Below are 111,490 nucleotides of genomic sequence, written 5' to 3' on the forward strand. Positions count from 1 at the left end.
ATCAAATGTTTAAAATAATGGGATTCCCTGTGCTGACTGTGACAACTGGCCACACCATCAACAGGATAAAGCAACCAGCCACAAGCAGACAAAGAAGGCAAACTGAAGAAAAAGTTGGTGCTCTGTGTTTGAAGTAATTTAATTATAGCCTGCATCAATCCATCCATCCTAAATGAATGTTGAATGAATCTCTGTGTGTTACAAGCTACCTGTAAAAATTCCCAGGCAGAGAGAGAGAGAGACAGAGCAACGGCCACTCATAAAGATCAGCCAGAAATCTATCACTTCCTACAGCTGTGGCTCAGATATGCAAGATTTTAGCCAAAGACTGGGTGTAGACTCTGTTCCACTCAGCCTTGATAAGGAAATGGCTCGAGCATCATAATGATCTTTTACACCACTTGTTCCAACCACCCCAGATGATACAGGAAGAGGTGAAAAGTCGTCGACCAAAAGGCCGTTCAACCTGAGCAAAAGCCTTCTCGGCACAAAAAGAGATACAACTGAATCCTCCCTGCTGTGAGCAGGGATATACTGTAGATGATATCAAAAAGTCTCTGCATGTTGAAATGAATATGCCCACAGGGTATGAACCTTGTCTGATCCAGAAGTATGATTTTGGCAGTATAAGTTTTCAGATGATTAGATCTTGGTTAGTCGTTTTGCTTAGACTGAGAGGAGAGATACAGGTCTGTACTATGAGATGAAAGTAGGGTCACAGTTCTGTTTCAAAATCAGAGCGATCCTGGCCAGATAAAGTGAATCCAGTACGATGCCCACTTCTTTAGACTGATTTAACATTCAAAGGACCGGGGACCAATAATATGCTCTATGCTTGTAACAGAAGGACCTGTCAGTCTGTTTGTGCAGCTTTCCAGCTGTCACACTCCAGCTCAGTCCGGCACTGCTCACAACAGCCGGCTAAAAGAGAGGAGGGATGATTAGCTGATGGAGATCTGCTGTGTTGGTCAGCCTCCCCTGACCCCACCCCACCCCCCTAAGCAGGAGAGGAAATCAGCCATGGGTCTGCTGGGGGACATGTGGTGTCAGGGGAGGCTGACTAACACAGCAGATGGACTTTGAAAAAATAAATAAATAAATCATCAAAACTTTTTGTAAAGTCATAAGAAGAGCTGTCTTGTTGGCTCTTTGTTGTACATGGCTGCATCACAATACTGTAAAATCAGTAATATTGTAGTGTGAGCCATCATGTCCTGGATATGGAGAGATCACATCCACATGAGGGAAATACTGAGTGTAGGAGAGAAAGAGAGGGACAGCTCAGAAGAAAAAGGCATAAAGAGCGTGAGAAGCGCTGATGTCATTTTTCCTGCTGGGACTTGAGCGGAAACAAAAATAGAAAATAAATAAACAAAATCTTTGGTGGGAAAATAGTGCAGCTGGAGAGTAGCTGACTGGGTCACTGATGAAAGACAAAAATGAAAGACAAAAATAGCTCAATATGTTGAGTGAACTAATCCATTGCGCTAGTTATTACCAGCCAACACGGGAAATTCAACCTTTAAAGAGTGCTGAAGGAATGAGCTTTACAAATCCAACGTTACTATTTGGCATTGGTTCAATATCCATCCATCCATTCGCTTCCGCTTATCCTTTTCAGGGTCACGGGGGGCGCTGGAGCCTATCCCAGCTGTCATGGGGCGAGAGGCGGGGTACAACCTGGACAGGCCGCCAGTCTATCGCAGGGCCAACACACAGGGACAGACAACCATTCGCGCTCACATTCACTCCCACAGTCACACCTACTGGCAATTTGGATTAACCAATTCACCTATCCCCACAAACTGCATGTCTTTGGATGTTGGGAGGAAGCCAGAGTTAACCCACGCAAACACGGGGAGAACATGCAAACTCCACACAGAAAGCCCCCGGCCTGATGGTGGAATTGAACTCAGGAACTTCTTGCTGTGCAGCAACAGTGCTAACCACCGTGCCACCATGCTGCCCCTATTTTTCAATTATTGCCGAGCACTTTTTCTCTGACTCGACCCCAAGCAATATCAAAGTAAATGGTAAATGGTAAATGGCCTGTATTTATATAGCGCTTTACTAGTCCCTAAGGACCCCAAAGCGCTTTACACATCCAGTCATCCACCCATTCACACACACATTTTACAAGTCCTTTTACAATTGTAAACTTTTATATTTCGGTCACTAAAATGCCACCAAAGCCAACTAAATGAGGAAACCTGATCCAGCCTCACCTCCAGCTTCTCCTGATGAGCCCTTGACCTGTCCTGAGTTGGGGACTGGGGCCCAGGCCGCTGATAGTAGCCGTGTCAGCGCTCTCAAAGTAGAGTAGGAGAGTTTCACCTAACTAAAGGTAACGGTTACCGAGATGCAGCGATCCCTGTCCACCTGTACTGACGACATCATCAGCCTCCAGAGAAAAGTGGACCATCTAACTAAGGCGGTGGCCAAGTTGGAGGATAAATATGAAGATTTGGAGTCCCGGTGTCAAAACATCCGCATCATTGGTGTTCTGGAAGACGACCAATTGTCAGCGTCCACGGATGCCGATTCGCAGTTGCTAAATGTTTCCGGTTTATACTTCACGTTTTGAGGAGTGTATTTTTCTTTCTCTTGGGTAACTTTATCTTTGATGTTCAAAAAATGTAGACTTTAAATGTTAGTTTCGTACTGGTTTACCTCAAAGCCAGTATTTTCACCGCAGGCATTCTTGGTTCCTGAGAATAGTGCCTAATGTATATTTTCATTCTATACTGCATGTCTAGTTCTGTAGGATTCACCCAGTACTTAGAGGTGTTTTTTCACTGCGCTATCTAGCTGTAAGCATACGTTTGTCAGTGACTCCCATAGGAGTCTGCAGTGTTCCTTTGTTTGAGGAAAGACAGAGTGAAAGCAAGGGGAGCTGAGCTCCTGGACCAGGTACGCACTGCTCGTTTTTTCCCAACACTGGATTTGACCACGGGCTGGCTGGGTACTACTGCCAGTTCATGCCAGGCTTCACGGAACTGATCAGCCCGTTGACTGATCTCGCCCCAGGTCTGGTCCAGTGGACGGAGCAGTGTCAGGCAGCGTTCGTACAGGTAAAGAGAAGGCTGTGGCGGAGGCATGGTCCCTGCCTCAGCTGCAGGGGAGGGGGTGGTGCAGCGAGCTCAAGGGGCAGTGGCAGTGGGGTTGGAGGGACAGGTGTGCATGATAAAACTAATGAGGTTTCTCTCCTTTATATAGTGAAGCTGGAGACCACTGTAGTGGGTACTGAAAGAACACTCCCAATGTGACAAGCATGACAGGGTGTCGGGTCGGTCGTCACATTACTCTGTGGGGAACCACTGCTCTACACTCCAAGTAAAGGGGATCAGCTGCCCGAACATTTACATGAGCAGGAAACTGTCAGAGCAGGAGGCCAGATACACATCAACTCTCTTTATTATTACCTCCTGGGCCGCCCTCTGTTCAGATGCACTGGCTCCACTGCATGAAGGATGCCAATGCCCAGAGTCTATCTGTAAAATTAGCGGTAAAGTAGTGAAACTAGGATAAAGTGATGCTCATTTTGGCAGCACGGTGGCACGGTGGTTAGCACTGTTGTCGCACAGCAAGAAGGTCCTGAGTTCAGTTCCACCATCAGGCCGGGGTCTTTCTGTGTGGAGTTTGCATGTTCTCCCCGTGTTTGCGTGGGTTCTCTCCGGGTACTCCGGCTTCCTCCCACCGTCCAAAGACATGCAGTTTGTGGGGATAGGTTAATTGGATAATCCAAATTGCCACTAAATGCGAATGGTTGTCTGTCTCTGTGTGTTGGCCCTGCGATAGACTGGCGACCTGTCCAGGTTGTACCCTACCTCTCGCCCCATGACAGCTGGGATAGGCTCCAGCGCCCCCCGCGACCCTGAAAAGGATAAGCGGAAGCGACTGGATGGATGGATGATGCTCATTTTTATTTTCAGGCATTTTCCATGTTAGTCAATGAAATGTTTCAAACTTGTCCAGAACTTTAGCCTCATGTGTGCTTTCCCTGGCAGTAGTAAATGCATAAAAATAAAGCTGTTGTGATAACACTGAACAAAAACTTGCTTCCTTAGAAAGACTTAGTTTACAATTCAGTATTAAATATTACATAAAATAAACTATATACAAAGTGTCTTTGTGCATGTAGCCATGGTTCATTGTCTGAGTGTTTAAATTAGTCTATTATTATATTATAATTCCCAACTTGTTTGAGCTGCTGTGCACCACAAACAAGTACAAGCAGAATGGACTTTAACAGCGTTTCCTGCTGATAAAAACCTCCCTTATTGGCCTTCATACTACACAAAGTCATTAAGCTATAAACGGGTAAACGACAGAAAAATGTCTCTTTTTTACTTTCTACTATTCAATTTAAAAAAAAAATTAACTGTAGTAATTTTTATGGCCACAGTTACACACAGCAACACAGCATGATTTACAGATGTACCCTTAGGCCCCCTCCTCGATTCAGAGATGGTCTTTCCCTTTTCACGTAAATGGCCTCCTTGACTCCGCCCTCCAACCAGCGTTCCTCCCTGTCCAGGATGTTACATCCTCATCCTTGAAAGAGTGTCCACTGTAGGTGTAAACAGACTGCAGAGTCCTGGCCTGACGAGGTGGCTCTTCTGTGTTGTAGCCAGAGGTTGTTTGGTTTCCCCGATGTATAAATCCTGACAATCCTCCTGCACTTAACAGCGTACACTATGTTACTCTGTTTGTGTCGGGGGACCCGATCCTTGGGGTGGACCAGTTTTTGGCGCAGCGTGTTTTGGGGTTTAAAAGCCACAGAGACCCGGTGTTTAGAAAAAATGTGTCTCAGTTGCTTTGATACTCCTGACACATATGGGATCACTACAGGTTTTCGTTTGGGCAGCAGTTGTCCTTCTCTCCTGGATCGGCTGGAGCTTTCTTTAGGCGTTTTTCCAGCTTTGACAAACGTCCAGCTGGGATAACCACATTTACTCAGGGCCTTCTTGATGTTCTTCTGCCTCCCTGGCTTCTGTGTCAGTGGGGATGGTGTTCGCTCTGTGTTGTAGCGTCCTGATGACACCCAGTTTGTGGGTGTCCTTAAATACTGATCCGTATATGTAGGTTTACGGTACACGTCAGCTTTTAGATGTCCCCCGTTACTGATGGAAATCTCACAGTCTAAGAAGGCTAACCTGCCACTTTTCATATCCTCCCTGGTGAATTTGATGTGTCGGTCCACAGAGTTAATGTGATCCATGAATTGTGGAACATCCTGAGATTTGATTTTCACCCAGGTGTCATCCACATATCTGAACCAATGGCTTCCTGGTGTTCCAGGGTAGGATAGCAAAGCCCTCTTTTCCACTTCTTCCATGTACAAATTGGCCATGATGGGTGAAACTGGGGAGCCCATGACACACCCATGTTTCTGCCTGTAGTACTGACCCTTGTATGTGAAGTAGGTGGAATGAAGACACAGTTCAAACACACTTGGTCGATGCTGAGAGTGGTCCTGTTGCTGAGGTTGGGGTCATCCTGTAATCTCTTACGAACTACCTCCAACACTTCTGTGACTGGGATACAAGTGAAGAGAGATGTAACGTCGTACGAGACCATGGTTTCATCTGCCTCCATCATGACATCTCTCACCTTCTCAACAAAACCCAGGATGTTCTGGATGTGGTGTTCAGAGCTGCCCACCAGCGGGTTGAAGATCGAAGCCAGAAAATCTATCACCTTCTTCCTGTAACCACAACCTGGGTCTGGTTTTATGGCCTCATAAGTATTTTTGTCTATTTCTCATGATAGTCTTTCTGGTTTAGCAGAGCTGTGCACCCACCCTTGTCTGAAGGATGATAATATTGTTGTCATTACTAAGTGATGTGAGTGCCTTCCTCTCCTCCATGCTGATGTTGGATGCTGGGGCTGAAACTTGTATGGGTAATGGTATACACCTTTGGTTATGGTTGGATATTACTAATTTTGTATTCATTAAATGAAACGTGAAATATAACAAATTTTTATTCACTATCTTGTTTCTGTGTTTCAAAAACCTTGTTATCACCTATTACTTGTCGGACAGGATAAATGAACAAGAAAGAACGTTTTATGTTTTACAAAGACCAACAGGTGGAAAACAAAGTCCACAACCCCAAACAGCTGCTCAAAGAGGGAACACTCAACGGCAGACACATGCTCAGTCTCTCTTTGCTAGTGTCTTCCCAACACGGGGTCCGCTGCGTGGCTCTGTCTCCTCCGTTTGGATCAGTTTTGGGTGTCCTCTACGGCGAGATTGGTGATTGCGTCCATCCACCGCTTCTTCGGTCTTCCTTGCAGTCGGCAGATCCAGGGTCAAGTCAGAGGGCTGTTCTTGACACCAAATTCTCCTCACTGCACATGACGTGTCTACACCACTGTAGGTGCGCTTGCCTCATCTTCTTTTCAATTGGGGCAACTTTGAGTTGTTTTCAAACACCTTCATTCGTCACATGATCCAGGCGGGTTACGCCCACCATCCACCTGAGCATCTTCATCTCCATCTTCTGCTCCTATAGGGCCACCGGCCATATGACTCTCTTGTTGATCTTAGCTTTGAGGTGTTTGGGCATCCTCTTAACGCACTGGATGCCAGTGGATTCACACCATTTAGGCCATGCTGCGTAGGCTCATGAGCCTACATCCGGAGGGTCTGGTGAAACCCCAACACCACCTCCTCATGGTGCCAGCTGGAAACAAGGATCCTTGGTCCTGGGCCAACGGTGTGGGTCCCTGGCGACACATGACGTGACACATCGGTCAGGGCATCTTTCGTCGCATCACATGGAACGTCAGCTCGGTTTGGATCAACATGCTAGGGTGTCCCCCCGAGGCGACTCGCGATGTGACTAATATACAAAGGCAGACAAATGGTTAGTATGACACAACAAAGAACTGAAGTGAGACAAAGGATACAACTCTTATATGGCGCTTTTCTACTGTCACTGAGCACTCAAAGAGCTTTATACAACTCGTGCATCCACCCATTCACACACTTTAACTAAGGTTTTTAGTGCTTCTATCTAACATTCACTCACATTCACGCTCTGATGGATGCATCGGAACATGGGCGTTGCCCAAGGCATGCAGACTAGAGCAGACGGGGATCGAACCACTAACCTTCCGGTGAGTAGGTGACCCGCTCTACCACCTGAAATGAAAAGCACAATGTGCACATTTTGTGCACAGCTGGAACAGGTAAAACAAAACACAGGACACAAAGCTAAATACAGTGCACAGGAGGGAAGAAGCTATAATAAAACAGGAAATAACGAAACGTGAACATCTGACACCAAAGCTGACTTAAGAACAGGGAACAGGGTAAGAAGATTGAAGAGTAGGGAATGACTTTAACTGTGGATAAAAGTAGGGAAATCAGAGAGTAGACTCATGAAAAATAAACTCAGATTTAAACTTAAATACAAACTTCAAAGGTTGTAAATGAAGAGCAGACTATGTGGAAAACGTCATATTAAACAGAACTAAAACATTCTGCTGCGCTCAGAATCCAGGACCATGACAAAGTTATGGTGGAGAATAAACAAACATTATTTACACTGTAATTATCAACGATCAGTCAGAGAACTGAAACAACACATTGCCAGAAGAAATAAAGGGATAAGAAACTGCATTTCTTTAATAATGTAAACTATTTTACAACCATCACACTTTAAAATGGGGACATTGAATGTAGATTAAAGAAGGACAAACCTATGATTCCTGCAGGATGATGAATCCTCCATATCAACTATTTATAAACCCAAACAACCCTCCAACAAGAGCCACACACTGCAAACCGGAATGCATCCGAATCACAAACACACAGTGAAATCACTCTATAACTATCGCTATAGTATGTCTCATATGGATGCTTAAAACATGAAAATACTGGACACAGTAATATTGAATTTAATCCCGTCGGTACTACAATAAAAATGAAAGATTAAAGAAAATTTCATTAACTTCAGTGAGATAAGTGGAACTGTTATTGTCTCTCTGCCTTCATTTGGAAAAAGCTTGTGTGTGATTATGACTGTGTTGTAAAAAGTTTACACTCTGAAACTTTAATGTAGATATAAATGCATTTATTATATTAACAGGCTTCACACAGTCTCCGCCTCCTCGAGTCTGCCTCAAAAATACTTTCATTGAGGCGACGCCCATGCTTCCCTCTACCCTCGCGTTGGCCGCACCCCTTATAACCCCCGTGAAAGCTACGTCGACAAACACAGCGTTGCTTCACTTCCGGTCAATCCTAACAAAATAAAACCCAGAATAGGCAACATAACTGCGTTCTAAGGCTAAATAGACAAAGTTAATTCAAGTGGCCATTTCATCTGTCTTAGCTCAAAGCGATTAGTTTTTCAAGACTTTTGAATAATTACAGATTTAACCAGGAGTGCTGTGACTGCACAGAGGCTTTAAATTAATCCTTCATGGAGACTGATTTAACTTTTGTTTGGCAATATTAGTAAATGAACACCAACAGGCACGTGATTTCTGTACTCATTAATAGGGGTCAACTGGCAGATAAAGTCTGCAGGGATATTTGTGAACTGAGCAGTGTCTACATCAAATTTCCCAGCGCTGCTGACCAAGTCGACCACAGTGTGGGAGGTCGCCAAGAATGAGTATTTGTGTAGGTGGTTGTCATGTTTCCATCAGCTGCCCATCAGCACCTGGTGCTGAGGGTAATGCAACCATACAACTGGATTTCAGTCATCACGGTGAGCGTATGTAGTGGTAATTTCTACAAAGATCATTCTAGTTGGAAAGGTGGAACTTGTGCTTCAATATTTCCTTTTAAATTCTACGCTCGGTTTCAGAGACGATTAAATGGTCGCAGTAACCTTTTTACTAATTCTATATCTCAGTTCAACAGTGAGCAGCAAATATTCAACAGAAATCATTTCTGCACAGTTTTCATTTAATATATGTATTTTGAACCCATGAATACTTTCAGCACTATGTATGATTACTTATCCTTATGAGGTTTAACCCACGTGTTCTAATTTAACCTTACTTAACTCAGTCCTGATTATTGTAGAGTTTAAGCCACATTCAGGAAGGACACTTAAATATTCTGTAATGAGTATAGATTAGGGCCTCCTCCTGTACTCCTGGACCAAATCAAGCCTTGTTCAGCAGCAGCTACACTTCCTCCGTGTCCTGAGGAAGAATAACCTGGACCAGAAGCTGATGCTGGCCTTCTACTGCATCCCTTGCATCCCTCTGGCCATTCAGACTGTTAACAAACACTATCCCTCCCACACCCCACCCCTACCCACCCACTTACCAATCTGAGCCATGGTCTGATTAACCTTCATCAGTTTGCAAACTGTAATGTGCGCCCTCCTCCTGTTTTGTATATGGTTCTCTTGTTTGTATGTACTCCTCTTGGCTGTTATTAATTCTGTCTATACAACTGTTTATATTTTATTCCACACACACATTCACCAGTGTGTGAATGTGTGTGTGAATGGGTGGATGACTGGATGTGTAAAGCGCTTTGGGGTCCTTAGGGACTAGTAAAGCGCTATACAAATACAGGCCATTTACCATTTCGTGCACAGTTAGTGTGGAGCACCCACAATTTCACCGTACATGTACAATGACAATAAAAGGCTATTCTACTTTTCATGTAACCTATCAACATTTATTTCTCTATATATTTCTTTGTGATGGACCGTACATCATTTGACATGTAAAGCGAATAGATATGTGCTGTAAAGCCAGTTCATTCTAAACTGAACCCTTATGATAGTGCCAGTGTTACAGTTCCCAACATTTTGCAATTCTTCTTCATGTAACGAGGAGCCTAGAAGTCAAAATCTGAACCTAAAATTATCACAACTGACGATAAAATGTCCAAACCATATCACCTATCGCTAAAAATGAGTTTAGTTAGTTACTTAAAACATGCACAGTTGTCAGTATTGTGAGCTCTTTTATTGGTGCAATGTTATTTTTCTGTTTGCTCTGCTAAAAGCCTGCCACATCCAGAGCAGCACTCATAACCGTCGGAGGTTTACTACACTATTTTATTTTGGTTCTGGTATTTTATTTTGAAGGAGAAACCCGGGCTTCCCGTAAAACAGTTGCGACATTTTGTAGCTTGGCGCGACTTCCTGGAAGATTGACAGCCCCTGGTTCAGTAACGGAATCGAGAGCTTCCGTTGTTGAGCGAAGCCTGCGTTAAAAAAAGAAATAATTCCCTGCTTTGAAAGTGTCCACGAAGAACGCCCACTCTGGATTTTACACGGACCTACAGGGTATGAACGTGGAGTGGACGCTTCAAACAAAGTGTAAGAGGAGGTAGACCTGTACGTTTGATGGCTGCTGGGGATGGAGCCCAGCTGCCTGCCACAGTAGCGGCCAGTCGTAGCGTGGAAAAAGCGCTCGAGGAGGCTGCCACGAGCGGGGCTCTCAACTTGTCAAACCGTAAACTGAAGGAGTTTCCTCGGAGCGCCAAGAACTATGACCTGTCCGACATAACACACGCAGGTTAGCTTGTTTTTCACTTTTGTAAGTAAGTTGAAAAAGCCTGCCATCATGCTAGCTTTAATTATGAGAGACGCCTTTTGTTGTATCGCCACCTGCTTCTTTCTGCTCAGGGCGAACACCCATCCTTCCCCTCCCCGCCGCGTTGCACAACACTGTTTTCAAAGAAACAAGTTTCCCCGATCCTGTCATGGCTACATGGCCAGCCTCTCTACGTTTTAACTGGCTTGTTTTATATGTTTCATAGCGACTTCTTGCTTCGGCAGGTTAACGTGACTAACCGTATGAACGTCAAGTATCTCTAACAGGGATTCAGCCTCGTACAGCTGGCCCGTCTCCCACCGGCCTGAGCGGCGCCGTTAGCGGCCAATATAACTCCCAAATACGTTTCTGCTTAAGAGCTTCAAACATATGAGGTTGTAGTTCCGTTTCTAGTTGAGCACAGTCATAAGTATCGCTTTTAAGAAAGCTGCTATTCTCAGGAAGCTAACTTCCAACGAGAAAAGGAAAAAACGCCAGACGAGTTCCTCTTCCCCAACTTATCATGTGAAACCCTCAACGGGGTTTAGACTTTGTGTTTACCGGTGATTCATGCTAGTTATCATTATCAAAGCAGAGTGCTGTTGGTAACAGAGTAAAAGTGGTAAAAACAGCGAAGTAGGTGTGGATTAGCCTAGCGATGGTGAAAGAGGATTACCTCATCCAAGCGGGTGAAATTAGTCTGATCGCAGTGCTGCTGCTGCTGCTTTGCATATTGTAACCATCTGTGTCTTTGCTTTACGGGCATGAGTGGGGCACTCATGCCTGTGGGGGATAGCTGTGTACAGCATTAATGTTGGGATGTCGTGGTTTTACATTAAAGATCAGTAGTGGAAGAAGTGTGAACCTGTTCAAGAACCTGTGTTGGATGAAAGAGTCCAGCACAGCATTTAAAGCCACTACTTACTCTGTTGTGAAATGGGCCCTCGTGGCCTGAAGGAGAGGCATCTGAACGACATCCTCTGCAACAGTGACTTGATCAGCTTGCAGCAGAGAAACTGGACTTGAAACTGGGCTAGCTGGTTAGCAGCATCTGACCTTTCAAAATAAGAGGTGGGATCCAGTAATCCCCAACAGTAAAAATCTTTTGTAACATTTTTTGGGCTGATTCGGTTCAGTGTATATAGGCCCAAATCACAACAACAGTCACCTCAGCACTTTAGGTAAAGACTTCACGCTAATACAGATAAACCCAAACCAGATTCCTCCTGATTGTTGGCCACAGTGGGAAGGAAAACTGCCTTTTAACAGGAAGAAACCTCTGGCAGAACCAGGCTCAGGGAGGTCAGACATGTGCTGTGACAGGGTGGGAGGCTAAAAAATAAAAGCTAAAATAAGCTGCAAAATATACCTGGACATCTATTAGTTACAGTATTGCTGTCCTAATCTTTATCATTTAGCTGGGTGTTTGAGTTTATTCCTCAGCTTAAGCTCTGCTTTCTCTCACTGAGTGGTGACTGGGATATGAAAGAGGCTACGATGCTTGGATTCTTATTGGGTGTTTATGTCCCAAGGCCTCGCTTAAATGCCTACTTGACACATCCTTTTTCCTGTGTGTCGCTCAGTCAGTGCTTTTTGATAATAAAGGATGAGGAAGTATTTCAGGCTTTCATCACTATATCATCAAAGTGAATGCCGCTGAGACTGTTAATGATAATTCTGTTTACATACTCTTCACACTATAAGGTTAAGTGTATGAATTGAACATTTGGAGACTGAAGTCTTAGCAGAGAATTAAATTTTCAGATGCAGTGGGTGCACAGACTTTCATATACTACGCGTTTGTGGCTTGATTGGAGAAGCGGTGACACACAGCCCTTTAACAAATGTGTTAAAGGGCTTAATACTTAATACTTAATAAAGCATTTTTTATTTAAAGTTTAATACATTTGCGAGGCATGTGGCTGAATCTTGAAATCAGCGTTTCAGTTGTCCTCATTAACAAGGCAGCTGCTGACATCTGTCCTTCACACTGGCTCACAGTGACTCAGTTGTTGTTTAGCAGGAAACGGAGTCAGTTTTGTAGCATCTAGCCTGTACTTGAGTGTCTTGCCTAATGAGATGCTTTGAGTTTCACAGAAGTACCTGGTAGTTGTGCCTCCTGACACAGACGTTATATCAGCAGAAAACTCTGCACCCACTGATTCTGTGATTGTAAGGGACGTACTCAGCTAGTGCTGATTCACCAAGCTGTTCTGGAGCTATAGTGCTGTGAGGTTAGGTTTCGGCTAATCCCCAAGTATGCTTCAATGCATCAAGCAGATTAAATGGACTGCTGAGAAACTTAGGTAACTTTTTCTTAAGCATTTTAAAAAGAAAATTGTTGAAGAATTGAAGTTGTCCTGTAGTGTCGTTCGCCACGTCTCCAAATTCCTAATAAAGGCTGCTGGGGTCCTGCTGGTCGTACAGCTATGCTGAGAGCACGAGGGGATTTGGACAGCCGGCACTGAGAACCCCAGCTGCTCACTGTGTGTGTGTGTGTGTGTGTGTGTGCATTTATTTATGTTTTACATTTTTCATATAGATACAGTTATGTGCCAAAGTCTAGAGCCACCCATCATGTCTTCATATTTGGAAATGAAGCGTATAAGGCAAAAACAATACGATAGAGTACTGGTATTACCACCTCTGTCCCATACTGTTATTTATTCTAATAAATCCTCCTCGGTCCTGTCCCTTCTGGTTATTGACAGCTTCTGTTTGTGAGGCTCACACATCAACATCAGAGCTGATTCTAGACCTGACATCTCAGATAATGTTGGAGTAATTATCTTATCTTGGCAAATCGACCGCAACAACATTCTCGCTTTAAAAAAATCTCATGTATTGCATATTTGGTGATACATAAACAAAAGTATGTTAGAACGTACTTTTTGGGACACGTTCCTTCACCATTGCTCCTGGTGATCCTGTTTGAAATGCATTCTGTGATGACCGGCTGCCTCATGTCCACACCACCACCCGTTCAATTGACGGACATCGTTCATAGCCACCAACAGCTTTAGTGAAGGTTACAAATGATCTTCTTATGGCCTCTGACAGTGGACTCATCTCTGTGCTTGTCCTGCTAGACCTCAGTGCAGCGTTCGATACTGTCGACCATAATATCCTATTAGAGTGATTAGAACATGCTGTAGGTATTACAGGTACTGTGCTGCAGTGGTTTGTATCATATCTATCTAATAGACTCCAGTTTGTGCATGTAAATGGAGAGTCCTCCACACACTGAGGTTAATTATGGAGTTCCACAGGGTTCAGTGCTAGGACCAATTCTGTTTACGTTATACATGCTTGCATGTATAATGCAGCTGCAGCAAGAGTCCTGACAGGGACTAGAAAGAGAGCATATTTCTCCTGTTTTGGCTTCCCTTCATTGGCTTCCTGTTAAATCCAGAATTCAAAATCCTGCTCCTCACATACAAGGTCTTAAATAGTCAGGCCCCATCTTATCTTAATGACCTTGTAGTACCATATCACCCTATTAGAGCACTTCGCTCTCGCTCTGCAGGCCTACTTGTTGTTCCTCGAGTATTTAAAAGTAGAATGGGAGGCAGAGCCTTCAGTTTTCAGGCCCCTCTTCTGTGGAACCAGCTTCCAGTTTGGATTCGGGAGACAGACACTATCTCTACTTTCAAGATTAGGCTTCAAACTTTCCTTTTTGCTAAAGCATATAGTTAGAGCTGGACCAGGTGACCCTGAATCCTCCCTTAGTTATGCTGCAGTAGGTGTAGGCTGCTGAGGGACTCCATTGATGCACTGGGTGTTTCTCTTTCAGTCACCTTTCTCACTCACTATATGTTTATACACCACTACATTCAGTTATCAGTTATTATTAATCTCCAGCCTTCACACTGTCAGCAAGGGGCAGAGAAAGGGTGATGGAGACCTTATTGATGTACTGCTGACCAACTAAAGAACTGAATGGTATTAGGCCGCATGTGATTATCTTTTTTTCTGTAAGCAGCTCCATAGTATATCTTGTTGAGTCTGGGTAGAGACATAAATCCCTTGGAGGTTCTTGTCCACACTTGAGCAGTTGTGTGTGGGCATAATGTAGGTATGCTAGCACCAACCCCTGCAGGGGCCCACAGTGCAGTGTGTGTCTGCCCACGGTGCCTCCACAGGGGATCCAAGGGAACATATTTGGGAAGTGTTGCTAGAAGCTACAAAGCTATTCTGTACTTTGTGAACTCGGTGAACACACTTTAACACACAGTGGGTAAAATAAGTATTGAACAAATTAAATATATTTCTAAAGATGCTAATGAGATGAAATTCTCACCAGACGTCTGTAGCGACCCATTCAGCCCACAGATGCTAAAGAAATTAATCACAGAGGTCCATAAGTTATGTGTAATAATGAGATCTGGGCCAAAATCACACCTGAGCAATTCGTGCTACTACAAATATATGTACTACGAAAATTGGTGATGTGTTCAATACTTATTTTACCTGCTGTGTGGCTTCAGTATGGATTCTGTATGGCTTCGAGCCTTGTTGTCAGTAGCTGGCGTCTGCTCTGTGAGAGAGAGGTCTTATTTCCTTTACTCTGCGGATGTGGGCGGCATGTTCACTCAGTCTTTAGTTCTGCTTTTTCTTCTGTGAGCCTCCCTGCTTTCCCTTTCTGATTACCGAGCAGGTTCTGTTAGCCAGGCACCATGTTTCCATCCAGCTGTCATGTCAGTGTAAGAGACTAAAAACATCACAGTGAGTCAATGAACCAACCACCAGTTTCCTCAAACATATCCACGGGAATACTGAAGGAGCGTCTCATGAACTGATAAGACTAGATGGGACATCTCATTGTGAGGAAAAGGGTTTTCTTTTGTTTTGGTGAACAGGGCAGCCTGGTGGTCTTCATGGATGGCTCTGTTAATCAGAGTCTTTCATTTTAGTTCAGAGTGAGTTTTCAGTATGACATCTTTTCATGGTGGTGCTTTTAGTAACAAACATCTGTTTGCTTTAAAGGTTGCTGCTGTTTTTTCTCTCTGATCCAGAGTCTGTCTTCAGCCTTAAGGACGATAACTAGTTTGGGTCTGTGGCCTGTGTGTGTCTGTGTGTAGTCAGAACTCCTATGTTCCCATAGCTGTTGGTCTTCAGTGTGTAGGAAGTTGTGAGACATGTTACTGTTATTTTGATCTGTTTGTAAGGACTGACAATAGTTTATGGTTTGTCCCGTCTTTCTAAGCCCCGCCCCTCCCTGAGCCTGGTTCTTCCAAAGGTTTCTTCCTGTTTAAGGGGAATTCTTCCTTCCCACTGTCACCAAAGTGCTTGCTCATAGGGGGTCGTCTGATTATTGGAGTTTTCTGTGTTATTGTGGGGTCCTTTTCTTACACTAGTAAGTGACTTGAGGTGACTGTTGTTGTGACTTGGTGCTAGTTTAAATAGAGCTGAACTGAACGTTGTATTTGGAACTTGCATAAGTTGCACTGTATGTGAGTGTAGAGTTTCCTCCTGCTGATATGTTTTCTTTCCTTGTTAAAGCTGTTTGTTGTTGTTTAACCACATTGTTTTAAATGCATTAAATTCCAACAGGTCCGGCGTTCCAGGCTACTTTATTATTCAGGAAGTTGTAGCCTGCTAACCACTACAAACTGGATGTAAATTCCAACAATACGTTTCCATTTTTCCAGTTAAAAGTTTAAAGTTAACCTGTTTCATTAAAAAAAATATGAAGTAATCGACCATCTTCAATTCCCAAATAGGACAGCTTTTACAACAGGGCAACAGCCCTGATCAGTGCAAATAGCTGACCTGACTGGATACCTCCCTGGACTTTTTTGGGGGGGAGGTAACGATGTTTAAAACAATAACAATAATAATATTTATATTTATAACAAGGTGCAATTATAATTAATGTGCAATAATAACAGTGTGCAATACACATACACTTCTTCTTCTTTTTTTTATTACTAAGTTAATATACTGTGTTGTGTTGTTTGTGTTGCGTTGTGATGTGATGTCTCATGTCGTGTCGTGTTGTGTTATATGTAGTGCCGACGTAGGACAGTTTTCCAATCTCACTGTACTATGTATGACTGTGCAATGACAATAAAGAGAGTTATCTGATCTTAAATAGTCCGGTATAGTAGAAAAAATAACACGTTCTGTGTTACGGGGCCATGACAACACACATGAGCTAGAGACCACGTGATCCATAAACCCAGGTCACATAGTCCTGTGTTTTTCCCTGAAACACAATCTACCACTATTGGTGTGTAAATAATCTAATTGTGTGGAGAGGACCGCCTCCTCTATAATGAAAGCTGAGGCCGTCCCTCTCTTACGTAACAGCAGATTCACTGTGCAAGTGGGTAGAAGACGGGACCTCGAGGGGTTGAAGTAAATACTGTATGTGCACATATACCCATTTATTATTATTATTATTGTTATTATTGTAGCAAACGTGAAAGTTTTTACAATTTGATAGATGAAATATGTGCTTCTTAATAATGTGGCTGTAGGTTGTTGGTGTCTTTAATCAAGAGGTAGGTTCAGGCGAGTTTAAATGAAAGGAAAGTAGTTTAACAGATTTATACGAACTGTAGTTTAGGTCAGTTATGGAGCCTCCCTGTCCTCAAACTGTGCAACTGCATTTAAGACATAAGTGCTCAGAGTTTCTAGAACAGGTTTGGTGCCAGTACAAACCTTTACGTCACTGGGTTTGGTTGGTTGGTAGCAGTTAGTAGACTTACAATAGTTTCTGTTAGCTAACCAGTGACAAAGCTGATAACTCAGTGGAAAACAAACTAAAACTAAAGAGAAGTCTTTAAACAATGTTATTTATATGTTTTTACCTCCAACCACCATGGGGCATTTATTTAGTTAGATTTAGTTTTTCATGCCCATCATGCATTGTGTCGTATTATTTGTTTGTCAGTGTGCTGAGCAGCATGTTCTGCCTTTTGCATGGACACACTGAGCTTTGCATATGGAGCTAAAGCAAAACCTGCAGTCTGTATGGCTTTAACAGAACGAAGACGGGAGGTGTGACAGGATAAAAGATAATGAATAAAATAATGAGGGCTTCAAATAATGAGTCTGTTTCACATGAGTCAGACAGAGCTGCTAGTTATACTGCTGGTAGGAAACACGCTGCTGGAACACGCTGCTGGTTAAGATCGGGTCATATCCAAACATCTCGCTATGATTTAAATGGTAACTTGCTGCACGTCTCCATCACTCACAGAAACATTTAGATTCCCACCTAATGAAATAGTGCAGTTTCTGTCTACTCTCACACACGCTGTACCGAACGCCTTTAGCTTCTGTCTGTAGTGCTGCTCATCGGCTTGCTATCACTAACACTGTAACAGGAATCCACACAGCCACATCCTGTCTTTCAGCAGACACAGAGTTGTGTTGTCATTGGCAACATTGCGAAACAAACAGCATCAGAACAGACGTTGCGGTCTGATGCTGTCTTATGAAAAAGAGCCAGGGTGAGGGGAAGAGGTAGCTGGTTGCTACATGGCGCTAAACCGAATGTATAATAAAGCTTGATGTCGCTGACAGCAGCAGGAATGCTTGTTCAGTGCATATTTAATGCTGTAAAGTAGTCGAATGAGGTCATTTCCAAAACGCGTGGTTGGTCGAACTCTAGTAAAGTAACTTTAGTCTATAAATGTCAGTCAGTGTTAGACGTTCTGACACACACGAATACAAATGTAAGATTGTCTCATATGTCGAGCACTTGTTGCTAAGTTGTTTCATGTTATTACAAAAAGCGACGCACACGTTTGCCTACAGCCTCTCCTTGTGACTCATTTATTTGTGTCTTCTCAGTTCTTTTGTTGTCTCCTGGCAGTGGTGCCTGCCCACTAACTCAGGCTCATGTTGTTAACGTGAACACACCTCAGCACAGGCAGGTGGAGAATGTGCAGGAAACGTGATATGGGACAATCGGTAATGGAGCCAGTTTTTCATAAGATCTGCTAAACAGATCCTGCAATGACAGTTTCAAATCTGGATTCATCACTCTGAGCTGTGTTGCTACTGATTTTCAGTGCAGTGTTTGTGTAATTGGATCCACCTCAGTGTTTATCTCATTTCCCTTCCTTAGAGATGGCTTCTTGACAACACATCTTCCAGTGAGAGTTTGTGATGAAGCGTCTGCACACAAAGGATCAGATTTCATTTTAAATGTCATTTTTAGCCCCGTCACGTCTTTGAGTTATCCAGTTCCCTCTAATTGTTTTAAGCACAGCATGCTAAAGGTGCCAACATTTTGGCTAATAGCTTTTTGGGAATCACCTCATTGGTGCAGAAATACTATTTTTATGATGTCAAACTGTAATGTTTGTGTCTATGTTTCACAAATTCAACTAAAGAAATATTATTTTATTTTGTTTGTCAAATGTGCATATGTTGTTTATATGATATCAGCCACCGCAGTTAAAGTGAACAACAATGAAATGCTATTTCTATAATATGTCATTCACAATGTGGTCTTCACCTGGTCAGTTTCATGCAGAGCATCAGTCGCATCCTAGAAACGACTAAAGCTGGTAAATAAATGTACAGCAGGGGTGGACAGCATAGCCAATGGATTATATAATGATATTTATATTTACATAAATACTGCCAAGTACTCTCCCAAGTACTCTCCCAAGTACTCTCCCAAGTACTCGTGGGAGACACCGCTGTATTTTGTAGTAGTGGTGACTTTCTCATGAAACATAGATGCGTTTTGTGCAGATGAAGTCCAGGTTATGTCCATCTGTCCATCTTACCTGGATAAATATTCAGACTTTGAAGGCTGTAATGTTTCAGTGTGTCAGCTGTGATCAAATGAAGCTCATAACACAAACAAACGTGTGCTGAGCAGCTCCTCAGGCCCGCTGTTATGCAATACAGGGTGGAACATAAGAGGGCCGATGACTTCATTTGACTTTTTTCTTTTTTTAAACAATGAGGTTAAACCTGTTTGATGTCTCGAGCTCGTGTCCTGTGTTATCATGCTGTAGGTGTTTGGAAGCCCTCCACAGAGTTCTGTCTGATCAATGTGTGAGAGGTGACGTAAGTGTCCAGGATAAAGCCTCCTGCAGAGCCTGTAATTAGATGCAGAGCTTTGCTCTGACAGGAAAATCCTCCTCTTTCTACTGATCTGTTTAAAACCTTCAGCCCCCTTTTAAGCCTCATGATCTGCTTTCATTGTTCCAGTAAATACACCTTCCCTACTTTTACATTTTGGAAAACTTGCCCAGCTCCAGCTGAAGGTAAGGCAGCATAATAACAGATATTTATTATTAAAAATGAATTTATTCTGGCCAGTCAGGTGCAGAGGGTGAATTAAGTATTTAAAAGTAAACGTGCTGCCATTGTGACCGAATGTCAGTAATAGCCATGCAATCCACACATGCAAAGAAATGAAACTATAGATGTTGACTTGTGTGTAATCACACAGTGAAACAGGAAAGTATTGAACAAAAATGTATTTAATACTTTGTACAGAAGCCTATTGATGAGGTAACGTCCTGTATAGAGAAACTAGTCACATGACTTTGGCCCATTCTTCCACATAAACAGTGCTCCATAACCTGCTCCATAAGCCCCTACTTTGAACTCTGACCTTTAGCTCTTTCCACAGATGTCAGATTAGAGTCAGGCGATTGGCTGCGCCAGCTTTATTTTCTTAACCAATTCAGAGTCTCCTTGGCCGTGTGTTTGGGATCATTGTCTTCATTTCATCTTCGTCATCCTGGTAGCAGAAGGTCTCGGTATGTCTTCCATTCATCCATCCTTCAGTTACATGAAGCGTGCCCAGAGCGTGCTGGTCCTACCTCCAGACGTGTCTCATTTGACCAGTTATTCACATCCATTGCTGATACGGTTGAGAACAAAAAGCATCAATGAACCTGATGGATGCACAAATGCTGTGAAATGTCACGTTCCAATGAGCTTCACCATGATGTCTGTAGTTAATGGCATTGACAGTGAGGCGTTATGGTTAATCTGACAGTGTTTATATGTATTTAGGTCCCTTATAGCAGACGTGGAGCTTCAGAGCTGCCGTCTTACTGCTAACAGGGTTCATTACCCTGTGTTTTACTGTGCCCTCTGGCCACAGCACAATCATTGATCCACAGCAGCTGTTCACTCTGCTCACTGTCAGAGTGTCTGCATATGGACCAGGGCTCAAACTGGTTAGGCCTGTGACTTTTACTGGAAAATACCCACAGAGTGTGACAGTGACACAGGGCAAGTGAGAGCTTGCTATAACCTGCATACTGTTTTTTCTTGTTGTGTGCTTTTCCTTGTTTATATTTTTGATCCAGTTTCTCCGAGCTAATAATCGCTGACCCTGTTCTTAAGCCCGGTGAAACATCTCCACACCCACTGTGGTATTTTAACGGGAGTCGATCCAGGTCAGCAGGTATCCTGAAGTGGCCGATAATCCTGTGAGACAGGGTAACACTGAACGACCTGTGACATGAAGGTAGAGGGTTACTCGCCACCCCTACAGAAATGAATATATTCAGGTCTATATTTGTACACATGCATTACTTACCCTTGATATTCAAGACGCAGAAAGTGGCTCTGATGATGTGTTAGCTTAACAGCGATCCAACATTTGTTCCTGCTTGGTTAGATTTGAACTTTTTCCAGAGTGTGCAGCAGCATGTGCAATGCTTAGCAATGAAAGTCGTTGTTACTTCTCATTGAGTGAACACATACAGATCTAGCTGGTCTGAATTTTCTTTGATTGAAATACAACCAACAAGGAGGAGTCATTTAATAACCATAAACATGATGTATATTTATATTAACAAAGCATTTTTATATCTAAGTAATCGAACAATGACAGGTAAAGTGAGTCAGGGAAAAGAAAACGTGTTTGTAGCATCCGAAATGGCAGCGCAACATTCAAACCTAACAAAGCTAGCAGCAGTCGTCCATCAGACCAGCGGACCAACAAACCGTGATGAAAAACAAACTTTGCAGCTCCTCCATCCACCGCTGTTTGTTTCACACAGACAAGTCTGCTGTAAGCCTCCACAGGGGGTTTCAGATATGCAGATGAACTGTTAACTCAGACCGCGTCCACACCAGCCCGGATAGATTTGAAAACGGCGTTTTCGTCTGAAAACGCTCCGCGTCCACACTAGTGTTTTCAGTCGTTTTCACAGAGTTGTGTGTCCACATTGAAACGGCCAAAAACGCTTACGTTGCAGTCCTGCGCGTGCGCGAAACGTAAGAAGATTCGACCTGCCTCATTTCTGTCTGCTGCTTATTTACTTTCTGGCTCTTTGAAACGTCGCAACAAAAAGTTTTTTAAACAGACTAACAATGAGGTGTTGTTGTTGCTGCGAGTAACACAAAAGTACAAAGTTGCAAAAGCGAGTGAGAATTAAAGAATTTGAAGAAAAGCTCTCTGGAGCACGTGCAGACTGATATTAATCTTTAATAGCGCTGTCAAACAAAACTGCTGTATAATGCCCTCTGCTATCTTTGTTTAGTTGGTCACATGACTGCATCACATGACTAAAATGTGTCATCATTTTCGAAAGTCTGTGTTTTCAAGTGTCCACACTGCGATGTATGCGTTTTCAAGAGTGTTTTCAAAACGCTGCATTTTTGCTTGAGGAAAACGGCGTGTCAGTGTGGACGGGAGGCCAAAACGGAGAGAAAACGCATTAGTGTGGACGTAGCCTTAGCTTGGTGCCACCTTTAAATGATACAGCTCGCTGAAGGCTGACGGCAGCCGTCATAGTTTATATGGAAGCAAACAGGGGTGAGTCTAAAGGGGGGCCCGGGGTGTACTAGACCACATTTATTTCAAGGCTTTCATAACATTTTTAAAGTGAAATAATATAAAATATTGTCTTAATATCTAAAAATATGAAATTGTAAAGTTTTTCACAGGCCCATAAAAAAAGTACATGGACCAGTGAAACTGAGCCCATGAGGGTGTTGGGTGGATTTTAACATGTGCACCTTCATAACGTCTCGTTGGCTTCTATTAATGTCAGAAACAACACAGAGCATTTTTAAGCCTTAGTGCAGTTTGCATATTTATCTTATTTACTCTGTATTTGACTGTACTTGAAATTATAGATGTTTTCAAGAAAATGTTTTCTTTAGATAATGACATTTTAACGTGGCACGTAAATACAAATGTGGTAGTTACACATTAAAACATTCATTCATTCATTTTGTCTTTTTGCTTTTGTATAATCACTCGATTAACTAATCGAGTGATTGATAGATTATTACAGCCCTACACACTATGTGGACAAAGTTTTTGTCATATATTTGAGTTTCTGTTCTGCTTCTTCAACACACGTTTTACTTTTTTCAGTTCTTAATATTTTGTCTTTTGGGTTGTGTGCAGCTGAACTGCTTTGAGTCCCAGAGTGTGAGCGAGGACTAAATAATAAGAGAATAAAATAAATGTAAATAAAAAGAACATTCAGGTTTTTTAACCGTATATTAGATTTTATAGAGTATCGTGGATTTGTTCTCTTCACCTCTACTGTAGACACTGAAGGAAGTAAGAAGCTGCACCGTGTGTCCTGACGAGGAAATCCAATCACATTTCAGCTCAGCTGAATGTGAGCTGATTCCCCAGAGAGGACAGAGAAAACAGCAGTGTTTGAAGAGAGCTGGTCTGAGTCAGCTTTGACAAAAGGTTTCAGTTCTTATCATGGTGACGTGCTGGGCCTCCTCCTCGCTGTGGAGCGTTTCTGCTTAATGCCAGGCTGAAACACAGCAGGACACTTTCTAATGTGAAATCAGTCTGACTCTGCTAACAAGGTCAGCAGAGTTTGGGCTGGTGAGGTTTTCTTGGGTAAGGTTAGGGAACAACTAGCCGACTAATCATTGGTGTTGTCACTACCTGGTACCAGGCTTACTAGTCATTTAATCTATTTCTTAACTAAACTGAAAGAGATTTTACAAAAACTCCACACCCACACAGTGACGGTGTCCTGTTCTCACCAGCCGAGATCTTTGATTTAGGCTTCAGCAGGAAATATTTGTAGACCTACGACCTGCTTGTGCTGGTGTGTTTGGTGCTAATTACTGTACAGTGTGTTTGTGTCCCAGTTAATTATCTATTTGTTTTTATGTGTTTCTGCCCATGATAGAAAAAAATTACATGCAGTAACCTTTTCCCTCCTTAGTCTCTACTCTTTCGTGAGGTCAGACATATTTGTCCCTCCATTTCTTTTTATGTTCCCTCATGTCCTTTCAGATGATGTCAGCAACCTCCCTCTGGGAATTTGCTGACATTTGTGAGTTCTTATATTGGTGATTGTTATCGTCTCACTCATAAATGAGGAAACTTGCATCTAAAAATTAGCCATAAATGCCCAGGAGGATCTAATGGTATCGAACGGCCCAATGACAATAGTTGGGACCTGCACTGACCCAACATTAAGTTACATTTTTAGCCCTCGGCCATGAAAGGCTGATGTGATATCGTCGCCATTGTGCCAGGCAGGAGGTGGGCGACTGGAATACCCAAAGTTATGAATGCAATAACTCCAGAACGAAGCAAAGTAGGAGTTTTATCTCTTAAAAAACTTGGAGTTTGATGAATCTCAGTGGCCTTGACCTCAAAGTCAGGGGTCAGAGGTGCAATAATTCCAGATAACAATGCAATGTAGGATTTTGAAATCAATGCAGGGGCGTGCACATCAGGATATACCTCGGGTCACAGTGTCGGGTTTCAGGGGTGTGTGCGATTACATAGACACAGCTACAGCACAGATGTCCTGTTGAAGCATGAACATGTCAGCCTCTGACCTCTGACCTGAGATTCAACCTTGTTTGAGATTATTAGTGGATACACTCGTGGTATCAAATGCAAAGTGCTAGGTGACTTCTTTCAGGGTTATTGCATTCATGAGATTATCAGGAAACTTGACCTTTGACATTTAAGTTTACCAACACATACAAAATATAAACAAATAAAAACAATTTGTAAAGTAATTAAAACAAAAAAAAATGTATCAAGTTGATCCTTTGACTGCATTTGTTCATTTAAATGTCTAATTTGAGCTGAGACCTGACTGCTGCGCCACGCTGTCTTCATGGTGACTGACTGTGTTGTACAGTAATGTGAAAGGCAGGAGGCGGTGGTGGTTAACTCTATGCTGCAGGTTTTACAGTGCAAGCTGCTGTATGTGGCATAAAACAAAGATCTCATTCATAAAAACATTTAATAAACATTTGGTCCATTTTAACATTTGTATCAATGTATCTACAACTACTGAAGTTTGGGCCGTTTGATGTTTTCCAGATCTGTCAAAGAACCGCCTGTGTGAGCTGCCAGAGGAGCTGTGTCAGTTCATCTCCCTGGAGACACTGAGCCTGTACCACAATGGGATGCGGTCCCTGTCCTCCAGCCTCAGCAACCTGCAGGCTCTCACCTACCTCAACCTCAGGTAACTCCTACACACTGCAACACGTGACTCTGATTACTGCACTGCATTGTTTAGCAGTAGCGTTGTATTCTGTTGTAGTAAGTAATGTTGTGACAAATGTAGACCTCGAACAGTTCTTAGAGCCGTGGTAATGGAAGAGCAGAGGTCAGATGGAGGCCAGTCCTACTTCAAAAACAGTGAGAAACACTGTTACTGCAGCAACATTTCTGGCAAAATTTAGCTTTGGTCCTGAACTATTTTAGGTGGACTGTTGGGCCACGTTCAGTCCAATAAAAATGCTGTTTTTGTTCATATAAAATGATACATTTTAAAAACAAACTTACTGAGTAGTCAGCAGTCATAGTTTGGTATCAGTGACACAAACAGTGATCATTCCATCTGTACACTGTTCATCCAGTCTATATAAAACAATCACTAATCCAACTGTTGATAATAATCAGAGAGCACTCAGTAGGCTGGTAGAACCAGGTGCTGGTTAGTGCAAAGGCAGCAGTCGGTAATCAGGTTCACCTCTGAGGCGAGCCTCTGTGTCTTAGTGTTTGTTAATGTGGGCCTGGACACTTTAATTTTGCTGTTGCTAGGAGACAAGGCGAACCCTCCAGGTTGTTGTTAGTTGGAGCAGGAAAAGTGCAGCTCACAGCAAACACACTGTGTAACGTAGTAAAGCATCTAACTGTGTTTGTGTGCAGTCCCAGGTCACACCTCCTAAACTGCATCTCTCTCTCTGTGACTCCACAGTCGTAATCTCCTGTCCAGTTTACAGCCTTCGGTCTTTCAGCTCCCCCTCCTTCGAGTGCTCATCATCAGTAACAACAAGCTGTCTTCACTGCCCGCCTCCATATACTCCCTCACACAACTCAGGCAGCTGGTACGACACACTCACACCGTCATTTCTCCTTGAAATGTTCTGTTTGTACTGTGGAGGGTACAGTGGTACCCCTCACAGCATCCCTTTCACCTTCCTGTGATTCATGGTCAGACGTCCAGTCTTACAGTTTAATCACTGTCACATTTCTGTGTTGCAGTTGTCCTCTTGGTTTATTAGTTTTTTCTCTCTCAGGATGTAAGCTGTAATGAACTTCAGCGTCTGCCAGCAGAGCTCGGGCAGTTGGAGTGTTTGAGAGACTTGAACCTAAGAAGGAACCGGCTCACCACGTTGCCTGAAGGTACAAATAAACTTGGAGCCCTTTGCCACTCATGCTTACTTGAAAATCCACAGTAGGATTAGAGAGCGCTGAACAGGCCAATCAGAGAGGGAATGTAGATAATATAATATAGAAGTGAATTCTTATTGGATCGACGTCCAGTGGTGAAGGAGTTGAGGTTTCAACTGTATGAAGTCAGTTTGGATTTTAATGTTTACGAAGCTCCAAGCCCGGCGCGACTGACTCTTACCCTCTCTGTTCCCCACACAGAAATATCCGAGCTGCCCCTCGTTAGGCTCGATGTCTCCTGCAACCGAGTTTCCCATCTGCCTTTGTGCTACCGTCACCTCAGGCATCTGCAAAGCATCTCACTGGATAGCAATCCACTGCAGATGCCACCAGCGCAGATCTGCTCCAAGGGCAAATACCACATCTTCAAGTACCTCAACATGGAGGCCTGTAAGAGGAGCCAAGAAGAGCTGGAGAAACACCTGAGACCCACTGGATTTAACAGCTGGTAAGGACAAAGGTCTAAGAGATAGTCAAGACTTCTTTAACTGGTTGGGTTAAGTCAGTGAAGACGCTGTGTGCAATTTCCTGCTGTAACAGTCAGATCCTAAGAACACGTGTGATGATACATATTTCTATGTGGAGGTGCTACGCCAGCGTGTTTGGATTGTCTGGATATTATAATCCTGTAAATTTACCTCTGTGAGTAACAAATACTTTGGAAGAAGCTGCCAAGTTGATTTCCTCAGCGAGATAACAAAATAAAATGATACGACCAAGACACAAACTGTGGGGTTTGGTAAATATAATAATAAATGCAGATTCACTGTGTAACTTTATTAGCAGCGTCCTCCTGAAATGCGCCAACAACATTTAGCGTAACTTCCTCCTCTGTGCCTCTTAACGCTTTAAACCCCAACCCCAATGTTCTCTGGTCGCTGTGGTAACGCATAAATATTTCTTTCAAAATAAGACGCACAACTGCAACACGGGAAAAGACCCAGGGAAGCCGAGTTAACGATAAAAACCCTGAAAACTGTCAATTTCACATCCAAACCTCAACCCTCGCGGCCCCGTACCGGTCCGTGGCCCGGGGGTTGGGGACCGCTCAGTATCCATCTACACTCAAATGAAAATAGTACCATTGTAATTCAATGCATTCCATTTAGCCGCCCAGTAACATTGTAGTACTTGAACCAAGGACAGAGATAAGAGGAGTAACTCTGCTGTGGGAAATCCACTCTAGCACTGCACCAGAGCCTAAAAACATGAGTCACTGCCCTTTAGAGCGGCGCTCTTTCACAGTTTGCCCCGACTAACACAATGTTTGCTCTTCTTCATTTTAATGGGTGCTTATGGTGTTTTCCCTGCAGTCTGTCAGACCAGGAACTGTTTCCAGGTCAGTTAGGAGGGCTGGACTCTGGCTTCAACAGCGTTGACAGCGGCAGCAAACGATGGTCTGGGAACGAGGTAACGTTACAGGATACACACTGTCACATGTGACTGCATTATATATTCTTCTATTAATATCTATAATAGTGGATCTAGAAATGCATTGTGTAGTATTAGATAAACAGATCAGTGTTTCACTGACATGTGCTGTGTGTTCAGTCTGCTGACGACTTCTCAGAGCGCTCCCTCCGCATGGCTGAGGTCAACAGAGACCAAAGTAACCTGGCGGAGGAAGAAGAGGAATCCAACAGAGGTGAGGAAAGAGGCACAGGCCATAAATCATTGTTTGTGCTGTGAGACGTGTTGAACACCATCGTACTCTTCACAGTGAATGGAAATGCGGAGCAGGTTGACTTCATTGACAGCAGTGTGACAGAGGAAGAGGACGACATCGGGACCAATACATCCACGCCTCCTTCGGTACCAGTCATCCTCACGCCGATCTGCAGCTGTCACGCAGTGTCGTGTCCTGTGTTTGTGTTGATTATGTTGACCGCGTATTGGTTTTTCAGGATCAGAAGGACAGATCGTCACCGTTGCAATCCCAGGAGTCAACAACATCCAGGTCAGTGGTGTGAAGCACAGTCAGAGCTTTGCATGGCTGTATCACCTGCAGTAGGTTCAAACCTCAGAGCGCAGGGTCTGCTCTGTAACACCACAAACAGAAATCTGAATTCAAGCTCAAAATTAAAAGAGGAATATTGATTATCTGCACAAATCTCACCTCCCAAAGTGTAGATGTAATACTTGCTTTGTGCAGCGCAAAAGTTCTCCAGGTTAAATATGTTGCAGGTTCACACAACATGAATCCACTTCATACTGTATTATAACACTGGAACCCAGAGTGATACATGTTATTGAAACTTTAGGCCTTTAGTGTGATTGAGCAATGCTGATGGGGGTGCATAACTTTATATTCTGCACACAGCACACTAAACAAAACAAGACTTGGCAAATATATTAAGACTGTTTGCATTTAGTTAGCTAAAAGCTAAAGCTTTGGTAGATGTCGGTGGTGGAAAGTGGTATTAAGGTGCAGTGGCTGATGTCTGTGGTGTAGAGAGTGAAGAGGCCCCCTGTGGTTCCCTGTGTTGCTGATCACCTGGTCAGACACGCAGTGTTGAAGACGCACATATTCTAGTCTTCCTGTCAGGTAATCAACAATCCAGGATGAGCGAGGCATCCACCTGCATCGCTGTCAGATCATCACCCAGCAGGTCTGTCTGATGCTGCTGAATGCACCAGGAAACTGAAACAACATGACGCTCACGGTCCTCTCCGGCTGGTCCAGGGCGTAGACTCGATTGAGTAGGTAGATGCTGGTGTCCTCAGCTCTGGTGTCAGTCTAATGTCAGTCCACATCTGGACCCCCTTCAGTTCATCTTCAGTGTCGGCTTGTTATCTGGGTAACAATGGAGGGACAACAGAGTCTGTGCAGGAGGTTATGCGCTCAGTGATACGCTGGGTGAGCCCATTGATGTCCTCACCGTGGGTCTCAGTGGGTGCTTGTCACCCCAAAACAGCCCTCTGACCACCTCCTGTGGTCACACTCTGCATCTTCACAGTAGGCACATAGAGCTGAAAGGAGGAGAAACTGTATGCCTCCCTGACATTAGCATGCAGTCGGTCCGCCTTGGTGGCACAGACCACGTCCTGTGTGAAGGGTGGAAGTGTCATGTCCAAGGTGACGTGGTTGAAGTCACCCGAGACAGCAATGGAGACGCCAGGGTGCTGATTCTGTAACCACGCTGTGGCCGAGTGGATAGTGTCACGTGCACTGTGGGTTAGTAGAGGAAGGAACATCCACAGCCACCAAGGTCACGTGGGTAAATTCACTTGCAAATGACACAACTCGAGTCCAGCAGCACACAGTTCAGGCACGCAGTGGGCTCTGTGATGGAGACGTGAGCAGGGTTACACCAGCTGTTAACAAGAACAGCCTCTCTCCTTTCTGACGATCTGAGGGAATGTCTGACTCTGTGTGACGATTGTCGTGGACCTTTGCTCGCGCTGCCGTTGTGATAAAGCTTTTTGTATTTTATGCTGGTGGGTGAGGAAAACTGGAGCCATAGTGCCATGTGTGACTTTTTAAAATCAAATATCTGACATTGACGGGGTTTTGCTGTTTCTGATCTTGGACTTTTCCTACAGATTTCACTGGATCAGCATGATGTTTGGGAAGTTCAGTCCAAAGACCTCTGCAAAGCTTTTGAGTTTTGGTTGAAGGGTCTGTCTGTGGTGGTATGTCCAACTCCAGTCAATCACCACAGGACCAGTCCATCCCAAGTTTGAGATGCTTGATCAAAGTCCGGGTCTGGAGGTATCAGACCCTTTCATGCCTGTCACTTGTGCTCAGGGTGAACCTGCTCTCATCTGTGGAAAGGACGGAGCACCACTCCTGGACCTGTCAGGCCCCAGGGCAGGCAGTGAGCACAGGGCCCAAGTCTGATTGTTGGTCAGAGACGGTCACACTCGTGGCTTGCTGAAGGTCATTTTGTAGCTCATGGCACAAAGGAGCAGATCCTGGTAATGCTGTTGGGTTAAGCACCTTCTCTGGCAATGTCAAGCTAGAGTATTTGCCCGACTTCCTTTGGATAAAGTAAAAGGTTCAAACGTCTGTGAATGTAAATCGTACGTAAACATCAGTAATGGGAAACATTTGGATATGAAAGTTTGTGTTGTTGAAGAGGAATCAGAGTTTAAATGTTGGAAGCTTCTTCTCAGAGAGTCCTAGTTTAGTTTGTATGTCAGCAGCGTCTCTAACAGACAAGCTGCCAGTGATTGCAGTAATAAGAAGTCCTGGAAGTTGGCTCACGAGCTTGGAAACAATCGGATAAAAAAAATCTGATTGTATCCATTTTGTGTTTGTCACTCCCAGATCTAGCCTCCACATCGAGCTGGGCTCTTCATCTTCAGCCTCCTCGTCTCCTCTGTCCCCCTCCAGCCCCTCCCTAGAGGAGCGAAGGAGACCTGGTACCTTGTTTATCTGGCAGGAGAGAGAACGGCTTCAGCAGCAGCAAAAGGAGAAAGCAAGGTTGATACTGACGGAGATATTCTGCTTTTAGCGTCTGCACATTTCTTTTATTGTGAAGATGACTCGGCGTTTCTGCTTACCTTACGTGTCCCTCGAGTCAACGCTGTAACTGTGCTCTCATGTCTAATTATGCGCTGTTGCCTGTCTTAACCTGTTATTTTGTAGTTCGCTGAAGTTCTCCACCAAAACAGGAAGTCATGTGGCCACTGCACAGCAGATGGGAAGTAGTTCATGGTAAGGATGGCGTGCAGATAAACGCACGTGAGGCCTGCCATAGAGACAGACGCCTGTTCAAAAATCTGTTAAAGTGGTAACAAAGGGCTGAGGTTCTGCTGCTGATAGTGGCGTGTGTCTCTCTCTAGTGGTACATCACCAGAAAGCAGCAAAGCAGAGAATGGCACATCTGGCCTGCGACACAGATGTGCAGTGAGTACTGTCCTTATCTTCAGTTCACTGAGGTAAACGGGTTTGTGTGTCTGCTGTTTTAAATCACACTTGTTTCTCCCTCAGAGCGCTGACCAAATGAGCACAGGCGCTCCTTCAGTCTCTCTGCAGCGATCGAGCAGCAAGACAGGTAACACAGGAGAGAGAGTGTGTGTGGGTGTGTGTGTGTGGGTGGAATGTTTCACAATTACACGCTCTTTTAAATCCCAATGTGCAACATGTGCTGTAACACATCAAAGTGGAGTTCCTCAGAAGCGCACATTTCAGTGAAGCAATCGAGTCTTCCACATACGAGTGGTTGCAGTCACGCTTTGATGAAGAGGAGCCGTGTTGTAATTATGAAATCTGTTCGATTCAGTTTGTATGTGTGTGTCATTTTGTGTTGTGATGTCAGTGAGAGTGCGTCTTTAACACCTTGCATTGTTGACGTTTGCATCAGATTTCCCGTCCTCCCCCAAGACGTCCCCTCCTCCTGGTCAGGCCCAGAAACCCAGCAGCTTCCTGTTTCGGACGTCCTCTCACAGCAGCGTCAAACCCACAGGTACCCAAAGAACACGCCACAGCGTCACGCCACAATCCACACACCTTTACACCTTTATTTACCTGTCTGCTTTCAGGGGCCATCTTTTCTCTTGGGGAGTCTGGCAGAAGCGAGTCTCGCACGACGCTGCGCTTGCCTAAAGAGGAAAGACCGGACATCACTCAGCTACGCAAGGTACGCCCCACAGACCAACACTTCCTCGTGATCTAAACTGAACGCTTGGTGTCACAGTCAGGCTCCTCATAGGACGAACTAATTGTGTTAGTGTCATGGCACCTGAGTGGGGTCTACTTTAAACCATGACGCTCTGTGTCCTTAATCAGACTCTAGAGTCCCGGCTGAAGATCACTCTACCAGAGGATATGGGTGAAGCTCTGGCCAATGGCACCATCCTCTGCCAGCTGGTGAATCACATCCGCCCACGCTCCGTGTCCATCATCCACATTCCTTCCCCAGCAGTGGTGAGTCTGGAAGCCTTGAAACGGAAATATGACGCTGCTGTTAGCAGTAGAGTCTGTATGACTCACCTGGTCATTGTCCACTCACCTGTCGGTCACGTCACCTTTCTTTGTAAAACAAGCAGTTTGTGAGAGCTGCAGCGCGTCTGTGCAGATAAAGTCGGCTCGCTGTGATCAGAAACACGACGTGCTCATACAGGCAGAACGATTCATGTCACAACTAACACTGCTGTTACATATTTGTAGCGTCTTCCTACTTCCTTCTCAGATTTCACATTAAAAGCTTCCAGAAGATGTTGAATGTGAAACAGCAAAGAGAGTGTAAAAGTACAGCAGCAGCTTCCTGCTGTGATGGAGAGTAACTCGCCTGTGTGTGTGTGCGTGTGCGTGTGCGTGCGTGTGTGTGTTTTGTTCGCAGCCCAAACTGAGCCTGGCAAAGTGTCGACTCAACGTGGAAAACTTTGTCGCCGCCTGTCGCCGGCTGGGAGTCCCCGAGGTAACGTGTGCATGTCCCGACGCTGTCCTGGTGTAGTCTGCCGTGATGACAGTGCTTTGAATCAAGTCTAAATCTGCTTTTTGCTGTTCTGCCCTTCGTCCTGTCGTCTCTGATGTCCTAGCTTTAACAATATAACTACTCATATTGTCTTTCTGTGCGTTTGCGTGCGTGTGTGTGTCCTCTCCTGTCCAGACTGAAGTGTGTGTGTGCTCTGATGTGCTTCTGTGTAAGCTGCCCAATGTGCTGCGCTGTGTGACAGCCCTGCTGGCCGTGGAGGGGGAGGAGAAGGACCGGCCCCGCCTCCACTCCTCGCCTGAGGCTTCGTCGTCCTCCACCTCGCTGCTGTCCGCAGACTTCTTGCTCTTCTACTGTGCAGTCATGGCGCTGCTCTACGTCCTCTACTGCTACCTGCTCCCTTAAAGCAACGACATGTGACACGGAGTACGTTCGCCACAGCAACAGGCTGTTAGCATAGAAAGCAAACGGTGCTCGTGTTGTAAGACCTGTAAGTGTGCTGCTTTGTGCTGGTGACTGAACAGAAGCGCTCCGTGATGATTGTCTGTGTCACAGCTTCCTGCACCATCACCAACCATCTCCTGGAAGTTCGTTTAAACCTGGGTCGCTCCATTAGTGACAAGTGAAAGATAACTGCTATCTGTCCTGATGACACTGGTTATACTGGTGGAAGTCTGAGGGAAACAGAGCCCAGCTGTTCTGTGTATTTGAAATCTCAGGTTAACCAAGTGTCTTATTAGACATGCAGGAGGATGTTCACAGAGAGAAGCTGTGACCAAGTCTCACTGTGTGTGTTTGTGTTGTTGGGCTCGATGCTTTGCATGATTCACAGTTCCTGATGTTTCCTACGCTGGCCCTTGCTGCAGCCCCCTCCCCTCCAGATAATCCTCGCTCTTAGCCAGTCTGTCTGATTAGCTGTACCTGACAGGTGGGCGGGGCCTCTATGTCTGACACACCCGTCTAAGGGATCTCTGCTTTTGCTGACCTCGTGAGGAGCTCATAGAGAGCATCTGCACCTCATTATTTAATACAAGAATACACAAAATAAAGGATAATGTTTCCGTCTTAAGCGCTCATGTTGTGATGTTTCCTGATGTGAGCGAGTGAAACATGCCTGTGCTTCAGCAGGGGGCGCCGTTACTGCCTCAGACCTGAGGTTCAAACCCCTCCAGGACGCTCTGTGTCAGCTCCATTACTGTCAATGGTCTGTTTGACCAATCACGGTTAACCCTGACTCTAACCTGTCTGTATGAATGTAAACAGGTCATTAAATTATTGCTTTATTTATTTTGCTCTATGTTTGGTTGTCGCGGTGAAACAAGTCCAACATCTTAGTAGTTTTAAAACTTTGTGAGATTAGTGTGCGCACTTTAAGTCACTCTAACAGGTCAATTAGATGTATCCAGGTAAAATAACCCTGTGACAAAGTTTCCTTTGGAGATTCACAGATGTGATTGGCTCAGCGTGGAAACTTTGCTGTTTCTACTCGGGGCCAGTGTGTGCAACCAACATGACACACTCGTTACTGCAGCTGTTTAACCCGCAGGACGAGACATTTGGGAGATTCAGGCTACATTCAGTGTTTGAGCAAATATTCAAACATCTGGAACTCTGAGTGTAGGCGATAGTATTTCACTGGGAGAAAAAGGAAATGAAAACGGTTTCCTTTTAGCTTCATACACGTCGTCACTTCAACTTCCTTAAAAAAGATGCTGTGCTTCCTTTCCTGTGATGAGCCCTGATTAAAAGTCCCTCTGTGTAACTCTGGGCTTTCTTTATGTGCTGACTTTATTATTTCTATAACTTTCTGTTTGGCTTTACAGCAGTGTCCTTGCTAAGTGAGTGAGTGTGCACATCACCACAGCCTGGTGTTGATCTCACCTCAGACCTTCTCGTCTTCCACTTTAAGGAACTCTGAGGAGCCGGTTTAGCCCGTCAGCGTGGTGTAAACTTCCTGTGATGTCACTCTGCTGAGACACAGTTTGTTGTTTATTCATGATGAGTTTGGCACTGCTGTTAGACGTAACAGCAACTGAATCAGCCCGCTAACTAAAATGGGACATTATTCATGTAAAAACCGTTGATTTAAAGACGATGGCTCTTTTTACAAACGATTCATTTCCATCACTGTTGTTGTTGTGGGACTAAAACTCGACGCTGCAGTCTGGCTTTTGGCTTCAGGGCCACTTTACCTAAAGGCTGCTTCAGTCTATCAGCTGTATGTTGTGGGCCAGCTGATTGGATCAGTTTATATAAATGGCACCAAATATGAAGCGACAGTAGCTGCCTCGAGACTTTAAGCTGACGAGATGAGAGAGCAGCACGGCTCAGAGCGGCGAGCAGCGCCTTCCTGTTACACGTGTCTATTGTTTCATATGAACTTTGGTTATCCCAGACTTACATGGGTCCACCTGTAATTCTCTATGTAACTAGATTATGGGCTCATTTACATGTAACACACTGCATTCATCATTATTATTTAATGTGAAGCACTCGGTACCTGAATCAGAAGCTATTGTAAATTTAGTTGTGTAACAAACGTCTAAACAAACAGTAAGTCTGCACATTTGTGTGTGAGCACTTCTGTGCTGTAACTGTGCTGCTTGGCAGGAGCGGCTGTTTCCCCTTAAATGTGCCACGTTTGTGAGGAAATAACAGGAAAAACTTGCCAGACCTTCTCTGCTGATGCCAAACAGCTTATTCTGCTTGTTGGATTGAAACACGACTCATCGGCCTGTGGAAGAACCGTACGCAGGTACAGCAGCCTGGGTTCATGCAGCTCACACGCTGCTGTTGGACGGCCTCTGACCAGCATGTGTCACAAGTCAACTGGTGTGATTGTGTTGGTTAGGCTGGGACAAACGGGCTGATCCTAGGAGTGTTCGATGGGACTGAGGTCAGCACTGTGGCCAGGCTATTCCAACCTCACCGTCCCCAAACTCTGAACAGAGCACCTTTGGTGCATCTCCCACCAAAGCTGCTCTCTTACCTTATCAGGTAAGAGTCCCGTTATGTCACCTCCACACTTTGACCTGTTCAGGCTCCAGCCAGCACCTGACTGTCAGCACCACATGGTCAGCGTAAGAGTGTCAGAATAGGCTGCTTGGTGCTGACAGAGAAGCTGTGGCAGGTTTTCATGGTGAAGGACGCGCTGTGTGAGAACAGACGCCTCGTTGCAACAAACAAACAGCGTTTCCTTACTTTCTGTTTAAAGTTTATTTAACAATTCTCACTTTCTGGAGTTCCTGTCTCAACAGGTTCTTCTGAAGGAAATTTTATTGTATTTATTGTTTTATGGTGTTTAAATTTCTATTTTTTTAGTGGTTACAGACCAATGACCGAGCAAAATCAAGGACACAAGTGTTTATTTCAGTTTAGGCATGATATATGAAGTAGGTGCAAGTGATAGTTGTAGAAGCTGAGCTCCGTTCACGATGGCGATGTTGGCTCTGCTCCGCCCCCTCAGTGTGAGTGCAGTGGGATTGATTGGCTCTGGTGTGAGGACGCTGTTTTATACTGATTTAGATTTTTGTCCACTGTAAAACCAAAATAACTGCTTCTTATACCTGACAGTTTTATGAACACTCTGCTGTTGTTTCAGCTCAGATGTATATTTTTGTAGGTCAAACTGGACGAACACTAACTGATAAAATCCACAATGATGCAGACATATTCTTTAATGTTAGTCCAAATGCATTTGTATTGTATATTTCTACACCTTTTACTAACGAGGATGATTTTTGACTCTTTGTCTGTTGTAATTAAATGATTTCAAAAGAACTTTTTGGTGCTTCTCTGCTGTTTGCTTTGCTGCTGTTGTCTTCCTGCAGCTTCAGTGTCTCATTTTGTGAAGCTTACATGCGTCCACCTCGCCTCCTGAAACTGTCTCATCTGTCTTCATTGTCGACCCGTCATGTGTGAGTTGTGACAAACCATCAAACTAATATGAAAACTGCTAATGAGTCTGAAACCTCTCGGTTCAGTTTTTTCTGTTAGAAGAACAAAAACCTTTCAGAGTTTCTATAATACAGTGACAGCAGCATCTGTATTTCAAACCCATTTAAACACCTGCGTTAGTCCTGAGGCAGCTCGTGCTCACACAGGTAAGTACACAGTCAAATGCATCGTCTTCAGTAAAGAATGAATACGTCAGTAAAAGTCATGCTCTGGTATTCAGGGGAACATTTGCACTGGGATGTAGCTGCATCCTCTCATTAAGTGACAGGACTCCTTGGTTTTGTCTCATTAGCAAAGTTTTTCAAATCTGATCAAACCACACTTAGAAATATGCAGCATTATCAAAGTTATGAAGCTGGACATACCCTGTTACCTTTATATTAATGAGTGACTGCTTACTGGTGAATGTGTAGAAGTGTATGTTTCTTACTTGGATCTACTTCCTGCTCTTTCCGTCCCCTTCCAGGATTCTTTGTGTTCCCCTCAACTCATCATGGAGGACGAAGGCCTGAGTCGGTTGGCCCAGACTGTCCAGACGTTGTCCGATCTGGCAGACCAGCGAGCCCCAAAAACATGAAGCCTTTGTGGCTGCTAGCTCAAAGCAGTCTCGGCACCCCAGTGCCACGCCAGCAGTATCTCAGGGCCAGTGTTTTATTTTTATATGCTTCATATTTGATCAACTTTACAGAGTTTGTATTAAGAACAGCTTTCAAATTTCATAAAAAAGGTAACGGTTCAAATAAATCTGTAAATCACTCAAGCGCTCGTTGTATCCGTACCATTTTAGAGAGTCTGTGACGTTTTTGTGTACCTGTAGTCGTACTGCAGTGAGTTCAAAACAAACACAAGTGGTTAATGAACAATAAAAAATATATCAAAGCTACGATTTGTTGATGTGAGCGATGGAAAACGGTTTCTATGACTTGAAATATGAACTGCGAAGGATGCAAGTCGTCAGTTCAACAGGAACCAGCAAGTTGCTCTCACTGCCAAGCACGCTGGGAGGGTAAGTTCAGCTGAACATTATCAGTGAGTTGCTGTTCTCTGCAGCTCAATATTCAGTCCTGACAGCACAGTAAGCAATAACTTAATGTCACTGCTTTCGCCTCAGAGTTCAGTTTGAATGAATGTGGGTCACTCGACGCGTTCCATCTTCTAACCGTAGACATGGACAGAACCTGTTGCGTGTGAATCTGGTTTCCTTTAGTTCCATGATGGTCTGGACTCCATGATGGTCTGCACGGCCTGGAGCAGGCCAACAAAGAAAGAATCACCTGAATAATTTCTAATGGTTCTGTTTGCACAGCAGCTCTAGGACAAAAGTCTTGTGCCATCCCTTATTTCTTTATTTTGCAAAAAAAAGCAAATGAAGTGATTTATTGCAATGTGCAAACATAGATGGACAGTACATATGGAAAAAGGATTCTAAAGATAAATTATACAGCCTGACTTTTTTTGCTATTACAAAGGCTGTCTGCAATGTGTAGATATAATAATGCTTCATCCCCTGGGAGCAGACCAAAAGTGGCAAAACAAGCAGGAAACCGGTAAACGTTGAAGTCCGAGTTTGAGTCTTTCCAACCGCTATACCACACCATACCACGTGGGGGCGGTATAGTGCCTAACAGCTAATGGCCAATCGTCTTCAAACACAAGAAGAAGAGAGGAAGCGGAGGGAGAGGGTGGAAACAGCTACCCCACACTTGACTTCATTGAATGAGATTCAACATCAATTAGCGTTTGTTTTGGGTCAGTGTTCTGCACACAGAATACGCTCACATTCTGTTAGAAGAACGCGGATAGAAATTTTTACACCCCTACAGATCAAGGGTAAGCATGCAGTGGCAACATTTAGCTAGGAAACAAACACACACTGGGCGGTTTATTTTTCTGCTAGCATGGTATCTGCCTACAGTCCGCTTAGCTAGCTGAGGACAACATGGTTATAGCTCAAAGGTTAGCCCGCACACTCAACAGATAATTAAAGAACTCTGCAAATTTGAATAACTTCACCTTATTCCTTATGTTCGTGTTGATGCTTTGGTTGTCAATAGTCATGATATATTATAATAAAAAGGAGTTTGCAGTTGGTGTGAGCTTTATTCAGTCTAATTTGATGAAACCACGGCAACGGTAAGCTAGCTATTAGCATTCACGAGATAGCATTGGTGTAGACTATTTCCTGCAGAAGTGTTCATAATGGAAGAGTTTTATTGAGAAGAGGATTTATTTAGTAATTTGTTTTTTTAATCCTGCACGTAAACAGTTAAGTTCATAGCTACGTGTAGTTCCTGTCTCTTTTTGTCAATGCCGCTGTCATCACACAGTGGTCGGAGTGAAGCTAGCAAGACAAACTGCAGGACTAACATCAGTGAGCAGGATAAGTGAAGCAGCGTGGAGGCACCGGGACGTGTATTCTGTGTCTGTGTAACAAAGCCTGTGGCTGCCCACTGAAACGGTCCCACGCGTTAGTTGTAAAATTACGGCGTGGGGGTTTTAGGTCATTATTACTGCCTTTATATTCCTAGTAGTTGTTTTGTAATAATTGTGCCAAAATTAGCTTCAGTACTTCGTAACAACAAGTCAAGACTATGTAACGGCTTGTTTACATTACAAGTGTTCAGTAAGATTAGAAAAGCGCTGCCATGTCAAATTAATGAAATTTACTCATACTTCTACTTTTTATTGAACCATAGGCTTTCATTCGTGTGAAGTTGTCTTTTATAGGCTACTTATGAATATGTTTTGTAACCACCCAGTTCTTATTGTATTGTAAGACATGGCGGGTCCACGGTAGCCCTAAAGTGTTAGAGACTCCCCTACAAAATACAATATAATGGAGGTTATGCTTTGAGACTGTGACAGGCTATCCCAGGGTCCTGAGTGTCCTGTACTGCCTATGGAGCACTGTCTCAGTGTTGGATCTATGCTGAATCAGATCAACTCATGTATAAATGCTGTGAAAACACTCAACTGCATATCGTTGTAATTTACAAACTAGAATAATCTGCATGGAAATGTGTACTTTCATCTTTACATTTTGGTATATAACACTGCATCTCCATGAAGCAAAGTGATTCATAGAGTTTTCTTTTTGTCACTTAAAAATCCAAACAGACAGAAGCAGCTACTGTGTTATTCTGATGTCCACTGTGGACTTTGTGAACTGACTGTGTTCTCTCCCACCGTTGCAGACTGTGTTTGTTTGTAGGTGACGAGCTGGCGCAGGTTGTGGGTTTTTCTTGGATAATGCGAGACAGTGGTGGTAGCCTAGCCCAGAACCGCTGGCAGAGAGACCTGGGTCTGACCGCTGTGGGGCAGAACGACACAGGAGGAGGTTAGCACTCACTGTTTGTGTGTAAAATATTTACCCCCCAGTAGGGTGGACGTTCAGACCACTGGGTCAGGCATCTGTGGAAACCCTAAGAGTTTGATGGACACGAGGTCACTTCCATTTTTGAAATGAAACGTCACAACGCACAACACTTAAAAGTAAAGAGGAACAACTTTACTGAGTTACTTGTGGCCTTCATCAGGGTCATCATCACCCTGATGACGTGTTGCTGGAGTCCCGGCATTGACTTTCTCGTCCTCTCCGTGCCCCTGAAGTTAAATGTCGGTGATAAATGAGTGAATATTCAACAACAGTGTGGCGTTGGTTTATAAAACTTGCCTCAATTTGTTTTCCTTTTTCTTTATTGTGTCTCATGTATGTTTTAAGAACTTGCTTTTTATGCCATTTTAAAAAAATCGATCTAGTAACGAGTGAAGTCCAGCAGTGAGCTGTGGCCCTCAGGGGCCCCAGGAAGTCTTTGATTTCAAAGTCTTCATCAGGGGTGGGGAACTCCAGGCCTCGAGGGCTGGTGTCCTGCAGGTTTAGATGTGTCAGCTGAGTTAAATGACCTCCTCAACATGTCTTGAAGTTCTCCAGAGGCCTGTGCTCGTTTGATTCAGGTGTGTTGACCCAGTGTGAGGTCTAAAACCTGCAGGACACCTGAGGCCTGGAGTTCCCCACCCCCGATCTACTTGGTATCTAAAACGTGGACATGGGTGGTGTGTGAAACCAGCATGCAGCTTAGGTTTCCCACCAGGATATTTCATTCATTTCATCGAGGACGGAGCGATCACGGCACACATCGATACCTTAATAAACACGGACTGAATGTATGCACACATGCTCTCATCTTATTATAACTGCTGCTTTTCTATAGTGTCTTTAAGCTCTTGTTGGTGATCATACAACAAACACTAATCAGACTCTGGTAGTCTCTCTTTGCCAGGATACAAAGGATGTGGGATTAACCGATACTAAACACACAGACGAATGATTGAATGTGTTCCCAGGCAGAACGTTTCCTCGTGGTTTTGCAGGGTCGACCCAAATTTGGACGTACTTTTCCAGATTTCGATTTTGACAAGATCCCCAACGTCACCGAGTGAAATGAGGCCAAAAACCAAACCTCCAAAAATAAAAAATTAATGACGTCCCAAGGAAAACTGAAGCAGCAGCTAGAGCTGTTACTTAAGGCTGTGTTCAAATATTCAAAGTAAGCCTGAGGGGGTGACTCAAGGCCTTTGGACAGCACTGTGGGTTAGATGTTATTTTTTTAGTGAAATGAAGACGATACGATGCTTTTTTTAATGTGTCAGAGGTCCATGCTCACTACAAATGGGATAGTTTGGCCTGTTGGTAGGTGGTTGCTAAGTAATGTTATACAGATAAGTGTGCCTTGTTTATATTGTGTAGGAAGAGCTCATAGATACATTGTTACCTGTTGTAATGAGCTGCAGCAGTACTTTTGGGCTGTCGTGATGCCTGATTGGACGATAATCACTGCTGTTTGTTTCATAGGTGGGATTCCAGCGGACCGCCTCATAGTCCCAGTGTCAGATCACAGTGTATCCACCCCCATGCACCTGAGACTGGAACATAAAGAAAAGGTGTGGACGGGTGAATATGTAGTGGATGAGGAAGATGGCATAGGTGGGACTGAAGCTGTAGGTGACGATGAAGTTAACAACTTTGATGGTGAAGACATGGGTAAGTTTGACAGCAAGAGTTTGGAAAACAACGAGGATGAAGATGTTGAAGAGGATGGAGACCAGGAGGTGGAGGAGTGGGGAATCTCAGATTTTTCTTCCCAGTCTTCCGAGCACCTTCATTCACAGCAGCACGATCATCAGAGACCAGAACAGAAGGCCGAAGAGATCGGCGAGGCCCCCGTAGCTCACGCACTAAGCCAGGCTGAAGCGGGAGACTTGTTTAGGTCCCGCCTAAGCAAGTATAGGGCTCTGAGAAGACTCGGGCGCTTGCAGCGTTTGCGATGCCGTGGAGGTCTTGGATTTCGGCTCTCTCAGCACTGGAAGAGCTGGCGCCAGCGGGCCCGGTGGATGTGCTCCGTAAGACACAGGTGGAGCCACAAAGGGCAAAGGAACACTCAAAGAGAACAGAGGAGACTGAAACGGTATGAGGGCCCCCCGTACGGGCACGAGGAGTATGACGGCAGTGATGACGGGCACACAGAGTCTGACAGAGGTACGTATTCGTGTGGGAATGCTAAGTAATGGGAATAGCAGGCATTTAAAATGATATGTTTTGTCAGTGGCAACAATCAGAGTACCATAACAAAAGTAACAGATGTTTTCAGTCTGCTTCAGTCGCCAGTTTTACTGCTTTTGTGAACAAATCCCCACGAGGCATTTGAATAAGTGGGAATAATAATAAATTTCCATAACCTGCAGTGACACCAGCTGTGATACGCTGCAGCGTCATGCTTAGTAGAGTTTAGTTTAGCCTCCCTGTTACTGTTAAAGGTTGCAGTTAAGTTACCTTTGACCCAAATTGATTTAACTGTTATTTTTGGAATTTGATAAAAATGCCTGAGTCTGCAGATTTCATAACAAATATGATTTCTTTCCTTTGGCAGATCAGCAAATAAACGGCTCCTCCTCAGGAAAGCAGGAGGACAGAGTGACCCTGGAGGCAGAGGTCAGGCCGGCAGAGCTGGCTCTTACTGAAGAACACACAAGTTGTGTGAATGGTATGTATCACAAATGCTTCTAGCCTTGCCTTAAATGTTTGTGCAGTACCAGCGTGGGCAGCACGGACGCTCAAGGTCGTGAATGTGAGAACGAGGCGACGTAGGCGCTTCAAACTGCTACAGCATGGGCATGAAGTCTTGGACGAGTTTGAATATCAGCGAGCTGAAGAGGTCAGGTTTTCTGAATGTGAGAGCTTGTGAATGAGGCGACGTAGGCTTTGAAAATGAAAAACATCGGTGTGTCTAGCAGGAGGCAGCAGCAGCGGTGATTGCCAGCTCGCATCAAACATGACGTCTGCTCTGTCTTAATACCCAAAGACTTGAATCAGTCTTGGAGTTAAACACGTATCCTTACTGAACAGTCTGAGCTGCAGGTGCTGAATGTGTCGTACTGATAGTGAGGAAGGCTGTTTCCCCATAACAGTTTTCATGTTCCTTACGTCACATGTCTGAGTCGGGGGGACACTTTGTGCTGTCCCGTCTACACGGCAGCCCGGGACCCCATAACTCGAGATTCATCCAGCTGTCATTGCTTTTATCTCATATATATATATGGAGGCACCAATCAGTCCACACACTTGTTGCTCCTCCATAATGTCCTGTTATCCTCAGCTGTAAACCTCACGTGACAGCTGCTTTGACTGCAGCGATCCGGACTTTACGTCCAGGGTCTGAGGTGTCCGCTGTCTTTGATGGGTCTAGAGTTTGTCTTTAGCTGTGAGTCTCTAAACTGCTTTTAGACTGACACGTGTTTCTTGTAGTGCGTCCCTTCATCGTGACTGGGTGGCGTCCTGGTTCATGTCCGTCCTTGTGTACCTCCCTGTTGTGTTTCAGTGTGCGCTGCTTCTCATGTCAGCATCAATGTGAGGTCCTACAGTGTTCGTGTTACAGAGTGTACTGTAACACATGCTCACACATGTGTGATGCATCAGTAACAGTTCATGCTGTGTCTGTGGCCTTGTCTGTCTCGTGTGTAACTGTGTCAGCAGTGCCGTGTCGGTCCAACCTGGTTCTGTAAAGTCTTTCTGGACCCGTGTAAAGCAGAGCTGTGTCTTTGTACCCACTCGTTCCCTGTTGTTGCCTCTGTGGCAGGTGGGTGAGATTATCCTAGTAATCGAGTATTCCACTGATTTCCATCATTGGCCAAGAAATATTTGGATGTCATTAATGAGCCGTGATAAGAGGAAAAGACGTGTCAACATGAACTGCTCGTTGGTTTCATCTTACAAATGTTTTTCATATAAAGTTTGACATCTGTCAAAAAACAAATGAAACCTTTGTGTTCATGTTCTCAAATAAACTGTTTTCAGCTTAGCGGTATCGTTTTCATGAATGTGGTTTATATGAAATCTAAACGAAGTACAAAACTAACGAGTTGCTGTGCTTATGTGGAAGACTGACACTTCTGTTTAGTGTGTGTGGACATTAAACTATGGCAGCATCATCTTCACTGGTGCTTTTTGTTTAAAAGCTGGGAGCTGTGGGGCTTAACGTTGTCACTCGCTGCTCCCAGATAGTTTGAAATGTGGGTGAAACGCTGGCATTTACATGGTGACAGCTAAGAGTTAAAGTGAAGTATTGACACAAAGAATACGAGTTGAATATGGACTATAGCTCGACTGCACTAAACACTGAACATGAATAATGTGACGTTTCCACAGTGCTGCAGCTGCACACTGTTATTTATCCAGAGGGTAGCAGGAAGACCGTTTGTATGGTTAACATCATGTGTGATGGAGGCGGAACATGTGACCGTTAGCAGCACGTGAGCCAGAGCTTGTACAGTCTCACAGGTTTGTAACCCTGCTGCGTCACAGCCTTGTGCTCTTCATGGAGGAGCACAGAGTGTGCTTCAGTTTGTGCTGGACGTCCTCTGTTGTTGAACAGCAGCCAGTATGAAACTCACTGCTCGGGTTTGCTCATTGTTGGTGCTCGCAAATGTAAATGCATGTATCTCAGCTGGACATGTTGTATGATGTTACCTGTATTATACCTGTGTGTGGCGCAGCCCTCATTCATGTGGCTGTCATCTGTCTCGAGGTATTCTGGAAGAGTCGCTACGGCAGTACGGCAGTTTGATCCCCATCCACGTGGATGATGTTGTGGAGAAACTTCAGGACATCTTCAATGAAAACTTCTCACACCCACACAGGTGAGACGTAGTGATGCTGTTGTGTTAACAGTGTTCTGTGTTGTCACCATCCTTCTCTCATCCTTTTGTGCAGTATTGAAGTGTGTTTAGCTCCAATTTCAGCCATGTTGCATTTGGGAATGAAGCAGTTGATAAGGGGCCCCACCGCCTGACGCCTGCTGTTAAACAGGTTGTTCCCTCCTGGGACTTAGCCGCAGTGTCAGAGTTTCAGAGCTGAGTTTTGAGCCTGTGGAGTGTGTGGGGATGAGTGAATTTTATGTAGCAATACTTCCTGTGGAAGCTTTCCCTCCAACCACAGTGAGGTAGTTCTGCTGTGGACCTGCTAAGTCCACCAGAGGAAGGTGGACCCTTTAGGGGCTCTCTCTTTTTAAGGGTGTTGCATCCCCACACATGTGTTAGGGTTTTGTTTTTGGCCTTGATGTGACTGTGCACTCACTGGACTCTTGGTGCTTAGCTTGGGCTGTTAGCTCCGTACCGAGCTCGGGCGTGTCCTCGGTCGAGGTGTTATAGTCTCTGGAGCATGCAGTCTCCTGTAGTGAGATACACACTGTTTGGTTACACGAGCAACCCCAGTTCTCTGAAAACCAAAGCCGGTATCTCACCATGCTGCCGGACTTCATGGTCACATCAAAGAAACACTTGCCTGGTGTGGAGCCAGGGGCTCCTATAGAGGGGGTCTGGGGACCCTGTGTGCTTGAACCATCTTCTTGATGTGGTGGAAGCGGAGCTCCCGTGATTGGTCACACCAGGATGGCATACTTCATAGCTCACTTGGTTTTCAGAGAACTGGGGTTAGTGTGGCTGTGAACGTAGAGCAGGTCATCTACTCATCGGAAAATTGGTGTTTTCTTTATCCATTAGCTTTTCCAGGCTGCATGCTTCAGTATCCTTGGGGAAGCTGCTGAATCTTGAGTTGCTCGTGAGGCATTCAGCGGCGTGTGGAGATGGATAAAAGCTCTTAGATGTACAGAAACATGCTTGCATGAATGTTTGGGTGAATGAGACGTTAAGCTTTGTTTTCATACTCACAACTTAATGTTCACAGAATCACTATGTAACTGCAGTTTTGTTTTTGCAGCAAAGGTGTCCTCTTTCACTTGCTGTAGCGATCCTTTGATTTGGGCTGTGTAATGAAAGCTTTCATTAGCGATGTCTGAATACATGGAGCTAACTGTACATCTGATTTTGATTCGTTCTTCCTTAGAAAAGCAGTGGTCCAACATCTAATACACTCCTTCCACCGCTCATCAGGATCTGTTGTAGCTAAAACCTTCAGAGTCAACTACAAGCGGCATGTTCTGACCATGGACGACCTGGGCACTCTGTATGGACAGAACTGGCTCAATGACCAGGTATGCTAGTACACTCTAACTGTACACTTTAGGCTTTTTGGGGGGAATATTGACTTAATCTTAGGCATTAGTGCACCTAAGTCCAAAGGGAGTCATTAAAATGTGATTCAGTACACCTGTGTTGTTCCTGCGGTGGCACATTTTAGAGATACTGCTGTTAATACTTCGTAACTTGCACGTGCTGTAAATGATACAGGTGCATGGCATCGGCTGAGTTGGGTACGTCAGTATATGTTCTCGTTCTCCAAAGTCCAGATGTTACCACATCCAATGTTTCATCATCAAGAAAAGCAAAACAAATTAAAGCTGCGAGCAGTGATGACGGGACACTCACTCTTTGGTTTATTGTAGAGTCTTTACCTTCCAGAATAAAGTGCCATGAAGCGACTGCTGTTGTGATTTGGGGCTATAGAAGTTAAACTGAACTGAATTGAAAATTTCAGTTGGCTGGAGGTGGAGTGGTGCAGTTGAGCCATTTCCTGTAATCATATTTAAATCAAAATCCTCAACGATCACGTCAAATATGCAGGTTTGTGCTTCCTGTCGTAACTTTGAGGCAAACTGTAAAACAAACTACTGAAGACTTTCCAAACCAAAGTTTCAACATTCCTTGTCAACCACTAAGTGTAATATCTGGAAATGACAAACGGCAGACTTCCTGTTGGGTTTGTCTCAAAGCTTCTCTGAACTGATCTTGGAAAGTTGCACACGTGTACCAAATTTCACCCACACAGGTGGAACCATGTATGCAGAATCATGTTGTACTGTCCACATGCCAGACCCATAAAATATGTACGTTTTCACCAGAGCAGATGCGTGTGCAAAGTTTAGGCCCTCAGCGAGGCTTTAAAATCAGACTGTATTTATGAAAACGGCTGCTTGGTTTCACACTCGGGCCTTAAAAGTAAAGAGAATTGTATCAGAAGTGTTGCTGCCTGAGAACATTTCTCTTTGCACTTTAATTCTTACATTGTTTTTGTGTTATTCAGGTGATGAACATGTACGGTGAGCTGGTCATGGACTCTGTGCCAAAGAAGGTGAGGAAGCTGCAAACGAAACTGTTGCAGCTTGTGCTGTGGATGGTTTACCTACCCACAGTTATTATTGTGTCGTTGCAAAAGCCATATGTAACATCTTCTGAGATTCTTCAGCCTTGTTTGAACCTTCTGTGCTGAACACACTGAAACCATGTTTCACTCGATACATCAGTGCACAATATCAACTACATCAAATACTTGATGTATCATAATGAAAACAGCCACTCAGAATATATAAACTGAGTATACAAAGATCTTACAGCTGTGATATGTTCCCTTCGTTTTTCATTGTTATTATGGTAAATATTTTTGTGGAGGGTCTAATAACTGAATAATAATAATAATATATTTAGAGCAGAAACTATTGATTATTTGAATTGGTGTAGTTCAATTCAGTGTTAATTATAGAGCACCAAATCAACACAGTTGCCTCAAACCGCTTTATATTATCAGGTTGGAGATCCTACAATAGTGCAAAGAAAACAGAAAAGCCAACAATCACATGACCCCCTATGAGCAAGCGCTGTGGTGACAGTGGGAAGGAAAAACTCCCTTTTAACAGGAAGAAACCTCCGGCAGAACCAGGCTCAGGGAGGGGCGGGGCCATCTAACGGGATCTGTTGGGGTGAGGGAGGAAGACGGGACGAAGACAAGCTGTGGAAGAGATTAACAGTAACTAACGATTCAGTGCAGAGAGGTCTACTAACAATCAGTTAGTGAAGAAGAAACACCCAGTGCATCATGGGAATCCCCCGGCAGCCTACACCTACTTGCAGCATAACTAAGGGAGGATTCAGGGTCACCTGGTCCAGCCCTAACTATATGCTTTACCAAAAAGGAAAGTTTGAAGCCTAATCTTGAAAGTAGAGATAGTGTCTGTCTCCTGAATCCAAACTGGAAGCTGGTTCCACAGAAGAGGGGCCTGAAAACTGAAGGCTCTGCCTCCCATTCTACTTTTAAATACTCTAGGAACAACAAGTAGGCCTGCAGAGCGAGAGCGAAGTGCTCTAATAGGGTGATATGGTACTACAAGGTCATTGAGATAAGATGGGGCCTGACTATTCCTCATCACTTGATGTTTGCTCTCTGTACTGTATCACTCTCTGTTCCTTTTCAAACATACACTGTTGTTTTTGTGTAGCTTATCTGTGTAGTCGATTTAATTAGAAACTTACAGATAACGTTTTATTTCAGAGTGTAATCTTCACGTGGTTTGTCCAGAGCACTCTCTGATTCACACACTAGTTATTTTCACAGCTTTCACTCACTGTGTCTTCAGCGATTCACTAGCTTAGCTCATAGTCGACTTGTTAGCAGTGTGGCCTCTTGACCTGTTCCTCCTGCACTTTCCTGCTCATTAGGTCAGATGTTAATGAATAAGAAATACATGTAATAAATGTAGCCCGTTTGTGGAGGCCAGGATCACTGATTGGAAAAACCCATAACTAGCCAGGCCGCTGTAGCCGGTGCAGTCAAAGGTAGCGTAGGCTCCGTTAACTCTCCCCTGGCAGATTGACCTGAGAATAAAAAGATGGCTGGGTGACGGTGATGAGGAAGCATAGTTCTAAACAGAAGCCCCCGGTACACCACCAACACCTTCTTGTGTCTAATCGTTCTGCTGCCAGACAAAAACAAACCAAACTTGAGCAAATGATTTAAATACAAATAACCAAGAAAGAACAATATCGTGTCCTCAACAGCAACAAAGAGTAAAACAGTGAAATGTTAAACTTTGAACATTGCGTCCCTCTCTTCTAAGTCCCTGTTAGTACATTAATTAATAAACAAATGGATTTACCTGGTTACAGCAGGATGATTATGTTAGTTTAAAGGGAACCCCGGTTATTAAGACATGTTTGCGCTAAAATGTGTACTGTGCTTTCAATAACACATGTGGTATTAAAATATACTAAATGTTTTCCTTCTAAGCACATTTTATATAAAACCGATTTACCAGTAGGTCGCCATTGTTATTTACTTCTCAATGCACTCTGGGTAGTGACGTCACACGGTTGCACCGCATCCAGTTCACAGTTAGCAGCGCACTGGAAATCACTTCTGTTCAACCTTTCCAGTTTGAACCAGAGCAAACCGAAAACAGTCAACCAGCACTTAGTTTAGATGAAGATGAAAACAATCCGTCACACGATGACGAGAGAGTGAGGGAAAACTACTGGTGTCTATGTGGCTACTGCTTGCCAATGGCAACGGCGACTCAGAGCGTTTGTCTTAATCCAGATGTTCTTTGGGCAGCCCTTGTTAGCCTCCATGACCGGTATCCGGTCTTTAAGTGATAACGTGATGAATCCTGCTTCCGGACCCAAAGTAGTCTGCATTTAATAAGACTGTTGTGTTTTTAACATGTTTTAATGTTTTGTATCTTGTTCGATTTAAACTCAACAAGCCCCTAAAAACAGTCAGTGATCACTGTCGGCTTCTCACGGTTTTTATTACCGCCAATCGTTTTAAAGCTCAGATTTTAAACCCTTACGATGTAACTGCAGCCCAGCCCGTGCAGCAGCAGTATATTAATGACTAACCTGGTATTGTGGATGGATTATCTCAGTTGTTCTCCTGACTGAAGTTTGGTCCGTTTACAGCATCCTGCCATGCGATTACATTCGTCCCTAACCATCGGGAACTCTCATATGAACTTTTATCAAGTGGGGAAAAAGTCCTCCGTTTGTTAGCGTTCATCCTCCAGCTTTACTGTTTATGTAATGCTAACATAGCGGTCAGGTAGCACATCATTATATACCAGCTAGCCCAACTTCAGTAATCCTACAAACGTCACTGCTGTTTAGTCTTCATTTATGTTGGAGGAGATAGCAGAGCTGTACGTTTGAATTTGATAATAAATCTCTCAGTCAGAACACAGTGGTACAGGTACAGTGGAACCCCGGCTTACAAAGACCCCATTTAACGAAAAATTCAAGTTATGAAGGCACTTAACGGCAATATTTCTGCCCGTGGTACGGCAAAGTGCCCGCGTAACGAAATGGATAATATAGAAAATTAATAAAAATTAAATTAAATTCCATAATGTTATGTACATGTACGTATGTATGCATGCATGCGTATGCTTTCTTCAACCTCCTCCTCCACCAAGAACTTCGTCTTCAGCCAGCATCGCCTCACTCAAAAGGCGATGGAAAAAGGTGCTTCGACTTAGGAAAATTTGACTTACGAAAGACCCTCTGGAACGAATTAATTTCATAATTCGGGGTTCCACTGTATATTATATTTAGATGGAAACTAGTGAGCTAACTTCCTGCTAACTCCTAACTCAGTTAAATGTCATAAATTCCGTTTTCGTGGATGCCTGGATATTAAATTTAATTGTTACACCTGGCAGAGCAGCCACACTGATCATTTTATTACAGATGAACAAATTTAGACAGTTTTTTAACTCTCAGTAATGCCGCAGTGATCATTTGACTTTTGCAGCGGAGCTTGGGCCCAGACATGGCTAATAACATCAGACTCAAAGACCAGATAGTGCTGGTCTACCAAGTCGTAACCAGGTAATAGGCAAGTTAATTAATACGGTTGCTACACTTTAAAAAACAAAACAGGTTAGCTGAACGAAAGCACCTATACTACCGACAACCAATACACGTCATCGTCCCAGAATGCATTGTGTGCGAAAAAACATGGCTGCTCCCACGGCTCCAAAATAGTTTCAAGCAACAAAGATTTAATGAATAACAAAAAATTTTTAGTTTTTCTCAAGTATGTTTTTATGTAGTGGAGATAATTTGTAACATGTTTAGAGTAACTTGTCATAATAGTCGGGGTTCAACACCCCCGAGTCGTTCTAACCATCGGAAACCTCGAAGCACAGGCCGAGGTTTGAAGGCCTGATGCTCAGCCTTGTCCACCCCAGCTGGAAAAACCAAAACCAGTCTTATCTGTTGTTCTCGTCCACCTGGGCCTCACAGAGTTTGTCTGAATGCTAATTGATGTTCTTTTTATAAAGTGTGGAAACACGCCTGGCAGGATGTGTGGCTATCAGCAGACGGGTATAACGAGCTGCCAATTATTCAATTCAATTCAATTTTATTTATATAGCGCCAAATCACAACAAAAGTCGCCTCAAGGCGCTTCATAGATACAGAGAAAAACCCAACAATCATATGACCCCCTATGAGCAAGCACTTTGGCGACAGTGGGAAGGAAAAACTCCCTTTTAACAGGAAGAAACCTCCGGCAGAACCAGGCTCAGGGAGGGGCGGCCATCTGCTGCGACCGGTTGGGGTGAGAGAAGGAAGACAGGATAAAAGACATGCTGTGGAAGAGAGACAGAGGTTAATAACAGATATGATTCAATGCAGAGAGGTCTGTTAATACATAGTGAGTGAGAAAGGTGACTGGAAAGGAAAAACTCAATGCATCATGGGAATCCCCCGGCAGCCTACATCTATTGCAGCATAACTAAGGGAGGATTCAGGGTCACCTGGTCCAGCCCTAACTATATGCTTTAGCAAAAAGGAAAGTTTGAAGCCTAATCTTAAAAGTAGAGATAGTGTCTGTCTCCTGAATCCAAACTGGAAGCTGGTTCCACAGAAGAGGGGCCTGAAAACTGAAGGCTCTGCCTCCCATTCTACTTTTAAATACTCTAGGAACAACAAGTAGGCCTGCAGAGCGAGAGCGAAGCGCTCTAATAGGGTGATATGGTACTACAAGGTCATTAAGATAAGATGGGGCCTGATTATTTAAGACCTTGTATGTGAGGAGCAGGATTTTGAATTCAATTATGGATTAAGGAGCTTTTTTCCTTTTGTTATGATGGTAAAAAAATAAAAATGAAACGTTGGACTGTGCCGAGTCCTGTCTCTGGCTGCGATGACTGGAGCCTTGCTGCTCCCGTAGTAATGGTCTGTGTAATCCCATTACTACATGTTTACTGTCATCAATCAAAATCTTTTTTTTTTTTTTTTTTTCAGGTCCATTTTTTCAACAGCTTCTTTTACGATAAGCTAAGGACAAAAGGCTACGAAGGAGTCAAACGGTGGACAAAAAATGTAAGTGAATGCGGCCAACATACTCGGAGTAGTTTAGCAGCATATTAACACTTTGTTTTATTCCTGCATATTGATACAATGAGGAGTGTCGTTAGAGCTGGGTGATAAAAGACATTCAGTCTTGTCTTTAAATTACAATGTAACACAAATTTATGAAGGTGGTCTAAATAATTCAGACCGCTCATGCAGACAGTTGCAACTAAGAACTTTCTGAACATCAGTAGCACATTTCAAACGTCATGACAGGCTGCACACGAGTGGAAACCGTGTTTCATCTGCTTAGAAGAGTTTGAGTTTTTCATTAAGTCGGTACATAATATCAGAGTCAAAGAATCTCTATACGACTCTGTGTGATGCATGATTGTATGATCTGCACTGGTCTAGGTTAAAGCCTCACTGTCCGTGGGGTTTTCTTACACATCTGGAGTAAGAGTGGGGAAAACCCTCTGCTTTTAAAACTACACAGATTAGTCTTCTCACTTTACTAACTCCACAAAGGTCTTGAGCCAGCCGCCCATTTCTTGAAGTCTTTGCTTCCAAGGAGAAAGACCCGAGTGGTGTTGAGCAGTAGTTTTTTTCTGGGGGATGAAACATTGTCACAGTTTCGAAACACATAATTGGTTCAGATTTCTTTTGTTTGAACACTGCCGTGTAGTCACCAACACGGTGACAAAAAGAGCTTTTTCCTGTAAACTCCTGCAGATGTTGGCATTGTATGCAGTCAAGAAACTGGACAAGTGGAGGACAAAAGTAGTAGTAGCTGTCTTAAATATCTATCTATAGTAAATAAATAAAGAAGCAGGGTAAACTGACAACAAGCTGAGGAGTGCCAGACAACTCAACAACTACACTAAAAATTGGTGGCAACCAGTCTGATAGAGTGATGCGTCCAAATGTGAGATTTTAGCTTCAGATTGTAGATGAACGGGTGCAGTAACGGTCTCGTCTGTACAACAGAGACTGCATGTCAGCCAGCTCAGGATCTTCTTAAACCTGAAGTAATTCTGAATGCAGAACAAACTGAGATTTTGCGCCACCCTTCAGTTCCAGCTGGAAAGCATCTGACTGCTTTATTTTACAGCAGCGATGTCAAACACACAGGTAATGCAGCAAAGACCTGGATAGAAAAACAATGAAACCTGGTCAGTCGTAGAATGACCCACTCAGGGTTTGGACCTCAGAGATGTTGAAACTGGAATCCTCAAGATTCCTCCCTTTGTTCCCTTTGTTCCCTTCTCAAGGGGACAAAGGGAACAAAGAAGACCTTTGGACTGATCTTTATTCAAGCTAGAAAGTTTTTACTGAACCTGACCTTGGAGAGTTCAGGCTGGTCTCGCCAAATGTATTTTTGCCTTAGATTTCCATGTGTGTGTTTGCATGTTTCAGTACATTTCTGACCTTTGACCATTTTCTGATGGCTCAGTGCTGTAAATGTCAGTTTGCTTCAGTTTGAACTTTCAAAGAACGTTGTGACATCAAAATGAAAATGAACATATATTTTTATGTCTTAGTTTTTTTTTTTAGATCTGACTGTTTATGTGCTCTTTTCATTCAAACATAACAAAGCCTGAGCTGTACGCACAGTTGTGTCTGCTCTGTGCTTTGGCTTTAGATGGAAATCAGCTGTTTGTCCAAACACCACTGTGGTTCAGCTTTTTTATTTGGTATCTACTGACACTACCAATGGACCATTTTGATCTTCTCTGGGATCTTTAGTCAAAAACAAGGCGTCAGACTAACTTTGGTTAAGACAAAAGTCTAGTTTGTATTTCAAACATAAGAGCTCTGCAGCAAGCAGAGCACGGAGAGTTCATCTGAAACTGAGTCCAGTTCTTTCAAACTTCAAAGGTTCTTTGTTACAAAATGAACTTAAACTGTCTCCTGTATAGTTTCAGATAAGCATGTTGTCTTTACATGATTACTGTTACAGCTTGTTACAAACCCCTGAAAGGAGCCGTCCTGACTCGCTCTTTTAGTGCTTGAATAAAAAACAGTCAACCTTATACGTTTAGTTAGCTGCTTCTCCAAGTTAAGATTTGAAAGCCCGTCCCAGTTTTCATGAGAGGAATAATATAAACAACACAATTACAATTTATTTTTTCAAAGGTTTAAACAGAATATTTTTTAACATTTAAATTGTAATTGTTTATCCACAGTTCCAGCTCATTTGTAAATATAAAATAGTTTTGGTTTCTAAATCTCATCCTAATATTATACACCTACACATCATCATCATGCAACCTTACGATCTGATGACTGAAAAGATCCCACGAGTGTCTGGAGATTAAAGTTTTAGTTTAAAGTTTTTTGTTGAGATAACGTGTGTGCCTCCGTTTCTGTTCGACCCTGATCATCCAGCATTGTTGAGCAAGGATATGCCCCGTTCCTCATTTCTTAGTTTCTTGCACGTTTGTCTTGTTCACACATTTTAAGATAATCAAACATAATGAAATATTAGACAATATTCAGTCCTGCTGCCTGTGGTTGAGCTTACTGAGTGACCTGATGGCTGGACATGGTCAGAGTTCATGGTTGAATCAATTACAGTCGTCCAGGTCCTGAAGCAGCAGAGCAGCCATGGACATTACTCCGTCCTCGTCTTGTTATAGTAATATATCATTGTTTAATATCACATGTTACCATATATTATCATATTCAATGCTGTTAGTTTTACACAGAATATTCTGTGTAAAACTATCTTTGATCATCAAGGTGTTTTTGGATAAATGTGAGTAAAATTAGTTTGGTCTGAAACGTGTAACAAATATACACCAAAGCAATGAAATACTTGCATGTGGTTTATCTGCAGTACCTGTAAAATCCCATGGAAAAATGTTGTGACGGGTTTTTATAGAACTGAAAGCGATGATGTGATGACAGCCTTACTCATCTGCTTGTCTTAATAGGAAGAACATACTTCTCACATTGTTAGCGTCGGGCTTTGTTTGGTTCATAACTGAATTAGCTCTTGGCTAGCAGCCGCATACACCACTTTACAAGCTTTTCCATCTGTGTGTTGGTTACATTGCTTTAGACCACATTAGGAGCACTGCTGGCTTAGTGTTACAGGGTGAGGGCATCGTATAATTGAAAACCGACAGCTTAACCAAGATTTTTGTTACATCTCTCAAACTCTTGTGTAATCCGTTTATTTCTGTTCATTTATCAGGTCGACATCTTTCAGAAGGATCTGTTGTTGATCCCCATCCATCTTGAGGTCCACTGGTCGCTGGTCAGTGTTGACATTCCTCGTCGAGCCATCACCTACTTTGACTCTCAGAGGACTTTGAACAGGCGTTGCCCAAAGGTAGGGATCAGGCAGCTTTTGGAAAAGGAATGAGTGGATGATTGAACGGTTTTTGAAGAAAGGTCAGTGGGTATAGATGCTTATTAACGCTTCTGTCAAAATGATTAATAGTAGCAAATAAGCAGCTGCGTGATATTTCTGGTAGCTAATATTGTTGCTTTTTAAAAAAACTTAGTATTTTTTTAACACTTCAAATTTGTTGTAAAAGGCCAAAGTTTTTGTAACCTCTTCAGTTGGGTTGTGTTAAACCCAAATGTTCGGTCCAGAGCTGCTCCTCTGTCTGTCCTGCCAGTGATTCAGTGCTGATAGGAGAGGGCGGGCTGTCACACCTATAGTGTATCCATGAATCTACTGCTCAAAGTCAGAATCCCTGTTTTTGGAAACAGGTGTCTCAGTCTCTTTGAACGTGTTCATTTTGATTCCAGCACATTTACAAATACCTGCAAGCTGAAGCCATCAAAAAAGACCAGCAAGACTTCCTGACAGGATGGACCGGCTTTTTCAAAATGGTAACAAGACTTTTCTTCATAACACTTACCAAAGCTCTGGTGAGACTTTGAGTAAAAATCATACGAGAAGTAGACTTCAGTTGAAATGGTACCATTGCTAATGTATTTGTAATGTTGCAGAATGTGGGCCGCCAGAACAATGACAGTGACTGTGGGGCTTTTGTGTTACAGGTGAGTTTTCTGCAGTGTGCATGAGGGCTGGGTGATATGAGGAAACTCTAATATTGCCATATTGTTTGGCTATATCGCGATATGTCTTGAGCAGCAAAGGGGGTGGGCTGCAGTGTGAGCCTCAGTGAGGTTGTGTTTTTTATGTAAATACCAACATGTGTGGTATCCACAGAAACTTTCAAGTCTCAGCCACAAGCTCATAGAAACCATTTCTGCAAACACCAAACGGCCAACACAACAATTAAAAAGGCAGTTATGTGCCTAAACACAAACAACAAAGCCACACTCAGCTTCATGTAACCCAGCAAACGTCACATTGTCTAACATCAAAGGTTTCGTCACTCTCCAGCAGCAAAAGAAGGCCACAAATATGCTTCAGGAACGATAAACAATAACGTGAACTGTTTCCTTCAACAGAGGCCGCCGTAGCTCGAATCACAGCTGGTGTATTTAACGTTTCCTTTGGTGTGTGGGGAGATGTTGACATGCCGAGTTCATTCATGTTGTTCGACAACCTTCTCGTGAAATCCAGACGACAGCGAGTCTGAAACTCCCGCTGTCACCATATTTCTCCCATCTGCTAGCATATAAACACGCATGCTCAGCACAGTGTGGCAGGTAGAACATTTTCCAGCTAGGAGGGGGGATTGATGATGCATTTGCAGCGTGCGGGAACCTACACTCGATGGTTACGATAAAACCATTTTAACCATCGTACGTATCAAATCTACTCGATATATCGCCCAGCCCTGATATAAACACGAACTCTCGTTGTTGAGAGCTAGCCATGGACAATTTGGATTAGTCTCAGTTCCACTTCTTTATAGCATTTATGAGGGAAACGTGTACCTACTGCATAGATGGTAATTACCACACATCAGATTGTTTTAAATGTGTTTCAGTATCTGACCCTGACCTTTCCTTATCTGCTATCCTGCAGTACTGCAAGTGTCTGGCACTCGGGCAGCAGTTCAACTTTGGGCAGCAAGACATGCCCCGCCTCAGAAGACAGATGTACAAAGAACTGTGTCACTGCAAGCTTATGGTGTGACCCTTCATTTCCATCGTTTGTGGCCAGCTACACCTGCTCCGTCCCTGAAGTCTAACAGGATGGAGGGACAGTGTTAAAACTAGAGGAAAATGGGAGCAAGTGACTGGGGGAAAATAAACATTACAAACCTAACTTTTTCTCTTCCACCATGCAGAGAAATTCTTCTAGATGCGAACATTGTTTGACTTTATTTTTTCAGGTTCTGCTTCCCTCGGTTTGTTTGAAAAACACTGATTTAAATATCTGTCATAGTTCTTTGTGGTTGTGAGAGGCCAAGACTAGCTGTCTTATTTTGGGGATGTGCTAGTTATCCGTGTAAAGATAGTCCACTAGTTTTCTGGTTGGAGAGGGAGCACTGAGGTACGGAAAAGCCTGCGTCCAGGAGGTCTGAAGGGAAGTCCCAGAGTGGAGTTTGTTTAGAGGGCTGCAGTGACTTTTCCATCCAGCCAGTCATTACTTGACATCTTTGCAAATGAAACGTACCCCATGCAATGGCCACCGTTGTGGACGAGCTGTTCAGCACAAAATGTTTGCCAGTGTATTACAGTGTGAAACTTCCATGTACAATATTTTTAACCGTTTCCTGCGGTCTGCTCAGCTGGAGTTTAGTGGGAATCCATGGTTATGTTGGCAGGTAAAACTTTTTTCTGGTGAATCTCAGGGAAAGTTGGATTTCTGCAGCATCCATGAGTCCCGCCTCATGCTGGCCCACACAGTAGAAACTTTCCCCCTCGATCGCTTTCAAGTCATAAACCTTGAAAGCGTTTGAACTGAAATGGCTCAAAGAAGTATATTTACAATGCATTTAATTTTTAATGTGTTTCAATCTCTGTCAGTAATTGTGGTAACATGTTTGGGTTTCATAAAAGATCAAGAAAAAAGACGATTTGTTTTTTTTCTTGTTATTTTTTTTGTTTTTGTTTAGATTTTCTGGTTAGTATAAAAGCCATTTTGTTGAGGACCACAAATACACACCAGGCATATGTCCACAGTGGAGATACAGTGCTCTCTTATTCTTTTTATAACAAAAGAAAACTTGTGAATAGTTGTTTTTGGCTTTGCTTTTTTTTTTTTTCCAAGAAGGAGCTGATGCAAGAGAGCTGTTTTATATATCTTCTACAATACGTTATGACTGCTAAAAATAAAAATATGTGGCAAACGTGTGTGTGTGTGTGAAGGTTTTCACTCGTCCACATCATAGTAATGGAAGGACTACGTTCAGTTTCTTCAAGACGTTTCGTCTGAGAATCAGTCCCAGATTTTAAGCCCTGTTGTCCCTAAGAGGGCCGTTGACCCCCTATTGATTCTCTACATAATCACATGAGCCAAGGTGTGAAAATGGGGTGGGTCACACTCAGCCAAGGTTTCAGGTGAACCCATTGCCCCCATCATGTGACTTACTGAAGTCAAAAGGCCCTAGGATGTGTGTTAAGGCGTCTGGGAAGGATCTCAAAGCTGTATCGTAGATGGCAGAGGCTGTCGGTGTGAGACGCCACGTCTGTTCAAAGAGGGTCGTTCACTCCTCTTTCAAACCTTTGTCCAAAATGTGGACATTAGCATTTTGAAAGAGTGTGTTTAACAGGCACGCAGATGTAGACAGCTATGCAGTCTCCATCAGAGCCACTGTTTCTTCCTGCAAACAGGGAACACCCCATAAGCTCTGCAGATGTAATTTAGTCCTAGTCAAACTTTCTAGTCACAAACAGCTTGTGGGAGATTGAACTGAAATGACCTGTTGGCTCAAAGAACTATATTTACATTGCATTTAATTTTTTTCCTGTCTCTGTCAGTGATTGTGGTAATATGTTTGGGTTTCATGAAAAGTTAAAGTAGTTAGAGGTCTTCTTGGGTCATTTCTTCATCACATTATGGTTTGTTCCTCGTAATAGTGATCCCAGTTCTGAACAAGGTTCTTACTGTCTGCTTTGAGCTTCCTTGCTCTGTGGCTGCACCAAACCAGACTCTTTCTCTGGGGAAGCTGGGGGTGCACAGCTGACAGCCTTGAACATGTCGCTAAACTAACTGCATCTAGATATTATAGGATATCATTCAGTCCCATATTGATTGCATCATCCACAAAGTACAAAGGGGGCCTTGCAGTGACTACTACCAGGATGTGGTGGGTGAGGGGTGTGAATGCGTGCCTCATTAACCTGCAGTATCAGGTATTCAGCCAGCTCTTTGCAGAGGGGATGGTTGCAGACCCTTTCACACTGATACCTGCTGTAATGGGCGCTTCGATCACTGCCACAACACCTTTTCACAGTCCCTTTCTAACGGCTGTGGAAGTGAGGAAAGCCACTGCAGTATTTTTTGTGATAGGTGTCGACACTCAGACGATACATAAGCACTGAGAGAACAAGTCGTAACCAAAACCCAAGTGCTTTTTTGTTTTTGCTGCCCACATGGTGTGAAGTCCAAATCGGCCCCATACAGAAAAGCAATACATAGAGGGAATCCACAAAGAAAAAGCATCAATCTGTGTAGAAAGTGAATATTAGTACAGTGGTACAACCATCTGATGATCTGGTGAATTTGTAAGTTTGCTCACAAAGAAATGAGCAGCCTAGTTGTTTATGGTAGTTTAATTTTAATGGAGACAGAATATTAGATCAAGAAATAAAAAACACATTACATGAAAGTAATAAAACCCCATTTCAGAGCAAATATCTGAATGATTCTCAGCACATATAGAGACTAGAAAGACACGATGGGTTCTTCATATATATGATAACACTTAAAAAGTTCTAAACCAGGTACAGATGCCACATTATTGTCACTGGGACAATGTTCAGTTTAATTTCATGGTGTCATTTTGTGGTTATGGTTTTTTTTTAAGCATTAAAATGTGCCATTATAGACATTAGTTTTTCAAGCTTGCTTTCTTTATTTACATTTATGGAGCTAACCTACTGCACTGTCATTAGATTTTTCCATTATCCAGATTCAGCACGAAATTGAGATAATCAACAGAAATAGTTTTTTTTTTTTAACTCTTTCCCGTGATAGAGTATGAGTGAATGTAAAGAGCAGTGTGTTGATGCATATTACACAGGAGCCTCATTTCTGATAGGCTGTAAATACTCGACGTAATGCTGGAACATTAACACGTTGCATGACCCGAATTAAAAATTGTGTTTATTTTTAATTTTTAAAAATTGTGTTTATTTTTAATTTTTAAAAATTGTGTTTATTTTTAATTCTGCGTTTTTTAATGTCTGAACAAAGCAGCGGGGACACACCTGGGCAGGCGGACTGAAGAAACCCGGTTGCGTCACCAACGGATTCCGTAAAAACTGAAACCCCGCCTCTTTGGCTAAAGAACTCGGGCACGAGCGTGAATTACGAGCATACTGTAAACGGAAACGGTCCGCCCCGTGGGTCTGCTTACTTTTACGTGACGTAGAGCTCGTCCAATCGCAAGTGCCTGTGGGCGGGACCACAGCTAAGTGACGGTGAGCTTTTACAATGAGAAAGCCTCTTTGTGCGCATAACCTATATAAGAGATTTCTGCTGCGGATTCTTTCTTTGAAATAATGTCGGCTGAATATGATAACAGGTAAGGAGGGCTACTTTTGGTCGCATAAAGTGTGAGTTCTAGGGCGTATTTTCTTCTTCAATCCGTCATATTTTACTTGATGTTCTCAAGAATGCAGATTTTTAACCGAGTTTTGTAGTCGAGTAACATTCGGGGACTTTTTGTCTTAGATGAACATTAGGACTCTTCGCGTTTCAGGAGACGAGTGTGAAATAAGATTGAATGTTTTAGATCGTTAAAGTCATGCTAGTCAGAAGTTATATTAGTCTTAATGCTTCAGATGTGAATACGGACTGCGGTCGTTATCGGCATCCGGCGACAGCACGTGAACAAGCCTGATGTAGGCCTTTAAAAATTCTTCCTCTTTTCATTTGTAGTAACTTGATATTGAAGCCAAAACATCGGAACTACGATACTTTCGGGTGTAATACACGTAACGAACCTTATTTTGTCTGTAAAGGTGAATTAATGCCGTTTCGTGCTGTTCGATGGAGTCACATGGTCTTAGTACGGAGGGTCGGCGTTTTAAACAAAGGCCGCTTTAAGGCCGCTGAAAATGGTCGTTTTTCCGCTTACACACGCTGCATGTGGTGGAGCTGTGTGCTGCCTCCATAAAGCGCTGTGCCTTACGTGTCTAAATGAACAATAGCTTTCGCCGACTTTCGCCGACAGTTACAGACTAGCAGGCCCTGTTGCTAGCAGCTAATGCGGAGCAGGCCGCGGCGGAAAGCCGCGAAGCTTCTCCTGCCGCTTTCTTCATAGCATCGCGGACAACTCTAAATGATCCGAACGCTTTGAACACAAAGATGTCGGCGTTTGTCGACTAGCTGGCCACATTCGACGTGGCTGTGGCTCTGTTTCCTCCGTGAAGCGTCCACCCGCCCCTGTCTTTTCCTCCCCTGAATGGAGAAACGACCATCTTGATTGTATGTAGCAAAAATGGCGGCCTCTCCACAAGGCCGCGCGTCACAGCACAAGGGGCGAAGGCTTCTTTTTTCATGCCAAGTTTGGGAAGAATGATATAACGTGGGGCCTGGTAATGATTATATCAGCACGTTTACTTAAAGGGGGATATTTTTGTGCCACAGAAGATTCTTTTTATTCTCATTATTCGTGGGCAGAGAGGATTTAGTGCATTAAGGTCATTTACAAGTGCAGCTTGAGAGGAAAGATAACTGAGTTTGTCATTCACAGAGACAATGGCCCTGAAGGCATGGAGCCAGATGGGATCATTGAGGTAAGTCTCCTATGAAACTCCCACCAACACTGTGACGTTCTTCACAGCACAGGCACAGCATGTAATGAACTGACAATAAACCTGTGCTCTTTCTAACCTTTCCAGAGCAATTGGAACCAGATTGTGGATAGTTTTGATGAGATGAGTCTACGTGAGACCCTGCTCAGGGGAATTTATGCCTATGGTTTTGAGAAACCTTCAGCTATCCAGCAAAGGGCCATTATGCCTTGTATCAAGGGTAAGCGTGCTTCAGTATGTAATGATGTGTTTCTAACACTTAGCAGTTAACAACCCCAAGAATTCCCTGGATACTAAATTGCACATGTTTTAATTTCAGGTTACGATGTGATTGCTCAGGCCCAATCTGGCACTGGGAAGACTGCCACCTTTGCCATTTCCATCCTTCAGCAGATTGATGTGGAGCTGAAAGGCACTCAGGCTCTGGTCTTGGCTCCCACTAGGGAGCTGGCTCAGCAGGTAGGCTTCCACACCCACTCTCTTACACTAGTGACATATTGTGCTATTGTTTCTTAAGGATCTCTCATGTAGCCTTTTGCATGGCTTAACATCTGGTCTTTGACTTTCTTTCAGATTCAGAAAGTGGTCCTTGCCCTGGGCGACTACATGGGAGCCAGCTGCTATGCCTGCATTGGAGGGACCAACATCCGCAGTGAGGTCCAGAAACTGCAGGCTGAAGCCCCACACATCGTGGTGGGAACTCCCGGACGCGTCTTTGACATGCTAACTCGCAAAAACCTTTGTAAGTCTTCCTGAGAAGGAGTTAAATCCGACTTTGTTTGAAATGTGTGACCACAAAGAAAGAAATGAACACGAGTCTCTGGTGACTTTGATCACCTCAGAGGTCAGTTATTGCTCTCACTCCACATTGTAGTCTTCCTCCCCGTGTCTATTCCTGCTTGCGAATGAGAAGGGCTGTATAATGATGAAACCCATGCGTGTCAGCTGACACTGTAAGCCCCTGCTGTGGTGTAGCTGTGGTCGGCGTTCTGCTGGCTCGAGCTTTCATGACAACAGAGGTCCAGAGGCATGATCATACATTCATTACTTCTGAATACGGCACCTTTACACCTGAAGACGCTTCATTACCGAAACCTCATTAGTGGCACGTGATTCCTAAATCCAGCATGAATCAGTTGTATCAGTGTGCAAACGTATGGCTGTGTTATGTGCCCGTATGTGTAACATGGTTGTTCCCTTTTTGCAGCTTCTAAATACATCAAAATGTTCGTGTTGGACGAGGCTGATGAGATGCTTAGTCGAGGATTCAAGGATCAGATCTACGAGATCTTCCAGAAGCTGTCGAGCAACATCCAGGTTAGAACTCTGGTGTCAGCGCCGTAACGGCCGAGCCAAAGATCCTTGCTTGAAATATGAACTCCGCTTGTAGCTGACGGATATCTCTGTAAATCTTTTTAAGGTTGTCCTACTGTCTGCCACCATGCCAGCTGATGTTTTGGAGGTCACAAAGAAGTTTATGCGTGAGCCTATCAGAATCCTCGTGAAGAAGGAGGAGCTGACACTTGAGGGCATCCGCCAGTTTTACATAAATGTGGAAAAAGAGGTGAAAAACGTGCACTCGCTTTCCCTGTAATCAGGGTGTTTATGCTGAGCTTGCTGTGCTAACAGTCTGACCTGGTGGTCCTCAGGAATGGAAGCTGGATACCTTGTGCGACTTGTACGAAACCTTGACCATCACACAAGCTGTGATCTTCATCAACACAAGGAGAAAAGTGGACTGGCTTACTGAGAAGATGCATGCCAGAGACTTCACAGTTTCTGCTCTGGTACGAACCTCTTTGTGTGACTGACACATTTGGTACAAGTGTGGAAACTTTCAGTGCATGTTGTAAGACTTCATTCTGTCTTTTCAGCACGGTGACATGGACCAGAAGGAGAGAGACCTGATCATGAGGGAGTTCCGCTCGGGCTCCAGTCGAGTCCTTATTACCACTGACCTGTTGGTATGTAACGGCTCCTTATTAGTGCTGTTTGCAGTCCAAGGTTCCCTCTCCTGCCAGCTGCAGTGTTGGTAAAGGACTGAAAGTTCCTTGGTAGAGCAGAGATCTGCCCTCCACTGTAGCTGGGTTGAAATCCCTGACTCACAACTAATTGGCAGATTACATTTATTCCTGTAGCTCACCTGTGAGAGTTCTGGGTAAAGCTGTGGTGGGTCATAGAAACTGGACCCACCACCAGTTTGTATGTGGGGTTAGCTCTTATTCAGGACATGAGTGCAAAGAAACATCCAGTTTACGGCCAAATTTTAATTGATAGATGGCCATAAAGATCAAACTGAGGTTATTGTGCTCGGCCCTGACAGCCAGAGTCGTCCTCCTGGATGGCATGACCTCGGCCTCCTGTTTGACCAGGACATGTCCTTCAATGCACATATTAAACAAATATGTAAGGCTGCTTAACATCTCTAAAATATCCTGTCTCAGAGTGACGCTGACAAACCCCAGGGGAAGGGGGGAGCAGTACATTTTCAGAGACCATCCTTCTCCTGCTTTGGCTCGCTGTTAGATCCAAAATTGAGTTGTGCCATGTAAGTAAAGGCGTTTGTTTCTTCTCAGGCCAGAGGTATTGATGTTCAGCAGGTTTCCCTTGTCATCAACTACGACCTGCCAACCAACAGGGAAAACTACATCCACAGGTGAGGACATAAACTGTTTGCAGACATGATTGGCAGCTATGCACAACAGGCAAATGAAATGTTCACGTCAACTCTTTGTCCAACGTGAGCATGAGCAGCAAACCCAAAGAGATGATATCTGCAGTGACGGTGATCCCTTTTGTTTTTGACAGGATCGGTCGGGGAGGTCGTTTCGGCAGAAAGGGAGTAGCCATTAACATGATAACCGAGGATGACAAGCGAACACTGAGGGACATTGAGACATTCTACAACACCACCGTGGAGGAGATGCCCATGAACGTGGCCGATCTTATCTAGAAGACTCCCCGCTTCTGTTTGTCCACCCATATCCGATTGTTTTAGAAGTAAAAGCTTGTTTCCTACAATACGAATACTAAAAACTTCCTTTTTCTAAATTCCACCCTGAATTTACTCAGCATTTGACATGATTTTGGAAGAATAACTTGCTGACCCGCTCCATCTGCCATTGTCTTTTATCGACCCTGAAATTTTCCCAGCGGTTAAATACTCTGCTTCACGCCAGAACTGTTTCCAAAAGCACATTTAAAGTCCAGTGATGACATTATACTTGCTGATTGTTGGCAAAGAGACACTGTTGATTTGCAGCTTGTGTGAGGTTTGACTGTTGCAGCGTCGGTCGGCTGACCCGAGCAGTCTGGACTCGACGGTGTTCTGAATGAACAGCGGTGTGATTGACTAGCTCAGTATTTAAACAATCTTCAGTGTATTTGCACAACGCACGCCCACGGTCATGTTTACAGCAGGTTTTGGGTTCTGGAAGTAAACAGGACATGATCAATAAAATGAGCTGTACAGTGGCTGACAAATTTGATCCTCTTTACTGCTGTGCTTCTCTGCTTTTCCTCCTCTCCCATTGCGGCCGTAACCCTGTTCAGCCATTTGTACAGTAGAGTTCAGATGAGGAGTGCTTGCAGGCAGAAATGGTGAGTTGTAGCGATTTGGCCTCCTGACCCAGATCCAAGCGGCTTTTTGGTTTTTATTTTTTATTTTTTTCCCCGTCTCCAGTTTGTTGAGATTGGAGTTTTTTATTTTTACAGGGAATATAAGATTTCAAATGGTTGTGGTCATGTTTTGTAACCTACCTCATCCAAATCTTATAGATGAATGGGGAGTGTCATCTGGACCAAACTACAAATATAAAAGTATATAGAGATTTTTATCTTGCTTTCCACTCCACCAAAAGTTTCTGAGCTCTCGTATTATGAGGTGTGTGCTATCAGTGCTAATATTTTTTTATTTTTCCCCCAAATGTATGGATTGTTTCCCCCCTTCCTTTTTTTCTTTTTTTTTTTTTTTTTTTTTTTTTTTGAGACAGTGTATCAGGTTTTCTACATTGGATACTGTATAGTATTTATTTTATTGGTCTTTAAAAGAAAAACAATAAAAACATTCTTTTCTTTTCCTTTTCTTTAAAGCTGTAAAGCAGCCCTCTGTTGGCCAAATCCTGTGTGGTGTCTACTTTTGTGGCAAAGCTCACTCAGTGACGTGGGCGATGGAGTGGAGCAGTCAATGTTAGAGCTGGAACTCTTATAATATTCACATCTTCAGACACCTTTGTGTCACATCAAAGGAGAACGTGTCAGTGTCTCTGTTGCATTTCCCATCATTTATTTTCCCGTTGTCTTTTTTTTTTTCTTCTCCCAATTAAAGAGAGCTCATTAAGATCTGAATCTTCATTAAAAAGAGACAGCCCTGAGACAACAGAAGCGTTATAGGACTGAATTAATTTGCTCTTATTCAAATATTTGATGTTTGTGTGAAACGGTGTCGAGGTTGACTCACCCACCGTGGGTGCAGCAGCTACAGACCGTACCAGTTTACTGAGGCTGCGGCTGGTTGACGGACTCTTGCATAGAGTGCAATTCTTCATAATAAAGTACTAAACATGTAACGGCATAAGGCATGTCTACGATAAGGTAAAGATACATGTGTGCATTTGTAATAAAGCTGGAATATAAAATGATGAAATGGAGACGCATACAGTGTTTTTCCTGCTAAGCAAATAGAAGCTGTCTGAGAAGCAGCACCATCAGCATGTCCTGCAGGAGGCCAACAAATGTATGAACGATAACGTCTCCGTCCACTAGAGGGAGACGTCGATTCAGCCTTGCTGACATAATCAGCCCTGTACTCTGTAGCACACATGCACACTCTTGTGGATTTGCATTTTCTTTCTCTCCCAGCCTGCTGGAGGAGCGACACTGACAGTTTATCCACAGACTAATTTCCAGCTCACAGGCGCAGACGTAAGATAGAGAAATGTTAGCCCTGGGATGGACGGGCAGCCTTATTCCAGCTTCCCGTGGTTCTATAATCGTGTCTGCACAGCCTCAAAACATGGTGCACATCTCAACTTTGTGGCCTGCTTCTCAGGTTAGGTGGTCCCTTTTCCAAAGGCGCTGTTTGTGGTGAATGTACCCTGTGCCCATCCCCCAAATGCCACATGCACACTGTGGGTACCAACTCGCTCCCTGTTGGGTGTTGGATCGCAGGGTTGAGAGATGGTGGGATGGGGTGGGTGGATTATGTGAGTGTGAGGCTTGTAAAAAGGCTGCCATGGTCTTTCTTTGTGTGACGGATGGCTGGGAGGCTGAACGGGCCTGTTTTGCATGATAAGAGAAGCCAGCGTAGGGAAGAATAGAGGTCTATTCAAGCCCTGTCATCCAAATCCACCCTCCTGCACCAACCCATCACCCACCCCTTCATCATCCATCCCTTCATCATTGCATCCCTCCTCCTTTCTTTTCACCTTCATTTTCTGGCCTTCCCTGTTTTCATTGGTTATTTCTCCCCCTATAAATCTATAGCCTTTACCCACTTCTCTGACCTCCAAACCCCAGCGTATTTTATCCAACTTTATTTCTGTTCATTCAGATTTCCCCTCCTTTCCATCAAGCTGTTTGGACTTTGATGCGTTCCAAAACATTTGAATCTCATCATTATTTCGTGGGTCTGCTGAATGAGGAGATATAATGGAAATGTCACGGTCCAAGCTCTTTAACATTAAAAGAGTCTCTGATTCTCTGACATGTTCACAAAGTCAGCAGGAGATAGTACGGCATAATTAAAGTAATCGAAACAGCCACATCGTACTCTATTATCATTCTTTAAGGCTCTGATTGTGAGTACTAATCAGAGCTGGCTACATTGTAGAGGTCTTTACCTTCCAATATAAAACAAGTTGTTGTGATTTGGTATAAATAACGTTGAAGTTCTTGGAACTAAATTCGACCCAAACTCATCTGAAGCTTCTCGTTATGATTGTCTCATCAGTGTTGGCTTTAAGGACACTCTGATAACTGATGTTAACACATGATTTGGTTACGTACCAACACAACAAACACTTTTAATTCAGCTTTTTCAAACAACTTCACTTCACGGTGATAAAATTATTTTACAAAACTACCAGGGTTGTCGACATTGCTGCAGTCGTTTGCTGTGGTTCAACAAGACTCGCACATCTCCAAAGTAATCCCAGTACATTCTTGGCGACTTTCAAGCTCCTCCAAATTAAACTGTCAAGGACTTTCAATGGAATTCAAGTCAGAGCTTTTTTACTTGTTGTTCTGAAGGTGGTTCACCATGAGGGATGTGTGTTTGGTGTTGTTGTCATGTTGGAAGATAAAGCAGCGACCCAGACCCAGCTTTGCTGCCGACTGCTTCAGGGTTCCAGATTTTCCCGATTCCTTCCACTTTGACGACATTCACAGTTCCAGACGCTCCGAAGCATCCCTGCAGATTAGTACTCTCGTCATTGTGTGTCACTGTGGGGATTGTGTTCTTTCTCCAAACATAAGCAGCGTCTCTATGGCTAGTTCTCTCTGACCAAAGGACGGGCTTCCAGTGTGCATAGTCTTTCTCCAGGTTGTCTTTAGCGTATCTCGGTCTGACTTGAAGGTGTCTGCACAGTTTCCATTGCTCTGCTTCCTGTGCAGGGTGCAAGTAACTGTCTTCCTTGAAATAACAATTGTGACTGTCCTACTGGCTTCACTTGTGTGTCGGCAGTTGTTCTGGGATCTTTGGATGCATCTCTCACTAGTCTTTTACTTCCTACCTCTGTAAGGCTTGTTCTGGCTCTCTTTGAGTTTCTCGATGATACTTCCACTCCAGTTCTTGACAGTTGGAACTTTTCATATCCACCTCCTGAGTTATGAACACCAACATATCTTTTCCTCAAGCTAAACTGATTTCTTTCGTTCTTGGCATGAAGCTTTCTAAAGCTGCAGCTCAAACTTCTGTTGGATGTAAACTGGAAGATAAGCCTCAGTCAGATTTTACCAGCTACAAGTTTTACAAAGCCATTGCACACCCATGGTTTGTGCTATTACTCAATAACATGGTTGGTTTTCAGGAGCTATTTTTGAATAATTCTGTTATTGTGTGCAAATAATTTACTCTTTCTAGAAAAACTTTTAGGTTTGAAATGCTAAGTTGAAAGTCTCTTGCTCTTTTAAAAACTCTGGAACCAGAGCTGCGTGTGTGAAACAGTCCCGACAGGCTGTGCGACACAATATGTCTCTGTTGAAATGAAATTATTGGATCTTTGATGGTTTTTCTCTTGCACCTCCCCAACCAACCAGCGGCAGCATGCGCTCCTCTCTCAGCCTGGCCCTGGCTAACAGTTAGAGGGAGTTGTGTCCCCCGTGTTGCCCACAGAGGAGCTCTCATCGTTGGGGGTTTCTTTGTGATATTGTCGGACGGTTACCCCGCAGTATCAAACACTGTTGTTGTTGTTGTGCTTTATAAATGAAATCGAACTGGTTATAAACACAAAACCCTGTTTGCTCTTTTAGTTTTTGTTGTTTGTACTATTTCAACTTTCATGATTATAGATATATTTATATTCGCGGATCTTTCGAACCATATTTTAAGCCCGGAGACGCGTGACAGTCTGCGTGGCTGCCTCCACAGACAACTTTGCTAAAACCTCGTTTTCAGTATATAGTTTACAGTTGCCCGGGGATTATTAAGATCGTCTTGTCTTACTGGAATGCTTCCTCTCACCAACTCCGTCATCAACAAGTGTCTCACGCACCCCCGGAGCCCTTTCATTTGCAAATGCACACGCACAGAATGAAGCTTTTTGCCATTCCCATTGGTTCATGCCTGACTGCACGAGAATAGGAGAACTTTGGGAGTGAACAGACAGATGAGTTCAGTGTGTGAGCTGGCTGTCTGACAACAAGTGGTTTTCCGTAAACTCTTTCACTGCACTGAAACCGCAAAACTTTACTGTGAAAGTGTATCTCAGTGCTAGTTTAATGACTGCCTCGAGAGACTTTTAATTTAAGAAAGGGGGGGCAGGTTGTCCGCTGCAGTCTCACGGGTGTGTCGTGCGTAAGCCCCGGGGAAACGTGTAACTAAACCTGGCCAAAAGTCGCCAGATTGACGGCGACGAAGGCTCCTGAGTGCTCGATCGTTTATTTGTAACTCAACTCTCCTACTTTTGCCAGCATGTACAGCATGATGGAACACGAGCTGAAGCCGACTGGCCAGCCCCCTTCTCATCAGACCTCCCAGGGAATGTCACCGGTCACCGGCACCATGACCGGGAGCATGGGCAGCAATGGAAACTCTCACCCGAGCTCTAAAACGGCATGCGCACCTGGAGCCGACCCCATGGATAAAGTCAAGCGGCCCATGAACGCTTTCATGGTCTGGTCCAGGGGGCAGAGGCGCAAGATGGCACAAGAAAACCCGAAAATGCACAACTCTGAAATCAGCAAGCGGCTGGGGGCCGAGTGGAAACTTCTGAACGATGCTGAGAAGCGGCCTTTCATTGACGAGGCCAAGCGGCTCCGTGCGGTCCATATGAAGGAGTACCCTGACTACAAGTACAAGCCACGACGCAAGACAAAGCCTTTACTCAAAAAAGACACTCAGGTAGGCAAGTACCCACTGACAGCGGGAAACCTGCTGGTGGCAGCGGCACAGAGCCAAGGTGGGAGCCCCAGGATGGAGAGCTATGGCTGGGGCCCCACCGGAGGATACGCCGGCATGCAGGGCGAGGCACTGGGCTACACACAGCAGCTCCACCGGTATGAGCTGTCAGCTCTCCAGTACCCACCTGCAATGACGGCGCCGCAGACGTACATGAACGGGGCCAACTCATACAGGTGAGTGTGTGTCTGCGTTTCTGCAAAACAACAACCGCGCATGTTCCCAGCGCTCGTTAAAGATGGCAAAGCGCGCAGATACGATACTGAGCAGCAGCGTTTAAACTGTAGGTTACTTCTTCATTGAGTTCTCCAAACTCAGGTCAAAGGTGTTAAAATCTGGTGGAAACGGAGCGTGCAATCCTTCAGTTAGTGCGACTTCATGGTTCCTTGGACTTTCACTCGGTGAATTTATTTCTCTGTGCTGAAAATCCCCTCACTGTTATATTGTTTTACATAATTTCCTTGGGGATTTATAAAGTATCCTGATTCTGTTTCAAAAAACGAGTCTGAGAAATGTCTTTTTTACTGAATGAAAATTAAGATACCAGAAATAAGTAATGCTGCATGGTCTCTAACTGCCACAGGACTCATCATGCTGAGTTTATTCAAATGAGGCACATATGTTGCATCCATTCCCACCGAATCACAAAGAAGTCTACATATGATTGAGCAACGAGGTTTGTCTGCATTCCTCTGCCTGCAGTCTTTATCAGTATAACTTGTTGGCAAGCAGGCTTGCTCTGTGTGTGGTCCCCTGCCCACAGACCCCCGTCCAAACCATTGTCCTGTGTTAGGGGAGATTTTGCCTCCAAGCACAGATCTCATGACCCTAAACAAAGTCTGAACACTTGATAAATTTTCTGGTGTAAGGATGGATGATGCTGCAATTTATTGCAGTAGTTCCCAGTTTGATTGGTTCTGCTGACTGGTCTGCAGCTGTATCAGTCACTGCATTTTTAATACAGCAGTGGAATCATTGAAGCTCGAGATTTTTTCCTTTAAGCTTTTAAACACAAGTCGAATCCAAATTTTACAAATTTTCTCAGACAGTATTTTGGAGATTTATCTGGAGCACGTATCAACTTTATAATCCATCCAGTCTCTTCCAACACTGAAAATATCTCTCTACATGTATTTAATGAATGCATTTTAGTGTCAAAAATCAAGACAAGTTTGCATCAGTGTACATTAATACGTATTTAGCTATGATAGAGGATTCAGATAGAAAAGCAGATGTACTGAAAGAAAACAGCTGTGACACATAGACCAGTCATCCCGTAGTTTTCCTACAAAATCAAACATAGTCTGCTGTGCGCTCACTCATGTCTGTTGTAGAGTTCACGCTGTGGTTTGTTAACATATTGGGAATTTTTATACGTGATGATAGCAACAAAATCCCCAGTGCAAGACAAAAATATGTTTGTATAAATTCCCAGTGTAAAAGAAGTAATTCTGTATTTCGCTCTGCGGCATTATTAACTATGTCACACAGAACTGAAAATATCTGGTGCTTAAAAGCTATCTGGATGTAATTACTACACCGGATTCAAATAACTATTGCAGAGTTTCCAGTAATGCAGGAGTGTGTTTGATGATAAAGTGCTGTAACTAGCTCGGTGCACACTTGTTTTTATGGTGGACAAAGACAGGACAGAATTGTAGTTCAGCAGTACATCCTGACGTTTTTATTCCACAATAATTACGTTGTTTTGATGTTGTTTAACTTGTAATGCCGTCTTCACCCCACAGCCCCATGTCATACAGCAGCAGTCCACAGCAGCCCAGCCCTGTCACTATGTCCATGGTGAAATCAGAACCGGTGTCCCACTCTCCTCCCACGGGAACACCAAACCACCATCGGGGGGCTTTGCAGGGTGACCTCAGAGACATGATCAGCATGTACATTCCTGGACCGGGAGGAGATGCCAGCGACCCTTCGACAGCACAGAGGGGCTACACCAGTGTGCAGCAGCACTACCTCACTGGAACTGTTCCTCTCACACACATCTAGGACTGACGAACGGTTCACGAGCAGCTAGAGAGGAGATGGAAGCGGGTGTGGAGTACTTCAGAATGTCAGCATAAAGAAGTTGTGAAGTTTTTGATGATGTGTCTGCAGTACGACAAGTATCCGAATGTACTCTTTGGTGACACGACGCATCCAGGCCACACACGCAGCGCTGAGACTCCACCCACCACCCTGCCACAGACGTCTCTCCCTGAATGTCTTGAGTGAAGCCGGGGTGTCTGTTGTACATAACATGTAATATTTTCTAGTGTTTTGTGTATTATAGAACTTGTGTTTTAGAACCACCCTAAATACTTGCGATACTGGCTTTCATTACGGTTCCAGCACAGTCAGTGCTGGTTGGACTGGTTCCCGTGGCCACGTCTTCGAATGGCGACTGTCACTTTCTGCCATCTGAAATCATGTGATAGCCACATCACCTGAGCTGCTGGCCATTCGTTAGTGCTGCTGTGACGCGTCAGCAGGAAACTCGAGAATGAAATGCACAACTTGAATAACAGAGCTTTTTAAAATCTAACTCTTTGCCATGTGGCTTTGGTTTAGTAGCCTTGTGTTAGATCTGGACTTCTACTCTTCAGTTACATTTGAATGAAATGAAACAAACTTCTGTTGGACAATCACCACCGTGTCTACGAGGAAAAGGACTGGCTTTGTGCAGTAGTACCTCCTACATGCAGTAGAAGCAGCAGCCTCAGTCAGAATCACACTTTCGGCTCTAAGATCTGACTGTGTTCACTGTGTGCAGGTGTTTTATTTGCTATAATTTAGTTTTAGGACATTTTCATGTTTCGATGCATCGATCTGAACTGAGCATGCTGAATTTATATTCATGTCCTCTTGCGCTAGGCAGGTGTAGTATTTCTTTTTCTATGCTTTTAAATAATTGAAAGGATTTTTATGTGAACTGCTAGATTTTCAGTTGGTCTTTCAAATGTCTCCATACAAGGACGCTGGATTGGAAAAAGACCAGAGTTGTTTTTAAATGAACTGTCAGTTGTATTTTTATAACTTTTAAAGAGAATGGATGCGTGTTCCTGATTAAACCTCAGAAAACCTTTATTCTTGTTTCTAAACTTTTTGCAGTAACAAACGTTGAGATAATGCTAATTTCTTTTTTAAGTTTAGTCCTGGTTGGATTCAAAGTGTGATCTTCAAACACAAGCGGGGCATGTCAGTCACGTACTGTGATATAATTCTGTTCTAGTCATCATAGCTGAACCTTGTCCAGCATTCGGGGTTTAACCTGCCCAGTGTCATGTGTAAGTTACCGTAGGCAGCATTTATGCAAACAGTATGTATATGAAGCTCTTAGACTAAGAGTCTGATTCCTTTTTGATGGAAAAGATTTGTGGCTTTGATAACAACATTAATAAATTAGGTATATGCCAACATGTTTCATGAAAATGAAATTACAGCAGCTCACTTTGTCTCCAATCCAATAACTCACTAATCCAGCCTTCATGCTCTCGCCGGCTTCTTAGTTTATATTGTAATCATTCATCCATTTACACAGGGCTGAGCTGGGCTGGATTGGTTTGGTAGGTTGTGGGTTAGAATACTACAATTATATAGTGAATACAAGTAATTCTGTAAATGATTTCCCCTTAAAACTACTCAAGAGAACAATCATGAGCCACATTTACACAGACTGATGATTCTGACATTGTTTTAATACAATTTGATTTTTCACCATTTTAATGTCGGCCTAGTATTTACCTGCTTTGACACTTGAACTTTTATTGAATTATAATATTTGCATTATGAATGCAGTATGAGTATACCCCACTATAAGCCTTAATGGAGGGTTTTGAGTACGAACGTCAGCTCAGGATTTAAGTCAGCACTTTGTCCAGGCCGCTCCAAAACCATCGTTTTGTTCACTTTCCCCCTTTTTAAAGGGGACTGGTGTGTTTTAGATCATCATTCTGCTCCATAACCTGAAACCCTGAAGGCCGAACATCATTTCATGCTTCAGGGCACAAACTGACATCCGACATCCTCCTTTGGGGTTTTCTGGTAGAGAGCAGAACTCATTGTTCCATCAATTTGCAAATTCGTGGTTCCAGCAAGTCATCGACTCTGAAGCACCAGAGCAGCCCCAGACCGTCACGCTGCAGCCATGTTCGACTGTTGGTAAGGTTTCATTTTTATGAAACGTGTCGGCTCCCAAAGTTGACACCAACAAACACTAACACATCCCTGATGGATGGGACAGAGTTACATTTCTGTATCAGACTCCTGTGATTTTCCCCGAGACTTTTTAGCTCTTTTTCACTCTGAAGTCTATGAATGCCATTTTGTCCCAGTCTATTTCTCCCTGTTGAATCATGAACACTTAGCTGAGGTAAGTGAGGCCAGAGGTTCTTTTCATGTAGTTCTGGTTCTTTTATCGCCTCCTGGACACGTCAGCGACACAGGCTTGGAGTCATTTTGTAGGCCGGTCACTCTCAGGAAGACAGCCGCTCTGCTAAGTTTGTTGATAATAGCTGTCACCGTGGTCCGCTGGAGACTTGGACATGATATCGATGATTTTGTTTCTGATCCGTTTGTGAGTTTCTTTAGATCACAACATAAAGTGTTGCTTTGAGATGTCTTAACCTTCACTTAACCCAACTTCACTTAGACCGGTTTAAGTGGTTTGTTGTTCATCAGTTCTGGCAGTAATCAGGCCTGCGTGTTAATTTATGATTTAAAAATGGACAATTCCTTTTTCACTTTGGTAACTTTGTTCCTCTTAATAAATGAAATTGTCCTTCAACAGAAGGACAGGACTTTTGTTTTACTTGGGTTATTGTTGCCTAATATGAAAATGTGTTTGAAGATCTGAAAACTGTTACAAATATGCAAAAAAAGAAGAACAGGAAAACCTTTTTTTCCTGTTGTCACAATGTTCTGAGTTTATCAGTCGTAAATTTTTGCTTTGCATTAAAAAAAGAGAATCTTTGACTTTAAAGCTGAATTGAACAAGTTTAAATTATGTTTCTCAGCATTCCAGAGACACTTTTCCTCCTACCGGGTGGAGCCATTAGCTCTGCCCGAGGCAGGATAACACTTGGGACAAAAATGAACTTAAAGCGGGAGAACACAGGGGATCATGTGATATGGGAGGATGAATTTTGGGGGCTGGGAAGGCAGGACAGGGTGTCCTCTATTGTCCCCAGAATTATTTAGAGCTCGATTATTTACTTTCTTATCTTTACCCTCTTTAAAAATTCACTTTCCTTAGTCTCTTCCTTCCTTTAGACTCGTCTTTCCTCCTCCCCCACGTCTTTCCACAGAAAAAGCGAGTGGATGGCCCGTTCGTAATTGGCCGTTTCAGAAGCACATTGTCCGTGGCTTTTCAAGTCGCAGGTGCATATAGTAAACCCAGAGTCCCCGCTCCTCCCCTGGGCGTCTTTGTTCCCACTCCCCGCTTTCCTCACTCCCCCACCGAGCAGAAAATTAGGGTTGCTTTTTAGGACTTAGTCCACAGGCTTAACCCTTTCACCGAGCAGCGCCTTTCTCATGGAAATGGGAGGGAATCACGCACTGGCTAATCGGTCACTGAGGGGAGGGGATAGGATCCTGAGGAAAGGGAGAAAAGATGAGCGCACCGAGCCCAACAACAGGAGGGGCATAACAACATAGAGCACATATAAGAGACTGCAAAAACCTATAGCTTCTCAGCCCTTCAACATGACATATTTTAGGGTGACACACATCTCTATATCCATCCATCTCTTGGAAGGCGATATGGACCCTCCTAGGATGTGGACCTTTAACACTTTCCCACAACACTCTTGATTCTTAAAATGTAAAACGGGGATCTTTTAGGGAGTAGCTATAAAAATATAAAAACCAAGAACAGCAAACCATGTGGCATGACAACAGAAGTAGCACGGGAACAATCGTTGACCATTTGTTCTAAGTGGGAGACGTTGAAGCACACACGTTGGTGTTTTTGCTGAGGTCCATGGGACCATGCGAGGATAGGAATTGGATAGAAGGGGGAGAAAGAGTGGTGTGGGAGGAGGAGGAGGTGGAGGGAGTGTCAATGGAAGGATTTTCTGGTCCAGTACATCTCCTCACCTAGCAACAAGCAATGAGGCTTCAAAAAGTGGTTGCCATGGATATGCCAAGAGTGACTTAAAAGTCTTTACAAAGAGCTGCAGTCATTCTCTGTTTGTGTGAGTGTTGTGTGTGAGCATCAGGTGGTGGTTACCAACAGAGCTTTAAAGTGTGATTCAGTGTTTACATTCAAGATTCAATTTAGTTTTATTTAAATGACAACAAATCACAACAACAACAACTCTTTATTTTGTAAGGTAAAGACCCAAAAACCTGAGATCCACAAACTCTTTGCAGGACGTGGACGGGAACGTTCTTCAAAGTTAACCGGCGAGTAAATATGCACACGTTCAGCTCTCAGTCTCTGGTTTCTGCATCACTTCACTGAACTTATAAGAAAACAGGAAAAAAATATGTACACACACACACACAAGCCCGTTCAGCTATCTTAGTGAGGACCTTCATTGACATAATGGTTTCCCTAGCCCCTTACCCTAATCTTAACCATTAAAAATGAATGCCTCACCCTTACTCTAAACCTGACCATAACCTAATTGTAACCCTGACACTAAAACCACATTTTGAGCCTCAAAAAGGCTTCAAACTTGTGAGGACCGTGAGTGTGTCCTCACAAGTGCCTGTTGGTTCTCACAACTATAGTAGAATGCAGATTTCGGTCCTCACAAAGATAGCTAGACAGGAACACACACACGCACGCACACACACACGCGCGCACACACGCACACACGCACACACTCACTCTTTATGTGATGATGCAGAAAAGAAAAACTGTAAACCTCCAACTTAGAATCACAATCTTTTATTTCAGCTGAAGAGAAATTCAATATCAGGATATGTTGTGTCGCTCGCTGCTGTTACAATACAAATCAGTGGAATATATGTGATAAACAAATGTGCAGTGGTTACCCGTCGTGTTTCCTCCACAGAGCCTACAGATTTAACCCTGTGATGATTAAAACCAGTGTGAACCACAATCAGGGAAACTGCATCAAAAGGAATGTAAGGACAGTGCAGGGAGGGAGAGGACTAGAGCAGCAGCTCGACCCATAATTTAGCCCCACCACCAAAGCTGTTCATCATAAAAGCTGAATGATCAGCCTGGCGTGTTACAATCTCACCTGTACGTCAGTCAGGTGCACATCTATAATACCATGTGTCCCAAAGGCTTTGTACAAACATTTCATGTGTAAGTTTGGTCTTCCAAGTTTAAAGACACACATGGTGTCTAACGAACATGTAGATGGCTCTCTGTTATCCACGTTTAGTGACGGTTATTTGTCTAATCCTCTTTTTTCTTCTGAGGTGAACTGTTCCAGTAGTAAAGAACCTGCAGAGTAATAATGCCGTTACAGGTTGAGGATATGACGTAGGTGAGCGCCATCAGTGAGTCTCCAGTTTCCTGTAAAAAGACAGCATAAAGCTCAATAATTTACTTTTTGCAGAATGTGGACCATGTGTCTATAATGAGATCTTAGTTCAATAAAGAGCTAACGCTCTGATGAGGAATGGTCCCCGTAAAAACTGCTCAAACCAGGGCAAAGACACGGAGGTGTGCATTGTATTTTAATCGTCTCACCTGTACTGAGGTAAAGATGCGTGCGAGGGACCCAGCGAACAGCAGGAAAACAGACACGGCGGAGAGCTGGCCGGTGTGACCGTTAGAGTAGTTGGTGGATGCCTGGATGAGCTGAGAGAACCGGACAGATTATCACGTGTTACTCAAGCTCGAGCGTTTGTTTGTGGAGGCTGACACGTTCTTCTATCTGCATGTTGTTAGTGGACACTGTCGGTGACACTGTAAAGATGGATTCATCTGATGACACGTGTTAGCTGACATATCATACACACAGTGAGGTCTTGAAAATGTATTACAAGCTAATCACTCTGAGCACTGTCAGTCTGTCTGGATGCACTATACTGTGTTACAGGAATGCCAGAAAAGACAACGTCTGAAAAAAGCTACAGATGATTTAAAACCACGTGTGTGACGTGTGCAGGCCTACCCTCCCAATGATGATCGCCGGCATGTTGAAGGCCTGCAAGGAGGTAACCACTGACATAGGAGTCACTGGAGACAGCAGCAGCACCAGCAGGATAAAGTATATAACCATGAATAGGAGACCTGCAAAGGAAGCAACATGTCGATGTAACAATGTTAAACTGAATGATTCGTTTCATGTGGAAGCACGTTTCCGCCACAAAAACAAACAAACAAAAAGGTATCCGTTCAGTTAAGACTAGCTGTGAGATGTAAAATGTCTTTTTCATGTATATTTTGGTATTTAATAACATCAAGGGGAGAAGTCAAACCATTGGTCACAGTTATACGCCACATGAATACATGCTCGAGGCGACTATAAGCTCCACAAAATTCTACAACCACCGAAGCAGTTCTGGTAACAGTTCAGTTTGCATGAAGTCTTACCTGTGCTGGTTCTTTTTCCATAATGCTGAATGAGGAAGCCAATGGTGACTGTTTGCAACATGAGGAAAAGAGCCTCACCCCAGGAACTGCAGTGACATACGGCATAAAGAAAACCTGGACCCTTAATAAACACTGATTACAATAACATGCAGAATTCAGAGCGCCTTGTGTCCATTTCTACTTCAACCAAACATGGTCCAACCTGAAAGGGAAGTTGTTGGCAACACTGTAAGCCATTGTCCCTGTGATCGCCAACAGTTCCAGCAGCACAGACTTGAAGCTCAGCCCCTCAGCGCTCTTCGCTCCAAGAAGCTTTAAGATCTGAGGAAGCTTCACTGTTAAAAAACAATTGGGGAAAAAGTTATAAAATAATTTAACACACAGTACCGTACAGAAGTCCTGCACCGCCCCTCGCCTCTTTATATTTTCAAGGAAAATAGTGGAAGATGGGTGCAGCAACAATCGGTTTTGGATTTGTATACAGTGTATACACTACCAGTCAGGAGCTTGAAATGGTACAAAGTGTTGAACTGTCAGAGGTTAAACAACATAATGCACATTCACAATGATACAAAAAGGTCTTTCTCAGGGACAACATGGGCTAACAGTTTAAAGCTGCTCTGCAGCAGTGCAGAAGCTGCTGCTGCTCCTACAGCTGTTACTTCCCTCTGTCTGCAGTAAGCAGTGCTGGACACACTGTGGTACCAAACCCTCGTCAGCATCAGCTGAACAGTGCTGTACTGCAGAAAGTAGAGTGATGTGAGGAAAAGGTGATTAACAATGGAAGAGGGACAGAAGATCACAACACTTATAAATGCAGGTCTGAAAAAAAAGAACAAGATGGTGAGCTTAGGGAACATGGAGTGTCCATCACAGTCTCCAGACTGAAACCCCATCGAGCTGGTTTGAACTGGACAGAAGACTGAAAGCAAAGCAACCATAAATTCCCACATTCATGGGAACTTCTGCTACAGATACGGGAGAAGATTTGATTTCTGTTGCAGAAAGAAGCCACGACTGTGTTCAGCTGTTACATTTTGGTCCATAAAGTGATCCCATGATTTCTTTTTAACTCCAATTGCTTATTAATTATTTTTATTTATTATTGGTCTCCCTGAAAGGTCCCTTCATAAACTCCAACTTCTTCAAAGTTCTGCAGCTCGGGTCATAACTTGCACTCCGTTAAGTGCTCATATTACCCCAGCTCTTCAGCAGCTTCACTGGTCGCCCATAGAAGCCAGGATAAATTTTAAAATCTTACTTCTTACGTACAAGTGTCTCCATAAATCTGCTCCTTCATATTTGTGTGACCTGCTCCACTGTTTCCCTCTCAGATCCTCATCTGCTATTCATCTTACTGTTCCTGACGTCTTCTCACAAGCTGGCTGTAGTTAAACCTTTACTCAAAAAGCATCTGTAGACCCAGCAGTCTTAGCTAATTACAGGCCGATCTCCAACCTTCCTTTACCTCATGATATAAAGCACCTTGAGGCAAATATGGGCCTATACTACATAGGATATATGACTATAATTAATTATTTCACTAAAATTAAATGAAATTGATGTTTATTTATAATTAAAAACAAATAAGCCAAATAATATATTCTATCTCTTGATTGACTAAGGCAGCAATTCAGATAACGGCAGGTACAAAGAGAGGTGGAGGAAGCATTTTACCCATCACTGATCCCAGTATGATGCCGATCCCCAGGCCTTTGCTCAGTACAATCTTCAGACATGGCACTGGAAGAAAACACAGGCTGAATGATTATCAGGACCTTCGGCATGTAATGTCTGCAGCAATACATGAATTATTTATTATTATTTTATTTATTATTTTTTATTTGCAGTAAAGGAAAACAGTTAAGTGAAGAAAAAAAAAATCACTGCACTGTTAAACTGATTTTGAATAAAAATCGTAAAGTTCAAAACAAACCAAACAAACCGGCCTTTGTTTCTACAGCAGGGATATTAAAGTTAACTGAACCCATTAGTGAACAAACATTTAGGCATCTTTAATTTCATATTTAGTAATAAAGCCTAAACTAAAACCAGAAAAACTATTTTGGAAACTAACCGAAAAGGAAACAACTCAACTCGGTTCAAAGCATCCATCAGAATCAGAAATACTTTATTAATCCTGAAGGAAATTATAGAGTAATTTTTCTGCTGTGTATCTGGGCTCAGGTTGCAAGTCTGACTGAGTCCAGGCATGAGGTAGGACATGGCTGGAACACCTCACCTAGCTGGTGTCCAGGATTCATCCTAGTGGATGCCTCAGCTGGCTCCTTTCAATGTGGAGGAGCTATGGCTCTACTCTGTCCCTCTTCAATGACCAAGCTCCTCACCATATCTGTAAGGGAGAGCCCGGCCGCTCTTCGAAGGAAACTCATCTCTTGGCACTTGTAGCCGTAACCTCTTTAGTCACTACTCAGAGCTTGTGACCACAGGTGAGGTAGGAATATAGACCGCTAAATCGACAGCCTTGCTCTCATACTCAGCTCTCTCTTCACCACAACAAACTGCGTCCGCATCGCTCCAGATACCGCCCCAATCCGGCGTTCCCCTCGCTCAGGAACACGACCCAGAGAACTTCTGTATTTCAGGCAGTAACCTATCCCAGATTCAGAGTGGGCTCGCCACCCTTTTCTGTCTGGGAACCATGGTCTTTGACATGGAGGCGCTAATTCTCTTCTCCACAGACAGCTCCAGTGCAAGCTGGAGGTCATGATCCCAAGAAGCTAAAAGAACCGCATCGCCCGCAAAAACCAAAGATCAGATTCTGAGGCCACCGAAGTGAACAAGAACAAAAACTGATTTAAATATTAAATTATAATAACTCTGTACCACAGTCTGTGTCGTAAATACATTTTCCTCTCTGAATAAGATTCACTTCTAACTCCAGTAAAAGAAACAGAACACACGGCAAACAGGATTACACTAAGTTTACCTCAACATTACAGAGATTGGAACTGCCAGCGTTTCGATTTTGTGAAAAAGAAATCACGGAGACATTTGCTACAATTCTTTTATAATCTCACGAAAATGGAGCCATCCGCTTGTAAACCTACATTTGTGAATAATGAACTTGGCAAAAATCAGCATGTGATTAATAAGAGAAAAGGTAGCTAGAATAATCAGAGCTAACAAATACGACGTTTCTACAGTAAATAACATCGTGACTTAAATCCGTGAATCAACTTTAAAGACATTTCCTTCACCTGATTTTTTAAAATGAACTTTTTGAAATAAATTGAGAGAATAAAAACACAAATATTCCTCCAATAACTTTTTCCTGTTTGCTGTTTTTCTGACTTTGTAGTTCGTAGTTGGAGTAACAGAGTGGAACTGACACAGTGTTGCCAGTCGTGTCGAACTCGTGTTCAGGTACATTCGTGTCGTTACTTTGTAGCAGACTGCTTGTTCAAACGAGCTGCCGTCATTGTTTGCATGCAGCTGTATTCAAATATCGTTACATTTTAACTAAGCGTCCCGACACCACATGACTCTCACTTTATTTACACCTAACGTGGAAACGTCGCTCGTGTCCTGTCATCGGACCCTCAGAGTTACACTTTCCGGTAATAAACTGCGCTTTTCAAACTACGACGAGCCTCTTACCGTCTAGAAAGTTGAACTTGAGGAAGAACTCGTCGTAGCATGATTCTGGCATAAAATATGTCAACAGAAGCCCTTTGAAAGGATCCATGAAAGACAAACCCTCAACAACAACGGCTTCTTCCGCCATTGTCAAGATGTGACGTCGCCGTTAATGTGTAACAGAAACAAGATCCCACCGGTTCAAATGACATCACAAGTGTTCCGCTAACAGTGTGCTGTCATAAAGTGCTCGACTCCAACATGTAACATTACAGTACGTGTTTAGTTAATATCTTACATATATATCAGTTACACAGGTACCACCTAAAAGATAAAAAACAACATTTCTAGAAGCTGAAAAAGTGTCTTTTACAAACGATGGAGCTGTAACTAACTGTAAGGGATCGGATAGCAATCAAATTCACCGCATGATTACAGTGGAATTAAAGTAAATCACACTTATTATGGTTTTAGGTCGATTACTATTTCAATTCAATTTCTATAGCCTTAGTTCACAAGAACTAATCGCCTGACGCTTGGTGACAGTGGGAAGAACAGGAAGAAATCTCTGACAGAATCAGGCTGAGACATCAGGTTGGCCATCTGGCACGATCGTTTGGGGATGAGGAGAGAAAGCCAGAGATTAACTAATAAATAAATGCAGAGTGGTGTATAAACACACAGTGAGTGAAAAAAGTACGTGAAGAAGAAAGACTAAACCTTTTGTAGTATAACCAAGACAGGATTCAGGGTCATCTTATCCAGCCCTAACTATGCATTTTTTAATAAGGAAATTTTTAAGTGCAATTTTAATAGTAGAGACGGTGTCTGTGTCTGAGCTGAAGGCTCTGCCTCCCATTCTACTTTTAAATACTCTATGTAGTTAAACCACAAGTAAAGCAGCAGGGGCCTGAAGACATTGTGTGTGATGAGAATGATTATACATTTGATTCTGGACCTAACAGGGAGCCAATGAAGAGAAGCCATTTTGGGCAAAATACACACACTCTTTCTAGTCCCTGTCAGGACTCTTGCTGCAGCATTTTGGATTAACTGAAGGCTTTTCAGGGAGTTTTTAGGACTTCCTGATAATAATGAATTACAGTAGTCCAGCCTGCAAGTAATAAATGCATAAACTAGTTTTTCAGTGTCACTCTGAGACAGGATATTTCTAATTTTAGAGATGTTGCGCAAATGGAAGAAAGCAGTCTTACCAGTGGGATTCCATTAGGACAAGCAAGGAGCAGTTGTCAATCTAAAACATAATTTAAGATTTAGACCAATCTCTGTCCTTTCAGAATCAGAAAACTTTATCAAGCCTTACGAAAATTATGTCTTGGTTTTTGAAAAGAAAGCTATTGAAACAAATGAATACTCTAAAATACTGAGTGAAAGTCAAAGAAAAAAGTGAGGAGAAAAAGTCAGGAGCAGCTGAAACAGGCTTGATCATAAAGCTCCTGTCAGTTAATATGTGCATCCAGCCTTTCCATTACTACCATCTTGTGGCTGCAGTTGGCTATTGTTGCTGAAAGCTGTATTTAGTCTCATTACAAAGTGTAGTCGTCTTTCTCTCTGAGGGCTTTTAGTGTTCTGAGATCCGTTATGATCTCCACTTTCATATGGAAAGGAAGCTAGAATTAACAAATAGATGAGCTTCACTTATTTAGCATAGTAACAGATGAGTTTCCTTTTAGAAAACATGAAATAAGACAAAAAGTCAGAGAGATCAGATAGAAGCTCAGAGTGAGGGCCAAGTGAACACAAATAAAACCGTGTTTGAGTTTTCCAGGGTAGACAAGTGTCAGGCTTTGAAACGAATTGAAACACTGTCTGTGTCTTTGGTTGCTATGCTACAGGGGGTGATTGCTGCCATTTCCTCGCTTCAGCCTGTGCGGCAAGTATTCGGATAGTTAGTATGGGTCGGGGTGGTGCTTAAACTAACATAATCATAACCTTTATGTTTCTGTAAGACAGAGTCAATCAATATATTAATTCATTATTAATTTGTATACTAACAGGGACCTAATGTTTCACTGTGTTACTCTGTGGTGGAGCTGTGGACACTATATTGTTCTTTCTGTGCGATTTCCTTTATGTTTAACTTGTTTTTTGGTTAGTTTGCTCCATCATCTGTCTACACTTAGCTATTCTGTCCATAAAAGCTATGACTAAAACTGCTGATAAAGGGTAACAAAGACACAGTCCAACACCTACTGGAAGCTAGTTGAACTTACTGCTGGCAATACAAACCAAGCTTTATGGTTGTGCAGGGATTGAATGGCCCCTAACAACAGGCCAGACACCTCATACTCCAAAAGCACCCAGAGGATACCCTGAGATACCTGGTTAGATGCCTTCTCCATAAAAACACATGTAGACTGGTTGGGCAACCTCCCACACATCCCCGAATATCCTTGAGAGGATAACGAGCTGGTCCAGTGTTTCAGTGACCAGGATGAAAACCACATGTGTCCTCCTGAATCCAAGGTTCAACTAACAGATAAACTCTCTCTTCATTACCCTGGGATAGACTTTATTGGGGAGGCTGAGGAGTATAATCCCTCTATAGTTGGAGCCACATCCTACAGGCCCCTTCTTAATCAGGGGAACCATCACCTCAGTTTGCCCATCTAGAGGCCACCCCAACCTCAACGTTGCAGACACGTGTCAGCCAGGACAGTCCTACGAGATCTAAAGTCTTCAGGATTACAGGGTGAATCTGATCCACCCCAGGGGTCCAGATACTCTGTAGTTGTTTAACTACATCAGTTACTTCACCCCCAGTAATAATAATAATAATAATAATAATAATACATTTTATTTGAGGGTGCCTTTCAGAAACCCAAGCTCACCTTACAAAGAACAAAATGGGAAGACCTTAAAATGACCATGGATAATATTCTGGGTTATGCACTTCCACACACCTGCCAAGTGATGTATCTAGGAAACATAAAAGAACAGATACAAAAGGAGGACTTATATCTAGTTAAAATAATTCTAGCCGCAACCAAAAAAGCAATCACAAAGAAGTGGTTACACCCAGACCCTCCCACTCAGCGAGATTGGATCAGTATTGTAGAGGATATCTCAGAGATGGAAAAAATAACATTCAATATTAGACTGATGGGATTTAAATACCATAGACAATGGAGGAAGTGGAAAGCATTCCCAAGTGACACCAAAAACACAACATAAGAAATTTTCATGTGACGGATGGAAAAAGAAATGTAAACTCCAGAATGTTTGTATGTTTGTTTGTAATTTTCTTTACTGTATGGTTTTCAATGTTAACTTAAACTAATAAAAATTAAAGTTGAAAAAAAAAAAAACAAAGAACAAAATTAATAAAAGGAACAATAGTCATAAAATACCCTGGGGCACACCAGCAGACACAGGATAGAGAGTTGAAGAATGGGATTTAAATTGGATAAACTGAGCGCGGTCTGAGAATATGAGGTGAACCAGGCAAGGGGGGTGTGACTAATGCCAATGGATGCTAACTGGTTCAGGAGAATATTGTGAGAAATGGTATCAAACGCCGCACTAAGATCAAGAAGGATGAGGATGGATGGGAGACCAGAATCAGCTGCCATCAGAAGGTCATTGGTAATCCAGTGACAGGCGAGTCACTCAGTGCATGTCCCATCACCACTGCAAACAATGCGTGTAGAACACAGCCTCGCCTCCTGAGTCATCTGACGGTTTGCCCGAACCACTTTGAGGCTGTCTGGAAGTATTGTTCCATGGTCTCACTGAACTCCTCCCACACCTGAGTTTTTACATCAGCAACTCTGCTTGTCCTGCAGGTAATTGTCAGCTGCTTCTGCAGTCCCACAGACTAAGCCCGATAATACTTCTTGGTTAGCCTGACAGCTCCCTTTAGTCCTTCAGGGCCTTTCCTCTAGTTCCCCTGGAATTACCGCCAACATGGGCACAAACTACCTTGCAGCCACACCTCCTTGCATCAGTCTCAGTAATGGAGGCGTGAAAGATGGTCCACTCAGGCTCAATGTTCTCAGCCTCCCTTGTAATGCAACTGAAGTGCTGCTTGAGGTGGAAGTTGAAGAACTGGCAGACTGGGGCCTCAGACATTCCCAGTGTCTCATCCAGAAGCTTCTTCAGTTCCAGGCCTCTCGGATATGAAGTGACACGTCTTCAGGAAACTTAAGAAGTCCAGTTGCTCTTATTTCTAAACTCTAGATTCCCATGACCTAGATGATGGTGAACCTCCACAGACCACTTGACCAGCTGTCTTACTGTGTCTTGTGAAACAACATACATCGTCTTTTTTCACGAGGGTGTAACTATCTGTATGCTGGCATCTGTCTTATTTCCAGCCATTTCATTTCCTGCTTTCGGTTCCATCTCTTCATTGTCCTTATTCTTATCACCACACTGTGTTTGTGCTGAAAGAGAAATCATTTCCTATGACTAAAACTGACTCTGAAGTATGATCTCATTAACTCATCTACAGAAGGCGTTTTGCAGAGGCCGATAATCACCACAGACTTTTTTTTAATAATAAAGAGAGTAAAGTCCAGAGTATTATTTCAGCTTTATTCTCAAACTGATCAATAATATATTTTTCTGAATAAAGCCCTAATACTCCTTCGTGCTTTGCTCCAACCCAATGACTTTATAAAAGATGCTTTCAGTCGTCGGTTTAAACTCGCAGTAACAGATAACAACCATTAGAGGGCAGCAGACTTCTCTGTTTATTCCGCTTTTTCAAGAAGAAGAAGAAACGCTCCACACCACTTCCTTAACTGCAGTAATGGAGGTAGCCTCTGGTGGATGTTGTTCCCTTAAGAAAGTCCCTCTGTCAGAGACGGAGTTGGATTTCTGCGGTCAGGCGTATTCCGTGTCCGTCCTGAAACCCGGATATTGTTGTCCGGAGACTGACGGGAACTTCAGAGCCGACGGGACCATCACTCTGATAACGGGACTGAAGAATATCCTGGTGGACACCTGGGGGGCCGTGGGACCGGGACTTCCTTCTGACGACCTTAAAAAAGAGAGGTTTGGACCCAGAAAACATTGAGTTGGTCGTGGGCACCCACGGACACTCAGACCACATTGGAAATCTGAGTCTTTTCCCAACTGCAAAGATGATTGTTGGATATGACGTCAGTGAAGGGGACAGATACAGTCCCAGCGAGCTGGCAGAGGGAAAGACTTACACCGTTGATGAACATGTGAGTTTTTCATTTTTGTCACAACACACACTGAAATTTAAAGGTTGAACCGAGAGATTTATTTCTTATTTTGATCTTCATTTAGCTGGAATACAACACACTGAAACCACCGCGATGCAAACACGGACTGTGTGTGTGTGTGTGTGTGTGTGTGTGTGTGTGTGTGTGTGTGTGCGCGCGCCAGTTGTCATTACTATTTACGCAGTAATGAACTATTACACTATTTACATTTACATAATTACCTTAGGGATTAATAAAGTATTCTCATTCGGATTACATTAATTCTCACTGAAGGCATCAGAACTATGAATGAACACATGAAATTCTGTAATAACAAGAAAAGTGTGAAATAACATGTTTGATATTTCAGGTTCTTCCAAACAGCCTTTGCTTTGAGTCCTGCTTTGCTCACTCTTGGCGTTCTCTCCATGAGCTTCATGAGGTCGTCTCCTGAAACGGTTTCCAACAGTCTTGAAGGAGTTCCCAGAGATGCTGAGCACTTGTTGGTCCTTTGCCTTCACTCTGAGCTCCATCTCATCCCAAACCATCCACACTGGGTTTAGGTCAGGTGACTGTGGAGGCCAGGACCCATCAGACCAAAGCACAGATGTCCTCTGGTCTAATGTCCACTCCTTGTGTTTCTCAGCAGCTGTTTGACCATAAAGGCCTGATTCACACAGTCTCCTCTGAACATGTAGAGATGTGTCTGCTACTGGAGCTCTGTGTGGCATCTATCTGGGCTCTGATCTGAGCTGCTGTTAACTTGTGATTTCTGAGGCTGGTGACTCGGATGAATGTGTCCTCAGCAGCAGAGGGGACTCCTGCTCTTCCTTTCCTGGGGCGTCCTCATGTGAGACAGTTTCATCGTGGTCTTGATGGTTTTTGTGACTGCACTTGGGGACACATTCAAAGCAAACACACCTGATGGTCCCAACCTCATTAAGAAGGCAAGAAATTCAACAAATGAGCCCTGACAGGCTCACCTGTGAGGGGAAACACGTCAGGTGACGACAGCATGAAGCTCACTGAGAGAAGGCCGAGGGTTTGCAGCGCTGCCAACAAAGCAAAGGGTGGAACCTAAAATATAAAACATATTTATCACTTTTGTCTTTACTACATAATCCCATATATCTTGCTTCATATAGGTGACGTCTTCAGTTTGTATCTACAATGTAGAAAACCATTAAATAATTTCAACAATAATCTCAAAATTTGAGTCCTGTGACAGAGTTGGTGAGCTCCTTGGTTTTTCTAAATGTCTGTAGTGTTTTTAAATAGTCTTGTTTCATCCACAGGTGTCTATAGTTCCCACTCCAGGCCACACAGGACAAGATATCAGCGTGCAGGTGAAGGGGACCTCAGCAGGCACCGTGCTGATCGCAGGAGATCTGTTTGAGTGCTGCTCAGACGAGAACAGCTGGCGGGATCTAAGTATGAACGCTGCAGTACACGAGGTCAGCCGCCAGGAGGCCTTACGTACTGCCGACGTGATCATACCAGGACACGGACTTCCATTCAGAGTTCTCAGGAACAAGTGACTCCAACTTGTGAATCGAAGGGACTTTACTGAATACTAGGAGCTCGACTCGGATCATTCAAGCCAAAGTTAAGAACTTCTGGCAGGAAGACAAACTTCCACATACACCACTGTGACACTGAATGTAGTTTTCTGTGAATTGCTGTGTGATTTTCTACATTTCTGCCTTAATTCGCTTACCTTTCACAGTGGACTGAGAAAAAACATTCTCTGGTTAATGTTAAATGAATTCATACTAAAACTTGTATGGACTTTTCAACATGTAGCTGCAGAGTTGTGGTGGAACCACTGACATCAGCACACGGCACAAATGAGGTCAGTGACAGAAGATGTTTATTGTTCCACTATTAAAGCCTCAAATATCAAACTGGTGTCTACAGAACATTTGTTCACAAAGCTTTGTCTCCATTGTTTCTTTATCACTGTTGGTCAGCAAGTTTATTACCGATCCTGAACTTCCAAAGAAATCCAAACTCTGTTGTCTGTAATCATTAATGCCTCATTTAATAAAGACTATTCAAAATGAGCTGGGTTTTGAAACGATGTAATGGATTAAAGACGAAGAAACAAACTTTTGTGTCCCACATGTGAAGTTTGTCTCGGACATACAGCTAAACAAACAGGTGAGCCTGAAGCTGCATGTATCTGCTCATGTCTGGTTAAAGTCATTTCCACAGCCCAAAGACAAATTCTTCTCTGAAAAGATCAAAATCATCGACGTACCCTCACACAGACCCACAGCTTGTTATCAGTGTGTTATCAACACAAATGCATGGAGGTGCATCTGTGACATGTGACTCAGCTGATTTAGGGCTCGTGATGAGAAAATACATTTTCTTTTTTAAACATTTAGTGCTGTTGACCTTTGGAGGACTCGATATCAAAGAAGCAAGGATCGATGAGTTAAAGAGAACTCCTTTGAAGGGGTGATTTGTTAAAGCCCCACCTTTAGCTGCATCTGAGGACCCGTGAGAGCTAAAACACAAACATGAACATTTTATCTGTAAACTTGAAAATGTGGACACTTGGTGAAAAGCAGAACTCTGCAGACTCAGCGTGTACAGGCGGGTGTGCGACGAGCCTCCTACATAAACTGTCTGCAGACTCAGTCGTTCGCACCGTCGCGCTCTTCCTCACTGATTTGAAGAACTGTGGGAAGAACTACGGCCCACTCAGGAAGTCAGATATGTGGGAGGGTTGATAGGAGGAGGAGGACCAGCCAGTCTGCATCCTGACATGCAGTTTTGTGCGTGGTTGATATCCGACTCTGATGAAAGGTCACGTGTTTGACGATTTTAAAAAAACAGCAGAAAAAGAGAAAACACAAAAGAAACTTGAATTAAAAATGTATTTTTACATAGTGAAAATATTTGACAAACACGAGAGAGCCGAATTAAACTCTACAGATTAATATGTTAATATGATAACAGCATGTCTAATACTGAAACACTCTTTAAGCCTAACACTTGTTCTGCTCCACATGTTCTGTTGCTTCAGTCATATTTACATCTACATAGTTCTGCCACTGCTGATGGTTGACATATCCAGCCTCGCTGTTGAACTCCCTTTGATAAGCAACACATCACTCCGTGTCTTTACTTTTTTGTCTTTCTTTTGTGCGTCTGGTTCTCCCTGTTTCTGCTCACAGGTCCTAAATCCACGTACACCTGACCAGTCCAGAAAATGCTGCAGGGTAGCTGCTTACAGTCAGTGTCACTGGCTAAATGAAATGTTGCTGTTGCAGTAGACCCCAGCTGAGCTCTGTGTAAGAATACAAATGTCCCAGCTCTCCAGCACCAATGTCTGATTAACTCCATGTGACTGCTAAATCACCCACTCTACCCACTCACAGCCAACCCCTGTGTGGTCTACCCAGGTGCTATAACACTACTATGCTTATAACACTAACGGTTATTTGCCATGTTTGGATTGGAGCGAATGCTTTTGTTCTTTCTACGTTTCTTGCATTCACTGGGTACATAACCACACCCACAGTGTGGTGGGTTTGAGTGCTGTAGAGCTGCAGTAGAAGTACTTCTGTCAAGCAGACGTTTCAGTGGAAAGAGCGATTCTCCCACATAGAGAATGTACGGTCACAACATACAGGGTAACAGACACAAAGTGCCACTACACAAAGAACCACACTCAGAACCACACAAAGCCTCTACCTGCTCACACACAAGTGGAGATCTATTCGCTTCCACGTCTGCACAGCTGTTTCATATGTAAGCTGTGGGGTGTCGCCACGCCAGCAGGAGTGTCTTAGAGAAGTATCCACACGGAGGCGACCGTCCCCTGCAGCAGCGCGTGAGGAAGAGGACGAAGAAGAGCCAGCTGGGAGATGGTGAGGAGAACAGGTGGAGAATCGACAGGCTGTTGTCTCTTTGTAAAGGAATTTAAAATAGTTTAAAATAACAAGTTATGTGTTCAAAATCCATCTTTTTCTTTAGTTAGATGAAACATTGTGTCCTTTTACTTAATAGTTCTGTTGTGTTTGTTGCATTTATTGCTATAGAAGTTTATACGCTTTATACATTTATAAGTGGATCTACAGCATTACATCATACCTTATAAGGATGTTCTGTATTTGTGTCATTAGACCCATTTATCAAAAACAGGCGTTGATACCTGTTCAATATGAATGAAGGCAGTTATAATATTACATGATGAAACATGCTGTGAGACACATTCTGAAGTAGCAGAGGGTTCATTAGTGCTGCGAGGGACAATGAACATGATTCATGTGATCGTGAGGGACCAAGCAGCCAAGGCATAGAGGACACAGGCAAAAAAAGATCTTCAAAAAGGGTTTGCTTTATTTTAACCCTCAAAAGGTTCAAAAATGACAAAATTCAAAACATAATTATCAGGCCCATAAAGAGGTCAAATATAACTCTACGAAAACCAATTTCCAGAAACAAACAAACAAACAAAGTGAGACACAACTTAACTCACAAACTGACCTAATTACAAAGACACGTGAGGGTAGCTTGTATAATGTTTTGGCCAAACCTGTAACTACAGGGGTCCAACAAAGAATGGCCACGCATCATACTGATGTCTTCGGAAATTTATTTCTCTCTCTCTCTCACTCTTATTGTCTTCAGACACCGTGAAAACTGAAGAAACACAAAGTTTACAACATAAATGTTTTGAGCTTATCAGTCTCTCATATCAGTGTCCATAAACAATCTTGTGCAAGCAGAACAGAAAAATGCACAATAATGGATATCACAAAAATGTCCTCTCATTACCACTGTAGAACACGTATGCAACATTATACAAACAATATACATGAAACCATACCGTGTGCGCCTCTTGGACCACATGCAGAATAACATTAACGCTGAGGCTGTAGATGCATCTGTAGCCACGTATCCATGCTAGCTCCACAATGCCGTGGTTGTGCTCTCAACCAAACTCTGGTCATGTGACAATTACAAACTTTACCTCATACAAACTTTACAGCACTTTACATATTTAACAAACCCATATTTTGTAATCACATATTTTAGACATGTTTTTTTAATTAATGTTACACTTTTATCATCTTATCTTATAAATAAATGAACTAAATTAAGCATGAATCTATCACAGAAACACAAAATAACCAACTTTATTTTAACTGTCTCAGGGACAGTTACACTCCCACCAAATTACTATGATTTATGAAATCTGTAAATAATTTGAATAAATCTAGGAATTTACAGAACCAAACAGTATTTAATTGTGACAAACTTGCAAGTCAATCCTAATACTTTAACCATCCCATACACACTTACAGAAGTTCCACTGGAACATTCTAGTTACTTTCTATTAGGACCACTAATTTATGTATAGGGCGTTCAAGAATGGATGGTTTATTGAGCCTTTCACCCTCTTTCGATAGTTTTCTATTTCCTAGTTGTATTCTGGCTTTCCGAACCAGACCATCTTCATCTTTGCAAACATCCAGTACTCTCCCAAGCTTCCATTCACTGCGAGGGATTCCTTCGTCTTTCACAATGACAATGTCGCCTATTCTAACATTTCGTCTTGGAGAGTGCCAGCGTTGTCTTAGTGTGATGTTTGAGAGGTACTCATTCCTCCATCTACTCCAGAATTGCTCTGCCAAATATTGAACTCTGCGCCACCTTTTCCTGGCATACAGATCTTCTGGCACAAATTTTCCAGGTGGAGGCAGTGGTACAGAGGTTTTCATGGTGAGTAAATGGTTTGGGGTGAGTGGCTCTAAGGCTTTGGGATCACTGATGCTGTCGGTGGTGAGAGGACGGCTATTAACAATTGCCATGGCTTCATAGAAGAATGTTCTCAAAGAAGCATCATCTAATCTTCCAGCACTCTGTGAAAGGACCTTGGTTAAGACACCCCTGACTGTCCTTATCTGCCGTTCCCAAACACCTCCCATGTGACTGGCGTCAGGCACATTCATGACAAAGTCACACTGTTTCCTGGCCAGGTAAGCAGACAGTCTGTCCTTATCTACTTCCTTTAAGGCCTCTGTCAGTTCATTTTTTGCCCCCACAAAGTTTGTTCCTTGATCAGATCTGATTTGTCTGATGGCTCCACGAATAGCTATAAAACACCGCAAAGCATTTATGAAGGCATCTGTCGTGAGATCTTCCAACATTTCTATGTGGACTGATCTAGAGGACAAACAAGAGAATATAAGACCGTACCTCTTATAGTCCTTGCGGTTTTGCTTTGTATGGAAAGGTCCAAAGCAATCCATCCCGCAATAGGAAAATGGTGGTGAGGGATCAACACGAGTGGCCGGTAAATCAGCCATCCTTTGTGTTTCTGTTGGCCTGCGAGCTCTCCTGCATGTAACACATTGCTTAATGTGATTAGCCACAACTTTGCTCCCACCAACAACCCAGAAACCATTTGCTCTCAGCTCATTAAGTGTCTGTCCTCTGCCTTGATGTTGGGTTTTCTCATGGCACTGATCTAAAATCAGGTGTGTAATTATGCCATGTTTGGGTAGGATTATTGGATGCCTCATGTCAAGCGGTAAGGAAGCCTTCCTTAACCGCCCTCCTACCCTGAGAACACCGTCTTGCAATATTGGGTCAAGTTGGAACAAAGGATGGCTCTGTGGTAATTTACCATGGTTCAGTGCTTGGATTTCCTCCTTGAAAGCATCTTCTTGTGCTAATTTTATAAGCACATGACTTGCTTTTCTCCCGTCTTCCACATTTATACCCTTTGTTGCATTGGCTCTTTTGGCTAGTTGCTGGATCCTAGCAACTACATTTACTGCTGTATGCCATTTTGAGAACCTTTTGAGTCTCTCCAAGAAGTTCCTGTCCTCTACTACCTTTGTTTGTAGTATTTGTGTCATTTTGACCTCTGGATCACCTACCAGAAGGTCTGGAGTTGAGTCTGGTGTGACAAGCTCTCTTTCCCACAGGAAATGAGGTCCAATGAGCCAATTTGAACTGATGAGTTCCGCTACTGTGAGGCCTCTGGAAGCGTGATCCGCTGGATTTTGATTGGTGTCAACATAGTGCCACTGTGCAGGATCAGTTGCTTCTCTGATTCTTTGCACTCTATTAGCAACAAAAACGTGAAATCTGCGAGCTTCGTTGTTAATGTAGCCCAAAACCACCTGTGAATCAGTCCAGAAATACTCTTGGTCAATTTTGAGCTCCAGTTCCTCTTTTAGCATTCTGCTGACTGCTAAGGACACTACTGCTGCTGTTAATTCCAGCCTTGGTATGGTTACAACTTTTGTGGGTGCAACTCTTGCTTTGCCCATGACTAGGGAGCAATGCACTTGGTCTTCACTCATCACCCGAACATATCAGTACTGACCATACCCACGATTGCTCGCATCTGAAAAGTGGTGGAGTTCTATTCTCTGGACTTTCCCAAGGCTTTCAGGTACAAAGCATCTTGGGATTTGGAGTCTCTGCAGGTTCTTCAGATCAGTGACCCAACTCTCCCATTGTGGCTTCAATTCACCAGGCAGTGGCTCATCCCATCCAATGCTCTTTAGACACATTTCCTGTAGAATTTTCTTTCCTATTAGAAGGAAAGGAGCCAAGAAGCCTAATGGGTCAAACACAGAGGCTATAATGGACAGAATTCCCCGTCGTGTTACTGGTTTGTCCTCCAGGGCAACTTTAAAGGAGAAGGTGTCACTGCTTACACTCCACCTTACTCCCAACACAGTCTGAACTGGGAGTTCATGATGACTGATGTCCACATCCTGGGCTCCACTAGCTCGTTCACTATGTGGAATTGACTCCAGGACTTCTCTGTTGTTGGATATGAACTTGTGGAGCCTTAGTCTTGCCTTTGCACACACCTTCCGCACATCTCTCACTAGTTCAATGGCTGCATTCACAGTTTTTACACTGATTAGCCCATCATCAACATAGAAACTACTTCTGATAAAGTTGGCTGCTGTGGGATGTTCCCTTTCATTTTGGCTCGCAAGATACTTCATTGCATAATTTGCGCAGCCTGGTGAGGATGCGGCCCCGAAAAGATGGACTTTCATGCGATATTCTTTTGGCTCTGTGTTTGTTTCACCATTTTCCCACCACAGGAATCGCAAGTAATTTCTGTCCTCTCTGTTTACATGAAATCTGTGAAACATCTTCTCTACATCACAGATGATTGCAATTGGGTGTTGGCGAAATCGGCAGAGTACTCCAGTCAAACTGTTAATGAGATCAGGTCCAGTCAAGAGGTGATCATTCAGAGCTGTGCCACTGTACTTTGCAGAGCAGTCAAACACAACCCTGATTTTTTCCGGTTTTCTCGGGTGATAGACGCCTTGATGTGGAATATACCACATATTTCCTTCTCTGGGATCATCTTCAGCTCTTTCAGCGTCACCTTCCTTGAAGACATTGTCCATGAACCTTACATAATCGTCCTTAAATTTGGGATTTTTCTCAAACTTCCCTTTCAGGTGCTTAAGTCGCACCAGAGCCAGACGCTTATTTTCTGGCAGCTGAGGACGTGCCTTAAAGGGAAGTGGCATCTCTAGGTGCCCATCAGCATTCTGGTGTATTTTCTCATTTAGCAGTTGCATGAACTGTATGTCATCTTGTGATATGCTCTTTTCTCCAGGAGCTGTGTCTTTGAAGTCTGACTCAAGCACTCTGATGATGGTGGCTGGTGTCAAGGGTGGAAGTTCCTTAACAGATAAGCGATGGCACAGGCCTGTCACTTCTGCTGATGTTGCCATTTTTTGTGAACTGCCAACAATGCTCCAGCCCAGGTCTGTCTTGATTGCATATGGCTCTTCGTCACCTCCCGCGATTACTTGCCGTGGTGCCAGTGCTCTAGGACAGTCGTAGCCTATTAACAGCCCGACCTTGCAATCCATTAACTCAGGCATCTCCTGTGCTATTCTGATTAGATGTTCCCATCTTTTGGCAGTTTCAGAGGTGGGAATGTGTGAACGTTCAAGTGGGATGAAGTCTCTGGTATAGGCAAGTGGCAAGTTGATAAAGCTTTTGGAAGAAAACCCTCTAACTCTGAGCCCACTAACTCTTTCGCTCTGAACAATGGAATCTCTTCCCATCATAGTGGTTAGCTTTAACTTCACTGGCTCTAAACTCATCCCCATCTCCTCACATACCCCTTGATCTACAAAAGTGTTGCTACTCTGTGTATCTAATAGAGCATACACTAAGGTCTCTCTCTCTGGAATGGTGGTTGAAGAAACCCACACAGGCACGATCATGGATGTGCTCCCACCATCTCCTCTGTCCATGCAACAAGAAAGTGCAGATATGTTTTCTTCTGCCTGCATTCTATGTGATGATGTGTTCACTGGAGTCTTTGGACGGTCTTTGTGAAGAGCTGTTGGATGATGTTTTTTACAAACCCCACAAGTCGCCTTGCGCTTACAGTCTTTTGAATTGTGTCCTCTTCTGAGTCTTTTAAGCTCTTGCCTTTGTGTAGCAATAGCCTCCTCCATCTCTATCTCGGCCTGCTTCGCGGCAAGCTGTGCAGTACACTCTGCCTTTTTTACATTGATGCTTTGCTGCTCCGATAAACAGCTTGAGCAACAGCTACGTACAGAAGGTCGGGAGATTGTAGTCCCAAATATTGACTGAGCATATTCTCTGTCTAGCACCATGTGAAGTCTCGCATTTTCTGCCTTAGCATCAAACTCTTCTTTCCCCACTTCACTCATACGTACTTTAAGTATTCTCATCAAGTCCGCTGTTACTGCTGTGCAGGAATCAATTTTTCTTCTAGTCTCAGTAGAAGGGGCTGACTGCGATCTCATATCTTCGTATGTATTTTTCACTTGTGACTCTAGCCCTTCGACAGTATCCATCATGTCAGCTAATTCCTGGTCAGAGCACTCATCTTTAAGTTTGGAACGTGTAGCTTTAACTTGTTCTTTCCAGCTTTCATATAGTTTGATAAATTTACTCTCCTTCTGAGAAAACTCTTGTTGCTTAAGTTCTAGCATTTTGGGCGTTAACTTTCGCTCCCTTGAGGATTTCCTGGGCTCTAGTCTTGAAGTATTAGAGGCAGGCTTCTTCAACATTATCTGCTTGATTTCTATTTTAGCATGAATATCACCTATGAGTAACTCCAATTTCTCTCTTTCGACATCATCAGTCTGTAATTTCAATTGTTCATTCAATCTACTTAGCTCTTCCTTAAGGGAATCAATTTGTTCTCTGCATTCTTCAATATGTGATTTTTCTGTGTTTACTGACATTGTACATGTTTCAGCAAACCTGCTGCATAAACAAGTTGTTGCTATATGTACATGCGATCCTGGCAAATATACAATTCTCAGTACAATCTGATTCTTGCAACAATTTGCTTAACTACACCCCTTGTTATTCTTCTTTTAAGTTGAACTCTTAAACATTATTAGAACATTTTAAACAACACCACTTGTAAAAATAAAAGGGAACACTTTGGCTATAATGACAGGTTGGTTACCTTTAACTCAGTACCTTTCTTATACAAAATAAATTATTATTTTAATAGACCTCTCCAAACTCCAAACCTCTCCATGAAGTTGTGGATATATCACAGCCCAACCTGGCGCTGACTGAAGAGCCGTTATCTTTTCCTTGAAAACCGCCAGGGATTTCACAGTTCTTGCTGTGTGCGACGGCAGAGATTTGCAGAGCTGTAGTTTATGGTGGTCAATGTCGCCCTCTATTGGTGAAGTCGTGGTCGTTGCCGTCCAAGGCGCCAATAATGGTGTTTCCTCTTTTTAAGTTTGCAAGCCTCTTTTCCGCTGTGTTCTCGAACCACACACACTGCGCTGTCAAGAACGTTTCTTCTTTTCTTATTCTGGAACATGCATTGCTTCTAACGTCGAACTTCCAGCCACGTTGGCGGTACGTTTTCACTGTAACTACAGGGGTCCAACAAAGAATGGCCACGCATCATACTGATGTCTTCGGAAATTTATTTCTCTCTCTCTCTCACTCTTATTGTCTTCAGACACCGTGAAAACTGAAGAAACACAAAGTTTACAACATAAATGTTTTGAGCTTATCAGTCTCTCATATCAGTGTCCATAAACAGTCTTGTGCAAGCAGAACAGAAAAATGCACAATAATGGATATCACAAAAATGTCCTCTCATTACCACTGTAGAACACGTATGCAACATTATACAAACAATATACATGAAACCATACCGTGTGCGCCTCTTGGACCACATGCAGAATAACATTAACGCTGAGGCTGTAGATGCATCTGTAGCCACGTATCCATGCTAGCTCCACAATGCCGTGGTTGTGCTCTCAACCAAACTCTGGTCATGTGACAATTACAAACTTTACCTCATACAAACTTTACAGCACTTTACATATTTAACAAACCCATATTTTGTAATCACATATTTTAGACATGTTTTTTTAATTAATGTTACACTTTTATCATCTTATCTTATAAATAAATGAACTAAATTAAGCATGAATCTATCACAGAAACACAAAATAACCAACTTTATTTTAACTGTCTCAGGGACAGTTACAAAACCATTTAAGCACAATATGCAGAAACAAAAACACACACTAATATTAACTAAGCACAGAATAACCTAAGTAAACCCAAAACACCCCTGCTCCTGGCAAGTAAGTAAAACTTTATTTATACAGCACCTTTCAAGATAAAAATCACAAAGTGCTTCACAGAAGCTAAAACCTAAAAATAAAAATCAAACAAAAGCAAGTTTAAAAAGATGAGTTTTTAGCTGTTTTTTTTAAAAGCGACCACTGAGTCCACAGAACTCAGGCTCAAAGGGAGAGAGTTCCACAATCTGGGGGCCACAGTTCCAAAAGCTCTGTCGCCTTTTGTTTTCAGCCTCGTGTGCTGGACAGCAAGCAAGCCCTGGTCACATGACCTCAGGGACCTGCTGGGAATGTATGGATGTAAAAGTTCACTTATATATGTTGGTGCTTGTCCATGCAGAGCCCTGAAAGTCAAGGTCAAAACCTTAAACTGGAAGCCCACGGTTGGTCCTGCTGAGCAGGTATTTTGTCCCCAGAGTCCTCAGCCACGCCGTTTGCCCAGACAGGAAACAGCCACCGCCCAAACCCAGGAAACTCAAAGAAAGAGAAACAATTAATATAACAAAACATTTTAGAAAAACCACACAATGCTACTATGTGCGCGCCTCATAATATCAGTGTTAGGTTTAACCAAACGATTAATGAATTATATTAATTAATTAATTATATTAATGAAGAAAACTGCAAAACAAACTAATAAAGTTTACAAATGGAATAATTTACCCATGTGTGGCTGATGGCATCACAACATACATGTTTGCTATAAGCTGTTCACTGTTAGCTCGTCACTTCTGTCACTTCTGTCACTTCTGTTTCTGTAATTGTTTTCCTTTAGTTTTGGGGCTTGTTTTGTGTTTTTTCCTGTTTCCGTTGTGTTTTGTGTTCTTTTGCAGCTTTTTTCTATTTGCTGTTGTTTTCTTAAGTTGCAGTCCACTTGACCTCTCAGGGTCACTGTTAGTTGGGGTTTGGGGAAGGTTGGGGTAACATCCTGTCAGCTGTGACTGAAGAAAGGTTTGTTCCACTGATGTTTCCTCCAACATCCAGATGAACAGAACCTGGGTGATTTGCTCGCCTCTAGAGGGATCTCTCTTCTAAGATATAAATATGATGTAAATTTAACATCAAGCTAGAAGTAAATCAAGCTCAGCATTATTCATGTAAGCCAGTCAATAATAACTAAAACTTAAAAAAGACAACGAGCCTCGTCTGTTTTGTCACATGACTTTGAAATTCAGAAAATAGTCATTTTTATTTTAATACCATGATTTTTAGATCTGCTTGGAGATGACCCAATAACATTTGTAACATAATTGATTTTGTTTATGTTTACACAAACAATAACGATATGAGAGCAAACTACAGACTGTGTGTGGATGCATTTCCATAACACGTACAGAAAATGTAAAGAAAGTATTCGTACCACACACACGTGTGAAAACTGAGCAGAGAGAAGCTGACCGATGTCAGCACAGGAAGCTGCCTTGTGGCAAAGATATCAGCTCACCACAGAAGTGCTCTTCTTCTGCTTCCACTGGATCTTTATAAATTTAATCATCAAACAGGTAAAACTCACACTATCAGCGCATTTACAAATTACCTTTAAACACTATTTTATACTATTTAACACTATTTTAGTACTAGTCACTCAGCTCTACAGAGGGTAAAACCAAACCAGAAAATTGTGGGGAATGTTATTTGTGTATCTTCCTGTGTGAACGACATGAAACTGAAAGAAATGTACTGGTTTGAAAATGCACTGACTATTTCATGTTATTTCAAACAGACACAAATAATGTTTAGAAACAGAGATACCGTTGTACCTTTGCATGTGTTCATGGTGTGAAATGTTTCACAAATTGTCAAAAAAACAAAAACCCAATAAACTAAAGTAAAGCGCAGTCTTTGTCTCTTTTCTCAACTCCACACATTTGGCCAAACGTGGATTTTCATTTACAAGCTCTCAGCTAAAATCTTCCAGGTAGCCAATGACTTTTCAGCTATTTGTTATAACCAAATGGAAATGTTACAGTGAATGAGCTGTAAACCCAGAGTACTTGTATGATGTGTAATTATAAAAGGTAACATTAGAAGTACTTTTAAGTACTCTGCAATAGGCTCTTATGGTGGATTTGGGATCTTGTAACAAAAGAATACATAGGACGACTAATTTTTCATCATGTCCATTCATTTCTTTTCTCACATACATATTTGAGTAGGTTGGGGGATATGCATGGCAACATATGTGATAGACTGTTTTACATTCGTCCTCCCAAACTACTTAAGGACATATGTCATTTAAAGTGCTATCTTTCCTGATAACGTGTTAGTGAAGCAATAAGTTTATACTGTGTATGTACTGTTGGAGCTACAATACCTTTTGATTACAGCTTTTACAGATTATGTAGCAAAAACTCCACAGAGGGGGATTATTTTTCCACGATTGCACCCTGTGGAAACAGCTTTGCCAGACTCCAGATTTTTATTTCCTGTGCGTACACGCAGCATGATGTGCTGTTCTGTTATGAATGGTTAAACTGGAGGCATGCAGACTCAGTGCAAGTGCAAGGCCTAGACGAGAACAGGCAAGAGAGCAGAACTGAGTTGCATGTTCTCAGTTAAACACATGCACACACTTGGGCCATATGGTGGTGAGGGTTTAAGTGAAGCCAGTGGACTGTGACTCGAGGAACAGATATGGTCTGGGGGAAGGAAGACAGGAGAATTAGTCCATGCATCATTTTCGAGTAATCTCTCCACAACCATAATTCACTCAAATGAGAGGGATACACTGAGTCCGAATTCCTCGGAGTCATGCAGAGAGGCTGAGAGGGTGAGCAGGCAGGAGAGGAGAGGTGGAGTTTTGAGAAGGAGGTGCTGTAAGAAAAACCATTGGGTGCAAACATGTCAATCTCCTCCCTCAATAGCTGTCTTACCTTCTGCTGCTGTGCTGGAGAAGGGGAACTGGCCACGCCCATCTGCCTGTGCCACCAGCACGCACTCTTCTCGCCTCAGCCCCCAGCTCCTCACTACCACTGCCCGAGCCTTCTACCAAACTCGTGACAAATAAGCTCTCCAACTCTATTACCTCACACAACCTTAGTCTTCCTCTCTCCGTGTCCACTAGAGTTGGATGTCTTAAGACCCTGTCTTGGTCTCGATACCAGTCTCGAGACCACTTTTACGTGGTCTTGGTCTTGTCTTGGTCTAGGCGGTCTTGACTACAAGTCTAGTGTCCACTCAGTAATCTCTGCTCCCTTTTCTTCCCATAGACCGTTCAAGTCCTCCGCCAGTTATCCCTGCAATCCCAGAACTGTTATTGTTACTCTGTCACTGTAGATAAGTCATTTACACTCTAGCTAAACGCGTCCTGTGATCTGCTGCTGGGGTCCGCCTGAGTTGCTCATAACAAACTCACCTTTAAAAAGACTTCCGCTTTCTTACAGTCAGTGGAGAATACTGTGCTAACATCCTCCTTCACAGCACGAGGCGGCTCTATTCCCCTCTCTAACATGTGTTCAATCACATTGAAGCCAGTGATTGGCTCCTCTGCCACCCTATCTTCCTGAGCTACTAATACTGGTACTAGAAGCTCTGACTGCGGAGCCTCTTCTGTGGGTAACCTGAATGTGATTTCAGCCCACCCAGCAAATAGCCAATGATAGAGCTCAATCATCCTTGTAGTGTCCCTTCAGTGGTATGAAGCTGTGCCAGGGTGAGGTCTGTTTTAATCACTAACATCTTGCAAAGACTTAGGCCTGACGACGGCTTCAGTAATTCCAGCTTCACTGTGATTCGTTTTAAGTCCAGTTTCGATTTGATGAATCAGGTTGGAGTCTGACAGTTTGTCTTTCTTACACCAATTCAGAACTGTGTGTGAACTGTGTGACTGTGTGTAGTCACTTCAGTGAGCTGCTTCACTTATGGTTCTGATCAGCGTGTGCTTCTTTGACTGTTTCCCAGCTGAGATAGTAGTTTGTAACATTGCTGTCGTAGTAATCAAAGAAGCTTTATGTTGACATGACATAAGTTACAGTTATTTGATTGACAACAGCTGAGCTGAACATGAATTGTTCTTTGATACTTAAACCTGCAACAAACCTGTTTTTTTTTTCATGCATTATTTTTTCTGCTTTCTCACAGGTCACGATGTCCATCAGCAACACCACTACCTGCACCAATGACAGTACGAGCCACTTCGACATCATCCACGTGTGCTTGTACTCCTTCATCTTCATCGTGGGTCTTACTTTGAATGTTATAGCTCTGGTATTTTTTTTTTGTCAAATCAAATCCAGATCCCCAACAGTTGTCTACATGACCAACCTGACCATGGCGGACTTTTTACTCATCCTCACATTGCCAGTGAGAATCTACTACCACCTTGGATTAGAAGGCATTCCTCTGGTGTTGTGTGATTGCCTTGGCTTGATCCTGAAGGCCAACATGTATGGGAGCATCTTATTCCTCGCTTGTATTTGCTTTGACCGCTGTGTCGCTGTCAGCTTTCCTATGTCTACAAGAATTCAGAGAGCAAGACAGAAGTCATGGTTGATTTGTCTTGGAGTCTGGATACTGTCCTTTGGTCCAAGTGTGCCAATCTACATCCTCAAGCGTGGAAATGTTTCTTTAAATGTTACTAAACATTGCTTTGATAACCCACCGGTTTATGCCACACAACCAGCAGTAGTTTTTTCCACTTTATTTCTGGGGTTTGGGCTCCCTTTAGCAATTATGCTAGTATGCTCCTGGATATTGGTTCATACTGTTCAAAAAAGCACTGTGGCTCAGACAAATCTGCTGAACAGCAGAAAGATCCGGAGGATGATCGCTGCAAGTCTGCTTATTTTCCTATTCAGTTTCTCTCCATACCATGCTACCCTAGTTGTCCTCTCCCTGCACAGAGAGCCTATAACCTCTAGAACTTGTAGCGGTATGCACCCCATGTTGGCTGCATACCGCTACAGCCTGGTGGTGGCTTGTCTAAACACAGTGCTTAACCCCATTGCGTATTATTTCACCACAGATACCTTCAGGAAGAACATGGTGATAGGCACTGTTCAAAAGATGTTCCCCCTGTACAATCTGAGTTCAGGGCAGAGATAGCTGAGTGCTCACAATAGCTGAAAGATGTTGGAGGATCTCTTAGTCCCACTTAGCTCCATGGGTCACTGTTATCCTGAAAGGTGCATTCTGGGCATGTTTTCCTCAGTTGTCTGTATCTGTCTGTCTTTGGTTTATGTTCTCACCAACATCATCACCAGCACGAGTTCTGTTTTTCTCCTTTGTGCTCTTTCCATCACATTTGATGAAATACAAGCAGACTGTGAAATGACTTTTGCTTTTCTCTATATTGCTACTCAACCTTTAACGTCTTATTTATGAGGTGTTCTTTAAATGAGGGTCCTTCCAAAAGGTTCTTAACTCACTGGCATTCATTTTAGTTTAATATCAAACCTGCAGCACAGCACAGTGCAGCCAGAGACACTGTTTCATCAACCACCAAGGCAAGTATTATGCTTGCACAATACTAAGCCATCACAGGGAAGTGTACGGTGGTTTCTCCACAACAACACATCTTGCATAATCTTGTATTTACTGTCTTCACAATGGTCATAAAGGTTTTTTTTTGTTTTTTTTACCATGCAATAACAGATTCTAAAAACAAACAATGTAATGCACAAAGCTCATGGAGATGCAATAAAATAATATTCTATTATAAAAAAGTAGAAGATAATATCTTCTATTATACACGTTTGAACTACGTAAACATGAATTGCTATTGCTCTGCAAGGGTCCATTTATTCTGTTCCAAATTTTTTTAGTGCTGTCAGTGTAATGCGGCAAATCTCAGCGAGTTAAAGTGGATCGCCCCGTGCATAGAGCTGCATGGCATCAATGCGTTAGCGTGGTTAGCTCGTCAACACGTTGATGCCGTGCAGCCCCACGCATGGGGAGATCCACCTTAACTCGCTAACTGAGATTTGCCGCATTAATGCGGTCATGGCGTTAACATCATTTTAAAGAGATTAACACTGACAGCACTAAAAAATTTATATAAGAAGCACATAAACAGATTATCTGATTATTAGCAGCTAGCGGCTACGTGACTCCTACTGAAGCAGTAATATTGTATTTAATTTTTCACACACTGCTTCTGTGTGTTGGCTTCGTTTTGTTAAATAAATAATTATACGATGGAATATGTCTGATTTTGTTGTTCACCTGAAATTGTATGTGCATCATCTGAAGACCATATTATTTATTACTATGTTCTGTTATGTTGGATAGCACAGGGGCCAAGACTTGATTGTATTCTTTCATCATTTCTAAACCTGTTTCCAAAAAAGTCAGGACACTGACTACAACAAATCGAATGTTGTAACTTTATCTTGCAAGTTCAGCACCTGGACTCTTTTACCAGAAAGCAATGCTGTTGGAAACTGTAGATAATGCGGTCTGGTTAAAAGCCCATCTCTGAAACAGAGCTTGTCTGTACACCAGCATATTGCAGCTCCAAAACATGTATAATGAATAAATGAAATGATATTCTTGTATTCTCTGTGTCAAGTCGCTAAATGAAAAGTCCCCTGCTGTTATCTCCTGTCTCTTTATTGTTGTCTGTCCACTTTGAAAAGGTCACAAAACTAAAAAAACAAACAAACAACAACCTGGTGGCTGTTTTATTTTGCATTCTGATTGGATGAGGCCATGATGATAACAACCTTCAATTCCTTTGAACCTCCTCATTGGTTCCTCATCGTGGGAGTTTCAAAGGAATATCAAAATTGGACCTCTTAGGCTTCAAGTTTGCTTATTTCAGCCTTTATGGCCAAACATTTTTGTTCCATCAGTTTACTGGGGAGTTCTCACTAAAGTAAGATTGTTGGGAAGTTGGAAACTTTATCCTGGCTTTTCATTGTAAAGCAGTGGCTTCTTAGGTGCTGAGCAGCCTTGGAATTGTGATAAAGTGAATTTAAAGTCAAATAATCTTTCTATAAACACATTTTGGACTAAATGTATGAATGCATGATGCATGAAATAGATGCAGCAGTTATGCGATATATCTAAAGAAATCAAACCATCGATGTGTAACAATAAGAAAAGATGCAGGGAAAAAGTACCGAACACATGAAGAAAGGGAAATCACATGGAAAGTCATGACATCAGCTGAAATCTGTCAGTAATTAGAAAGCAATCCTGTCACTTAGTACTGATTATTATCAGCTGGTTCAGGCCTAATTGATGGCCAATAAAACGTTGTGTCATTACCAATGTGCCACACAATGGACATTTCATGATATATAAAACCAGTGAGCGTCTAAGGACTGTTGCAATCGTATTGCTGCGAAACATAACGATGACATTGGTTACAGAAGAATGTCTAAACTACCGAAGCTTCCACTGAGGACTCTGGGAGCTGAATTTGCATGAATGGAATAATGTACTGAGACATTCCTGACAAAAATCTACCAGGAGGATGAACAAAGAGTGCATGTTTCAGCAAGACAATGATGCCAAACACACGGCCAAGGAAACTCTAAACTGGTACCAGCCAATCAGCTGCCCTGAATCCAAATCTATGGGGAGTTATAGCACAGGCCCACGGGACTTTCAGGATTTGAATCCTATTTGTGTGGGAGAATGGGCCAAAGCCACACCTGAGCAGTGCCTGCAGCATGTTTCTTCATACAGACGGTGTCTTCAAAGGTCATTATACCTCAGCATCATACAAAGTATTCAACTTAAGAATTTACACAGTGTTTTTCTTGTAATTACAATTGTTTGCTGAAGTGAATAAAACAGTGTGCTCTGTAATTGAAGGGCAGGAACAGCTTTGGTGTTTCCTTCTGCTTTTGCTTTGACTGCACAATTTTAACAGACAGATCTTTATGAGAAGTTGAAATTGTGTTCATGTCTGTGGCTTCCTGTGGTGTGGTTGTCTATCTGTGTGATCTCTAAAAACAACAGACCTTAGACACAAAGGCTCTAGTTTTGCTGTAACTTCCTCTTGTTCAAACTGAAATGCTTGAATGTGTAAAGAAACTGTATTTTTACTTGTGAAAAGCATGCCTCTGTGGCTGTAAGGAGTGTGTTTCTTTGCGAGGACCAAATTAAGTTTAAAATCAACATTTAGAATCAAAGCAATCAGAAGGTTCAGCCGAGAATGCTACTTTAAAAATCTGAACACTTCATCCAGCATTAGGACCTGGAATATCAACCATGTCTTTATTGGAAGGCTACACATTTTATTTTTCATCATACAACTGTACAGTTTTACATTGGCATCAGATCATTTCCCTTATGTTTTAAAGTAATATAATAATGTAATATTTAAAGACACACAGAGGTGGATCAGCCCTATAATAACACATCAGTAGAGCAGAGAGCAGAGTACTTCACAAGCCTTCAAATGAAAAAGTATAAATACTCAGAGGGTCTCAGGCAAGAAGGCGTTTGCTAAATCACTACGTTAGTTAGTGGTGGATACGCGACGATTCCTGACCAATAAGTGCTTTTATTTTTGTAGCTATGGTACAGAGGTGTTTGTCATTTCGATGTATTACAGTGACAATGTATGACAACTGTTAATAACAAAATGCATTAAAAATAAAGAAGAGCAGCATTTTTTCACTTTTTCTAGGATTATACTTTCTGGCTTTGAAGCTTTATCAGAAGCTCACAATCACATCTTCTTTATAATAAAGGCTGTAAGGACATATCTGCAAATAGTCAGTCAATCAATCAGAATAATTGGTTGATGTGGAGACCGAGGCCACATGGACGACACAGTCGTTACTAAACACAGTAGCATTCCTACGTTATGGTGAAACGGTTTACATATGAGTTAGTTATTTGTACACTTGGGCAATGAAGCGTACATCTCAGTGTAAGTCACGCAGTGTAAAATATAAGCTTTTGGTGACTCCCAGTGGTTGAACAAAAGGATGGGAAAAGTTCTTGCAGACATTCATGTAAAACTGAACATCAGCAAGAACATCTACTTCAAAATGATCAATAATTTATTTAACTGATCATGAAAACAATGTGCACACTTACATTCTTGGGCAATGCACAGTGCCTATAGTGCATCTCGTAAATTAATTCATTTGTAATCCAAAAACACAAGATTGTTTAAAAGGCTTTTTTGAGTTAATTTTCCTTTGTTAGGATAATCTGTGAGCACTTTTTTGTTTCTTTGGCTGTAGTGTTTAATATGATGATAGGTTCTAAAAGATTTACTGCAAAACAAGTCTAATTTATATCACCAAATTCCACAACAATTCCTTATTTAACATATCACCAGGACCGTTGTGAAGTGCCAGGAAGATTGCAAAGATTTACACTCCAGGGAAACTAAACAACCTCTTGCTGAGCCAGTGGCACAACACAGAAGAGCTAACTCTCCTAGGCTTGCAGATTTAACTGAATTAACCAACATGCCACTTTTAATGAAAGTAGAAGACAATCTGACTCGAGGGAAGTCTCTGTCCCTATCACTCATGGGAAGGATTGCTTCAAGAAAAATGGTGGTTTAATTATTTTATGTGATCCCGAGTGAACCATCGGCTGCCTGGTTCAGATCTCTGGATTCGTACATTTCTAAATTCCTTTGGAAATATAAACCTGCACGTATCAGCTGAAAAATGCTACAAAGGACCAAGGATAAAGGAGGACTAGAGCCGCCTAACTTTCAACACTACTTTTTAACCAACAGGCTTCAGTTCATCTCCGGATGGTTAAAACACGCCCACTAAGATGAGCCTTGGCGGGATGTAGAACAGGCACTGTGCAATAATCTGGAGATTTCAGACCATTTATCAGCTCAAACATGAAACGACATGAATGCTTTAAAAGCATCAACATCAGCACCTCTCTGACAGCATGGTGGGAGTTTCTAAAAATAACAGTCTTCATGAATCCCATGCAAACGTACACCTATCTGGAACAATCCGGACATATTACAAAACAATAATATGATAAACTTCACAGATTGAAGTCGTAAAGGAATCAAATACTTGGAACATATTTTAGAAGGAACAGACTTTATTCTGTTCGACAGATTAGTTCTACAGTACGGGTTCAACAAGAAAAGATTTCTAGAATATCAACAAATGAAATTTATAATAAAAAAGAAATTTAAACCTAATCAAGTCAAAATGAAAAACACCATCAAGTGTGCACAGTTTCTCAGAACTCCCAAGTTATATATAGGACGCTCCTGTCACGGCCCGGGGGGTCAGCAGGACGTTGATCGGCCATTTTTACCTTTCTCTCTCTCGCTCTCTCTCCTCCTCTCTGTCGCCGGGGCAGAACTCACTGTGGGTTCACGCCCACACCCACACCCACGGAAGGGGAACACACCTGATGCCCATCAAGGCGATCGGCATTTAAGCCAGAAGGAGTCTGCTGGTCTTTGCTGGATCGTTGTCTACCACCCGTCAGTGAGAGTCAAAGTTACAGGTCAGTTAACGTTGTAATTAATTCTCGTTTCCTCGTCTACAGGACTCCTGGATACCTTCCCGTGTGAATCAGTGTGTGGAGAGTGGACCTGTGGTCATGTGTGTGTGGAGAATTGGAGAACGAGTGACTACCCCTTTGGATTTCCCTGGAGCGCCGTCCCTCACCTTGTTGTATATAGCACTGCCCTGCACTTCCTGTTTATACACCTGGTGGATTCTGTAAATAAATTCTTGTGTACAGCTGATTCTGGCTCCCTGCGCTTGAGTCCCCCACGCTGAACCGTAACAGCTCCCCAAAATAGATGAATCAATATCCCTTCATATTATGTCTGTGAAGGTTCTCAGTCATCCAGGTCATCGAAGTCTAAAGAGCCTGGAAAGAAAAGTTTCTTGAAAAACTTCAAGAAGTCCACACATTTTTCTTTCTAAGCTGCTTAGATCCCTTCCTATTGGGAAATGGGAGGTGGATCTATCAGTCAGACCAAACTTCTGGTGTTAGATTTATTTAAAAACCCATCCATCCATTTGTCCTTCTCAGGGGCGCTGCAGCCTACGGAGCCCATGTTGTACTCGTATAACGATGCATGTGACAAATAAATAATTTTGGATCTTGAATTTAGTTTCTGGTTTTCTTTAATGAGTTTTAGATCTTGGGTTTTGTTATTGTGCCTCCTTTGTGCTCCAAGTGTCACGTCTAGTCAAGTTTTCATGTCTGTTCTCATGGTTTCCTTTTTAATTTTGCGTGTCTGTCTCACAGATGCAGGCTCCCCCCACGAGTCTGCATTTGGGCCGTTTCATGACAGCTGCCGGTCATGGACAATGACTCCCACCCTCTCCGTAACACACTGAAGAACGATTTCTTCAACCTTGCAGTCTGGGGGAATGACACAGGAGGTTGTTCCTACCTCCCTCTATCAAACTAATGCATCTACTTGGGTCAGACCTACACACACTGAACCAGACACTCTGTCACTTTTTGTTACTCCACAAAGTATATTTGTGCACCTGTGCACTCACACCTGTAATATCCCAGAAACATTAGTGTTAATACTTTAATATTTATGTTTATATCTCTATTTCTACACTTTATATGATTGCTTGGTGTCTGTTGTACGTTTCATTGATTCTGATTCTGAAATAGTCAACGATTTGATCTAGCTAAAAATTAAGCCATGTACGAAAAACAAATGCTTTATTCAAATTGGAAAGACAGCAGCAATGTGGAGGATTCAGTCAGCAGTTTGAAATAGTGCAGTATATGCAGATTCTGTTTCCTGTAAGCTGTCAAGAGTCTTTTATCTAATTTAAACTTGTGATGTTACTATTCTAAAACTAATTCAAAGCTCTGAATTTCTAAAATAACAATCACAACCCATTAAACGTTCACAAGATGACCACAAGATGTCTCTGCAGCACGTGCCGTGGACAGCGCAAAAAGCAAAGAAACACAAAGCAGGACAGACATATGCGCCTGGAATGAAAGTGCGAGAACAGAGATGCTGTTGTTAAAGGTGAAACATGACTATCAACATACTTTAGCTGCAGTATAGTTTGTAGCCAGTGTGACATAAACTAACTAACAACGCGCAGTGAATGGTAGCTACACAAAAGCCTGTGTTTGACCC

The 111,490-nt window shown here is 43.0% G+C and overlaps 7 protein-coding genes and 1 non-coding gene across 9 annotated transcripts; 7 read left to right on the forward strand and 1 right to left on the reverse strand.

The window, feature by feature from the left end:
• The first annotated feature begins 10,115 nt into the window (after positions 1-10,115).
• lrch4 (leucine-rich repeats and calponin homology (CH) domain containing 4) lies at positions 10,116-37,240 on the forward strand. 2 transcript variants are annotated; one of them, XM_040047204.1, is made up of 18 exons: positions 10,116-10,503; positions 24,785-24,929; positions 25,668-25,797; positions 25,990-26,095; positions 26,345-26,591; positions 27,457-27,553; positions 27,695-27,788; positions 27,864-27,955; positions 28,048-28,100; positions 30,414-30,569; positions 30,735-30,803; positions 30,932-30,995; positions 31,080-31,143; positions 31,453-31,554; positions 31,631-31,728; positions 31,878-32,015; positions 32,431-32,508; positions 36,947-37,240. In XM_040047204.1, exons 1-18 carry the CDS (start codon positions 10,332-10,334, stop codon positions 37,055-37,057), a joined length of 2,016 nt encoding a protein of 671 aa, XP_039903138.1. In that variant the 5' UTR covers positions 10,116-10,331; the 3' UTR covers positions 37,058-37,240. The 2 variants fall into 2 exon arrangements, with proteins under 2 accessions (XP_039903138.1, XP_039903136.1); XM_040047202.1 differs by lacking the exon at positions 36,947-37,240 and adding an exon at positions 32,701-36,303.
• A 238-nt stretch (positions 37,241-37,478) lies between these two features.
• Positions 37,479-58,287, forward strand: LOC120743543 (sentrin-specific protease 3-like). Its single transcript, XM_040047205.1, has 12 exons — positions 37,479-38,310; positions 39,675-39,817; positions 41,333-42,016; positions 42,408-42,521; positions 44,562-44,673; positions 45,878-46,025; positions 47,015-47,062; positions 52,009-52,086; positions 55,256-55,393; positions 55,819-55,902; positions 56,023-56,073; positions 57,014-58,287. The coding sequence occupies exons 2-12, from the start codon at positions 39,730-39,732 to the stop codon at positions 57,122-57,124; spliced, it is 1,656 nt and encodes a 551-aa protein (XP_039903139.1). The 5' UTR covers positions 37,479-38,310; positions 39,675-39,729; the 3' UTR covers positions 57,125-58,287.
• A 2,301-nt stretch (positions 58,288-60,588) lies between these two features.
• LOC120743544 (eukaryotic initiation factor 4A-I) lies at positions 60,589-65,405 on the forward strand. Its single transcript, XM_040047206.1, has 11 exons — positions 60,589-60,683; positions 61,857-61,899; positions 62,005-62,137; positions 62,237-62,376; positions 62,491-62,659; positions 63,125-63,234; positions 63,338-63,481; positions 63,567-63,704; positions 63,792-63,881; positions 64,494-64,573; positions 64,726-65,405. Exons 1-11 carry the CDS (start codon positions 60,661-60,663, stop codon positions 64,868-64,870), a joined length of 1,215 nt encoding a protein of 404 aa, XP_039903140.1. The 5' UTR covers positions 60,589-60,660; the 3' UTR covers positions 64,871-65,405.
• On the forward strand, positions 62,835-62,975 carry LOC120743548. Its single transcript, XR_005698226.1, has one exon. It is a non-coding gene; the product is annotated as a small nucleolar RNA SNORD10 (small nucleolar RNA).
• A 1,271-nt stretch (positions 65,406-66,676) lies between the features above and the next one.
• On the forward strand, positions 66,677-73,621 carry sox19b (SRY-box transcription factor 19b). Its single transcript, XM_040047207.1, has 2 exons — positions 66,677-70,710; positions 72,283-73,621. Exons 1-2 carry the CDS (start codon positions 70,049-70,051, stop codon positions 72,542-72,544), a joined length of 924 nt encoding a protein of 307 aa, XP_039903141.1. The 5' UTR covers positions 66,677-70,048; the 3' UTR covers positions 72,545-73,621.
• A 3,792-nt stretch (positions 73,622-77,413) lies between these two features.
• mpdu1b (mannose-P-dolichol utilization defect 1b) lies at positions 77,414-82,841 on the reverse strand. The gene is made up of 7 exons (XM_040047189.1): positions 82,677-82,841; positions 80,733-80,798; positions 79,258-79,390; positions 79,056-79,141; positions 78,634-78,752; positions 78,207-78,317; positions 77,414-78,029 (listed from the first exon to the last, which is right to left on the reverse strand). The coding sequence occupies exons 1-7, from the start codon at positions 82,801-82,803 to the stop codon at positions 77,910-77,912; spliced, it is 762 nt and encodes a 253-aa protein (XP_039903123.1). The 5' UTR covers positions 82,804-82,841; the 3' UTR covers positions 77,414-77,909.
• Positions 82,842-87,388: 4,547 nt separating this feature from the next.
• On the forward strand, positions 87,389-89,958 carry mblac1 (metallo-beta-lactamase domain containing 1). Its single transcript, XM_040047190.1, is given in 3 exon segments — positions 87,389-87,624; positions 87,626-87,850; positions 89,146-89,958. Coding segments are annotated over 3 exon segments (663 nt in total). The 5' UTR covers positions 87,389-87,429; the 3' UTR covers positions 89,389-89,958.
• Positions 89,959-100,639: 10,681 nt separating this feature from the next.
• On the forward strand, positions 100,640-105,226 carry LOC120743529 (lysophosphatidic acid receptor 6). The gene is made up of 2 exons (XM_040047188.1): positions 100,640-100,967; positions 103,546-105,226. The coding sequence occupies exons 1-2, from the start codon at positions 100,866-100,868 to the stop codon at positions 104,506-104,508; spliced, it is 1,065 nt and encodes a 354-aa protein (XP_039903122.1). The 5' UTR covers positions 100,640-100,865; the 3' UTR covers positions 104,509-105,226.
• The last annotated feature ends 6,264 nt before the right edge of the window (positions 105,227-111,490 follow it).

Source organism: Simochromis diagramma, unplaced genomic scaffold (genome assembly GCF_900408965.1).
Source record: "Simochromis diagramma unplaced genomic scaffold, fSimDia1.1 OVJJ01000113.1, whole genome shotgun sequence".
Classification (NCBI taxonomy): Eukaryota; Metazoa; Chordata; class Actinopteri; order Cichliformes; family Cichlidae; genus Simochromis; species Simochromis diagramma.

Coding starts and splice junctions, on each gene's coding strand:
- lrch4 (XM_040047202.1), top strand. CDS start 10,332: ATGGCTGCTGGGGATGGAGCCCAGCTGCCTGCCACAGTAGCGGCCAGT. Junction 27,956..28,047: donor ATACATCCACGCCTCCTTCG/GTACCAGTCATC, acceptor TTGGTTTTTCAG/GATCAGAAGGACAGATCGTC. Junction 30,570..30,734: donor CAGCAAAAGGAGAAAGCAAG/GTTGATACTGAC, acceptor GTTATTTTGTAG/TTCGCTGAAGTTCTCCACCA.
- LOC120743543 (XM_040047205.1), top strand. CDS start 39,730: ATGCGAGACAGTGGTGGTAGCCTAGCCCAGAACCGCTGGCAGAGAGAC. Junction 47,063..52,008: donor TGGACTCTGTGCCAAAGAAG/GTGAGGAAGCTG, acceptor TTTTTTTTTCAG/GTCCATTTTTTCAACAGCTT. Junction 55,394..55,818: donor TGAACAGGCGTTGCCCAAAG/GTAGGGATCAGG, acceptor TTTTGATTCCAG/CACATTTACAAATACCTGCA.
- LOC120743544 (XM_040047206.1), top strand. CDS start 60,661: ATGTCGGCTGAATATGATAACAG. Junction 62,377..62,490: donor CTAGGGAGCTGGCTCAGCAG/GTAGGCTTCCAC, acceptor ACTTTCTTTCAG/ATTCAGAAAGTGGTCCTTGC. Junction 63,705..63,791: donor ACTTCACAGTTTCTGCTCTG/GTACGAACCTCT, acceptor CTGTCTTTTCAG/CACGGTGACATGGACCAGAA.
- sox19b (XM_040047207.1), top strand. CDS start 70,049: ATGTACAGCATGATGGAACACGAGCTGAAGCCGACTGGCCAGCCCCCT. Junction 70,711..72,282: donor AACGGGGCCAACTCATACAG/GTGAGTGTGTGT, acceptor TTCACCCCACAG/CCCCATGTCATACAGCAGCA.
- mpdu1b (XM_040047189.1), bottom strand. CDS start 82,803: ATGGCGGAAGAAGCCGTTGTTGTTGAGGGTTTGTCTTTCATGGATCCT. Junction 80,799..82,676: donor CAAGTTCAACTTTCTAGACG/GTAAGAGGCTCG, acceptor GTTTTCTTCCAG/TGCCATGTCTGAAGATTGTA. Junction 79,391..80,732: donor CATACTGGGATCAGTGATGG/GTAAAATGCTTC, acceptor GTTTTTTAACAG/TGAAGCTTCCTCAGATCTTA.
- LOC120743529 (XM_040047188.1), top strand. CDS start 100,866: ATGTCAGCACAGGAAGCTGCCTTGTGGCAAAGATATCAGCTCACCACA. Junction 100,968..103,545: donor TAAATTTAATCATCAAACAG/GTAAAACTCACA, acceptor GCTTTCTCACAG/GTCACGATGTCCATCAGCAA.